The sequence below is a fragment of the Saccopteryx bilineata genome, chromosome 2 (genome assembly GCF_036850765.1).
Source record: "Saccopteryx bilineata isolate mSacBil1 chromosome 2, mSacBil1_pri_phased_curated, whole genome shotgun sequence".
Classification (NCBI taxonomy): Eukaryota; Metazoa; Chordata; class Mammalia; order Chiroptera; family Emballonuridae; genus Saccopteryx; species Saccopteryx bilineata.
In genome coordinates this window covers 199,196,119-199,340,297 of record NC_089491.1, presented here as the reverse complement: position 1 = coordinate 199,340,297, position 144,179 = coordinate 199,196,119, and the positions used below count along the sequence as shown (strand labels likewise).

The 144,179-nt window shown below is 42.4% G+C and overlaps 2 protein-coding genes and 1 pseudogene across 2 annotated transcripts; 2 read left to right on the top strand and 1 right to left on the bottom strand.

Annotated features, from left to right (window-relative positions):
* The first annotated feature begins 38,496 nt into the window (after positions 1-38,496).
* Positions 38,497-92,014, top strand: LOC136322409 (caspase recruitment domain-containing protein 8-like). The gene is made up of 18 exons (XM_066254428.1): positions 38,497-38,638; positions 43,968-44,286; positions 61,629-61,660; positions 64,046-64,090; positions 68,357-68,386; positions 68,705-68,734; positions 72,197-72,241; positions 72,846-72,893; positions 73,064-73,110; positions 73,213-73,262; positions 73,537-73,754; positions 73,856-74,106; positions 76,926-77,060; positions 82,259-82,397; positions 85,336-85,377; positions 85,838-85,921; positions 88,690-88,953; positions 90,715-92,014. The coding sequence occupies exons 1-18, from the start codon at positions 38,497-38,499 to the stop codon at positions 90,723-90,725; spliced, it is 1,932 nt and encodes a 643-aa protein (XP_066110525.1). The 3' UTR covers positions 90,726-92,014.
* Positions 92,015-97,144: 5,130 nt separating this feature from the next.
* On the bottom strand, positions 97,145-104,545 carry IL12A (interleukin 12A). The gene is made up of 7 exons (XM_066259052.1): positions 104,153-104,545; positions 103,330-103,475; positions 100,341-100,454; positions 99,967-100,008; positions 99,632-99,673; positions 99,390-99,533; positions 97,145-97,557 (listed from the first exon to the last, which is right to left on the bottom strand). The coding sequence occupies exons 1-7, from the start codon at positions 104,166-104,168 to the stop codon at positions 97,402-97,404; spliced, it is 660 nt and encodes a 219-aa protein (XP_066115149.1). The 5' UTR covers positions 104,169-104,545; the 3' UTR covers positions 97,145-97,401.
* A 38,378-nt stretch (positions 104,546-142,923) lies between these two features.
* On the top strand, positions 142,924-143,906 carry LOC136323103 (phosducin-like protein 3 pseudogene; annotated as a pseudogene).
* The last annotated feature ends 273 nt before the right edge of the window (positions 143,907-144,179 follow it).

The window sequence follows — 144,179 nt, the reverse complement described above, 5'->3', positions numbered from 1 at the left end:
GACAACAAGAAGAGAAATAACATCTGAATCATAAAGGTTCCTGAAGGAGAAGAGAAAGAATAAGGGGTAGAGAATCTGATTGAAAAAATCATAGATGAAAACTTCCCTAAATTGATGAAGGAAAAAGTCACACAAGTTCAAGAAGCACAGAGAGTTGCATTAAGGATGAACCCAAAAAGGCCAACACTAAGACACATTATAATTAAAATTAAAAAATTAAGAGATAAAGAAAGAATACTAAAGGCTATAAGAAAAAAGCAGTCTATTATCTACAGAGGAGCCCCCATAAAGATGACATCTGACTTTTCAACAAAAACATTAGAGACCAGAAAGGAATGGCAAGAAATATTCAAAGTAATGCAAAACAAGAACATAGAACCAAGACTTCTCTATCCAGCAAGGTTATCATTTAAAACTGAAGAAGAAATAAAAAGCTTCACAGACAAAAAAAAAAAAACAACTCAAGAAATTTATTACAACCAAACATTGCTACAGAAATATTAAGGGGCCTGCTGTAAACAGAACAAAGTGGGGAGGAAAATCTAGTAAAAGAAGAATGTAGATTTAAAGAATAAAATGGCAATAAACAACTACATATCAATAATAACCATAAATGTAAATGGATTAAATGCTCCAATCAAAAGACATAGAGTAGCTGTGTGGATAAGAAAACAGGACTTGTACATATACTATCTACAAGAGACAAACCTCAAAACAAAAGATACACATAGACTAAAAGTAAAGAGATGGAAAAAAATATTTTATGCAAATGGAAATGAAAAAAAAAAGCTGGGGTAGCAATACTTACATTAGACAAAATAGACTTTAAAACAAAGGCTATAGTAAGGGATAAAGAAGGTCACTATATAATGATAAAGAGAGCAATCCAACAAAAAGATATAACTGTTATAAATATCTATGCACCTAATATAGGAGCACCTAAATATATAAAGCAGACTTTGATGGACATAAAAAGCAAGATCAATATTAATACTATTATATTAGGTGATTTTAATACCTCACTAACATTTCTGGATAGATCTTCAAGAAAAAAAATTAACAAAAAAACAGCAGACTTAAAGGACACACTAGATCAAATGAATTTAATAGATATCTTCAGAACCTTTCACCCTAAGGCAGGAGAATATACATTCCTTTCAAGTGTGCATAGTACATTCTCTAGGATAGATGACATGCAAGGACAAAAAATGAGTCTGAACAAATTTAAGAAGGTTGAAAACATATCAAGCCTCTTCTCGGATCACAGTAGTATAAAACTAGAAATCAACCACAAAGAAAAACTGAAAAACACTCAAACACTTAAAAACTAAATAGCATGTTATTAAATAATGAATGGGTTAACAATTAGATCAAAGAAGAAATCAAAAAAAAATTTTAAACAAATGAAAATGAACATAAAACAACTCAAATTTTATGGGACAGAAGAAAAGCAGTCCTGAGAGGGAAGTTCATAACACTAAAGGTATACCTTAAGAAGCTAGAAAAAGTTCAAATATACAACTTAACCCTGCATCTAAATGAACTAGAAAAAGAACAGCAAGTAAAACCCAGAGGAAGCAAAAGGAAAGAAATAATGAAATCTAGAGCAGAAATAAATGACATAGAGGCTAAAAAAACAATACAGAAGATCAATAAAACCAAGAGCTGGTTCATTGAAAATGTAAACAATGTAAATGAAACTTTAACCAGATTCACCAAGAAAAAAAAAAGAGAGGACTCAAATAAAATTAGAAATGAGAGAGAAGTAACAACTGACACAGCAGAAATACAAGGCATTGTAAGAAAATACTATGAAAAACTGTATGCCATAAAATTAGACAACCTTGGAGAAATAGACAAATTCCTCAAAACATATAATCTTTCAAAAATTTATATAGAAGAATCAGAAAACCTTAACAGATCGATTTCATCAAATGAGGTTGAAACAGTTATCAAAAAACTGCCAACAGGCCTGACCTGTGGTGGCACAGTGGATAAAGCATCGACCTAGAAATGCTGAGGTCGCTGGTTCGAAACCCTGGGCTTGCCTGGTCAAGGCACATATGGGAGTTGATGCTTCCTGCTCCTCCCCCTTCTCTCTCTCTGTCTCTCTCTCTCCTCTCTCTCTCTCCCTCTCTCTCTTTCTCCTTTCTAAAATGAATAAATAAAAATAATAAAAATAAAAAAAATAAAAATAAAACTGTCAACAAATAAAAGCCCTGGGCCAGATGGCTGCACAGGTGAATTTTACCAAATATTCAAAGAAGAACTAACGCCTATTCTTCTCAAGCTATTTCAAAATATTCAAGAGGAGAGAAGACTTCCAAAGTCCTTTTATAAGGTGAGCATAATACTGATTCCAAAATTAGGCAAAGACACTACAAAGAAAGAAAAATATAAACCAATATTCCTGATAAACTTAGACACTAAAATTCTCAACAAAATAATAGCAAACTGGATCCAGCAATTTATGGAAAAAATTATACATTATGATCAGGTGGGATTTATTCTAGGGAGACAAGGCTGGTACAATATCTGCAAATCAATCAATGTGATTTAACATATAAACAAAAGGATTAAAATCACATTATAATATCAATAGATGGAGGAAAAGCATTTGCTAAAATCCAGCACCTTTTTATGATCAAAACTCACAGCAAAGGGGAGATACAGGGATCATACCTCAACATGATAAAGGCCATCTATGACAAACCCAAAGCCAACATCATAATTAATGGGCAAAAATTAAAAGCAATCCCCTTAAGATCAGGAACAAGGCAGGGGTGCCCCCTTTCACCACTCTCATTCAACATAGTCCTGGAAGTTCTAGCAACAGCAATCAGACAAGAAGAAGGTATAAAAGGAATCCAAATTGAAAAAAAAGAAGTAAAACTATCATTATTTGATGATGATATGATACTGTACTTAGAAAACCCTAAAATCTCAGTCAAAAAAGTACTGGACCTGATAAATGAATTCAGCAAGGTGACAAAATATAAAATCACTATTCAGAAATCAGTGGCATTTTTATACACAAACAATGGACTGTCAGAAAAAGAAATTAAAAAACAATCCCCTTTAATATTGCAACAACAAAAATAAATAAATAAAATATCTAGGAGTAAATTTAACCAAAGAGGTTAAAGACTTGTACTCAGAAAACTATAAAACATTGATAAAGGATATCAAGGAAGATACAAACAAGTGGAAGCCTATACTGTGTTCATGAATAGAAAGAATAAACATCATTAAAATGTCTATATTACCCAAAGCAATCTGTGAATTCAATGCACTTTCTATTAAAATACCAACAACATATTTCAAAGATATAAAACAAATATTCCAAATATTTTTATGGAAATAAAACAGAACATGAATAGCCTCAGAAATCCTATAAAAAAAAAATAAGTAAATAAAGTGAGGGGTATCACACTTCCTGATATCAAGTTATACTACAAGGCCACTGTACTCAAAACAGCCTGGTACTGGCATAAGAACAGGCATACAGATCAATGGAACAGAACAGAGAACCCAGAAGAAATAAACCCACACCTTTTTGCACAATTGATATTTGACAAAGATGGAAAGAGCATACAATGGAGTAAAGATAGTCTCTTTAACAAATGGTGTTGAAAAAATTGAACAGGTACTTGCAAAAAAATAAAACTGGATCACCAACTTACACCATTCACAAAAGTAAACTCAAAATGGATAAAAAACTTAAATGTAAGTCGTGAAACGATAAACATCTTGGAAGAAAACATAAGCAGTAAACTCTTCGATATCTCTTGCAGCAATATTTTTGCTCATTTATCTCCACAGGCAAGTGAAATAAAGGACAAGATGAACAAATGGGACTATATCAATCTAAAAAGCTTTTGCAAAACAAAAGACACCATGAGCAAAATATAAAGACAACCCACACAATGGGAGATTATATTCGCCAGTACCTCTAATAAGGGATTAATAACCAAAATTTATAAAATAAAAAAACTTGTAAAACTCAACACCAGGAAGATAAATAATTCAATCAAAAAATGGGCAAAAGAAATGAATAGACACTTTTCCAAAGAGGACATACAGATGGCCAATAAGCATATGAAAAAATGTTCAACATCACTAATCATTAGAGAAATGCAAAATAAAACCACTATGAGATACCACCTCACACCTGTCAGAATGATGCCCATTAACAAAACAACACATAAGTGCTGGAGAGGGTGCGGAGAAAAAGAAACCCTCCTGCACTGCTTGTGGGAATGTAGACTGGTGCAGCCACTCTAAAAAACAGCATGGAGATTCCTCAAAGAATTAAAAATGGAACTGCCTTTTGACCCAGCTATTCCACTTTTAGGAGTAAATCCTAAAAATAACAAATCACTGATTCAAAAGAAGAAATGCACCCTCATGTTTATGGCAGTATTGTTTACAATAGCCAAGATCTGGAAACAGCCCCAGTGTTCGTCAGTGGACGAGTGGACTAAAAAAGCTGTGATACATATACACAATAAAATACTACCGAACCATGATGAAAGAAATCTTACCTTTCGTGAAAACATGGTGGACCTGGAAACTATCATCCTAAGTGAAATAAGCCAGACAGAGAAAGAAAAATATCATATGACCTCACTCATTTGAGGAATCCAACAAACAATGTGAACTAAGCAATGGAACAGAAGCAGAGGCAGGATCAAAGGGACTATAGGAAAAGTGGTAAGAACAGGGTTAGGAATCTTTTTGGCTGAGAGAACCATGAACGCCACATATTTTAAAATGTAACTCCGTGAGAGCCATACAATATGTTTAACACTAACGACAAGTAAATGTGTGCATTTTATGTAACACCAACACTTTTAAAGTACAATAAGTCTCTGAATTCTTTATAAAAACATTGTTATGCTGATGCTAACCAATGAAGAATAAAGTACTTCTTACCATTAATGCGACTTCCGATGCTGCATGGTTTTGCTTTGTAGTCTAGTTGATACATGGTGAGGTTAAGCTTCATGCAGGCGTTGAGACTTCCATCCATTAAACATGATCGTAGGATGGTCTTAACGTTCTTTAGATGTGAGAAAGACTGCTCACATGCATACATAGAGCCAAACATTGTCAGTACAGCAACACTCACATGATGCAGTGTGTGACAGGAAGCATGTTCCAAGTTTTGACAATCAGCTGGTCCGCGTGTTGAAGTTTTTTCATTTCTCCACACTTGTGTTTTCTCGCCAACTCTGCTTGCTGTTGTGCAAGTTTCCAAATCTTTATTCAATGACTTGAACTTATTCAGCCACATGTCTGGGCCTTCAGGTCAGCAGCTTGTAGCTCAAAATCTCTGATGGAAACACCGGGGATGTAACTCATGTCGGCACTGTCCACTGCACACTTGTGTGGATGGGTAATGAACTTAAAAAGATGAGTGCACTCATGAAATTCTCCAAATCATGCTTTAAATGACTGCAGGAGATTAGATGTGAAGCCCGCTAGCTGCTGGATCAAGATGTTGAACAGGGTCCCTTGTTGTGCATGCATCTTTAAACTCTCCCAGTTTTTCAAAGTGTAGTAAACGACCTGCTTCAATGTGAGCGCTGAAGAGTTCCAACTTGTTTTTAAAATGCAAACACTGCTTGTTGAAGGGATAAGACTGTATTTCCAATGCCTTGCATTTTCACATTGAGCTGGTTCAGATGTTCAGTCATGTCCACAAGATAGTAGAACTTCAGGAGCCACTCAGTGTTAGCTAACTCAGGATGCTTGACATTTTTCATTTCAAAAAAAGTCCAAATTTTGCTCAGACAAGCCACGAAATAGCTGAGCACCTTCCTCTTGACAACCAATGCACATTGCTGTGCAGAAGCAGACCAGGATAATTATTTCCAGAATAATTATTCATCCCGCAGTGTTTTAAACTGGTGATTAGTTAAAGCTTGGGCAACAATAAAGGTGACAACCCAAAAGACCCATGACATCACCTCACCAAGCTGCTCACCACACATTTGAGCACATAGTGCCTCCTGATGTAGGATGCAGTGAAAACTTAGGATGGCTCTCTTTTCATGTTCATAAAGAAGCACTGCGAGCCCTCTGTCTTTCCCCACCATGCACGGAGCAGCATCAGTACACACCAAAATAAGTTTATCCACCAATAGATTTTTTTCTTTAGTGAACTCAGTAAAAGAGTTGAATAAATCCTCCCCTTTTGTTGTCTCTTTCATAGGCAAAACAGCAATACTTTCCTCACATAGTGTGTCACCAACAGCATACCTTGCAATCACACTGAACTGGGATAAATGGCTTATGTCTGTTTACTCATCCAAAGTGAAAGAAAAGAATGGTGCTGCATTTATGTCCTTCACTTGTGTTGCCTCAGTTTGATTTCTCATCATGATGGTAAATTGTGAACAGTTCTTGACAACAGAGGCATGATTTTATTCATTTGATGATCTTGTCTTTATATCAAAAGTCATCAAAAAGTTCATTGGCAACATCAAGCATGAATGTTTTGATATACTCCCCATCTGTGAATGGCTTTTCATTTCTCACAATTGCTAAAGCACCAGGAAAGCTAGCTGAATTCCAGTCACCTTGTTGGGTCCAAACACAGAGTTGCTGCTGACTAGCTGGCACTCTGCACAGTAGCTCTTGACATGCTTTCTTTCTGCTGTCCCCTGCTGGATATTTTGATGCAAATGTAGTATGGCATGTGTCGAAGTGCCACTTTATATTTGACCATTTCATTGATGCAATTTTATCATTGCATATTAGACACACTGTAGAACCTGCTCTCTCCACAAAAGCAAATTTTGCTCTCTGTTCCTGCTGAAAATATACTTCTCATCTTTTTTTCTTTTAGTCATCTTCTTCATCAAAAGGGTTTCTTCAATTAGCTAGCTGACTACTTGATTAAAAGGAGGGAAGTTTACTTCCTGATCTCACAACAACCCATGTACATTATGCATTATCCAATAAAAATTTGGTGTTGTTTCAGAAGATAGCTGTGATTGGCTCCAGCCATCCACAACCATGAACATGAGTGGTAGGAAATAAATGGATTGTAATACATGAGAATGTTTTATATTTTTAAACATTATTTTTTTTTATTAAAGGTTTGTCTGTGAGCCAGATGCAGCTCATCAAAAGAGCCACATCTGGCTCACGAGCCATAGTTTTCTAATCCCTGGGTCAGAGGGAAAATAGAAGAGAAGATGGGATCAGAGAAGGGAAAGAGATTAATGAAATTATATATACATAACACAGCATTATAGAGAACAGGAGAGCAAATCCTGGAGGAAAGGGGGGAAGGTATAGGGGAGACAGGACATGGGGGAGAGCCGAGAGGAATAAGGGGTTGGGGGGAGATATATTCAGTGGGATACTTGAATCTATGTAAACACAAATTAAAATCATAAATATAAAAAAGAAGAAGAGAAAAAGAAAGATGTTGGAGAGGTCTGTCATTCTGTTTGGCCACCCAGCAACTAAGCCCCTTGCCTGTTTCAAGATCTTTCCCCTTCTTTTATCTTCTTTGGAGGCACATTTCTCCTCTCATTACTTATAATAAGGGAAACTCAAGAGTTAACATTTTAGCTTAATTAATGGTGGCCTTGGCTATGGTAAGTGAGGTTAATAATTAATTCAAGCAAAAACTTTGTTCCAGGAACAAAGCTTGTACCTTGTACCTTGAACAGACCTATGGGAACTTAACGAGATCTGTGAGTGACCCACCTGTGTGTGATCCATCTGGGAGTGCTCCACTGTTGTGCCTCAGGAGGCTGTAGTACAGTGGTACCTTAAGATAGAAGCAGACCAACGTAAGAATTTTTTTAAGATATGAGCTGTGACTCAGTCCATATTTTTGTTTGGGATCTGAGCAAAATTTCGAGTTTTGAGTCGTGATTCGGGAAGCTGCTGCTAGTTGGTGTGTTGGCAGCACAACACCAGCATCTCGTTCTTTCTCATGTGTTACCCGCAGAATCAAGTCAAATCTCATGCGCTGTACTCATTCTTGCATCATTTTTGCATTTTTAATAACTTGTTTTGTGTGCTTTCATGGGGCCAAAGAAAGTGAGTGTAAAGAATAGTGGTGAGAAGAAGAAGAGAATGATGTTGATAGAAGTAAAGCAAGAAATAATAGAAAAACATGAGCATGATGTACCAGTGATTGAACTGGCAAGGCTGTACGACCACAATACATCTACAATTTGTACCATTGTTAAACAAAAGGATGCCATCAAAAGTGCAAATCTAGTGAAAAGAAACTACAATTCTGTCCCAATTAAGGACAAATATCCATAAAGAAATGGAGAAGCTTCTGCTGGTGTGGGTGAAAGAGAAAGAGCTGGCAGGAGATACAGTGACGAAGACTGTAATATGAGAAAAGGCATGTGTTATTTAAGGCAAGTTATGGCTGGTTTTAAAATTTCAAGAAGAGATCTGGCATCCACTCAGTGGTGAGGCATGGTGAAGCTGCGAGTGCTGACATTAAGGCAGCTGAGGAGTACATTGCACGTTTTCCTGTGCTTATCGCAAAAGAAGGCTACATCCCCCAACAAATGTTCAACTGTAATGAAACAGGTTTGTTTTGAAAAAAAAATGCCCCGGAGGACTTTCATCACTGCAGAGGAGAAGAAGTTGCCAGGCCATAAACCCATGAAGTACCGTCTGACCCTTGCATTGTGTGCAAATGATAGCAGTGACTGTAAAGTAAAGCCACTGCTAGTGTATCATTCCAAAAATCCTTGAGCCTTTAAGACTCACAAGATTCTTAAAGAAAAACTGCAGGTTATGTGGTGTGCCAATGCTGGGGCATGCGTGATGTGGCAGTTTTTTATTGAATGGGTATATCTCATCTTTAGCCTTACAGTGAAGAAATATTTTCAAGAAAAAAACTTCCAATGAAAGCATTATTAATCCTTGAAAATGCTCCAGCCCACCCACCTGGTCTTGAAGATGACATTCTCGATGAGTTCAAATTTGTGAAAGTCCTCTACCTCCCACCCAACACGACTTCAATCTTGCAACCTATGGATCATCAGGTCATTTCCAACTTTAGAAAGCTTTACACAAAGCACTTGTTCTGCCGCTGCTTTGAGGTGACTGAGAATACAGACCTAACCCTTCGAGAGTTTTGGAAAGATCACTACAACATCGTGATATGTTTATGCATTATTGACTTGGCATAGCAAGAGGTTACAAGAAGAACCTTGAACTCGGCATGGAAAAAGTTATGGCCTGATGTTGTTGCAGACAGGGACTTTGAAGGATTCACACCAGAGACCAAGACCGAGGTAGAAGCATTGGAGGAGATTGTGTCCCTCAGAAAGTTGATGGGTCTGGTGGTAGATGAGGGTGACATAAACAAGCTCATCGAAGAACATGAGAAGGAACTCTCTCCTGAGGAGCTGAAGGAGTTACAGATGATGCAACATATGGAGCTTCTGCAAGAGAATAGTAGTGAGGAGGAGGTAGAGTCAGAGGAAGTGATTTCTACAAGTGAAATTAAAGATAGGCTGGCAATGTGGGAGAAGCTTTCAAGTTTCATTGAAAAGAAACACCCAGAAAAAGTTTCAACTGGTCGTACTTCAGCACTTTTTAATGACACTTGTTTGTCACATTTCTGTAACATTTTAAAAGGCAGGCAAAAGCAAACCTTTTTGGATAGATTTTTATTCAAAAGTCCTGCAAGTGAAAGTGCTGAAAGTGCAGCCAAAAAGGCAAAAACAGGTGATTAAATGAAAAATACGTAATGTTAAGCTTAGGTTAAGTTTAAAGTTAAGAAAGTGCATTTTTTTACAATTAATATTTTTTGGTTTCATTTTAAGTAAAGAAAGTGAAGTTTTAGTTTTGTTTAAAGAAAATGCAGTTTTAGTTTACATTTAGTGTTAAGAAAGTGCAGTTTTAGTTTACGTGCCTGCATCCCTTCCTCCCTCCCTCCTCCTCTGCCATTCATCTCTATTAGCTGCACTCGTCTGTCTCCAAGGTAAGAATACAGTACTAAATAACACTTTTTTATTTTATTTCATATATTTTGTTATACATTAGTAAAGTATACATGTGTTTTTCTTAATTAAAAATGTTTTTTTATATAATTTAGGATGGTTTGGGGATGTTTCACAGGGCTAAAATGGATTAAGTCTATTTTAGTTACTTTAAATGGGAGAAATTTGTTTGATATATAATTTGACTGACTTACGAGCTTGGTTACAGAACTAATTAAACTCACACCTCAAGGTACCGCTATACCCTTTTATGCCCCAGGAGATCTGTGAACAACCCAAAGGACAGAACTCTCACTGACTATGATCCAATTAACTTTGACTATGATCTGATTAACTCTCTCTTGAAATTCCAAATTTCTTACCTACCCTTTTCTTCCACGTATACAAAGGTTGGCTGGGGAAAGGAAGTTGAGATGACTTCAGAATGCAATCCAAGATTTCTAGCCAACAGAATAAAGTGTCCATAAAGACTCAAACTCGGTCTCTGAATTGGTGACAGGCCGCACGAACTCCTTTATATTTTTCTGGTTTCACTTAGACTCATTACTTAAGTTGGAAATGCTACTCCCTTTCTTGGCTTCCAAGCTGGGAGAATGGACTATGACCTGAGCCCAGCCTCCTGCATCTACCTGGTGCCTTGCATTAGAAGCAAGAGAAATGAAAGGGCTGGGCCCACAAGGTGAAGTCTTGTGAAGTCTGCTGCCCAGATGCAGGCTGAGGTCCCTACTCAGCCTCTCTGTGGCATGATTTGTTGTTGTTCCAAACAATAACCACCCATATTTGGCTATCTGGGCCTCCTGGAGAATCTGTGAGCCATCAGTCATTGTGTGTGTGTGTGTGTGTGTGTGTGTGTGTGTGTGTGTGTGTGTGTGTGTGTCATAGAGACAGACAGAGAGAGGAACAGACAGACTGGAAGGAAGAGAGATGAGAAGCATCAATTTTTTGTTGCGGCACCTCAGTTTCTCAGTGATTGCTTTCTCATATGTGCCTTGACCAAGGGGCTACAGCAGACCGAGTAACCCCTTGCTCAAGCCAGTAACCTTGGGCTCAAGCTGGTGAGCCTTCCTTGAACCAGATGAACCCATGCTCAAGCTGGCAACCTCAGGGTTTTGAACCTGGGTCCTCCGTGTTTCAGTTTGATGCTCTATCTACTGTGCAACCACCTGGTCAGGGCCATCAGTTATCTTTTAAACCAGTGCCTCTTACACTGTAAGGTACAAACGATGAGGAGGTTGTGTTAAAATGTAAAATTTATTTATTTATTTATTTTAAATTTTCATTTATTTATTTATTTTAGTGAGAGGAAGGCAGAGAAAGGCAGGAACATTGGTCTGTTTCTGTATGTGCCTGACTGGGGATCGAACCAGCAACCTCTGTGCTTCAGGACAATGCTGTAATTTACTAAGTTATCAGGCCTAGGATGATATTTAATTTTTTAAATTAAGGTGACTTCAAATTGTGTTGAGCAATATTTTATTGTCCTGTAGCAGCCCTCAAGTCAACTGGAGACACAGGGATGTGTCATAAAACTAGATTTGAAAATCACTGTCTGGAGTAGTTACAGGTTTGGGTGCATGATTACAATAAAGGTGTAAGGCAGTGTTTCTCAAACTATTTGAAGTCGGGCACATTTAAAATCCTACAAATAATTGTAGGTGCAATATATACAAATTTCTGAGAAATATGTTATAATAATTAAGTAAAATATTAAAGAAAAAATATATAAAGTCCAAATGTGCTTTTATGGTAAGTAAATGAAATAAATATAAGACAAAATTAAATTTATTCTGACATTAAAAAACATTTTTGTGTTACATTTTTTGAGTTATGCTTTTTATAATTCATAAAAAAAGAGGTTAAAAAATTTTAAAAATGACAAAAAAGTTATCTTTTTATATAGATAGATACATTCTTAGTAAGATTTAGTAAATTTGGCAGGTCCTGGCGAGAATATGTTTTTTCATTCTGTGTTTATGAGAAACAGAGGCTGATGTGTCTTAGTGATTTCTTCAATGTTTGGGCATATATTTGAAAGGCAAAGTCTCATTTCCTTGTCAATATATTGAAGAATTTCTCACTTTTTACTCTTAATTGTGTTGAGTGTAGAAAACACCCACCATACATATTATCTTAACTTTACAGCAAACAAAGGCTAGAAGAAACTAACCTCCAGTCTTTCTGGGGATCATGGGGGGCAGTGTAAACAATCAAGCACCACAGTTTAACAGCCTTTTGCAACCTAATCAGGCAAGTGAGGTGGGGAGTTGGGCAGACTGTCAGCTTACAGCCAATTCCCCACACCTCTGTCCCCCAAAAATCTAAACTCCAAAAACCCTGTTGGTTTTTTGGTTCCCAACAGACACATATTTCTCTGAAATACCATAGGGCACACCTGGAAATCTTCTAGAGCACACCAGTGCACCCTGGCACACACTTTGAGAACCACTGGTGTAAGGGGTGTGAAAGACAGAAATGGTAAGTTCCTGGCTAAATTTAATTTCCTGGAATTCTTTCCTCAGACACCCCCTGTCTCTTTAAGTAGATGAAGCAAGCAGATAAAGTTTAGCTAAGTAAAGACAGAAGCAGAGTAGTCCTCCAAAAACATAGTAACATTTGTCGACAGCAAAAGGCTAAATATTAGCATTTAAGTCATCTTGACTTGCCATAACAAAATTCCTGAGCCTGGATGGTTTAATCAACATTTATTGTCGCAGTTATGGAGGATAGGAGAAAATCAGGTACTGTACTGGCAGATTCCACTCTTGGTGAAGGCCCTCTCCTGGCCAGCAGATGGCTGCCTTCTCACTATCTCCTCACATGATAGAGAAGGAGCTCAGATGTTTCATTCTCTTCTGATACAAACACTAATCACATTTTCAGGGTCCCACCATCCTGACTTCAGTTTAACCTAATCATCTCCCAAGGGTCTTGAATTGGTTTTGTGTCTTGAATAGGTTTTTTCCACCCAACACTGGTATTTCCCAGTGGGCTGGAGTACTACAGTTATTGTTTATTTTGTTTATTTATTTATTTACTCTTTGGCAAAAAGCACAAGTTGAGAAAAGTTATATTACTTGCTTAAATGCCTATAGCTAGGAAAGAGCAGAGCTGGAGTTGGAACTCTGGGAGCCAAAGTTCCCTTGTGTAAGGGACATGCTAGCCTGGCTTCCCACAAACCCATGTGAACATGAACCCAGGCTCTCCATGGATAGTAGGTTGGCTCTCTAAAGACAAGCAAACAATCATGCTGCAAAATGAGGTAAAAATCAGTGTATAAGGAGGGGTTACCGAACAACAGTCTAGCAGAGGTTCTGGCACGTTTCCACTCATTGAAATCACCTGGGATTTAAAAAAATACTGATGCGTGTGTTCTACTCTATTAATTAAATTGGTCTTGGATAACATTCCAGATATCCCAATTAAAAGACAAAGCAAAACAACGAAATGCCCTGGCCAGATAGCTTAATTTGTTAGAGCATCTTTCCAAGAACAGAAGTTGCCAGTTCAATTCCCCAGTCCCAGCACATACAGGAACAGGATGATGTTCCTGTCCATCTGACCGTCTCTCCTTCCCTCCCTTTCTCTCACTAAATTCAACAAGTAACTTTTTTAAAGTGTTATAAAGTACTGCACCTAGATTCTGAAAGGCACTTGCTGGTCAAATAAATTTGTAAATATGATATATATGTTTGCTTGCTTATAGTTTGCATTGGGTGTGGGGGACAGGCTCTAAGCCTTATAGCCTAAGGCTTAGTTTTAAGACTAAGATTTTCCTCACACCCTTGAATGATTGCATGATGTGGGGTGGTGCACTCTCATGAGAAATCCCGTATTGCCTCAGATAAGAGACTTTGTATCAGAGACTTCCTTGTTTGTATATTGGATTAAAGGTTTTGATTTCTACACTATAAAATGGGGCAGACTGGAAGCTTGCTCTCTCGGTACCTGAAATTAGCATTAGAGAAAAGGGTAGAGAAAGGAGAACAGGGAAAGGCCACATGGAGAAGGCAGGAGAAGCAGCCAAGATGGCAGAATGCTAAAGAAAAGTCAATTTGTGCAGAGAGGAGATGGGGAACAGAGGTCAGTGAGACTGGTGAGGTTTGAAACTTTTGATTCTAGAAAACTTGGATAAGTCAGTGGCTTTGGGAGCCCTGAATAGAAAGGGAAGTGTTTTCCCACTGTGTGTATTTCTTGACCGCTGGGTGCAAACAAGGATTAAAGCTAATGGCCCCCCAGTTCTTGGCTCCATTGTTTCATTATTGTCTGTCCAAATCTAATGCAAACCTGCACTGGTCAGGTGGCTGTGATGGTGGCCATGGCTACTAGCTTTACATTTGGCATAATCTGTGGCAGGATTTGATACAGGTCAGCAAGGAGCCACCATCACCTTTGAGCAGTGGAGTAGAGGACTGACTGCTGTTATGGCTCCCCATGGCTGTCCTTTTGGGGGCCGTAGGATGGCTGACTTTTACAGCCATGTGTGAGGAAACTGAGAGCTCTGTGGAAGAGGCTACCTGGGACCTGCAAACTGAGAAGTAGAAGAAGCTGGAGCATATGTGGGTGAAAGAGATGCTGACCCTGGAGCTGAAGCAAACACTGGAGGAGGCCAACCAGATTTGTGAGATTTGCTTAAAAAGGGAGCAGCAGCTGAAGCAAACACTGGAGGAGGCCAACCAGATTTGTGACATTTGCTTAAAAAGGGAGCAGCCCCTGAAGAAGGAATCACAGGTTTGTGAGTTGCAGATTTCCCTGGACATTGTGGAGAGCCAGCAGTGGTGAAAGACTGGGGCTAAGGCTGGAGCTGGAGCTGCAAGGCCTGCAGAGAAGAAGGCAGCAGCGGTCCGGGGCTTGAGCCTGGCAGCAGAAGCTGATGTTTTCAGTTCCTTTTGGAGGATGAGAAGAATCAGGCTGGAATTGTGATTCGCAGTTTCCAGAAGGTGAGAGCCCAGCAGCAAGGAGTAACTGCTATGCCCCTGGTAGGTCTGTAATTTGGGGTGAATGCCATCATGCTCTCCGCAGCAGAGATGACAATGCTGACTGCCATTGCCACATGCTCCTTTTTGGGACAGTGTAAGACCTGCCAGGACAGCAGGGATGGGGGTGGTGGCTGAGGCCCCATGTGCTTGGACTGATTCCTGGACTATCACCAGTGAGCACAGGCTCCTTTGCTGGATGACTTATGGATTTTGGTCAATGAGAAATATCCCAATGGGGGTGGGGGGCAGCTTTGCTGGAGGCCCTCCTCCTGCCCAGGAAGCTTTTTCCATGGCTAGAAAGAAGGCTGAGGACATTTTGCATTTCGAGCTAAGTGCTCAGAGACTGGTGAAATGTACCTTTGTAATTGTTGAAACTGTATGATTTGTGCTGTTGTAATTTGTGTAATGTGCCTAATTTTTTTGTGCAGGTATACCTGTGCTTTAGATTGTGAAGCAAGCAAAAGGGGTGGAATGCTGGTCAAATAAGTTTTTAAATATGATATATGTTTGCTCGCTTATAGTTTGCATTGGGTGTGGGGGACAGGCAGTAAGCTGCCAGGTCATTATAGCCTGAGGCTTAGTTTTAAGACTAAGCTTTTCCTCACACCCTTGACTGATTGCATGATTTAGGGTGGTGCTCTGTTATGAGGAATCCCATTATGCCTCAGATAAGTGACTTTGTATCAGAGACTTTCTTGTTTGTATATTGGATTAAAAGTTTTGATTTTTACACTATAAAGTGGGGCAGACCAGGAGCTTTCTCTCTTGGTTCCTGAGATTAGCATTAGAGAGGAGGGCAGAGAAAGGCCACATAGAAGAGGCAAGGAGAAGCAGCCAAAATGGCAGAATGCTGAAGAAAAGCCAGTTTGTGCAGAGAGGAGATAGGGAACAGAGGTGAATGAGACTAGTGAGGTTAGAAATCTTTGATTCTAGGAAACCCGGATAAGTCAGTGACTTTGGGAGTACAGAATGAAAAGAGAAGTGTTTTCCCACTGTGTATATTTTGTGCCCGCTGGGTGCAAGCTAGGATTAAAGCTAATGGCCCACTAGTTCCTTGCTCCATTGTTTCATTACCATCTGTCCATATCTAATACAAACCTGCACTGGCCAGGTGGCTGTGATGATGACCGTGGCTACTGGCTTTATAGCACTGTACCTCACTTCATCAAATTTACATAGAGACACGAAGTCCAGATAAACTTTGAAGAGTTTTATTAAAGGAGAAAAGTTTAAATATGCTGGCTGCATATGGCTGACATGGGGCATCTGTAGGCCCAAATAATGCAGCCCAAAAAATAGTTCAGGGGCTGCTTATATACCCTTAATCACATGTGGGCAGGAAAGAGCATGACATTATGGCACAATCATTAACAAGATTATAACATTTGTCTATGGCAGGGGTCCCCAAACTACAGCCAACGGGCCACATGTGGCCCTTTGAGGCCATTTATCTGGCCCCCACTGCACTTCCAGAAGGGGCACCACTTTCACTGGTGGTCAGTGAGAGGAGCACAGTTCCCATTAAAATACTGGTCAGTTTATTGACTTAAATTTACTTGTTCTTTATTTTAAATATTGTATTTGTTCTCATTTTGTTTTTTTACTTTAAATAAGATACGTGCAGTGTGCACAGGAATTTGTTCATAATTTTTTTGTAGTCTGGCCCTCCAACGGTCTGAGGGACAGTGAACTGGCCCCCTGTGTAAAAAGTTTGGGGACCCCTAGTCTAAGGGATAAACAAAAACATTAAGACTTTCAAGGTAACACAATTAAAGATATTTACAATCTTTCAGTGTCCTCTTCCCTCACTAGCCTAGAGGTGTTTTACTCTCAAGATTCTAGGAAAAGGAGGAACTACAATCAATACAAGGTGGTATGTAAATTCTGCCCCCTATTGAAAGGGAAGAAGTTTCTCAGTTAACCTTAATCCTTTCAGAGAACTTAAAACCAATGACCCTAGTCATCCTTGTAAGTCAGGAGACTACTATATTCCTTTTCCTCCATTTTCCAAGGAAAGGACAGGAAAGCCTGACCTTTTCTTCCTAGAATATCAACATTAATTTGCAGCTTTTCGGTACCTTATGACATTCCCCACTGGCTTTATGTCCTAAGTCAAATCTTTGACTTAATTTACTAAAAAGCATAAGGCTGTAATATTAATATTAATTTATAATATGTAACAGATATTTAATAGACAGCATTAATAGAAATACAGTTCACTAAAGAAACAAGTGTTATTGATTAATTTCTTATAGCACAAACCTTTTGCAACTTATGTAAAACTAATTGGCTTTTATAACAATTTACTTTTAGTCAGAACTCTTAATTTTAAAACCTTTAACATTTAGACAGTTAAGTTGACTTTCTTTTTTACTCTAGTTTTCCTTTTCCCAAAGTCTGATTAAAAAGATTTCTTAGTGAGTTTCTTCATATATTTGTCGTATGTAAGCCAACCAGCTTCCAGTTTGTGGTTGGAGTAGGGCAAGCCATTTTTCTACCTTAGCAGCAGTTGGTGTTGTCAGTATCATGGTGTGTGGACCTGTCCACGTAAGAGTCAGTCCTTGGGTGATGTACTGGATTTCCTGGTAATATTGAAAGTGCCTCTCAGACAGTCTTGTGAAGTTTGCTGAGTAACCTGTAAATCCAGCAAGTACTTATGGAAGGGATGGTTACATTTTCTTTACTATTTGACTCATGCATTTTACTTGCCATGGACCTTTGGGTGCTTGTGAGCACAATGTAACTTCAAATTAGTTTCTAATTAATATTGGGTTCCTTTCTGTAAAGCCAGTAGCCACAGCCACCATCACAGCCACCTGGCCCATGCAAGTTCACATTTGCTTCAAACAGTTGGTAATGAAACAACAGAACCAAGAACTGGTGGGCAATCATCTTTAATCCTAGCTTGCACCCACCTGGCAAGAAATACACACAACAGGAAAACACTTCCCTTTCCATTCAGGGCTCCCAAAGCCACTGACTTAACCAAGTTTCCTAGAATCAAAGCTATCTACCTCACCAGCCTTATTCACCTCTGTTCCCATTTCCTTCTCTCTGCTCTCCTACAGCATGGGTTCCTCCTTCAGCATTCCGCTATCTTGACTACTTCTCTCCTCTCCTCCGTATGTCCTTTCTCTACTCTCTGCTCTCTAATGCTAATCTCAGGAACCAAGACAGAGCAAGCTCCCAGTCTGCCCCACCTTATTCTGTAGAAATCAAAACCTTTAATTCAATATACAAACAAGGAAGTTTTGATACAAAGTCACTTATCTGAGGCATAATGGGATTCCTCATGAGAATGCACCACCCACATCATAAGGGTGGGAAATACTTAATCTTAAAACTAAGCTTTAGGTTATAAGGATCATGCCTGCTTACACCTGTCCCCCCACATCCAATGCAAACTATAAGCGAGCCAATATATACATCATATTTGCAAACTTTTTTGACCAACACTTTCCTACTAGCTTTGAAACTGTGGATACAAATGCAGATCCTACATCCATTTTTTTAATGGCAAGTACTAGAATGGGCAAGCTAAACCTGGAAAAAATTCTATATAGCAATTTTTTTAAACAACTGTCAATTATTTTATTAAAGTCTATTTATAATGTTTACCTGGGTGTAGACATGTCCTGCTGGGGGTGAGGACGACGGAGATGCAAAGACCCAACTCCAGGGACCAGGTTCAGTGGTGCAGATCCACTTTATTCAGGAAGTAAACTACTTATATACACGGGTTCAGCCAATAGAATGTTATAGTGTGTCCTTCATAGTCAATGGCTGAAAAGATCAGGGAGCTGTGTGGTTGGCGCTGAGTCACTTCCTTATAGTGGTCAAGCTTCCTTCCTTACTATGCCCAGGAGGGTTCTGGGAGCTGGAGTGTTCTCACAGCATTGCATCAGACACAGATGCTAGGAATGCACTCTGTGCTCCACCCACATCTCCCCCTTCTCTTTTAATTAAGGCCAATTGGACTTGACAGCTTGCTGTTGTTGTAGCTTCTGAATGCTACACATTATAAAACAGAACCCTAGTAGAACTAAAACAATTATAATTAAACAATGAGACAACCTTCTGTAATGTTTGACTAGTTAGGAAATAGCACAGGGGTCTTAAACAGGGGATTTCTCCTAGGGGTCGGGATGTCATTTCTCTCCCATTGTGTTACAGAGACCTTCCAGGTTCCATTAAACACAGTTCCATTTTGATTGTAAGAAATGGATGTAGGGGCCCTGGCCGGTTGGCTCAGCAGTGGAGCGTCGGCCTGGCGTGCGGGGAACCCAGGTTCGATTCCTGGCCAGGGCACACAGGAGAGGCGACCATTTGCTTCTCCACCCCCACCCCCTCCTTCCTCTCTCTCTCTTCCCCTCCTGCAGCCAAGGCTCCATTGGAGCAAAGATGGCCCGGGCGCTGGGGATGGCTCCTTGGCCTCTGCCCCAGGTGCTAGAGTGGCTCTGGTCACGGCAAAGTGACGCCCGGAGGGGCAGAGCATCGCCCCCTGGTGGGCAGAGCATCGCCCCTGGTGGGCGTGCCGGGTGGATCCCAGTTGGGCGCATGCGGGAGTCTGTCTGACTGTCTCTCCCTGTTTCCAGCTTCAGAAAAATACAAAAAAAAATGGATGTAGGTCCATGCATGAACCCCCTTCCCACAAGGCCCCAGCGTCCAAACACAGAACAGATGGATTGCCACGGACTGTGGACTGCATATGTTTGTTTTCTGTCTCTCAGCTTCTGATGCCAAACTCCAAGGTTGATGGTCTGCACATCAGGGCCAGAAGCAATGCAGCAGTCCCTCCAGGGAATTCCTTCTCTCAGGAGTGTTCTTAGATGTTCTTCATACAGGAACAGGCAAAGAGGCAACCCTGGGAAGGCAAGGTTAGTGGGATGGGCCCAGCTGTTGGTAGCTAGGGGGAGGAGGGTTTGTAGGCCAAGTACTGAGCCTTGGTTGGTAATACCATTTTCAGTAAAGTCTCCCATAGTATGATTTTGAAGGAGGACCCACCCGTCCAAGGGGACGGTGTTATTACTCAGAGTAAACTTAAGTAGCATTGGGTCACTGAGGTTACCCCATATAAGTGCCATTCCACTTTTGGGATTCCCGGCCACTATTGTCACAAGGGAGACTAAGGGAGCAGTGACTGGAATATACTGCTGGAAGCTGGGCTATTAACTTCAACAGGAATAATTATGCCAGGGTAGGGAACAACCGCCCAGACATGAGGATCTCCTCATGCCTGGGAATTCGCTGTGATAATGGCACACATGAGGAGGAACAGAGTGTCTGGACCTGGGGGCCTGCCAGGGGCCACTCTCTGAGCTTGCTCTGCTAAAGCCTCCACATTCTCACAGGTAATAGGGTGCTCACGCCAGCCATGATCTTCTTCTGGAGCACTGAGGACTTCCTCTCCTCAAGAATAGTCGGTGTGGAGAAGGCCAGGGCTGTGGCTTTGGATGGGTGAAGACTGAACCACTTAGTGGGTGCCCAAGAAACCCTGTCAAGCAGGTTGGGGGGTTCCTGGGATCCAACTTGGCTGAAAAACACAAGCATAACCTCTCCCTTGTGTTAGAAGAGGGTGTGATCCCCAGCATTGTGCCATGGCTGGGTCCTTCTAGTGTCATTTCAGAGAGAGGGGTGGGGAAGAGAGAAAGTAAAAAATACAGAAAAATAGACAAGACAGACAGACAGAAAGAAAAAAGACATATGGGGCGTATAGGCTGGCCCATGGGTCTGCAGCAAGAATACGTGTTTGAGTTAAGGCTAGGGTAGAAAATGGCGTCTGAGAGGCTAGGGTGGGGCATTGAGCCCTAGCAGGGAATGTGGAAGTAGCAACTTCTGCTTTTTCCAGCGGCAGAGCTGATGGCGCAGTTAGCAATTTGGTTGGTTTCATTTCTGTGTGCTGAGCCACGATTTTGTCAAACTCGGAGGCTAAACTATTTTCCTCCTCAGTGGAGGGAGGCAAATAGGATGGTAGGGGCTCACCAGAGAGAGAGGCAGCCTGCAATATTTTTAGCACCGATGGAGGGTCCCCAGGAGGAGCACTGGTCAGGCAGGCATGTGTCACTAGCAGGGCAGGAATGAGGCCAAGAGGGAAGGTTTGCCCTTCATGTACTTTGGCCAAACAGACATGCTGGAAAGCGTGGGCCCAAGTATCTGGGTCCCAGAAAGGTATGTCCCAGAGCCAAGGATTGAAATCTGAGAGGATTTCCCAGTAGGTACAAAGATCCTTTTCACTAACTTTAACTCCCCTACTCTGCAATAGGGCATGCAGTGCTTGAACCTGCGGGGTTCGAAAGTGAGGGAGAAGGTTTCCCATTGCAGAGGGTCACTCACCTGTTCTTTGAGTGCCACCTGGGTCTCTGTTTGAGGCGCCAGAATGTGGACAAGTCCCGCCGGGGGTGAAGACGATGGAGACACAAAGACCCAACTCCAGGGACCAGGTTCAATGACACAGATCCACTTTATTCAGGAAGTAAACTAGCTTATATACATAGGTTCAGCCTATAGGGTGTTACAGTGTGTCCTTCATAGCCAATGGCTGAAAATATCAGGGAGCTATATGGTTGGCGCTGAGTCACTTCCTTATAGCGGGTGAGCTCCCTTCCTGGGTATGCCCAGGAGGGTTCTGGAAGTTGGAGTATTCTCACAGCATTGCATCAGCCACAGCTGCTAAGAATGCACTCTGAGCTCCACTCACACCTGGGAAAGGCTTTTTCTTTGTTGTTGTTTTTTTTATAATTTCTTTATTTTGTTTAGTATTCACTTGAACATAAACTAAATACTCAGATATTATGCCTTCTGTAATAGATTCTAAGTTTGGCTTTTCTAATTATCCTTTTCCTGTTGCAAAATCTTTTTCAAATTGGTTTTGAATAAACCTTTTGCAATAAGGGTCCCAAGACCCCACTGTTTTTGAATGGCATCTATTCATTTGAATTACTATGTTCCGATTTTGAGGCAGACTGAAAAAATATAGAATTAACAATAAAATTCAAATAGCTATTGTTAACAAATATTATAACAAGCATCTTAATACATAAAATGACTAAAGCCTACTAGATTATTAAACAAAATAAAGTTCTAACCAATATAACAGGATTCAAAATAAAATTCTTACAGTTACAAATGTTCTTAACATGTTTACGTAATTTTACTAAGTCTATGTTGACACTATCACTGCTTTATATCATTTGCAAATGTAATTCAGTCTTACTTTAGTCTGAGAAATGTCCCAAAGAGCAGGAGTCACATACATTCAGAAAAAGTCCACGAGGCACTGGAACTGTGGTAACGTTTCTACCCTTTGCAGCTAGAGTCAAAGTCCTAATGATTAATGCTTCTAGCTAGAATAGGGAGCAGATCACAGCCTACAATAGGCATGGGGCATTGACACAAGAGGAACAAAGGAGACACTATACATTAAACAAAGTGACAGAAAATAGGCTGTTTATACCCACAGTAGAGATCTTTGAGGGATAAATAAAACTTAAATATTCAGGCAAGGCATAGGCAATTGCCCTTGTGTTTACAAGAAATGAGATCAGTTTACCTGCTACTTGGAAGAAATACCTTAGGCTCATGAACAGTGTCATGAATGGGGCCAATGGCCTTGGATACCTTTTAGCCTTCAGTGGCAAGTCCCAGCAGGCTGGGCAAGGTCAAGTCACAGGTAGCTGGGAAGGGTTGGAAGAGACTGAACCATCCCTCCATGGAGCAAGGGGGCTGCTTACCTTCTCATGTCCATTTTTACCACAGCAGAGGTATGTCTCCTGGTTGGGGCGAGAAGCCTGGCAGGCTTTAGCTTAATGACCTTTCTTTCCACCATTGAAGTAGGGCTGTGATGGAATCCTATGAAGCCCCTTTGGGGCGCTAGAGCCTCCAAGGGCATATGCCAAGAGCTGGTATTTTCCTGATCTCTTTTGGGCTCTATTTGCCTTTTCTGTTACTATACTTTCTTGGTCATTTTAGATCTTAAAAGCTATGCTCAGAAGATTTCACTGAGGGGCTTGAGGGTCCTTTTATGTTTACATAACTTTTGGAAAAAGACAAAAGCATCATTATTAGCTGGATCAAATAAAGAAAAACAGGTTTTTGGTATCTCCTTTAGGATTCCAGAGTCTCTTCCCTGCTGGATAATTCAGTACATTAGCATTTGAAGGAAATTTTAAACAAAGAGCATGAAAAAGATAGATTTATAGGAGTTCCAGAATACAATTCCTTTTCTTATATTACTTAGCATTGAACAATATTGTTTCAAAATGATAATAAACTAAACATTACATAAAAAGATATTATTAACAATTATTACATATTTTCCAAATATTCAAACCAAGATTTTAACATTATACAGCCATGAAACAGCAAATAAAAAAAAACTAAAAAAAGATCTTTGAAATAATGTATATATTTTTAACATGGAAAGTATTTTTTACAGATCAGTGAGGACAATAAGTCACTACTCCTAACCCAGTGGTCAGAAAACCTATTAGTCAATATAGCCAATTATTAACAGTACAATAACTGAAATTTCTTTTGAGAGGCAAATTCTAAACCTAAACTATATAGGTAGGCACACTTCCTACCAAAGCAGTGCCCACAAATGGCACTTCGTTGGGGAGCTACACCCAAAAAGGCCCCATGTGGTCCAAGAGCTGTTTGTGAGTGCCAGTTTGCCAACCAGGGTACTTAGGAAAGGAGGAAAAGGCAGATGCTTCCAGCGGGCCTGTTCCTTCTTGCACAACCTGACATTTCTAAGAACTAAGCCAATCCCCCACCCTATTTAGCTTTACTTCTTCCAAAATAAGCAGCAAATAAAAAATTTAAATTTTTACAAATTTACCTTCCTAACAGTGAGTTGCTTTAGCCTATGTGAGGTTTCTAATTTCCCAAAATTCCCTTCTATAACTTCCTACACATCAGTGGAGGGTAATAAGCCATTAACCCCAATCCATGGAGGGCTCACACGACCCCTATGTACTAGGGAGGGGAAGGGGAGAGGCAGCTGGAGGGCCTGTCTCTGATAATACCATCCCCTATAATCCTGTTACTTATGATTCCATTACTTATTCTGGACTGTCCTGTCTATGTTTCCTATAATCCGATCACTTGCAATTCATTTCAAAAAACTGTTAACCAGCAAAGTCCATACCCGTGGTTAATTTCTAAATCCTTACCTAATCCTGTTCTTTTTCCTTTTCTAAGATTATTCTAAAGCAAGGTTCTAATCTTTAATGCTATTCCTACCCTGTATTTTCCAAATAGGTAAAACTGAGACTAATTTCTATTCTATCCTTTCTCTAGTCTCGTGATGGTGAACCTTTTTATAAAAACTGCTCTGTAAAGTCAGGAGCCACAATCGTGGCCATTCACATGCAGGTTCATATTGGATTCGGACAGACAGTAACGAAACAATGGAGCCAAGAACTGGTGGGCTATTACCTTTAATCCTAGCTTGCACTTGGCAGGCAAGTTAGGAACACACAGTGGGCTCCAAAACCCACTTATTCAGTGTTCACAGAGCTACTGACTTATCTGAGCTTCCTAGAATCAAAGGTTTCTAGCTCACCAGCCTTATTCAACGCTGTTCCCCATCTCCTTCTCTCTGCACAAACTGGCTTCTCTTTCAACACTCCACCATCTTGGCTGCTTCTCCTGGCCTCTTCCACATGGCTTCTTTCTGCTCTCTTCTCTGCTCTCTCCTCTCAGGAACCGAGAGAGCAAGCTCCTGGTCTGGCCCACTTTATATTGCAGAAATCAAAACCTTTAATCCAATATACAAAATAGGAAAATCACTTATCTGAGGCATGATGGGATTGCCCCACCCCACATCAAAAAGGGTGAAAAAGGCTTAGTCCTAAAACCAAGCCCCAGGCTACAAGGATCCTGCCTGCCCACAACCCGCCCCTACACATTAATATCACCTGGGTGATGGGCTTCCACATGGGCAGCACCATCTTTAACAAAGTGAGCATAATATATTTTATCTGCTCAACAATCTACCCCTATGCTCACTTTACTACCCACAATCTACATCACCAGCATCCCTGTGCAAAAAAATTAGGCACATTACACAAATTACAGCAACATGACAAATCATACAATTTCAACAATTACAAAGGTACACTTTGCCAAAAGCACAAAATGTCCTCGGCCTTCTTTCTAGCCAAGGGAAAAACTTCCTGGGACAGGAGAAGGGCCTCCAGCAAAGCTGCCCCCTACCCCCATCAGGGTACTTCACATTGTCCAAAATCCATAAGTCCATCCAACAAAGGAGCCAGTGCCCACTCCAGTCAATCATAGTCCAGAAATCAGTCCATGCATACTGGGCCTCAGCCTCCCACCTCATCCCTGCCATCCTGGCAGGTCTTACGCTGTACCAAAGAGGAGCACGTGACAATGGCAGTCAGCATTTCCATCTCTACTCCGGAGAGCATGATAGAATCCACCCTTATGTACCAAAATTGCAGACCTACCAGGCCATAGTAGGTGCTCCTTCCAGCTGGGCTTGCATCTTCTGGAGACTGTGGATTGCAACTCCAGCTCAATTCTCCTCATCCTCCAAAGAGGAACTGAAAACACCAGCTCCAGCTGCCAGGCTCGAGCCCCAGGCTGCCATCACTTTTTTTTTTTTTTTTTTTTTTTTTTTTTTTTTTTATTTTTCTGAAGCTGGAAACGGGGAGAGACAGTCAGACAGACTCCCGCATGCGCCCGACTGGGATCCACTCGGCACGCCCACCAGGGGCAATGCTCTGCCCCTCTGGGGCATCGCTCTGTTGTGACCAGAGCCACTCTAGCGCCTGGGGCAGAGGCCAAGGAGCCATCCCCAGCGCCCGAGCCATCTTTGCTCCAATGGAGCCTTGGCTGCGGGAGGGGAAGAGAGAGACAGAGAGGGAGGAGGGGGGGTGGAGAAGCAAATGGGCACTTCTTCTATGTGCCCTGGCCGGGAATCGAACCCGGGTCCCCCGCAAGCCAGACCGATGCTCTACCACTGAGCCAACCGGCCAGGGCCGCCATCACCTTTTACTCCACAGACCTTGCAGCTCTGGCCCCGACCTCCTGCTGCTGCTGGCTTTCCACAACATCCAGGGCGATCTGCAACTCACAAACCTGTGAGTCCTCCTCCAGCAGCTGCTCCATTTCCAGGCAAATCTCGCAAACCTGGTCGGCCTCTCCTCCAGCACTTCCTCCAGCTCCACGGTCAGCATCTCTTTCACCCACATTTGCTCCAACTCTTTCCACTGCTTGATTTGCAGGTCATGGGAAGCCTCTTCCACAGAGCTACCAGTTTCCTCATGCATAGTTGTAAATGCCAGCCAGCCTACAGTCCCCAAAAGGACAGCCATGGGGAACCATAACAGCAGCCAGTCCTCTACTCCACCACTCAAAGGTGGTGGTGGCTTCATACTCATCTGTATTGAGTCCTGCCACAGACTATGCCAAATATAAAGCCAGTAGCCATGGCCACCATCACAGCTACCTGGCCAATGCAGGTTTGCATTGGATTAGGACAGACAGTAATAAAACAATGGAGCCAAGAACTGGTGGGCCATTAGCTTTAATCCTAGCTTGCACCCAGTGGACAAGTAAAAACACACTGGGCTCCAAAACCCACTTGTTCAGTGCTCACAAAGCTACTAACTTATCTGAGTTTCCTAGAATCAAAGGTTTCTAGCTCACCAGTCTTACTTATCTCTGTTCCCTATCTCTTTCTCTCTGCACAAACTCTGCACAAAGTGGCTTCTCCTTCAGCACTCCACCATTTTGGCTGCTTCTCCTGGCCTCCTCCACGTGGCCTTCTCTCTGCTCTCCTCTCTGCTCTCTCCTCTACTGCTAATCTCAAGAACCGAGAGAAAGCAAGCCCTCGGTCTGCCCCACTTTATATTGCGGAAATCAAAACCTTTAATCCAATATACAAAATAGGGAAGTCTCTAATACAAAGTCACTTATCTGAGGCATGATGGGATTGCACCACCCCACATCAAAAAGGGTGGGAAAGGCTTAGTCCTAAAACCAAGCCCCAGGCTACAAGGATCCTGCTGCCCACAGCCTGCCCCCCAACACACATTAATATCACCTGGGCAATAGGTGATATTAATTCCACGTGGGCAGCACCATCTTTAACAAAGTGAGCACAATATATTTTATCTGCCCAACACACCCACTTTTGCAGTGCTGGTCAACCTGGTCCCTCCCTCCCACTAGTGGGCATTCCAGCTTTCATGGTGGGCAGTAGCGGCGCACCCAAATGGCACTCTGATTGGCCCACCATGAAAGCTGGAATGCCCACTAGTGGGCAGGAGGGACCAGGTTTACCAGAACTGCAAAAGTGGGAAGTTTTTATAAAAAGGTTTGCCAGCACGGCTCTAGTCCCTTCACCCTTAGTTGTCCCTGCCAATTTAGTATAGCGCCCTTCCCCTCGTGTTCTGCACACAGCACGTCCCAGCCCTGCTTTCTGCTCTTTTCTCTCCCAAACCACTTACTTGTCAGCCTTTCACCCTAGAGGATGGGGAAACACTTCAAACTGTTCACAGAGAAGGCAGGAATTAGCACACTAATAAAAAGCAAGAAAAATAAGACAATTAACTAGCACTCAGAATAAAGAGTGTTTGACTATAGAGGACAGAAGACAAGAAGTAGGATCCAACAAAAGAGAATAATTTCTTCAGGGGAGAAGTCAGGTAGAGTGCCCTGAAGCTAGAGGTCTTGGATCCAAGAAAAGAGATTTTATATTTTGGGGGCTTGTTTTACAAATTTTCTTTTACTTTTGCCCAGAAATTTCTAATTTTGCATGCAACACTTCAATTCAGGCCTTAGAAATAGACACAGTTACACATTAAACAAAGACTTCACATACACAAATTAAAAATCAAGAAATTTCAATGAGCACACTTTACTTGTTCCAATTAAAATTATACTTGAGATATTTTTTTACAAACAAAGAGACAAAACAGATTACTCACTCACACAGCTCAATAGACAAAGGAAGGTATTGCACTTTCAGGGGCTTCTCAGGTGTTCTCCCAGCCACGTTCCCAGAACTTCGGCTTAGGCACCAGAGACCCCCATTCACACACACAGCTCAGGGGTTTTAGACATAAGCATTAAAACAAAGACTAAGATTTCAATAAACACAGAGAAGTCTCTGGAAGTCCAAGGCGAGATTAATCAATCCGGGTTAGCTCAGTCTCCACTGATTCAGTGCGATGCGAGACTGACTAATCCTGGACAGACCCAATCTTCACTATACCTTCCTAGAGCACAAAGTCCCTACTAATACTTCTCTAGAGAACTGGACATCTCTGAAGGCCTGAGGCAGAACTGGTGGATCTGGTTCACTCAGTTCTCACTAATGTCCCTCCAGAGTATGAGCAGATATCCCCTAGAGTCCAAGGCAGGACCTAGAAACTCTCCACCAACATCTCAGTCTTGGAGAGTGTACTGCGAACATGCCAACCATGTCTGATCTATTTCACTGTACCTCCAAACATAAAGAAGCAAAAGCAAGGGTTCAGAGGAAGCTAGAAAATTCAGTAAAGCAAAAAGAGTTGCTTTACCTACCTCCTCGAGTTCTCTGTCAAATAGTCCAAATTGTCGAATTTGGGAACTGGGGGTGTCTACTGGAGAACTGTCCAGACCCACAGGAAGACCGAAAGCCCTGAAAAGTGTCAGGTGGCGTGCTTCTCCACGAGATTCAAGTGGGGCAGTGCATTCAGCAAATAGTCCGTCCGATTCGGGGTGTCTCTACCCGGTGATGCAAAACACTGGATCTGGGATGAACCCCCAAATGTTATAAAGTACTGCACCCCAGATTCTGAAAGGCACCATACCTCACTTCATCAAGTCCAAATAGAGACACCCAGTCCAGATAAAGTTTGAAGAGTTTTAATAAAGGAGGAATTTTTAAATATGCCGGCTGCATATGGCTGACACAGGGCATCAGCAGGCCCAAATCGTGCAGTCACTAATAGTTCAAGGGGCTTCCTATATACCTTTGATCACACGCGGCTGGGGGAGAGCATGACATTATGGCACAATCATTAACAAGATTATAACATTTGTCTAGAGCAGTGGTAGTCTACCTGGTCCCTATCGCCCATTAGTGGGCATCCCAGCTTTCATGGTGGGCAGTAGCAGAGCAACCAAAGTATAAACAAAAAGATAGATTTAACTATAGTAAGTTGTTTTATAAAGATTTATTCTGCCAAACTTAGCAAAAATCTGACATAAAGTACTTGGTAAGTGTTGGGCTGAGTGAGACCCCAGTTTGTGTAGAGTTTGTATCTGGGATAAGGAAGGAGATGGGGAACTGAGGAGAATAAGGCTGGTGAGCTAGAAACCTTTGATTCTAGGAAACTCAGATAAGTCAGTGGCTTTGTCAGCACTGAATGTGACTGGGTTTTGGAGCCCAGTGTGTATTTTTACTTGCCCGCCGGGTGCAAGCTAGAATAAAAGACTATGGCCCATCAGTTTTTGGCTCCGCTGTTTCTTTACCGACTGTCCGAATCCAATGCGAACCTGCATGTGAATGGCCCCGATGGCGGCTCCTGGCTTTACATTTGGCGTAGTCTGTGGCAGGATTCGATACAGATCGGCAAGGAGCCTTTGAGCGGTGGAGTAGAGGACTGGCTGCTGTTATGGTTCCCCATGGCTGTCCTTTTGGGGATTGTAGGCTGGCTGACTTTTACAGCCATGCATGAGGAAACTGAGAGCTCTGTGGAAGAGGCTGCCCGGGATCTGCAAACCGAGCAGCAGAAGGAGCTGGAGCAAACGCGGGAGAAACCGATGCTGACCCTGGAGCTGGAGGAAGTGCTGGAGGAGGAGGCTGTTGCACCCAATCGCGCAAAGACAAATGCTGGAGTCCGTTGGAGAGTACAAAAAGTTTATTGGCCAAAGATGTAAACCTGCGCAGGGGTGAGCTCCAAGTGGTGGTCACTAGGAGTCACACCCTTTGCTTACAGACTAGGGGTTTTTATAGCAAAGCAAGCAAGCAACTCGGTACAGAAGCTGAGTGTGGCGTTTGGCGATTGGCTTAAACATGGGGGGTTATAGTCACATGCCTTGATAACTAAGGGTTCAAGCTAGGGGTATAGTGGAAGATTTTAAAATTACAAAACTTTTGTTTTTCTATAAGGGCTGCAAAACAACTTCAGGATGTGGGGTGCAGATTGTTACTCTAGGGTTTTTGCAAGTAAGTGGGGTGCAGATTGCTGCTCCAGGGGTTTTCGCAAGTAACATACTGTAAACTTGTGGTTTTCTAAGTTCCTGATTATACTTCTGCTGTTTAGGGGCTTTTGCAACTCTGGAGTCCAGATAAAATTTCTATTTAATGTATTTTATATAGACACTTCCCTTATAAGAATTCCACTAGAGTGCTACATTTCCTCCTCTTCTAATGTATAGTTGAATCCTTAACTATAATTGGGATTCTTCTACTGTATTAACACGGTGGTAGGGCTGGGCTAGGACCATTAATTTAATTGAGTCTATTCGTTCCCGTAGGAAACTCATAAGTTTGTTGAACAGGAAGGGCCCTAAGGATAAGAGGCATAAGAATCCAATACATGGTCCTAGTAAGGGAAGTAGATAGGGAAGTATTCCATTTAACCCGCTAAAGAAGGGACTATCAAATAATTCTTTTCTTCTTCGTATTAAATCTTCTTGTAATCTTTTTATTCGGTCCCTTACTATTCTAGATTTATTTATATATACACAACATTTCTCTTGTAGAGCTAAACAAATTCCTCCTTGCTCTGCTGTTAATAAATCTAAACCTCTTCTATTTTGTAAAACTATTTCTGCTAGGGAATCAAGTTGGTCTTGTACATCCTGAATAGACCGAGATAAGGATTCTACATCATCAATTAATTTGTTAGAAAGCTTTGTATACGAGTGAAGTGCTACTCCTATTCCGGCACTTCCTGTGGCAACTGCTCCAGTAATTCCTAAGCCTACTAATAAAGGAATTAAAGTGACTGCTCTCTTAATTCGTCCTGAAATAAGATCTAAAGATGGGACAGGGACAGGCTGGTCCCCAGGTATGATGTCTATGTCCGGCAGGAGTGTAGCTATTACACAAACTCCAGTCCAATTTGTGGGTAGATAAGAATAGGCTAAGTTACCTCCACACACTAGTATATGTCCTCTGCCGGGACATAGAGAAGTACTAAAGTTTATAGTCTTACTACAATTTGCAAAGCTAATAAATCTTACTTTTAGGTCAAAGCTATTATTCTGGGCTGGGCCCTGGAGGCAAGTGACATTAGAGAATTCTATAGGCTGAACCCTGAAGGGGATATTGGCAGTACAACTAGACTGCGGCGTTAAAGCAGATTCGTTAAATGTTACTGGTAAGGCAATAGGCATAGGTGTACCAAGGGTCATGCAAAGCCAGCAGTCTGCTGCCAATTCGGGATTAGTCATATTTAAGGCTTGAAAGGTGGCTGATAAAATATCAGAAGTCTGTGAATCAAGGTCTATGCTTGGTCCCTTTGGCAAAACTAGGGGATGGTAATTTATTTGCGGATACTGGGATTTAACAATTTGCTCAAGCCTTTCTTCTACTATGGCCTCCCTGATGGAATCTTGAGGTCCTCCTCCATCCGAAACATGTAGAGGGGATTTCTTAGACCAACATACAGGCTGGCCGCGCGTCCCTTTGCACGAAGCCTCTATGCGGCCAAGTGTTCCTATCTCCGGGCCAACGCCCGCTCGAGTTTTCTGAAGGATGGCAGTGAAGTAGGTAGTATCCTGACTAGTGCATTCCTGAAATTCGTCGTAACAGGAGGAGTGCATTTGATCATAGAAGCTAGTGCACTCAGCAGGACAAGGTCCTGGCTTGCCTTGAATAGTGGGAATTGGGCGGGGTTTATTATTACAGATCCACTCTTGGGTGTTACCCCCCCCCTATACCCGACAATACGGCGAGGTATGCTATTTTGGTTCCACAATCAATCTGCCTTGTGTATCTAGTTGGTCTAATAGTGGTGGTTCCTCCCCTGCATTCACATGGGGGCCCGTACAATGTCCTAAGAAGTGTTGCTGTATTTGGAGGAGGTCCGAACCCACCGCAAGCAAAATCAAGAAACACTGTCAGGGCACAGATGAAAATTTTAACTTTAAAGGGTCCTTGGGATTTGTATGGACTTTCCATTGCTTAGAGTCTGTCTCTTGCTCACCAGGTGTAGCAGGCTTCACGTGGGAAAGGTGAATCCAATATGGCTTCTCAGCTATCCTTACAGCCGTGGGCGTGCTGAACAGTACCTGGAACGGTCCTTGCCACCGAGCGTCAAGGTTCCCGCGGCGGTGGTTGAGAACATACACCCACTGTCCTGGTTCCGGCTGAGGAGGCAATTGGACTCCCGCGTTAGCTTCCTTCTGTTGGTCCCTGAGGGCTTGTACCTCAGCACGTATTAACTGCAATGCCTGTAAAGACTTTAGAAAATTCTGATTAGAGACCTTAATTTCTTCTCTTGTTAGCTGAGGGACCAATGGGGTTGGTTGTCCAAACATTAATTCATAAGGGGTCCATTTCCCTGTGTAGGGGGTGTTCCGGACCCGAAATAGGGCAAAAGGGAGTAACTCTACCCAATTTTCGCCAGTCTCCTCCCTTATTTTTATTAAAGTTTCCTTTAGGGTCCTGTTCATTCTCTCAACTTGCCCTGAGCTTTGAGGCCGATAAATACAATGTAATTTCCAATTGATCCCTAGTCTTAAGGCTAATTCTTGTGAAATCTTGGATACAAATGCAGGTCCATTGTCAGACCCTACAGCTACAGGAATCCCATATCTGGGAATTATTTCTCTTAAAAGTATTTTACATACTGTTGTAGCTGTTTCTCCTTTTGTTGGGAAGGCTTCAGTCCATCCTGTAAAAGTATCAACTAAAACAAGTAAGTATTTGTAACCTAATTTTCCTGGAGTCATTTCTGTAAAGTCAATTTCCCATAGTTCTCCGGGAGTTTTTCCTCGATACCGGAAAAGAGGAGGGAGTTTCTTGTTGATTGCATTGACCTTTGCACATGCTTGGCACCTGGAAACAACTGAGTTTACAAGATCTCGAATATTAGAGCCTTCATAATACTTTTTGACTAGGTGCTCAAGTTTTAACTGTCCCAGATGTGAGCTGCTATGTATTTCAGAAATTATTTGTCTCAAAACTGCCTGGGGCAGAAAGATTTTGTCATTTGGTAATTCAATCCACCCTTGGACGTTTTTCTTACCTCCTATTAGCTTACCTTTTTCTTCTTCCTCAGGTTGATACTTAGGCTCTTTTGGTAAGCTTGGAGGCGGTATCAGTGGCAACAAACTCATGGTGTCCTCCTCTTCTGCTGCATCATGGGCCACTTGGTCAGCAAAATGGTTGCCTCTGATAATGGGGGAGTCCCCTTTTTGATGCCCCTTGCAGTGTATGATGGCTATTTTCTGAGGCAGCCAGAGGGCTTCTAGCAGGGATAAGATTTCTTCTTTGTTTTTGATTTCTTTTCCTCCTGCTGTTAATAGCCCTCTCTCCCGATATATGGCACCATGTACATGTGCAGTAGCAAAGGCATACCGGCTATCGGTATAGATGTTGGCACACTTTCCGGCGGCTAGCCGGAGGGCCTGTGTGAGCCCGATAAGTTCGGCTCGCTGTGCTGATGTTCCTTTAGGCAATGCCTTTTTCCATAAGACCTGGTCCTGAGTAGTAACAGCTGCCCCTGCAAACCTCTGTCCGTCCCGCACATAACTGCTCCCATTTGTGAACAAGGTTAAGTCTGCCTTTTCATAGGCTTGGTCCCGCAAGTCAGGCCGGGTACCAGTGATAGTGTCCAAGGTTAGTTTGCAGTCATGGAGTACCGTTGAGTCTGGCACAGGGAGCAAGGTGGCGGGGTTTAGGGCCGTGGTCTTAAGGAATTGCACAGCTGGGGGGTTCAAGAGCTGAGCTTGGTACTGGGTCAATCGGGCATTCGAGATCCACCTGTCTGGAGGTGCCCGTAGTATTTGCTCGAGATAATGTTCCCCAATTACTTGAATGTCTTGCCCCAAAGTCAATTTAGTGGCTTCTTTGACAAGCAGGGAGGTGGCTGCTAGGGCTCTTAAACAAGTAGGCCAACCTGCAGATACTGGGTCTAACCTTTTAGACAAATATGCTACAGGCCGCTTCCATGGACCAAGTTCTTGGCATAAGACCCCTACAGCAGTGCCCTGCTTTTCTGCCACAAACAGCTGAAAAGGTTTTGCCAAATCTGGCAAAGCTAGAGCTGGGGCTGCTATCAAGGCTTCTTTTAATTTCTGAAAGGATTCTTTTGCCCCCTGGGTCCATACTATTGATTCTTCTTTCCCCCGCGTTAGTTCATGTAAGGGTTTGGCCAATTCAGCAAATCCTAGAATCCAGAGCCGACAATAGCCAATTGCCCCTAGAAATTCCCGAATTTGCCTCTTATTTTTAGGCTCGGGTATTTGTAATACGGTCTGGACTCGCTGAGCTGACAGCGCTCGTTGCCCCTTTTCTAAGTTATAACCCAGATAACTCACGGTTTGGGTGTTGAGTTGAGCCTTCTTAGCAGATACCCGATAGCCTAGGTGCTGAAGTTCTTGAAGCAAGCCTAATGTGGCCTCCTGGCACGTTTTTGAGTCCGGGGCAGCGATGAGGAGGTCATCTACATATTGTAGTAGCGTGATTCCAGGGTGGGAGCCTCGAAAAGCCTGTAAGTCTTTGCACAATGCCTCATTAAATATAGTAGGTGAGTTCTTAAATCCTTGTGGGAGCCTGGTCCAAGTATACTGACCTGAAAATCCATTTTCAGGATCATTCCACTCAAAGGCAAAGATTTCCTGACTTTGCTTTGCTAGTGGGATACAGAAGAAAGCATCTTTTAAATCTAACACCGAATAAAATGCATGAGTAGGTGGCAAAGAACTTAGCAAGGTGTAGGGGTTTGGTACCGTGGGGTGTATAGTTTCCACCCGGTTGTGTACTTCCCGCAGATCCTGGACAGGTCGATAATCCTGTGTTCCAGGTTTTTGTACTGGTAGTAAAGGAGTGTTCCAGGCGGATTGGCATTCCCGGAGAATTCCGGCTTCCAATAGACGCCTTAAGTGCCGTGCTATGCCTTGTTTGGCCCTTGCGGGCACAGGATACTGTCTGATGCGTATTGGGGTGGCATCACTTCGCAATAGCACTACTACTGGCGGCTGATGTACTGCCAATCCGGGGGGGTTGCTTTCCGCCCACACTCCAGGGACCTGATTTTTTATGCTCTCAGGCAATTCCTGATTTTGCTCCTTACCTTCTTGGAGAGAGGCAATAAGGTATTCTTCAGAGATGGGTACAGTTACTAATACCTTATTTTCGTGCTCATTGTCACCTTGGTGAAACGTAATTGAAGCCTGAAATTTTTGCAGCAGGTCTCGTCCTAGAAGTGGGTAAGGACAATCTGGAATGACCAGGAACGAATGAGTGACAGTTCCACGAGCTAAGTCTGTAATTCTTGCCTGGGTGCGGGAGTAAGAAGTAACTTTGCCAGTGACCCCTACTATTTGGGTTGTTCCTCTTTGTGGAGTCCCAATTGGTGCCTTAAGAACTGAATGGGCGGCCCCCGTGTCAACTAAGAAGGTAGTAGGCTTACCCTCGATTGACAATGTGACCATAGGCTCCTGGGGGCCCACGGGAATGGAGCCTTGGCCTCGTCAGTCCAATTGGAGCAGGACTTGGGACTCTCCTCCTTGAGCTTCCCCTTGCAATTTGGGGCAGTCTTTCTTCCAATGCCCTTTCTCCTTGCAATAGGCACATTGATCCTTATTTAGTTGTCTGGACGCAAAGGTTTTCTTTTGGCCTTTTGAAAATTGTTTCTTTCCCTTATTCTTTCCCGAATTTTTGGCGGCTAGAAGTACCTTAACAGCTGCTCGTCCTAATTCAGGATCATCTCTGTTTTGAAAAACCTTCTGAGCTATTTCTAATAATTTGCTCCTATTCTCGCCCTCAAAACCTTCTATTTTCTGCAGTTTCTTCCTAATATCTGAGGCTGCTTGAGTAACAAAAGCAATATTTACTAACCTGCGGTTTTCTTCTGCTTCAGGGTCTAATGGGGTATAAACCCGGTAGGCCTCCATAAGCCGCTCTAAAAATGCAGCAGGGGATTCATCCCTCCCTTGGAGTACCTCACTTACCTTGCTAAAGTTGGTGGGCTTCCTAGCGGCTGCCTTTAAACCCCGTAATAGAGCCCGGCGATATTGGATGAGTGCCTCCCTTCCCCCGGTTACATTAGGATCCCAATTGGGGGGAGTCTCGGGAAGTATTTCGGCCAACTCCTGCTCAGTTCCACCGTCTTCTCGAAAGGCTTTCTTTGCCTCCTGGTTCACTCTATGTCTTTCCTCGGTGGTGAGCAGAGTTTGCAGCAATTGCTGGCAATCGTCCCAAGTTGGCTGATGGGTCCTAAATACAGTCTCAAGTAAAGATATTAATCCCTGTGGTTTCTCAGAAAAAGAAGGATTCTGATGCTTCCAATTATACAAATCACTAGTAGAAAAAGGAACATAAACCATCCTGGAAGGGGCCCGAGGCCCTTCATCCAGGGGCGGCAACATTTCCCTAAGGGGCAACATCGGGGCAGCCCCCGCATTGGGAAGTTGCGCATAAGGGGTCCCTCCCCTGGTGTGAGGAGGGCTCTGCACATTCTCAGGGACAGTAGTGTCAGGCTCTCTTGACCTTCGATAAGGTGGGGGACGGTTAATGGGGTCTAGGATTTCTTCAGGAGTTTCCTGAATAACTGGATACAACTTAGGGGTTTCCTTCTTGGGCGCGCTAGGGGTGGTCTTTGGGTCCTGTAGGGCCGGATTGCCACTGACACCAACAAACCTGGGCCTGACACTAAGGGACCTAATGGTCCGTTGGAGGTTCTTTTGGCATTTCTTAATATACCCCGGTTTGTCGGTGGCAATGTCAATCCATACATCTATATAAATGTACTGGTCTGGATGGGGAGTTTTATATATAATGGCCCTTACAGCATGTACCGTGAGGACATCAAAGGTTCCCACTGCAGGCCATCCTACATTAAAAGTAGGCCATTCTAACTGACAAAGGGTGCGGAGGGTTTCTAAATCTGGTAATGGTCCCCCGTAGCCTGCTGCTCGCTTCTGAAAGTCTGAAAAATTAGCCAAAATACAGTCTAGGGGAAGTGGTGAGCTTGCTGACTGAGAATTTCCCATCTTGCGATACCCGTTCTTCTCCGCTAGATGTCCTTCAAGTCCTACAAGAACAACACACAAGACACCCCAACAGACAAGTAAAGCAATCCAAATAGGAGATTGCTGATCACACTGGACTGGGACACAGGCTAACACTGCACACACTAAAACAGCAAAAACGAGAAAAGCAATACACAGAATTTCCCAGATAGACCACATTCGTTATTACAAACATTTACACCAGCGGCGCAGCGCGTATGAGCTCAGTAACTTTTGGAATAGTCAATCAAATCAAACAGAAACAAAACCTCGGCCGGCAGCGTCCTGCCCTTTGCCCAAGGGTCTGAGCGAGTCTCTGACAGCGTCCCGTCTATCGCCTCAGACTACAAATGTACCGGTATCAAGATTACAAATGAAACAAAATAACTAAGAGTGGAATTCCAATACTCACCAGCTCGAGCTGTTCCTCCGGGCTTACCAGCCAAATTCCCACTTGGGGAGATCACGTCGGGGTCACCAAATGTTGCACCCAATCGCGCAAAGACAAATGCTGGAGTCCGTTGGAGAGTACAAAAAGTTTATTGGCCAAAGATGTAAACCTGCGCAGGGGTGAGCTCCAAGTGGTGGTCACTAGGAGTCACACCCTTTGCTTACAGACTAGGGGTTTTTATAGCAAAGCAAGCAAGCAACTCGGTACAGAAGCTGAGTGTGGCGTTTGGCGATTGGCTTAAACATGGGGGGGTTATAGTCACATGCCTTGATAACTAAGGGTTCAAGCTAGGGGTATAGTGGAAGATTTTAAAATTACAAAACTTTTGTTTTTCTATAAGGGCTGCAAAACAACTTCAGGATGTGGGGTGCAGATTGTTACTCTAGGGTTTTTGCAAGTAAGTGGGGTGCAGATTGCTGCTCCAGGGGTTTTCGCAAGTAACATACTGTAAACTTGTGGTTTTCTAAGTTCCTGATTATACTTCTGCTGTTTAGGGGCTTTTGCAACTCTGGAGTCCAGATAAAATTTCTATTTAATGTATTTTATATAGACACTTCCCTTATAAGAATTCCACTAGAGTGCTACAGAGGCCAACCAGGTTTGCGAGATTCGCCTGGAAATGGAGCAGCTGCTGGAGGAGGATTCACAGGTTCGTGAGTTGCAGATTGCCCTGGATGTTGTGGAGAGCCAGCAGTGGCAGGAGGCCGGGGCTGAGGCTGAGGCTGGGTCCAGAGCTGCAAGGTCTGTGGAGCAGAAGGCGGTAGCAGCCCAGGGTTTGAGCCTGGCAGCGGGAGCTGGTGTTTTCAGTTCCTCTTTGGAGGATGAGGAGAATCGAGCTGGAGTTGCAATCTGCAGTCTCCATAAGATGGGAGCCCAGCTGGAAGGAGCACCTACTACAGTCCTGGTAGGTCTGCGATTTTGGGGACATAGGATGGACGTTATCATGCTCTTCAGAGCCAAGATGGAAATGCTGACTGCCATTGCCATGTGCTCCTCTTTGGGACAGTGTAAGACCTGCCAGGATGGCAGGGATGAGGGGGGTGGCTGACACCCTATGTGCGTGGACTGATTTCCTGGACTACGACTGGAGTGGGCATTGGCTCCTTTGCTGGATGGATTTACGGATTATGGATTTTGGACAATGTGAAATACCCTGATGGGGGTGGGGGGTGGCTTTACTGGAAGCACTCCCCTACCCCGGGAAGCTTTTCCCATGGCTAGGAAGAAGGCCGAGGACATTTTGCGCTTTGGGCAAAGTGCTCAGAGACTGGTGAAGTGTACCTTTGTGATTGTTGAAACTGTATAATTTGTGCTGTTGTAATTTGTGTAATGTTCTAATTTCCTTACACAGGGATGCTAGTGGTATAGATTGTGGGTAATAAAGTGAGCATAGGGGTGGATTGTTGGGCGGATAAAATGTATTATGCTCACTTTGTTAAAGATGCCGTCACCCGGGTGATATTAATGTGTGTTGGGGGCAGGCAGGATCATTGTAGCCTGGGGCTTGGTTTTGGGATTCAGCCTTTCCCACCCTTTTTGCTGTGGGGTGGTACAATCCAATCATGCCTCAGAAAGTGACTTTGTATTAGAGACTTCCCTATTTTGTATATTGGATTAAGGGTTTGGATTTCTACACTATAAAATGGGGATGGAGCGAGAGCTTGGACTCTTGGTTCCTGAGGTTAGCATGAGAGAGCAGAGAAGGTAGAGCCAGCAGCGGAAGGAAGCCACGTGGAGGAGGCCAGGAAAAGCAGCCAAGATGGCGGAGTGCTGAGTGAGACCCCAGTTTGTGTAGAGTTTGTATCTGGGATAAGGAAGGAGATGGGGAACTGAGGAGAATAAGGCTGGTGAGCTAGAAACCTTTGATTCTAGGAAACTCGGATAAGTCAGTGGCTTTGTCAGCACTGAATGTGACTGGGTTTTGGAGCCCAGTGTGTATTTTTACTTGCCCGCCGGGTGCAAGCTAGAATTAAAGACTATGGCCCATCAGTTTTTGGCTCCGCTGTTTCTTTACCGACTGTCCAAATCCAATGCGAACCTGCATGTGAATGGCTCCGATGGCGGCTCCTGGCTTTACAGTAAGTAATTATTATTATATGCTTTAACTTGCTGTAACTCTGCTTTATAAATTTTATAAAGTAAAGTTACTTCCCTACTTTATAAATCACCATTACTGTGGAACTGGTGGGTAGTTAGAAAATTTTACTACTAACAGAGATACAAAAGTGGGCGGTAAGTATAAAAAGGTTGACTACCCTTGGTCTAGGGCAGTGGTCCCCAATCTTTTTTGGGCCACGGATCGGTTTAAAGTCAGAAAATATTTTCATGGACTGGCCTTTAGGGTGGGACAGATAAATGTATCACGTGACCGAGACAACCATCAAGAGTGAGTCTTAGACAAATGTAACAGGGAATCTGTTCATTTTTTAAAAATAAAACATCGATTAGACTTAAATATAAATAAAACGGAAATAATGTAAGTTATTTATTCTTTCCCTGCAGACTGGTACCAAATGGCCCATGGACCAGTACTGGTCTGCGGCCTGGGGGTTGGGAACCACTGGTCTAGGGTAACACAGAAACATTAAGACTTTCGAGCTAACACAATCAAAGATATTTACAAATCTTTTAGGGTTCCTCTTCCCTCACTAGCCTAGAGGTGTTTTACTCTCAAGATTCCAGGAAAGGGAGGAACTACAATCAATGAAAGGTGGTATGTAAATTCTGCCTCCTATTGAAAAGGAAGAAGTTTCTCAGTTAACCTTAATCCTTTCAGAGAACTTAAAACCAAATGACCCTAGTCATACTTGTAAGTCAGGAGACTTTTACATTCCTTTTCCTCCATTTTCCAAGGAAAGGACAGGAAAGCCTGACCTTTTCTTCCTAGAATATCAACATTAATTTGCAGCTGTTTGGTGCCTTACAACAAAAGATCCCTGGGTGATTATCTTGCAGCAAAGTTAGGGAACTACTAGTTTAATCCATCCATCCTTATAGTTTGGGGTGGGGTTAAGGGTCACACAGGTCTTTAACCCAATAAAGGCTGTGGTCTCTCACTCTAGACGCTACTATTTTATATACAAAATCTGGTGTTGGGCAGATAAAATATATTATGCTCACTTTGTAAAAGATAATGCTGCCCACGTGGAGGCCGTTGCCCAGGTGATATTAATGTGTGTTGGGGGCAGGTAGGATCGTTGTAGCCTGGGGCTTGGTTTTGGGATTAAGCCTTTCCTACCCTTTTTTGATGTGGGGTGGTAAAATCCAATCATGCCTCAGAGAAGTGACTTTGTATTAGAGACTTCCCTATTTTGTATATTGGATTAAGAGTTTGGATTTCTACACTATAAAATGGGGACGGAGCGGGCGCTTGCGCTCTTGTTTCCTGGGATGATTAGAGGAGAGAGCAGAGCAGAGAGCAGAAGGAGGCCACGTGGAGTAGGCCAGCAGAAGCAGCCAAGATGGCGGAGTGCTGAGTGAGATGCCAGTCTGTGCAGTTTGTATCTGGGAGAAGGAAGGAGATGGGGAACTGAGGAGAATAAGGCTGGTGAGCTAGAAACCTTTGATTCTAGGAAACTCGGATAAGTCAGTGGCTTTGTCAGCACTGAATGTGACTGGGTTTTGGAGCCCAGTGTGTATTTTTACTTGCCCGCCGGGTGCAAGCTAGAATTAAAGACTATGGCCCATCAGTTTTTGGCTCCGCTGTTTCTTTACCGACTGTCCGAATCCAATGCGAACCTGCATGGGCCGGCCTGCTGTGATGGTGGTCCTGGCCCTGCCTGCTGGCTTTACATCTGGCATAGAATTTCAGGGGACTTACAGATCTTAAGAAACGAATCTGGGGCCCTGGCCGGTTGGCTTAGCGGTAGAGCGTTGGCCTGGCATGCGGGGGACCTGGGTTCGATTCCTGGCCAGGGCACAGAGGAGAGGCGCCCATTTGCTTCTCCACCCCCCCCTTCCTCTCTGTCTCTCTCTTCCTCTCCCGCAACCGAGGCTCCATTGGAGCAAAGATGGCCCGGGCGCTGGGGATGGCTCCTTGGCCTCTGCCCCAGGCGCTGGAGTGGCTCTGGTTGCGGCAGAGCGACACCCTGGAGGGGCAGAGCATCGCCCCCTGGTGGGCAGAGCATCGCCCCTGGTGGGCGTGCCGGGTGGATCCAGGTCGGGCGCATGCGGGAGTCTGTCTGACTGTCTCTCCCCGTTTCCAGCTTCACCAAAAAAAAAAAAAAAAAAAAAAAAGAAACGAATCTGGGAACCCTTTGTAGTAAGGTACCAAAAAGCTGAAAAATTAATATTGATATTCTAGGAGAAAAGGTCAGGCTTTCCTGTCCCATCCTTTGGGGAGGGGAGGGAAAAGAATGTAGAAGTTTCTGGCTTGCAAGAACAATGGGTCATTTAGTTTTAAATCTAAAATAAAGGTTAACTGAGAAACTTCTTCTCTTTCAATGGGAGACAGGATTTACATACCACCTATAAAGCCAGTATCCATGGCCACCATCACAGCTGCCTGGCCCATGCAGGTTTGCATTGGATTTGGACAGTCGGTAAAGAAACAATGGAGCCAAAAACTGATGGGCCATCATCTTTAATCCTAGCTTGCACTGGCGGGCAAGTAAAAACACCCACTGGGCTCCAAAACCCACTCATTCAGTGCTCACAAAGCTACTGACTTATCCGAGTTTCCTAGAATCAAAGGTTTCTAGCTCACCAGACTTATTGACCTCTGTTTCCCATCTCCTTCCTTCTCCCTGTACAAACTCTGCACAAACTGGCTTCTCAACACTCCGCCATCTTGGCTGCTTCTCTTGGCCTCCTCCACGTGGCCTTTCTCTGCTCTGCTCTCTAATGCTAATTTCAGGAATGGAGAGAGCAAGCTCCTGTTCTGCCCCCATTTTATAGTGTAGAAATCCAAACCTTTAATCCAGTATACAAAATAGGGAAGTCTCTAATACAAAGTCACTTATCTGGGGCATGATGGGATTTCACCACCCCACATAAAAAAGGGTGGGAAAGGCTTAGTCCTAAAACCAAGCCTCAGGCTACAAGGATCCTGCCTGCCCACAGCCCGCCCCCAACAGACACTAATATCACCTGGGTAACAGGCTTCCATGTGGGCAGTGCCATCTTTAACAAAGTGAGCGTAATATATTTTATCTGCCCAACACCACCCTACATTGATTGTAGTTCCTCCCCCTTCCTGGAATCTTGAGAGAAACATACCTAGGCAAAGGAGGGGAGATGAACCCTAAAAGATTTGTAAACATCTTTGATTGTGTTACCTTGAAAGTCTTAATGTTTCTGTGTATCCCCTAAACAAATGTTGTAAGTTCTTGCCATGATGTCATGCTCTCCCCTGCCCGTGTGTGATCAAGGGTATATAAACAGCTCCCGAAATGTTTTTTGGGCACCTGATTTGGGATTGTAACTTCCCCATGTCAGCCATAAGCGGCCGGCATATTTAATAAATCACCTCTGTTGGGCAGAGAAAATATATTATACTCACTTTGTTAAAGATGGCACTGCCCACTTGGAAGCCTGTTGCCCAGGTGATAGTATTAATTGCCCTTCTTGCTTGGGATGGGCGTGATTGTATTGGTCTGTGTTGGCGGAGGTCTTTCCCGCCAAAAGGTTTTAAAAGGAAGAGTGATTACATTCTAGGAGGAGCAAATACCACGTGGAGGAAAGGAGAAGCAGCCAAGATGGCAGAGTGCTGAAGGAGAAGCCAGTTTGTGCAGAGAGAAGGAGATGGGGAATAGAGGTAAATAAGGTTGGTGAGGTTAGAAACCTTTGATTCTAGGAAACTCAGATAAGTCAGTAGCTTTATGAGCACTGAATGCAGTGTGTGTTTTTACTTGCCCACAAGGTCCAAGCTAGGATTAAAGCTAATGGCCCACTAGGTCTTGGCTCCAATATTTCATTACCATCTGTCCAAATCTAATGCAAACTTGCATGGGACAGGCTGCGGAAGCGAACGGGGTGGGAGGAGGTAGGACGGTGAGGGGAGGGGACTAGGCGGGAGGCGCCTGGTGCGGGGCTGGCTCCTGGAAGCGCAAGCGCTGTGATGGTGGCTGTGGCTAACTGGCTTTACATCCTCCTTTAATAAAACTCTTCAAAATTCATCTGGACTTGGTGTCTCTACATAAACCCGCGGAATTGAGGTACAGGTACTTTACAACACCCTGGGGGGGGGGTCTCATGGTCCCCAATAAAAATCCCCAGATATGCATCTTCAGCTCCAGTCACGGTGACTGACGTAAGCTCTCTGTTCTCTCCAGACTGGCACTGGCCCTTCTTTACAGAAGCATGGGCCTTAGCGTCACCAAGCCCAAGTTCCCGCAGGGCCGCGGTTTCCCCAAAGCAGCAAGGAGAGCAGTTGCTCAGGTCCCCAAGAGCGCTTGCGCTTCCGCTTCCGGGAGCCAGCCCCGCCCCTGCCCAAGGCTGCCTTGCGCGCGCACCTGGCAGCCATCGCCATCCTGTCTCCGTCCTACGTCCTCCCACGTCGTTCGCTTCCGCAGCCTCAGGCGCGCAGGGCAGCGTTCCCTACGCGACCCCTCCTGCAGCCCTCAGAGCGGGTGGAGCACCGAGTCTCAGGCGTGCGCTGTGCTCGCCCTAGCCGCCCAGTGACCATGAGCTGCGTCGCGGGAGCCGCAGAGCGCAGGTGGGCGCAGCCCGGGCCTGGGGAGCGCGCGGAGGTGGTCCCATGAAGTGAGGGAGGGGCTTCGGTAGCACCCGGACCGCGGGCACTGCCCCGTCTTTGACTGGGCAGGGTGAGGGCTACACTGTAGCCAGGCATCTCCGCTCCGGCCGCACAAAGACCTCTTCCACGCCAGCACCTGCCCTGGGTGGGGCGCAGACCATGCAGAGGTGAGGCGTCCCGCGATCCCGACTACGACCGCGTCCCTGCGGCCCAGGGCCAGATGGTCGCACTTAGGTAGGGCAGGCGGCTCCGGGGTCGCGCGCAGGTCCCCGAGCGGGAGGCGATGGCGCGCAGCTGGAAGGGGGGACGCGCGGATCCGGGGGTGCGGCCTACGGGCCAGGGGCGGGGGCGCGTGGCTGGGGGGCGCGGCCCACGGGCAGGAGGCGGCGGGAGGAGGTGGTGCACGTTTGGGGGGGGCGCGGTCTAAGGGCGGGGGGCGGGGCCCATGGGCGGGAGGAGGTGGTGTGAAGTTGGGGGGCGCGGCCTACAGCTTGTGGGGTGGGGTGCGACCCACTCCCTGGCGGCGCTGATGCCCTCTGCTGTTACTGCTTTCCAAGGGGCAGCGGCCATGGCCGCAGGTGCATGTGCTTTGTTTACATCTTGGCGGTGGCAGTGGCGGTGGCTGGCGGCTGATGAGGGCAGACTGCAGTGCTTGCCTCCCTTGCTCTTCGCGGTGGACTGGCGCTCTTCCCGCCTCCGCAAGTGACTCGCGGCCCCAAGTCCCGGCTTCTGAGGTGCTCATATGTGCCCACCTCTAGAGCTTCAGGTCCCCGGAGTCCCTGCCCTCTCTGTACCTGGAGAAGAACGTGGGACCCCAGTAGCATACTCAGTATTTTTCTGAACACCGTTGGCACTTTGGCCACTGACTTATAAATAATTTGGAGAGCGGGAATAGTTCCCTAAGGGACCCCTTTGCTTATGCGTGGGGCCCCCCACATCTCCTATCAGCTTCCCAATCCCATGTGGCACTAACTTGATGTCTTGCCCGCAAAACTTTTTGCTTGAAGGATTTCTGCTATTGTAAAGGTAACCAGTGCCCTTTAAAAGTGGCTTTTTACGTGAAAAAATTTATTAAGAACTGATTTGGGGAAGCCCTAACTGTTGTGGGCTGGTCATCTTCCAGAGGTACTTGCTTTCATCTGCAAAAGATATGTGATGGGTGGTTTGTGAAATTTATTGTTTGCAGTAATCCTGTCATTGTAGTCATTGCTTGCAGGAAGACCACCCAGAGCAGGGCAGAAACACTCAGCAAAGATTATGGTCTGCAGAGAATTTAGATTTGGGACAGTCACAAACTGCAAAACAAAGTTTCTACTTTCTATAGGAACAGCTAGAGGAAGAAGGGAATGCCAAGGTTTCAAGAGTCCATGCTAAAGTTTTTCATAAATCATTAAACATTTGGCCCAGCTTCTCAGGGTGGAGGGAGGTTTTTTGGGGTTTTTGGTTTGTTTCTTTCTTTAAAACACTGTTGCAAGCAGGAAGATAGAAAAGTCTGTCCGTTTTTTTAATTGATGTTAGGAGCATCAATAAAACCACACTGGAACATGAGCTGAGGCCCCTTCCAACATCAAACATGCTTTTGAGTGGTTTCACTCAACAGCAATACTTGTGAATGATTGTTGAAAGAACTTGGAATCAAATTGTGGCTAAAAGTAAAGTTTTTCCCTAAGGAACAATAGAAAGAGGAAGTGAATGGAAATATAGCATGTGAAATTAGCACAGCTATTTACACAAACAGAGCTAACCAAACTACAGGCCATTCAGAATTGCCAGCTCTCTGGAACCTGCCCTGGTCAGTTTGCTCAGTAGTAGAGCGTTGTCCTGGTGTGCGAATGTCCTAGGTTTGATTCCTGGTTAGGGCACATAGGAGAAATAACCATCTGTTTCTCCACCCCCCCTCTCCTCTCTCTTTCTCTTCTCCCACAGCCATGGCTCAGTTGGTTCAAGCACATCAGCCCAGGTGCCTCAGGTGCTAAAAACAGCTTGGTTGCGATCAGGGCCCCAGATGGACAGAGCACTGGTCCAGGTCAGGGTTGCTGGGTGGATTCTGGTTGAGGTGCATGTAGCAGTTTGTCTCTCTATCCCCTTCCTCCTCCCCTCACTTGGAAAAGATGGAAAAAGAAAATGTTGACCCTCCTCTACCCTTTCCATCAAAACTTCTTAGTCCACTATCTCATCTTTTGGCCCCTTCAGGGCCAAGATGGTTGCTAATGTGTCATTTCACATTTCAGTGTGGCAGCAAAGTCCATATAATTCTGTGTCAGGCAAGGTTGAGGTGCCATTCCTCTTTTAAAAAATTTTTTTTTAAAATTTTTCAGTTACCGTTGATATACAATATATTAATTTCAGGTGTACAGCCCAGTGATTAGACATTACAGAACTTACTAAATGGGCATCCTGATAATTCTCACACTCATCTGATATCTTACATAGCTGTTAATATATTGACTACATTCCCTATGCTGTAATTTACATCCCCATGACTATTCTGCAACAACCAATTTGTACTTCTTAATGAGGTGCAATTCTTAGTAAACTGTAAAGCACCCTCCAGGTGTTTGCTACTGTTGCTTATAATTTTTGCTAGCTGCACAGTATGCCACTCTTGATACGTAGCCATTCCCACATTTTTTGGCCATTTAAGCTGTTATTACAGATTTCTGAAGTATTGAGGAAAAGAGCCTTCTACCTTATGTCTAATTACATACTGTATCCCAGGGGTCGGGAACCTATGGCTTGCGAGCCAGATGTGGCTCTTTTGATGGCTGTATCTGGCTCACAAACAAAGCTTTAATAAAAATGATAACATTAAAAGTATAAAACATTCTCATGTATTATAACCCATTCATTTCCTATCGCTCATGTTCATGGTTGCGGGTGGCTGGAACCAATCACACCTGTCCTCTGGGACAACACCAAATTTTTATTGAATAATGCATAATGTACACGGGTTGTTACATGACTCACACAAAATTATATTTTAAAATATTTGGCATTCATGGCTCTCTCAGCCAAAAACGTTCCCGCCCCCTGCTATATCCGGTCATTTATTTGTCCTCCTCTCTCCCCCTCACCCAGTGCAAACTGTATACCAAACAATGGGAATGTAGAATCTTTGGCCGCACTTGTGCGCGCGCGCGCACACACACACACACAGAGCAGAGCAGAGCAGTACAATAAAACCATTAATCCAGTTGTATACCAAATGTTGGCTCAGGGAGGGGAATCAAGAAGGGCTGAGTGGTGGGATTCCCCGCTCCAGTGCAGCCCCAGCCCAGGTGAGCTCTTCTTGCCCACCCTGAGCACTTAGGATTTTTCTTCCCTCTGTCTCTGCCTCCTCTCCTCCTAGTCCTCTCACTACTGAGAATGCTCCTGCTGCCTCCCTCTTCCCTGCCAGCCCAGTTCCAACCCTTTCCCTTACTGGCCCCATTTCCCTTTGGAGTATATTATGCAGAGTCATTAACAGTTACAAAAAGGAAGAAGGGAGTAAGCCCTAAAACTGCATGCCCCCCACCAATTCCTGCCGCCTCACCCCTGCCGTTTAGGCTTTATCCGCAGTGCAGTCACCTTTGTCACCTTTTCCCATTGTCTCCCAGGGGCATTCTCTGTTTGGCCTGCAAAGCCAGAGTCCTGCTTTTCCCAAGATGCTGAAAACTGTTTGTGTGTGTGTGTACGTATGTATACACAGTCATACAGAAAACACAGACAAGTGTACAACCTAATGAATTATCACAAAGTAAACACATCTCTCTAATAACCACCCAAGTTGAGAAATAAAACATGGCACCCCAGAAATGCCCCTCATATTCCTTTTACTGTCATATTCCTCCTCCCCAAAGCAACCAGAAATTAGTTTTGCCTGCTTATAAACTTTATCAAAGTAGAATCACACAGTGTATATACCCTTTGTGTGTGAGAGTGATACACATGGTGTGTGTAGCTGTTCTTTTGTTCCCGCTAAATAACTCACATTTGGTTAATCTGTTCTGTTCTTGATGAGCATGGTAGTTTCCAGCTTTTGCCTTTTACAAATAATGAGGCAGTGAGTCATTTAGCCTTTTCATACCCATAGAGCTACCAGTTTTACCTAGTGTGACTGCAAAAAGGGAGGAAGAGGGGGAGGTTAAGGAGCCAGCCTGGAGAGCCCACCCTGTGGCTTTCCCACTTTTGCCAGAGCTAAATACCTTCAGAAGCATCAGAAGTGTGCTCATTCAGGGACCCGGACATAGAAGAAAAAAGCCATGGAGGGGGGATTTTGTCATGGGCAAGTTGGTGGAAGTGGTGATGTTTGGGATGTTTAGTAAAGAAACTGGGTGATGATGAGAAACCAATCTGGCTAGGGGATCGATAGCTGGCAGCTCAGGGTACCTAACCTCTTTCCTACCTGCTCCTGCCTAGCCTACCACCTTCCCCTTAAGACCCTGATCCACCCCAGGCCCTGGTCCCATACAGCTTGGCACTGAGGAAGTCCTGTCTTGGGCAGTATGGAGGTGACTCTATTGTTGACTTCCAGAGTTCGATTCTGAATGAAGGCTGTTTCCCTGAAGTATGCTTTAAAATTACCTAACTTCCTGAGAGGGATTTTTCATCTAGTCTACAGCTTCTTGGGTAGGGTAGACTGGTTTATGTGGCCTGGGAGAGTGAGGTTTTTTTTTTAGGGAAATGCTTGGGCCTTTTGGACACAACACAGGCAATGTTTGAACCTGCAGATTGCCAGTACATCGCAGAGGGGCAGGCAGTCCCCATATATGATGTTGGAGACAGATTCTGGGGCCCTGCACAACAATTGACATTCTCTGCTCCCAGGTTTCAGTTAATCTTAGAGACTTCAGTTATTCCCACAGACTGAGTGGTTGCTGTCAGTTTGGTTACACAGTTAGGGTTTCTCCACTTCCCTGTCCCTTCTCATCTCCTGCCACTCTCCCCCCTGACCATACTAGCTATTTTTGGATCTTGATCAACTTCTTCCTGCCTCAGATAGAATCCACCCCTGTCTCCCTGCCACCCACCCAGTTCTTCATCCCTGGTCCATTCTTGTTTATCCTCTTTGGCTCAGCTTAAATGTGTCTTCCCCCAGAACCCTCCCCAATACCTCAATCTTAGAAAAGCTCTCTTGTCTTTTCTCAAAGCACTCCCTGTTTCTGATGCAGGAGGAGTTTCCCCATCGGGCTGCTGGTTAATCTGCTGGTTTCTCTCTCTCTCTTTCTCTCTTTCTTTTTTCCTTTTGTCAGTCAAATAAGTTTGTAAATATGATATATATGGTTGCTTGCTTATAGTTTGCACTGGGTGTGGGAGATAGGCTCTAAGCCAGCAAAGTCATTATAGCTTAAGGCTTAGTTTTAAGACTAAGCCTTTCCCGCCCTTTTAATACTAAGATCTTCTCAACACTAAGCTTTTCCCCACGCCCTTGACTGATTGCATGATGTGGGGTGGTACACTCTCATGAGGAATCCCATTTATGCCTCAGATAAGTGGCTTTGTATCAGAGACTTCCTTATTTGTATATTGGATTAAAGGTTTTAATTTCTACACTATAAAATAAGGGAGACGGGGACGGGGGGGGGGGGGCCTCTCTCTGGGGTCTCCTGCCATCAGCATTGCAGAGGAGAGGCAGCCAAGATGGCAGAGTGCTGAAGTAGAAGCCAGTTTGTACACAGAGAAGGAGATGGGGAACAGAGGTGAATAAGGCTGGTGAGGTAGAAACCTTTGATTCTAGGAAACTCGGATAAGTCAGTGGCTTTGGGAGCCCTGACTGGAAAGGGAAGTGTTTTCCCACTGTGTGTATTTCTTGCCCGCCGGGTGCAGGCTAAGATTAAAGCTAATGGCCCACCAGTTCTTGGCTCTATTGTTTCATTACCATCTGTCCGAATCCAATGCAAACCCACATGGGCCAAGTGGCTATGATAGTGGCCGTGGCTACTGGCCTTACACCTTTCTATTTTCCCATTTATTGAGAGAAAGAGAGAAAGGATAAGTGAGAGAGGGGGTAAATGAGAGAGAGAGAAGCATGAACTCATTGTTCCACCTAGTTGTTCCATTGTGTTGTGTACTCACTGATTGCTTCTTGTATGTGCCCTGACCAGGGATCAAACCCATGACCTCAGTGTGCCCAGGCAACACTTGATCTACTGAGCCACCTGGCCAGGGCCTCACTGCTGTTTTCTTGAAGGCACAGACCCAGTTGCTTTGTTCACTGGTGCCTAGCACACAATCCATGCAGTTTGTTAAATGAACAAATTGATACATAAGCCAGGCCGCTGAGACAAGATGTGGTCTCTGCTTATGAATTGCTATGTATTTATTGAGTATTTATTCACTTGACCTCTCCTATAGTCCCATCTCCCCCTCTGTAAAGTGATTAATTAGACTTGGAGGATCTTGTAGGTTCCTTTTGGTTTCAACTTTTTCTTAACAGTTAGAGTATCCTGTTTGTGGTATGGTTGCACTCTGAAAATGCAAGCTAGCCTTAGCATCTGTATGGCCAGGGCCCACCATTGTGGCCATTCACATGCAGGTTCGCATTGGATTCGGACAGATGGTAATGAAACAATGGAGCCAAGAACTGGTGGGCCATAAGCGTTAATCCTAGCTTGTACCCGGCAGGCAAGTAAAAACACACAGTGGGCTCCAAAACCCACTCATTCAGTGCTCATAAAGATACTGACTTATCCAAGTTTCCTAGAATCAAAGGTTTCTAGCTCACCAGCCTTATTCACCTCTGTTCTCCATCTCCTTCTCTCTGTACAAACACTGCACAAACTGGCTTTTCCCTTAGCACTCCACCATCTTGGCTGCTTCTCTTCTTCTCCACGTGGCCTTTATCTGCTCTCCTTTCTCTGCTCTCTCCTCTAATACTAATCTCAGGAACCGAGAGAGAGCAAGCTACCGGTCTGCCCCATTTTATAGTGTAGAAATCAAAACCTTTAATCCAATATACAAATAAAGAAGTCTTTGATACAAAGTCACTTATCTGAGGCATAATGGGATTCCTCATGAGAGTGTACCACCCCACCATGCAGTCAGTCAAGGGTGTGGGGAAAAGCTTAATCTTAAAACTAAGCCTCAGGCCATAACCACCCTGCCTGCTTACAGCCTGTCCCCCACACCCAATGCAAACTATAAGCGAACAAACATATATCATATTAAAAACTTACTTGACCAACACCCACCAAGGGCAAGGGATTGGGGAGACCCCTGCAATAGTGAGAGCAGGAACCTAGAGAGAGCAAGCTCCCGTCTGCCCCACTTTATAGTATAGCAATCAAAACCTTTATTCTAATATACAAACAAGGAAGTTTCTGGTACAAAGTCACTTATCTGAGTCATAATGGGATTCCTCATGAGAGTGCACCACCCCACATCATGCAATTTGTCAAGGGTGTGGGGAAAAGCTTAGTCTTAAAACTAAGCCTCAGGCTATAACTATCCAGCCTGCTTACAGCCTGCCCCCCCCCCACACACACACAATGCAAACTAGAAGCAACCAAACATATATATCCATTTATAAACTTATTTGACCAACAGCATCCTAGTTTATCTGGCCTTGCAGTTAAGTTACATTGTAACCTGTGTTCTTAGTGTAAGAGCTCAGTTCTTCCCAGTTCATCACAGCCTATTCTGAGATAATACTGTCAACTTAAAAAAAAACAAAACTTCCCAAACCTGTAAAAATTTTTATGCGTTTTTTTGAGCCAAACTGACTTTTGCCGGAAAGCAGTCTCAAGCAGATTGAGAAAGTGCTCCAGAAAATGGCGATTTCACCACTTATTTTATACATCAGATTCAAAGGAGAAGATGGAAGGGGTTGGGGAGGCAGGAGAAAGCAAAGCAGGGAAATCTCTGGGATTGGATAAAAAGTAAAAATTAATATACTTCTTTTACACAGGGAGACACAAGATAGGAAGTTAATTAACATGATAATAACAATGAAGGGGTTTGTTGGTTCCTGCTCTGGTGGAATGCCTGCCCTAAGGGGGCAGAAAAAGATTACCTCCATACCTCAAAGGTATGTGATCAGGTACATTATTTTAGATGCAAAAGGCAACTGACAGGCTTCAAAGCAAACATTGACCTTAGTTCAGATAGAGAATAACTCCCTAGGACATGTCTACCCACTATAAACCCCTTTTAGTTAAAAAGTTTCAATTTCATACCATCCTATGTGGTTACTTTGGGTCCCTGAGTCTGTAAGGACACCTTGTAGGCTTTCTCTGAGCTTGTCAGGGTCAGCATGTGGTGTCTCTTCCATCCACAATACTGTATAGCTTAAATTTGTTTTTATTTTGCTTTTCTTGCATCACATTCGTTTATTTACTGATTTGCCTCCATTAGTGTGCCTCTTGGGGGGACAGATTCATGAGTCTTTGTTACTTTTATATCCCCTTATGTAAAGCCAGTAACCAGGGCCACCATCACAGCCGCCCGGCCCATGCAGGTTCGCATTGGATTCAGACAGACGGTAATGAAACAACAGAGCCACGAACTAGTGTACCATTAGCTTTAATCCTAGCTTGCACCCGGCAGGCAAGTAAAAACACACACTGGGCTCCAAAACCCACTCATTCAGCTCTCACAAAGCTACCGACTTATCTGAGTTTCTTAGAAGCAAAGGTTTCTAGCTCACCAGACTTATTCACCTCTGTTCCCCATCTCCTTCCTTCTCCCTGCACAAACTGCACAAACTGGCTCCTCCTTCAGCACTCCACCATCTTGGCTGCCTCATCTGGCCTCTTCCACGTGGCCTTACTGTGCTTTCCAACCTGCTCTGTCCTCTAATGCTAATCTCAGGAACCGAGAGAGAGCAAGCTCCCGGTCTGCCCCACTTTATAGTGTAGAAACCAACACCATTAATCTAATATACAAACAAGAAAGTCTGATGCAAAGTCACCCATCTGAGGCATAATGGGATTCCACCATCCTACATCAAAAAGGGCGGGAAAGGCTTAGTCCTAAAACCAAGCCCCAGGTTACAAGGATCCTGCCTGCCCACAGCCTATCCCCAACACACATTAATATTACCTGGGTGACGAGCTTCCATGTGGGCAGCGCCATCTTTAACAAAGTGAGCATAATATATTTTATCTGCCCAACACCTTGCACCTAGAATAGCACATGTTATATGGTAAATAGGAGTTTGTTAATTTGAGTTGATAGAAGACATCTGTATTGTAGAGTATTACTTTCGCTAACATTATGCTCTGGGAAGTATAGCTACTTGTGATTATACAAATTAACTCTAGTTTGTGACTAATTTAAGCTCTTTCACTTGTAAAGCCAGTAGCCGGGGTAACCATCACAGCCGCCTGGCCAATGCAGGTTCGCATTAGATTCAGACAGACGATAATGAAACAGTGGAGCCAAGAACTGGTGGGCCATTAGCTTTAATCCTAACTTGCACCTGGTGGGCAAGAAATACACTTAGTGGGAAAATACTTCCCTTTCCATTCAGGGCTCCCAAAGCCACTGACTTACCGAGTTTCCTAGAATCAAAGGTTTCTAGCTTACCAGCCTTATTCACCACTGTTCTCCATCTCCTCTCTGCACGAACTCTGCACAAACTGGCTTCTCTTTCAGCATTCTGCCATCTTGGCTGCTTCTCCTGGCCTCCTCCACATGGCCTTTCTCTGCTCTCCTTTCTCTGCTCTCCTTTCTCTGCTCTCCTCTGTAATGCTAATCTCAGAAACCGAGAGAGCAAGCTCCTGGTCTGCCCCACTTTATAGTGTAGAAACCAAAACCTTTAATCCAATATACCAGGGGTCGGGAAACTTTTTGGCTGAGAGAGCCATGAACGCCGCATATTTTAAAATATAATTTTGTGAGAGCCATACAACGACCCATGTACGTTATGCATTATCCAATAAAAATTTGGTGTTGTCCCAGAGGACAGCTGTGATTGGCTCCAGCCACCCGCAACCATGAACATGAACAGGAGGAAATGATTGGATTGTAATACATGAAAATGTTTTATATTTTTAATGTTATTACTATTTTTTATTTAAGATTTGTCTGTGAGCCAGATGCAGCCATCAAAAGAGTCACATCTGGCTCGCGAGCCATAGCTTTCTAACCCCTGCAATATATAAACAAGGAAGTCTCTGATACAAGTCACTTATCCGAGGCCTATGGGATTCCTCATGACCACCCTACATCAAGAAGGGTGGGAAAGGCTTAGTCTTAAGACTAAGCCCAAGGCTACAAATATCCTGCCTGCTTACAGCCTGTCCCCCACACCCAATGCAAACTATAAGCAAGCAAACATATATATCGTATTTACAAACTTATTTGACCAATATTCCACCCCTTTTGCTTGCTTACAGTCTAAAGCACAGGTATTCTTGCACAAGGAAATTAGGCACTATTACACATTACAACAACATGACAAATCATACAATTTCAACAATTACAAAGGTACATTTCACCAGTCTCTGAGCACTTTGCTAAAAGCACAAGTGTCCTTGGCCTTTCTAGCCATTTGAAAGGCTTCCTGGGGCAGGGAAGTGCTTCCAGCAAAGCTGCCCCCCCACCCCCATCAGGTATTTCACATTATCCAAAATCCGTAAGTCCATCCAACAAAGGAACCAGTGCCCACAACAGTCGGTCATAGTCCAGGAATCAGGCTACGCACATGGGGCCTCAGCCACCCCCCTTATACTGTCCCAAGGAGAAGCATGTGGCAATGGCAGTCAGCATTTCTATCTCTGCTCCGGAGAGCATGATGGCAGCCACTCCTGTGTCCCAAAATCGCACACCTACCAGGGGCATAGCAGGTACTCCTTATTGCTGGGCTCTCATCTTCCGGAGAGACAGCAGGCAGCATCTTCAGTCTTCTCATCCTCAGTAGAGGAACTGGAAATGCCAGCTCCCACCGCTGGGCTCGAACCCCAGGCTGCCTCTGCCTTCTGCTCAGGAGGCCTTGCAGCCTCAGCCCCGGCCTCCTGCTGCTGCTGGCTCTCCACAACGTCCAGGGCATGCTGCAACTCAAGAACCTGCAATTTCTTCTCTAGTGGCTGCTCCATTTCCAGGCGAATCTCGCAAACCTGGTTGGCCGCTTCCTCCAGCGCTTCCTCTAGCTCCAGGGTCAGCATCTGTTTCTCCCACATTTGCTCCAGCTCCTTCCACTGCTCATTTTGCAGGTCCCGGGCAGCCTCTTCCACAGAGCTCTTGGTTTCCTCACGCATGGCTGTAAAAGTCAGGCAGCCTATGATCCTCAAAAGGACAGCCATGGGTAACCATAACAGCAGCCAGTTCTCTACTTCACCGCTCAAAGGTGGTGGTGGCTCCATACCGATCTGTATCGAATCCTGCCACAGACTACACCAAATGTAAAGCCAGTAGCCGAGGCCACCATCACAGCTGCCTGGCCCATGCAGGTTCGCATTAGATTTGGACACACGGTAATGAAACAATGGAGCCAAGAAGTGGTGGGCCATCATATTTAATCCTAGCTTGCACCCAGTGGGCAAGTAAAAACACACACTGGGCTCCAAAACTCACTCATTCAGTGCTCACAAAGCTACTGACATCCTGAGTGTCCATCAAAGGTGTTCACCTCACCAGACTTATTCACCTCTGTTCCCTATCTCTTTTTCTCTGCCGGCTTGAGTCCTGAGCTACTACCGGGCTCAAATCCCAGGCTGCTGGCACCTTCCTCTCCGCAGACCTTGCATCTCCAGCTCCAGCCTCAGCCCCGGCCACCCACTGCTGGTTGGCTCTCCACAATGTCAAGGCATGCTGCAACTCACGAACCTGTGATTCCTCCTCCAGCAGCTGCTGTATTTCCAAGCGAATCTCGTGAACCAGGTCGGCCTCCTCCGGTGTTTACTTCAGCTGCAGGGTTGGCATCTCTTTCTCTGTTTGCTCCAGCTCCTTCCACTGCTCAGTTTGCAGGGCTCGGGTAACCTCCTCCACAGAGCTCTTGGTTTCCTCACGCATGGCTGTAAAAATCAGCCAGCGTACAGTCCCCAAAAGGACAGCCATGGGGAACCATAACAGCAGCCAGTCCTCTACTCCACCGCTCAAAAGTGGTGGTGGCTCCATACCGAATTCCGAATCCTGCCACAGACTACACCAAATGTGAAGCCAGTAGCCAGGGCCACCATCACAGCAGTCTGAGCCATGCAGGTTTGCATTGGATTCGGACAGTCGGTAATGAAACAACAGAGCCAAAACCTGATGGGCCATCACCTTTAATCCTAGCTTGCACCTGGCAGGCAAGTAAAAACACACACTGGGCTCCAAAACCCACTCATTCAGTGCTCACAAAGCTACTGACTTATCCATGTTTTCTAGAATCAAAGGTTTCTAGCTCACCAGCCTTATTCACCTCTGTTCCCCATCTCCTTCTCTCTGCACAAACTCACTTCTTCCTATGCAATCCACCATCTTGGCTGTTTCTCCTCTCCTCCACGTGGCCTCTCTCTGCTCTCCTCTTTCTCTGCTCTCCCTTCTAACACTAATCTCAGGAACCCAGAGAGAGCAAGCTCCCAGTCTGCTCCACTTTATAGTATTGAAATCAAAACCTTTAATCTAATATACAAACAAGGAAGTCTCTGATACAGAGTCACTTATCTGAGTCATAATGGGATTCCTCGTGAGAGTGCACCACCCCACATCATGCAATTTGTCAAGGGTGTGGGGAAAAGCTTAGTCTTAAAAGTAAGCCTTAGGCTATAACCACCTTGCCTGCTTACAGCCTGTCCCCCACACCCAATGGAAACTTAAGCGAGCAAACATGTATGTCATTATTTACAAGCTTATTTGACCAACACACTTTAACCAATTTACTTCTTTTTTCTGTAACAGAGGGAGAGAGGGATAGATAGGTACAGACAGACAGAAAGGGAGACAGATGAGAAGCATCAATTCTTCTTTGCAGCTTCTTAGTGGTTCATTGATTGCTTTCTCATATGTGCCTTGACCAGGGGGCTACAGCAGAGCGAGTGACCCCTTGCTCAAGCCAGCGACCTTGGGCTTCAAGCCCGTGACCCCACGTTCAAGCTGGTGAACCCATGATGGCAGATAAGCCCACACTCAAGCTGATGACCTTGGGGTTTCGAACCTGGGTCCTCTGTATTCCAGTCCGACACTCTATCCACTGTGCCACCGCCTGGTCAGGCACCAATTTACTTCTTTTGACTAATTTCCTAGAAGGTGTATTGGGTATAAGAGAACAGTATTTGGTTTAATTATAGTGAAAAGTTAAAAGAGTATTTGAGGCTTATGGATTTAATTATGCTTAAAAACTTTATTTTAGTTACTGTAATCTAACTATAGTTGATAATTACCTTCACAGGCAGTAGAAGCATTAGGAAGAGAGACTGGTTAGTGTTCTGCTCTTGTGAAATGTACTGGTAAAAGCGTAGGCTTTGCAATCAGATAGACCAGGGTTCTTGGATGAGTTCCTTAAGATTTTTGGACCTTGCTTCGTCATCAGTAAAATGGGGATAATAGTGGTTCACTGTCAGGTACCAGAAAGGTTGTTGTGATAAGCTAATTGATATAAGCCAAGTCTTTGGCTTAGTTTCAGGCACACAATAAATGCTCAGTAAATATGAGCTATGATTGTATTACAGTTTTATTTTTATTTTAAGCATTGTTCAAAAGTATTTAACTAGAGAATTATTTACTTACTGAGCCAGACTTGTGTGAAATCATTCTAACACCCACCTATCCAGGCTGCACAAAATTGAGCCTAGGTGCTGAGATTGGATGGAGAAAAGGCTTCCTCTGAATTCCAGTTGCAGCTCTCTGCTTCATCAGCTGGTGTGGGTCTGGCCCACTGATCTAACACCTCTAAGAGTTGATGTCCTCTTCTGCACAGGGGGATGGCACAGCCTGTGTTCCTCCCTGGCCAGTGCCTGGGAGGGGCTGGTACACTTGTGGGTGTGGGAATGTTCTGGAAGCACTAACATGCTCTGCCCAGGTGCAGGTCTGCTTATGCTCTAGGTTTCATTCCATTGCAGCCACAACTTAATTCCAACCACAGTTTGGTTGTTTTACTCATTTGTACCTATTTTGATATAATCTACATTTTTTCAACAAATATACAGTAAACACCCGCATTTAATATTAGCACCTTTGAAGTCTTAAGCCTGTTTTTTTTTGGGGGGGGGGGGTTTGGTATTTTTATGAAGTTGGAAACAGGAAGGCAGTCAGACAGACTCCCGCATGTGCCTGACCAGGATCCACCCGGCATGCCCACCAGGGGGCGATGCTCTGCCCATCTGGGGCGTTGCTCTGTTGCAACCAGAGGCATTCTAGTGCCTGAGGCAGAGGCCGCAGAGCCATCCTCAGCACCCGTGCCAACTTTGCTCCAATGGAGCCTTGGCTGCAGGAGGGGAAGAGAGAGACAGAGAGGAAGGAGAGGGGGAGGGGTGGAGAAGCAGATGGGCGCTTCTGTGTGCCCTGGCCGGGAATCGAACCTGGGACTCCGGCATGCCAGGCTGACGCTCTACCACTGAGCCATCTGGCCAGGGCTTAAGCCTGTTTTTTTAAGTCTTGTTGTAGCTCAGAGATTTTAATGTGCTAAAGTGCAACCCCCCACCCCCACCTCCATTCTGCTGAGGGAAAGGGATAATAAGGAAAGCTGACAGGCATGAAGTTATACCTAGTACAAATGATGAAGTTCTGATCAGATGAAGGAGTTTTAAGTGCTATTAAGTGAATGCCCATGCCCCTTCCCTACTGATATCTAGTCCCTGCATTGCACTTTGAGCATTTGGAATGGGTGCTCTCTCTCCAGGTATCCATGCAATAGCAAAGGCCCTATGGCTCCTGTAGCATCTGCTTCCTCTCCCTGACTGTACAAGGGGGAAGGGGGCTGCCCTGTGGGAGGGGCCCTTCTCATTGGGTCTAAGCCCATCTTCATTTCCCTTAATTGTCAGGTGTTCTGTGAAGAGAGCTGGCCATCTACCCCACAACCTTACTAATCTTGTCTTAGTCACGACTTCCTGTCATCTACTTCATGGAGAAGATAAAGGTTTTATACAGAGCTTTCTGGGTTTTAGCAGAAGGTCTAATATCTCAACAGGTAATACATGTCTGGAAATAGAGATAAGCAGCTGGAGAAAGGAGATTATGAAAGTGCCAGTTAAAAGGAAAATGCCCTTTTGACACTGAGTTCTAAGCAGAAGTGGGTTTTAAGCAGAAATATTTTGTAAAATAAGAAAGCCTAAATCTCAATCCATGTTCTCATAATTATTATTTTAAAAGTATAAGTCATTGTGACTGCATTATAAAAGGTACGAATCCCGAGGGAAGAAGGGTGTAACAGTTGGCTTGTTCTTTTATGCATTTCATCAGGACCCATACTTTAGCTCCAATTTCAGGTTCATTGACACTCTGATCTTTTGAGCAGTTTAGGATTAAAAGATGAGGATTTAGGTCTGAAAATGAGAATACATGTATTTCCTAAAATCATGGAACTTGGGAAACACTGTGTATTTGAAAAGTTTACCAATACAAAATCCTGAGTCAGGGAGGCTTTCAGAATCTGGGGTTCCTGACTTACGCAGGCAGAGAAAGGAGAGAGCAAGCACTTCGTCTGCACCTTTTGCTGTTTTCTTCCTCAGTTTACTTTTACGAAACTGAGGAAGGAACTGGGGATTTGGGGGTGTAGTGGTGGGGAGTGAGGGAAGACACAGAGCCAGGCAAGGGCATGGACTTGGAAGTCATAATTACCTAGAGTCAAGGGCATCTTTTTCTAATTTATTAGCTGTCTGTCCTTGAGGAACTTAATTAACTTCTCTGAGTGTCAGTTTCTACATTTGTAAAATAGCCTTCATAGGCTTATTGAGATGATTAAACAAGAAAATAAAGATTTTCAACACCCATAAATGCAGGTGACACCGCTGTTGTTTTCTTCCTGCCTTTTCATTTATTCACCAAAGGTTCTGATTCACTGGCCTAGAAAAACAATTTTTCGTGGGCATCTGTATATGTCCATGGAGCACCCAGAGTTGGGGTGTGTAACCTACAAGAGCCAATGGCAGTGACCTTGGGGACTTCACGGAGAGTAGCGTGAGTGTGGGAGTGTGTGATAGGCAGGGGAGACCCCACGGTCTTCCACTCTGAGGGAGCAGGCAGAGAGACCGGGAACATGTGGGGGCCTTGCATGCCATGCCAAGGAACTTAGGCTTCAGCCAGGAAGCTGTGAGAAGCCACAGGGGGCTTTTGTTTAAGCAAAGCCACGATTATGATTATGCAGTGCTGGTGATCATGTGACGGTGGGCCAAGAGAGAGACTGCAGGCAGGAAATTATCAGCCAACTAGGTGAGAGACAGTGAGGGTGGGAGAGAAACAATGCGTGTCAAGGAGGGGCCAGACATGAGAGGTGTGCTGGAGGGGGTTCAGGAACCCCCAGGTCTCAGGCACCTGGATTTCAGAGAAGAGGCCTGAGAAGGAGGGGAAGATTTGGGATCTGAAGCCTGGCAGGGAGGCGAGCATTGAGGCAGTGAAGAGCGGTAAGAGGAGGGTGCACAGTGTGATTCTGGGTCGTGTTAATCCTGAAGAGATGGAGCACGTGGAGAAAGGAGAGGCCTCTGAGACAGGGAAGATGGATAGTGGGAGCAGACCAGGAGAGACAGCCGGTAGCCATGGAGGAGCCTGTTACCTACTTCATCAAAAGAGAAAGAGGTCACTAGTAAGCCCATTGGGTCTGCTGGGTGGGAGTCATTGGTTGGTGGCTCTAGCTAGCATGGTTTCAGTTCCATGGGAGAGCAGAAGCCCGGTGGCCTTGGGTCTGGGAGAGAGTGGGGATGTGGAGACAGTTCTTTTGGCAACTGGCTTGGAAAGGGCAGACAGGGTGCCGGCAGTGGTGAGAGTGCAGCACAGGTTAGGGGAGGGCCTCCTAGTTAAATGGGAGCTCTCTGAGCCCTTCCTGTCTCAAGCATGCGGAGTCTGAGGGAAGAGGCCAGAGAAGCAGAGAGTAGGCTTGGGGAGAGGCTCTCAGAGGGAACCAGACAGTGGAGGAGCTGGAGGCCAGTGCAGGATGGGCGGTTAGGATTAGGTTATAAGTGATGTGACTCAGGAAGGCTGATGGCCAAGCATGGACATGGCAGTGTTGTGCACCTGGGAATGTACCTAGACGGGTTCAGGGGCACACCAGATAGGCTCCCTCTCTCTTTGTGGTTTGAGGTCAACCTGTGGAGATTGGGAGGGGCAGTGAGAGGATTGAGGGGGGAGAGAATTCTTTCATCTGCAGCATTTCTGGAGAAATATTATACAATGGTCATTTTGAAGACTTTCATAATTATTGTGTATACAATTGGTATCAGTTTCTAAAACATTTTATTTTCTTGTTTTAGTGATGGTCACAGTGCCTATTCAGAAGAGAAAGGTATGGTACTGTAGGTCAATGTTATGGAAAAACTATATGAAACATTTGCAGTTTTAGAAAATGATATTTCTTTAACTGATTTTACTTACTGGTTGCAATTGCTTTGTTACATTTGTATTTACTGACATGTAGAAATGTATTTAGTCATTAGATTAGAATGATGGGATATGACTTTTTTTAGAATTTTAAGAATATTTTCCAACAGATATTAAAAAAAAAGTGAAACATAAAGAATTTGGGTCTTTGTAGCTTTTCACCAGTTGATAATAGAAAGTACATACTCTTATAGCTCACTCCTTTTAAACTCTGGGTCTAATGTTCTTTTTAATGTAATTATAAATTCAGTAAGGTAAGCTTAGTGAAGTATTATCAATTGATTTCTATGAATTTTCCATGTATTAAAAAGTGTTATATTTAATACTTAAGTGTGATTATCAGTTTTTTACACTTAATGAAAAAAGCAACACATTCTCTCCCTGAATCTGGGTCAAATAACAACTCTTCTTATTAAAGGAATAACCTAGGCCTGCATCTGGGTTTAGTGGGAGACTGCTGATGGTCAAGTCTTTTTTGTGTGTGTGCTGCTTGTTTTGAAAAGCTGTAAAATGTGTGTGGACTGCATGTCTTGCTTTGGCCCCTTGCTTTACCCCACGCTGTGTGGCTGAGAGCCATTCTGGAGGCTGGTGCTGAGTCCACTTTAAGGTGGTATCTGCGTCACTCAGCTGCAATCTGACATGGAGACTCCTTAGCCCGTTGGCTACTGTCTTACTTTTACAAGTTTTGTATCCCTCTTGTGGTTCATTTTTTCAGTGCAGAATAATAACCTGCCCAGTAAAAGTGTCATGATTAAAATGAAGGCTTCTGTGAAGCTTGGCTGGAATGTGCAGTACATGGGGACACCGTGCAGCTGTCAAGACTATGGTTAGACCTGGGAGGCTTTCCTGCATAACAGTGCTGTCCTCAACTTCCCACCTGCACTAAACACATGCCTTGCTATGCTTTTGCCCCTGTTTCTGTCTGCCTGTGCTGCCCCTCCCTTCCCTCACATTCCACCTCCAAGACTTGTTCCAGCTCATCCACATTCATGAACTTGGGCTGATGCCCTCCTCTTCAGTGATTGGTCTCAGTTTCTCCCCTGGACTGGCCTAATTTCATGTTGTATTGTTGTGATTTCTTGCAATGATTTGCCTGATGCACAGCTGCTCTTTACCCTCACAACTGCATTAACCTGTCAGCTCTTTTCTGGTGCATGGATGTTCTCCTAATTTCTGCAAAGGGCCCATCACCCAGTAGACACTAAGGCAGTGTTCATAAAAGTGAGGGGACAGCAGTGTCTCGCTGCCCAAGGGGTATTTGTCTACCAGTAATTAAGCCTCTGTTGTTCACCAGCCCAGTGGATGGGCGCCCCAGACTGATGAGACAGGGAACTGCCAAGCCCTGTTCCCTAGGACAGTCTGATTGCGTCTGCTGTGCAGACACGGGGTGTGATGACTGAGGAGCTGTCCCTCCCTACGGAAAAATGTTCTTGACATCTTTAACACTGGAGATAACTTCGCAGCCCCCTTCTTTTCCTTAAGCTGTGTTATCTTCATTTCTCTGCCCTCTCACATTGGCCCTACGCTCTTCACTTTGTATCTGGGTCTCTGCAGTGGCCTCTTAGTGTGAGGCTGTCTGGAGTTTGATCCATACTGAACATCCATGCCCTGTAATAGTCACCGACATCTTAGGGGCCACCCAAGGCCCACTCCAGTTTGAAGCTCTTGTCATCTGTGTCTCTGTCATTCCTGTAGGAGAATCACCAGGATTACCAATTCTTCCCCTGTCTCTCTACGTATCCTGCCAGTTTCAGAGCCTTAGCTGCAACCAATTTGTGTCATTTCACTAAATTGTTCCCAACGTTTGCCTGGGGAAGAACATTGATTCTTTGATATAGGGCTGCCATCGTCTGTCCTTCAGTTACAAAATCTAAAACCAGGTGGTTTTTTTTCTTTCTGGTGTCATGTTACTTAATGGGTAGGGGTGTGTTTAGGGAGCTGTTGAGCTAATCAAAGAAACGATATAGCTACTTTGGCAAAATATTCAGAGTTTAGCAAGGAACTGACCAAATGTAAAGCTCCGGTTCTTGGTTTTCTGTTTTCCCTCTACTGAAAGAGGCTTACAGGTTTCTTGGTCTGAATCTTTTTCCTCTGAGAATATGGCATCATTTGCATTAGTTTGACATGCAAGGCTGTGGGTCTAAAGAGGTGATTCAATTCATAGTAGAAGGTACTTCTATTATTATTTGCTTAGTGACTTTTACAAGAAAGAACATAACTTTTTTTATTCTTGTATTTTCACTTTTAAAAAATATTTACGTTAAACATTTATTTCTTTCTCAAAATTTAGATTCCTCTAGTTCCAACCTAGATATTTCAAAGGACTCTAAATCAGGTAAGGGATATGATTAATATTGGTAAATGCTTAAGTGAAATTTTTACTAAATAACCAATTGATAGCAAGATAAATTATATTTGATTTTCTGATTCACTTCAAACAATTTGAGTGAAAGTTAGGGACTTCCATCTTTTTACATGAAAAAGTTGAATAAATTTTTAAGCTATATGATTACCTGTTCTGGTTAAATCTGTTACTTTAAGTTTTGGTAATAAAGCTGTACATAGTGAAATTGAAAATTTTTCTGATGAGGCAATTGGTTTTTTTTTTAATTTTTTAATTTTTTAAAATTATTTTATTGACTTGAGAAAGAAAGAAAGAGAGAAAGGAGGGAGAAGCAACTCATAGCAGTATGTGCCTTGACCCAGCAAGCCCAGGGTTTTAAACCAGTCACCTTAACATTCCAGGTTGATGCTTTATTCACTGTGCCACTACAGGTCAGGTAATTGGTGAAAGGCAGAAACCGCAGACTGAACAGAAAATGCAAGGCTAGTTTGTTCCAAACGGAAAGTTTATTTTAGAAGTGCCTGGGTGCAGGTGGGCTAAGACCAGCAATGGGTGTCAACCCTGAGCTCCAGGAGGTGGGGGTGTCTGATATAGAGGTTGCTGCAGGCATTTGCAGGCATGGGGTTGGGTACACTTGGGCATGCTCAGATTAGCATACCTAGTTTGTTGCCTTTGGTCACAGACTCCCTCCCTTTCCCAGCCCTCAGGTCCCTCTTGATGGCCTTGTCCCAAGGACATTTCCCAGAACCTTCCCAGGGTGGGGGGAGTTGCTTAAGGGGAGGGGGAGGTTGGATGAGGGAGCTGCTTAATAAAGAGGTTGCCCTAGTGGGGGAGGTTGGGTGAGAGAAATTTGAGTTTAAAGGGGCTCTGGATTTAAAGGAACCCTGAACCCAAACCTAACAACTGGGTCATTTTTAAACTGGCCACTCTAACCTAACACAGGGTCCTCTGTGAGACCAGCTGTGTGGTGGACACTTGGCTAGGGTAGTCCTGGGAAGTTTCTGGAGGAGGTGATAAATTGGGGTTCCAGGGCAAAGGTGGGGAAGAATTGTCTTAGTTCAGGAAACTTGTAGATGTAAAGGATCTAATGTGGGAAGGTGTACAGTGCTGCTTCCAGGGACTGAGGAAGGTCATGTGGCTGGAATGGGAGAACACAAGTTCTGCTGCCAGACTCTCCCTTGCACAAACATGGGGAGGGCTTAGTGCTTGTAATAACGAGGTGGGCCTGTGCTGGTCACAGAAGTTTAGGAGTAAGTGTGACCTGTTAGTGAAAATAGCTGCCACTTATTAAGCGCCTATTGTGTGACAGGCCCCAGGCTGGTCACTCTTTATAGATATCTTAGTTAGTCCTCAGGTTTGTTTGTGAGGCAGAAAAAATGGCCCTGGGAGCTTAGGGAGCAGAGCTAGGACTAGGAGTCCTAGTACCGAAACTAGTGAGCAGGTGAACTGGAGGGGTGACCACAGAGTCACACCTCCCCTACCCCCCAGGAAGACTCCCATCTCCCAGCACCTAGAGTAGAAGGCGGCTTCACCAGGGCTAGACCAGGCGGAATTACAGTCCTGCAGGGGTGTCCCTCTTAGAAGGAGCTGACAGAATAAAGAGGGGCCCTGGGAGGGTATGCTTGGTACTTTAAAACTGGGCAGAGTATTTGTCTATTCATACATGCACTCATTCCTTGAGCGGCTGTTGTGGGAAATCAAGGTGGTAAGACAGCCGCAGTCCTCTGGGGCTCAGAAGGTGAAGCAGTGGTATAAATGCCACAGGGTAGATTACAAAGGAGGCATGACAGACATGGCGGGGTGGAGGGAGACTTTCAGCAAAAGTGACATTTGGGCTGGTCTTTGTGGGTACCCAGAAGCTCTGCAGGTGGGTCTGGGGAGAAGGTTTGCAGGCAGTGGGAAGGCATCCCTGCAGGCACGGATGAAGGAGTGGCCGTCATCCCGGGTATGAGTTTGGGGAACCGGGCATGATTAAGATAGGTTGGTTCTATTCCAGTGATTCTCAATCTGGGCTACATTGGAATTACTGAGGGGCCTTAAAAAAATACTGCTGTTCAGGCCTCACCCCAGACCAGTTAAATCAGATCCTCTAAGGAAGGGCAGAGTCCCAGGCACAGGTGTGTTTAGATAGCTCCCTAGGTAATTTCAGTGCAGCCAAGGTCCAGAACCACTGGCCTGTGCTGCCTGCCAGCCCTGGACGGCGAGGCCATGTCTTCTTACCTTGATTTCCCAACACTGGTCCTTACACAGTGACTTCCTCCTGCTCACTGCTCACTTAGACATCTCCTCACACAGAAGCCTTCTCCTACATCACCTCACCTCCCACTCCAACCAGTCTCCACCGCCTGGGGCTTGAGCTGCCTAAGTAATAATAAGCATGTTTGTAAGTGTCACAGCATGGTCAGAGTTGAAATCCCAGCTCCAGACTTCCCTGGGAGAAGGTAATGGTGGTAGTGGTGGTGGCTGTCTTGGTCTTGAATTAATTGGCCTCAGCTTACCTCATTGGGCAATTCTGAGAACTAACATAAACACTTGTAAAGCACTGTCAGAAGTATATGTAGAATATATAGATGTATATGTAAAATGAGTGAATAAATTTAAATGAGTAAGTACATGTAAATGAGTAAATGTGTATGTATAGGGCCTGGCACATAGTGAACACTCCAGAAAAGCTGCAATTAGCTGCTCTTGTCCTTTTATTTTACTTACTGATTTTTAGAGAGAATGAAGAGAGAAAGGGGGGAGGAGTGGGAAATATCAACTCGTAGTAGTTGCTTCTCATATGTGCCTTGACCAAGCAAGCCCGGGGTTTCCAAGCAGTTACCTCTGCATTCCAGGTCGACATTTTATCCACTATACCACTGCAGGTCAGGCAGCTGCTCTTTTTTTTTTTTCTTTAAGGTGAGAGGATGGGAGATAGTGAGGCAGATTCCCTCATGCATTCTGACTGGGATCCACCTGGCAACCCCATCTAGGGATGATGCTTGAGTACCAGGCTATATTTAGCACCTGAGGCAGATGTGCTTCAACTGAGCTATCCTCAGGACTCGGGGCCATGCTCAAACTAATTGAGCTACTGGCTGTGAGAAGGAAAGTGCAGGAGTGGAGAAGCAGATAGTCGCTTCTCCTGTATGCCCTGAGAATTGAACTCGGGACATCCATATGCAGGACCCACATTCTATCCACTGTGCCACAGGTCATGGCAGGAGCTGCTCTTATTCTTGTTCTCATTATTCTCAGATCTTTACCTTCCCCATGTATTTATTGCCAGTCCTTGGTCTGTCTGTCTTTAGTAATGCATAGCAAGAGGAGATTGGGAATAATGCTGATATTCCCTCACTGACTCCTGATCCTGAGTGAAGGGGAGACTCAGAGCCAGAGCAGTTGGGGAGAGTGCAGAAGGGATGGGTTTGGCTGGACAAAATGTACCTGGGCATCTCTGTGGTCATCCAGGAGAGGTCCAGGGTGCTCCTAGAGGTGAAGGTTGGACTCACAGATTTGGGATTAGGTGAAATGCCCTCCTCCCAGGGCTCTCAATGGAAAGGAAGCTGAGAACGGGGAGGACAGCCTGGGGTGTTAGTCGTTGGGTGTGGGAGAGGAGAGGAGTCCAGGGGCAAGTGTACAGGGCGCTCAGAAAGGCAGGAGAGCCAGGACAAGTTCCATAGGAGGACCGTGTGAGTAGGAGGGAGCCTGGGTTCTGGGGTGAGCAGGACTTTGGGCACATCAGGGAAAGGGTCCCAAAGTAGTTGTGGGAACAGAAGCCTGAGTGCAAGGAGTGGAGGTACAGAGTCGGGGTGAAAAAGGGAAGGGAGCATTCTTGAGGACCACTCTCTTCAGTAGGAGTGGGATAGCATGGACTAAGTTTGTTCTGTGCTTCTGTGAAATGGCATCTACACACCTGCGTCCTGCACTGTTGTTTCTGTGCTGTTGTGTCTTTGAACTTGTGCCTGGGGACCTTCCGATGCATAGTACAGGGGCAAGATGGGAGCAGGAGGGGAGGTCAAGGTTGGATGGGACTTGGGTGACACTCATATAAGTGATTACAGTCAGTGTGAGCTGACTCCTCTTTTATCGGTGAAAGTTCATTTTATCCATTTCCAAAGAAGAAGCCCCCTTTTAAATGAATCAAACTCGTTATGGAGTTGAGAATTGACTAAAAGAAGAAATTACTTGAATTTGTATCTGTTTTAGAATATATATGATTAAAGTGGCTCCTCCTTTTTAATCGTTGTGTTCTTCTGGCATCTTTTTATTTAGAAGAAGACAGCAGTTCTGAGAGTGACTCTGGTAAGTAATACATGTATTTGTTTCTTTAAGTCAAGTGAAACATGTAAATCTTTATTTTTATTTTATAGTAATGCATGCATCGCTCATTGCTTGAGGACATAATAATTTCTAGCATGGTTTTGTAAAGTGTTGAAAAAGTACTTGCATAGGAAATAATCCGGTTGGCAAGTGAAACGGCAACACAGGATGAGCTGAGGAAGAAAGATGGGAAATGGTTGCTATTGGTGAAAGGCAAACATTTTACCTGTTCTTTCATTATTAGCCTATGTTTTCTCTTGAATCTAACTTAGACTTTTTTTTTTTTTTTTTGGCGGGTAGATAATGAGGAGCCAGAAACAGAAAAAATAAGTGAGTACATCCTTCCTCTAAATTTCATCCTATTTTGTTTAAAAGAAGAAAGAGAAGGTTAAGGTTAGCCTTTGGGCTTTTTATTTTTTTATTTTCTATTTTTTATTTTTTATGGGAGTGAGCATAGTAAACTCTCAAAATGTCATATGTTGAGACGGTTATAAATGAGGACTCCCTGTGCTTCCAAAATTGCTATTTCCACAGTTTTTTTATTTTTTCATTTTTCTGAAGTAAGAAGCAGGGAGACTCCTGCATGTGCCCTACAGGGATCCACCCGTCATGCCCACTAGGGGGCGATGGTCTGCCCATCTGGACCTTTGCTCTGATGCTACTGGAGCCATTCTAGTGCCTGAGGCAGAGGCCATAGAGCCATCCTCAGCACATGGTCCAGCCTTGCTCCAATGGAGCCTTGGCTGCAGGAGGGGAAGAGAGATACAGAGAGAAAGGAGAGGGGTAGGGGTGGAGAAGCAGATGGCCGCCTCCCCTGTGTGCCCTGGCTGAGAATCAAACCCAGGACTTCCATACGCCGGGCCAACACTCTACCATTGAGCCAACTGGCCAGGGTGGCTTTGGGGTTTTTAAGTTGCAAATTGTCTTCTCATGATCTTTTTCTGTGCAAAACTGAGTTAAACATCAGGCAACATCTGAGCATTTTGAAATTTTGATCTCACTCCACTTGGACTATAAGGACTGTGTTCTCTGCCTGATACTTAAGTCTCTGCCTGTGGGCTTCCACTCTCATAGTTTCCCTAAGGAGAACAGTTTGAGAGACTGCATCTGATCTGCAGCATGGCCACAGGTGGTGCCAGCTCACAGATTATCTCAGAGAAAACAATTGGCTGTGAAAAATGTTGTGCCATTTGTAGTTTAAAGTTTCTGGCTCACTGTTCTGGCTGTTTGTGAGCAACTTGGGTATGAAACCATTTTTAAGGACGTGGATTCTAAATATAAAATAGGGTTTTGCATCTCAAGTTTTGTGAGTGACTGAGCTTATATTTTAACTGGTTTTATTATACTATAGGATTTTGTCCCAGTTCTTAGAATATGATCTTCCCATGAACACAAATAACTTCTTTGTAACACTTAAAATACATGAAGTCTCTTCACTCAGATTTCCTTCAGTATTTAATCTAATTTTCTCTGTGGTTTCCCAGCGGGGATTCTCTGAAGACAGTTAAGTTCCTGGCCATCACATTATGTATTGATAAGAACCTGTAATTATCTCTGTATTTCCCTTGTGGAGTAGATATCACATTCTGATACCCATAAGGGAAAGAAATGGGAACCAGCCCTCCTTCACCCAGTCTTCTTTATACGTTAATGGATTATCGCATTCTTCAAAATGTAGTCAGAAGTCCAGCCTGCACACATTGATTGGGTTAGGGTAGGGATTAACATAGAAAGTGGCATCCTGGAGTCACGTCTTTGTTGTCTTTGGCTACTAACTGGTTATGTGGCCATGGAGGCCCAGAGTCCAGAAGCAGGACCATTATGGTCAAGAAGCCAGGTCTGGGCATGGCAAGCAATCCCTGTGGGAGGCATTTGAGGTCAGTGAAGCTCAGGATGAGCTTAGAATTGGGTGCAAGCTGTGGTCAGTGCAGTCAGATAGGGCCTGTGTGGGTCAGGAAACAGCTGCCCAGGCTGTTGGCTGGATTAGATGCCTGGATGTCTTTGGCAGTGAAAGTGCTCCGACATCTGTGGGCGAAGGATGCTCATCCTAGGTTTGCCCAGAGGGCGCTGCCTTCACCCAGGGTTATTCTTTGTAAAAGGGCCTGCCATTCTCCACACTGGCAGAGAGATGGGACAGACACTCTGCTGCTCACCTCCACTCTCAGATCAGATAGAGAAGGAGGTGGGCCACCCCTGGGGCTTGCTCCTGTGTTGGTGGGGGGCAATGCCAGCCAGCCTGGTGTTTAGCTCTGAACCTCTTCACAGGCCTGAGCTCTGAGATCGTTCGTGTCCTATGGATTGAAGAGAAGCTGTGGCCCTATAGGTTGGGGAGAATTGCAACCATTTCTCTGCTATGGCTGGGAAGACCTGGTCAGGGACTGAATTTGCCTGCTGGTTAGGATTCTCTAAGAGTCTAACCTCTTCCACTTTCTCTGCTCCCAAGGTAAACAGCAAGACAGAAAAACGTGGGATGTGATGGTATACAGTGTAGATGTATACCATTAAATAATCTAGAATTTAATGATTCCTTCAAGGACAGTGGCTGAGGAAACCTGATTGGCAGGTTGTGTGGTGCAGGACTTGGGTCAGTATTCCAGAACCTTTTCATCTGTTGTATTGTGAGTCCAGGATCTGAATACTTTTTAGTCTCTTGCCATTTACTTTAATGCTAATTTTTGAAATTAGTTCTCTCCCCCAGCTCTGGCCCCTGGACACCAGCTGCTCTGATAGTCTGGGAAATTGGGCAGCTAGGGCTGGAGCTCTGTTCTGGGAGCAAGTCTGTACCTTCAGGGCACTGGTGGCAGTAAAGGACCTTACATGTGTGTTGAGGTATGCCTATGTAACCCCTGGGGTGACCTTTAAAATACAACACCTGACCCCAAATGACAAGGTGCTTATTTAGGATTCTTGAATTTTTAAATGATTTCCATAACAAAATAGTTACTAACAGGTAACACACCCTGAAGGCTTGCTAAGTGCCAGGCACAATCCCTACCTGTAATTGATTTTTCTAACTTTGTGGTACTATTTTAACCCCCATTTAACAGATGAAGAAAATGAGGCACAGAGACTTAGTGACATAACTAGAGAGCCTAAGCTCCTGCACCTAGTGGCCAGTGTAGATAACAGGAAAAGTTCAGTGTTGTTCCCTTTTATAGTACATTTTTTGTATTACGGAATTCTGGTGAGCACTTAATAGGCCTCCTGAAGCTTCCATTCTAGAGGGGAGAGAGCTAGGAAGCAGAAACACTTCTATAGGGTACCAGGTGTGGGGGCCAGTGCTGAAGGAAAACAAAGGGGGAGGAGGTAGTGTGCAGGCAGGCCCTATTTCAGGGGGGGCCAGCAGGAAAACCTCTCAGATAAGGCAAGACTTGAGCTGAGACCTCAAGGAAGTGAGGGAGTGAGCAACATGAATGGGAGGAGATGGGAAGTGCAAAGACCCTGAGTCGTGAGTGTGCTTTGGGCCTGGTCCACATCATCTGGCTTGCCGCCATATGGCCATATGGAAGGAGTCTGTGTGCTGGGTCAGAGAGTTTTACAAACTGTGTCTCAATTCAGATTCTAGTTTATGCCTAAAATCAGATGTTAAGCTCCTTCTCACTTCCTCACTAATCCTTCTCTAATTCTGTAATAGCCTGGAGGGCTGGTGCCAGCCAAACCTTATCTGGAGGGTAGTGACTCCAGCTTTGTCCCTGGGCTGCAGCACTCCAGTTGAGAAGCTGGCCTGGAGGAGGGGTAACTAATAACATTGTTCATGAGCACCTGTGCTCTAAGCCCTTCTTGTCTCCACAGATGGGGAACTGGGAGAGTCTTCCACTGAAGGAGCTTCCGCACAGGGTAAGAATGAGTCAGAGTACTTGCCCCCTTGTTTTGTCTGATTCCCACCCCCAGCCCTCTGCCAGCTGTCAGAGGAGGAAGAGAGGGTCAGGTTGTAGGACGATGGGGCTGTGGCTGCTGTATGACATCATCAGATAAAGAATGGTGTGCCCAAATTGGGTGAGGAAACCTGAGTCACTTTCTAACTGAGCGGTTCTCAACCTGTGGGTTGCGACCCCGGTGGGGTCGCCTAAAGCCATTGGAAAATACATAATGCATATCAGGTATTTACATTCCGAATCATAACTGTAGCAAAATTACAGTTATGAAGTAGCCACCAAAATTATTTTTTGGTTTGGGGTCACCGCAACATGAGGAACTGTATTGTGGGCATTAGAAAGGTTGAGAACCACTGTTCTAACTCATTTTCATGCATGAGATAGACCAACAGTGGGATTCACACATATGATAACATATCACGTGTCTTTGAATTGACTCACAGAGATGTTTCAATATAAGTTTAAAGTTCCTGTGGCTTGTGGAGCTGAAGGTATGTGTTTAAGTAGCAGGTAATTAACCTTGTGATTGACTTGTGCCAGTACCTGTGTAATGATGTCTTTTACAGATAAAGAATGGGAAGATAAAGAATTGCCCACAGATCATTTTAATTCAGGTATGAGCTTAGGTTTTCCTAAACATTCTTTTAACTGTTATTATTGCTGAGGGGCATATATATATATACCTTTGGTTTTATAATCTGTACATATATATATTTATTTAAAAATTTTTATTTGAAAATGCCAATCATATTCATATAAGTAAAACCTTGTCTCTCTTATTTAGAATTTATTAAAATTGAACCTCACTGTGGACACTGTAATGCTGAAAATGTAAGTATCTTTTAATTATAAAATATGATTTTCTAATTGCTTTAAGAAAACATTTACTTATATATTATTTATTTATATATTCTATATGTACTTTTCCTCCAGAAACACAATGAACACGTGACCCCCAGACACCTTTCCAGGGGACAGTTTTTGTAAGTAGTTGTGTATACAGGAGACTTAGAATCATCAGTCATTAATTTTTTGCATAAACGTAACCCCAGTGAGGGGAAACACAAAGCAGCATAACTAATTTTACACATTTTATATAATTACTTGAATCACTTTCTTTGATGTGATGGCTCTTTGAGATGCTGTAGTTTCCTTAATGCTCTTGAATGAAATTAAAAATATAAATAATTTTAAGATGTCCTCATTCTAACCAAACATTAGGACTAGATATGTATGTATTTTACCTATCCAATGCAGACTGAAGCTGGACACGGAAGGAGTTTACGAGTGCTCGGAAACTGGCCTGATATTTGAAGTTAACAGAAGAGTTGACATCAAGTATTGCATTTTGTCCTGGAGCAAATATGCAGACCTGGTTGTTAAGCCTTGGGCTGTTGGAGGACCCTTGTTTGATGTTAAATGTGACCCAACCTCTCTTACCTCCATCCAGTTTCCACATTCCCTCTGCTTGGGTCGTAAGTATTTGTTTGCTAAAATTTTACTGATTGTGTGCATGTATGCATGTGAGCAACTCCTATGACACCTGGAACACTAATTTACTTTCATATTTTAACAGGCCATGATGCGGATATGACGTTCAGAGTTTTACATATCAAAAGTTCTGGGGCCTCATTAGAATGTACTGTGGATCATTCTGCAACCCACGTCAAATGGCATATGAGCTCTCTTTCTCCCATGGGACCTGTTATTCAGAGTGAAGAAATGTTATACCACCATGGGGCCGTGATTCTGTACAAAGTTGTTGACAATAATCCATCCTTGTTGTTCCGTGTGTATATAGCAACCAATAACGACTCCTTCATCAAGGTATAGCCAATATAAATGCATAATAAATGTTGAGTACTTACTTTGTGGTCAGACATGACACCGCATTTGGGTGTGGGTCCAGTACACCCCACCTTGGGTCTGATTTGTCACTCACCTATGGATTTACGGAGGTTATACTGTCGGTGCCTAGGTGTACCCTGAGTCCTCAGATCCGTGTAGTATGGGTGGGTGTCTGCACTTAAAAAGAGCATCGGGAAGACAACAGCTGGGGAAACAGCTCTCCAGAGATGGTGTTGACCCAGGCAAGACGGCCTGGCCTTGGAGACAGTTGTGTGAGGGCCAGCCGAGGCCAGCTGTTTTCTGTAGCATTGCTACTCCAGTGTGGTCTGGGAACCAGGGGACCAGGACCATCTGTGCCAGCTGGAAGCTTATTAAATGTTAGCTCACTTTCAGCTGCACCCCAGACCTACAGAATCAGAGCCTGCACTTACTTGGCAGGCTTCCCAGGGGATTCTTGCACACTTTCAAGTGTGAGAAGCACCTGTTCCAGGATACACTGCGGAGATGTTTGGGGACTTTGGGTCAAATGTAGGGTAGCTTGAGATGTTTCCTTGGCCTAGAGCTCCTTAGAGAAAAAGGGCCTCCCAGTTTAACTCATTTCATTCAGAACAGTGTTTTGGATAAAAATTGACCTATGGTTTGTGGATTCAACATTCTGAGTTTTATAGCAGCAAATATTCATGAATCACCTATTGTGCTTAAGGGAAGGTGGGGCTTGGTTATTCGTAATGGTTCAGATTTCCAGAATGTAGAATAACGCTGTGATATTTAGCTTATTTTCTGATTAGAAGAACAGAATAGTGGTAATGGAATCTCCTTTCATACTTTTAGCCATTGTCTGCACTTATAATGACTTAGAGCAGGGGTCCCCAAACTTTTTACACAGGGGGCCAGTTCACTGTCCCTCAGACCGTTGAAGGGCCGGACTATAAAAAAAAAACAACTATGACCAAATCCCTATGAACACTGCACATACCTTATTTTAAAGTAAAAAAACAAAACAGGAACAAATACAATATTTAAAATAAAGAAGTAAATTTAAATCAACAAACTGACCAGTATTTCAATGGGAACTATGCTCCTCTCACTGACCACCAATGAAAGAGGTGCCCCTTCCAGAAGTGCGGCGGGGGCCGGATAATGGCCTCAGGGGGCCGCATGCAGCCCGCGGGCCGTAGTTTGGGGACTCCTGACTTAGAGGTTGGTGGAGGAAAAATTAAAGTCAACAGGTAAAACAGTGACTCAAAATTAATTTTGACATGTTAAAATAATGCTTATAAAATCATAAGCATTAAAAAGAACAAAAGATTTTAAAAAGCATTAGATATATAATGTAGTGTACTAATTGATGAGTCCTAGTTCGAGTTACACAATTTATATCAAACTACTCCCAATGTTACAGGTTGTGGTATTTTCTCATCTTTAAAAATAGGTTACATTGCTTATAATTAGCAACATATATGAACGTTTAAAACCTTTAGTAGGTAAATGGCTTTTAAGCCGTTTTTACCTTACAAGGTAAAATCTGCTTCCTAGAATGTCATCAAAGATAACACGTTCAATTGGGAAACTAATCTTCAAAATGGTATAAAAAAGTCCCATCTAAAGTATAAATAGCATAGTTTTGGAATAAGCATTCAGTTAATGAACTTTTTATTTTTAAAATTAAATTTGGTTCATTAGAAAGGTGTTCTCTGAGCTTGCTGGAAGTGGGGCCAGGAGGACTGTGTCCCAGCTGTGGAGGACGCTGCTGGAACAGCAGAGGGCACTGCACAGTTAAGGCTGGGAGTCCCTCCTGGGGCACGGTTTATGCTTCCACTCTGCTGGGGTTGGTTGTTTTTTTCCCTCTATCTGAAAAGATTTCCTTAAACTTTGCTTTCGGCAAACCTACATTTCTGTCCTCAGTTCAGCTCCTTCCCCCAGAGAAGCTGGGCCAGAAGTTACCTGAACCTCTTTGGGCCCTGAGAATAATCCACGGAAAATCAATGTCCCCTCGTTGGACATTGTCAGGGAGACAGGTGTGAGCATGAGGATGGAAACAGAGTGCTGGCTACACACAAACTGAGTAAACTGGAACTGAGTGGAGTCAAATAGTCGTTTCTCTTCCCGTGGTGAGCGGGCGTGTGATCAGTACTGATGTAGCATACTAGTGCGAACTTCAAATTCTCAGGTCCTTCAGAAGCAAACTGTGGTGTCCCACAGGCTGCATGTGTTACTTTCGGCTGCAGAGCTTTTGCAGAAAGGCGTTTGCAGACCTTGGAGCCTGCCATACAGGTGGAAGGTGCCTTGGCCTCCAAAGGCATTTCTTTTTTTTTTCTTTTTCCTTTTTTTTTTTTTCCCAGAGACAGAGAGTTAGAGAGAGGGATAGATAGGGACAGACAGGAACGGAGAGAGATTTGAAACATCAATCATCAATTTTTCGTTGCGACACCTTAGTAGTTCATTGATTGCTTTCTCATATGTGCCTTGACCGTGGGGCTACAGCAGACCAAGGGACCCCTTGCTCGAGCCAGTGACCTTGGGTCCAAGCTGGTGAGCCTTGCTCAAACCTGATGAGCCCGCACTCAAGCTGGTGACCTCAGGGTCTCGAACCTGGGTCCTCCGCATCCCAGTTTGACGCTCTATCCACTGCGCCACCACCTGGTCAGGTTATGGCATTTCCTTTGAGTGCTCTGGCCACCTTTCCGTAGGAGGAGGCGGAGGTTGTGGGCCACACCACGCAGCTTAGTCCCTCACAGCCCTCCCCATTGTCATAGTCATAGGTGCATTTCAAACCCAAATTCTATTTCCATCTTTAGGATATTTCCAAGTCTGTAAAGCACTCCTTGAAGAAATTCATGAAAATCGACAAGCCACCTGTTTGCCAGAAGTTGCTGCAGAATGGGAAGAAATATAGACTGGTCAGTGAACCAGAGGCTGATATCACCCCGGAGGTATATATATATATATATATATATGTGTGTGTGTGTGTGTGTGTGTGTGTGTGTGTGTGTGTGTATCTTAAAGATCAGCTTGGAGTAGCGGTAGGGGATGTGTTCGCTATGGTATTTTGAAGAATTTTCTTTTGTACTCATTTTTTATTTCCTATTTATAAGAAAATAGTTGTTTTGCTAATCTTGTAGCTTATTCCATAGATACTATGGAATTTAAAGATTAGTCTGCAACCATTGCAAAAATAGACTAGCAAGTCACTTTCCCTTTTTAAAAGGTTTAAAATTTTCTTTAATGGTTTATCAAATTCTTTAGTGTTTGTGTCAAAGGAGTAAAAAACTCAAGTTTTAAGTTGCAGAGCACTAAAAGGTTATTGGGGTCCCTGGCTGGTTGGCTCAGTGGTAGAGCATTGGCCTGGGGCATGTGGAAGTTCTGGGTTCAATTCCCGGCCAGGGCACACAGGAGAAGCGCCCACCTGCTTCTCCACCCCTCCCCCTCTCCTTCCTCTCTGTCTCTCTCTTCCCCTCCTGCAGCCAAGGCTCCACTGGAGCAGAGTTGGCCCAGGTGCTGAGGATGGCTCCATGGCCTCTGCCTCAGGTGCTAGAATGGCTCTGGTTGCAATGGAGCAATGGCCCAGATGAACAGAGCATCGCTCCCTGGTGGGCATGCCGGGTGGATCCCGGTCGGGCGCAGGCAGGAGTCTGTCTCTCTGCCTCCCCACTTCTCACTTTAGAAAAATACAAAAAAAAAAAAAAAAAAAAAAAGGTTAAAGGGAAGCAATTGCCAACAAGGTATTTTGGGCTTTTCTTACTGGAAGGCATTTCAAAAGTAGTTATGGGAACATACTGCCCATTTAGGTTTAAACTATTCACTGTATGTGCCACAGCATTTGTAAGTGATTTCAGTTCTCGTAAATGACTAAGTTATTTTTAAAACTTAATTTTCAGTATGTGCTCTGAATGTGTATCATAGCTTACCTAGCTTAGCCATCTTTGTGGAAATTACTTTTGTACACTTCTCCCCATTTATTTTGTAGTACATGACAAGTTGAAAGCATGTTTTAATTCTATTATATAAAATAAAGCAAGAGAGAGCTAATTATAACAGTAAATGTAAAATGTAAAATGTGGGCATTATTTTATTGTATTATCAGGGGCCTCAGACTCTCTGAAGCAATCAGGTTGATCGGTCTTCCGTAACTTCCAAATGCAGACTGTCTGGTTCTATTTAGAAGGGTCTCTCTGCATCAGTGTCATTTGAGCCTTACAGCAGTGCAGCTGTGGGAATAGCGTGCAGAGCAGGCAGGCAATCACAGCACACACGTGAGCATCAGGAGCGCCTGGCCCCAGCCTTCCCTAGACCCCTAGTCACTAATTCTGAGACACTGATTCTCAGCTGGCCAAGCAGATCAAGCCCTAGTAGATGGCACATCAAGACAGTCACAAGAAGCAAACACAATGTACATAATTTAAAAATACTTTTTTGCTAAAAAAAATGCTAACCGTCATCAGCAAGTCAGAGCATTTTTGCTGGTAGATGGTCCTGCCTCAGTGTTGATGGCTGGTGACTGAGCAGGCTGCTGGCTGAGCAGGGTGCTGGCTGAGCAGGGCTGCTGGCTGAGTAGGCTGCTGGCTGAGCAGGCTGCTGGCTGATGAGTGTTGGTGTGGCCTGTGGCAGTTTTAAAAAAATAAGACAATGAAGTTTGTCGTGTAGATAGATTCTAGTTTTCACAAAAGATTTCTGTGTAGCAGGTGATGCTATTCGATAGCATTTTACCCAAAGTAGATTTCTTTCAAAATTGGAGTCAAACCTTGCCACTGCTTTATCAACTAAGTTTATGTCATATTCTTAATCTTTTGTTGTCATTGCAACAGTCTTGAGAGCATCTTCACCAGGAGTAGATTCCATCTCAAGAAGCCATTTTCTTTGCTCATCCAACTCCCATTCATTAGTCTCACCGTGCAATTGCAGCAATTTGGTCAAATCTTCAGGTCCCACTTCTAATTCCAGTTCTTTGCTATTTTCATCACATCTGCAGTTACTTCCTCCACTGATGTCTTGAAGCCCTCAGAGTCATCCATGAGGGCTGAAATCAGATTCTTCCAAACTTGATATTTTGATCTCTTCCCATGAATCATGAATGTTTCTAATGGAATCTAGAAAGGAGAATTCTTTCCAGGAGGTTTTCACTTGACTTGGCTCAGACCCATCCGAGGAATCACCATCTATGGCATCTATCGCTTAGGAAATAGATTTCTAAAATAATAAGATTTTACTCCTTGATCTGTGGGCTGCAGAACAGATGTGGTATCAGCAGGCATGAAAACATTAATCTCATTGTGCATCTCCATCAGAACTCGTGAGTGACCAGGTGCATTGTAAATGAGCAATAAGATTTTGAAAGGAATCTTTTTTTCTGAGCAGTAGGCCTCAACAGTGGGCTTCGAATATCCAGTAAACCATGCTGTAACAGATGTTCTGACAACTGGGCTTTGTTGTTCTGTTTCTAGAGCACAGAGTAGATTTGGCATAGTTTTTTGTTTTTGTTTTTGTTTTTGTATTTTTCTGAAGTTGGAAACAGGAGGCAGTCAGACAGACTCCCACATGCGCCCGACCAGGATCCACCCGGCATGCCCACCAGAGGGCGATACTCCACCCATCTGGGCCATTGCTCTGTTGCAACCAGAGCCATTCTAGTGCCTGAGGCAGAGGCCATGGAGCCATCCTCAGCGCCCGGGCCAACTTTGCTCCAATGGAGTCTCGGCTGCAGGAGGGGAAGAGAGAGACAGAGAGGAAGGGGAGGGGGAACGGTGGAGAAGCAGATGGGCGCTTCTCCTGTGTGCCCTGGCCGGGAATCGAACCTGGGACTCCTGCACTGCCAGGCCGACACTCTATCACTGAGCCAACCGGCCAGTGAAGATTTAGCATAGTTTTTAAGGGCTCTGGGATTTTAGAATGGTGAATGAGCATTGGCTTCAACCTAATGCTACCAGCTGCCTCAGCCCCTTTCAAGAATATCAGCTGTCCTTTGAAACTTCGAGGCCAGTCATTGACTTCTCTCTAGCCATGTCAGTGCTAGATGGCATCATCTTCCAATACAAGACTGTTTTGTCTGCATTGAAAATCTGTGAAGCTCTGGCCAGACAGCTCAGTAGGTTAGAGGATCATCCCAAAGCACAGGTTGCCGGTTTGTTCCCTGATCAGAGTACATACAGGAGCAGATCAGTGTTCCTGTCTCTGTATCTCTCCCTTAATCTCTCACTAAAATAAATTTAAAAAAATTTTTTTTAAAACGAAAAAGGAAATCTGTTTAGTGTTGCCACCTTCATTAATTATCTCAGCTAGATCTTCTGGATAACTTGCTGCCGCTCCTTCATCTGCACTTGCTGTGTCACCTCGCACTATTATGTTGTAGAGACCACGTCTTTCCTTAAATCTCCGCCAGCTTCAGACTTTTCTTTCTTTTTTTTTTTCTGAAGCTGGAAACGGGAAAAACAGTCAGACAGACTCCCGCATGTGCCCAACCGGGATCCACCCGGCACGCCCACCAGGGGGCGATGCTCTGCCCCTCCAGGGCGTCGCTCTGTTGCCTGGGGCAGAGGCCAAGGAGCCATCCCCAGCACCCGGGCCATCTTTGCTCCAATGGAGCGTCAGCTGCGGGAGGGGAAGAGAGAGACAGAGGAAGAAGAGGGGGAGGGGTGGAGAAGCAGATGGGCACCTCTCCTGTGTGCCCTGACCGGGAATCGAACCCGGGATTCCTGCATGCCAGGCCGACGCTCCACCACTGAGCCAACCGGCCAGGGCCAGCTTCAGACTTTTCTTCTGCAGCTTCCTCACCTCTCTCAGCCTCACAGAATTGAAGAGCATTAGGACCTTGCTCTGGCTTAGGCTTTGGCTTAAGGGAATGTTGTACTGATTTGATCTTCTATCCAGAGCACAAAAATTTTGATCATGTCAGCAAGCAATAAGGCTGTTTCTCTTTCTTATTATTCGTATGTTCACCAGAGTAGCATTTTAAATTTCCATCAAGAATTTTCCCTTTGCATTCAGAGCCTGACTAATCAGCACAAGAGACCTAGTTTTTAGCCTGTCTCAGTGTTCAACATGCCTTCCTCACTAAGCCTTATTAATTCTAGCTTTTGGCTTAAAGTGAGAGATGCAACACTGTTCCTTTAGCTTAAACACTAAATGGCCATTTTTGGCTTGTAGTTGGCCTATTTTCAGTATGGTTATGTCGCAGGGAACAGAGGCCTGAGGAGAAGGAGAAAAATGGGTGAACAGCCAGGTGGTAGAGCAGTCAGAACACATGTGTATCTGCTGAGTTTGTGATGCCCCAAAACAATTACAGTGGTAGCATCAAAGATCATCATCGATTGCCAGTCACCATTACAAATATAATAATAATGAAAGAGTCTGAAATACTGCAAGAATTTCCAAAATGTGACAAAGAGATATGAAGTGAGCAAATGCTGTAAAAAAAATGGCACTGATAGGGTTGCCACAGTCAACTTGTGAAGGGCATAATGTCTGCAAAGTGCAGTAAAACAAGGTATGCCTATCCTTTTTAAAAATACATTCCCGTCCAGGCTCACTAGGCAGCCTGGAGACATGGAGATGGAAGAGGGGAGGCAGTCTGTGTTGTGGGGCGAGGTCACAGTTTGGAGTCAGAAGGTGCGATTCACGCTGAGTTCTTCCACTACCTAGATGTGAAGTTGGGCAAGTTAGTTTGCTTCTCTGAGATTTTTTATCCAGAAAATAGCAAAAAGGATTTAGTGGGGGAAGGTGGTGTGTTCAGTGGGGGAGTGTGGATAAAACACTCAGCGAAGTCTGTAAGTGTTGAGTCTATTCCAGATTGTAGAATGATCGAAGCAGAAGACGGTGAGGAGTTTAAAAGCACTTATGGAAGGGCAGCTGGTGGGTGAGCACACATTCTAGTTTGGGAACATGAAACATGAAATCAGGGAAGGGCTGAAAAGTTCAGCTTTAGGAAAATGAAGCAGAGGAGATTGGAACAAGGGGCAGCGGGGCTAGAAGCAAGAGAATAAGAAAGTGTGTGATTCAGGAGTGGGAATTCCAAGGTCAAGATGTCAGTGAGCATTTAAGCAAGCATCAACCCCTCTAATAGACATCATTGGTTGGTTGATATTTTATGTTATAATGAACAAAATGTTTCAATTAAAAAAAAATATGTTCTTTAAAGGAATTTGAATTTCTGGATGGTTCGCTTTTAAAACTGAAAAGTTATATTGAAGTTTACTTGGAGAGCCCAGTGGAGTTTAAACTAGTGCTGGTGGAGATGGACTCCGATGACATCGTGTGGAAAGCGACGCTGAGAGAGTGTGAGTGTCTGCGTCTTAAATGGAGACTGATTCATGGGGGTGAGGGTGGAGGTGCAAGCACATTGTCCCACCATCATCATAACTTGTAAAATCTGATGAGAGAAGGGCTGCAGCTCTGGAACAGATGCAATGGGTGCTGGCTCCCAGGCCGCGGCGCTGGGTCCCTGGAGGTCAGCCGGTGCTCCAGTGTGAGTGCCGAGGCTTCCCGCTGTGGAGGGGCTTGGCCAGTCTAGTTGGGGTTTTTTTCTTATCCCTCTGAGGTTTAGATCTCAGGGGATTTTTGTTTGTTTATTTGTTTGTTTTTTAGCAAGAGAGAGACAGAGAAAGAGACAGGAAGGGAGAGAGATGAGAAGCATCAACTCATAGTTGTTGCACTTCAGTTGTTCTTTGATTTCTTTTCTTACGTGCCTTGAGCAGAGGGCTCCAGCCAAGTCGGTGACCCCTTGCTCAAGCCTGCAATGTTGGGACCATGACAGTGAGCCCACACTCAAGCCAGCAACCTCAGGGTTTCACACAGGACCTCAGTGTCCCAGGTCGATGCTCTGTCCACTGCATCACCACCAGTCAGGCAGATCTCAGATCATTTAATGTGACTTAGGGGTATTGTGACACAGTCTCTTCTGTGACCTGGATGAGGACCTGTGTTTTAGCTATTACGTGTCTCCTTGCTGACTGCCTCTTGGGTCTTCAACTAATAGCTCCCGCTTTGTGTGATTACAGCTCTGCTGTGGGACCGCATTTCCCATTCAGTATTTTGGTTCTGGGAAGCCCTCTGACAACCCTCGTTAACATCCTCTCCTGCTCTGGGAGAAGTGGGAGAAGGCTGTAACCCATGGGACTCCCTCTGGAGAGGGGCATCTCAGGGGACACCTCTTCCTTAGGCAGATCTGAGTTTGACCTCCAGTTCTACTTGAAGGGTGTTTTTTAGAACAACAGACATGTGAGTAGTGATCACATTTTGGAGCCAAAAGGAAGGCAGAAGCAGTGGTTTGGGAGTAAGGTCATGTGATCTAGTTTCAGCTGTAGAATTAACTAGCTCCACGTGGGGTTGTGGGCCAGTCTTCTCACCCACTTGTGACTGTAGCACCCTTATCTACAGATGGCACTGAAGGCCCTCTTGCCAGTGCCACATGTTTGTTATAGAAATGACCTTTGCATCAATTGCAGTTCGGCCTCTGATGCCCTAACTCTTGCCCAGTATCCCACGCAGTCCTGTGTTGACTACTGTGTCATTCTGAAGAGCAGTGTAAGTGACCCGTGCCAACAGCTAGGCGGTAAAGGGATTGTAACCATTCTTTTATTTCTTTTGTCCTTCAGATTTTTATTTTGCTATACCCATGTGATAACATCAAGGATCTGTTAAGTGTTCTGTAAAGGTCTTTATCACCGGAACAACATTGGAATCTTTTTGTAGTTCTTTTCATCTGTATCCATTGGGTTACATGTGGACTCTCGTGTTTCCTATCATGTCTTTATACTCCAGAAATGAAACCTGTGGAATCCTCTGTTCTAGCTCAAGCATGAGCCTTTTCGTTAGATGTGATTGATTCTTATTCTCAATATTATACCCTTATGTTAGCCATTTTGAAACAGGCCCTCTTATTTATCCAAGATAAAATTACCTGTAAAAAGTCCAGTTGGACTCTGTGTTGAGAATTATATTGTTTTTCTTGGTATTCATTAGTTTGATTAAATAAATGAACCTGAAAGATGTTACTTTTTAATCAAAACAAATGCTATAGAGATAGCATGTAGCAAACTGAATAACAGATGTTATTCTGGACTAAGAATACCTTTCTTGGTTTTAAAGACCTCTTTCTTCATAAGGCATCTTGTTATGTATGGTTTTGTTTTTCTGTTTTGGGGTTTTTTTTTTGGTGAAACTCCTTTACTAATATAATACTTAACCACAATGTAAGATGTTCTGGTCTCTATTATTGGCTATTTTTGGCTTCAGCTACTGGTTAATTGAGATTAGTCATCACTATTAAGGCATCTTCACTAACATAGATAACTCAGATCAGGGGCTAAATTTCATATGAGGAAGGTGGTAGTGAATCTCAGTGATGTGTCCTGAAAGAACCATAAGTACAGTGTTCTCTGAAGTACAGCATGAAAATGTGTGAGATTGTTTTGGTGGAGTACGTAAAACTACATTTAAAAATTTTTGTGTTTATTTATTTATTTATTTACAGAGACAGAGGGAGAGTCAGAGAGAGGGATAGATAGGGACAGACAGACAGGAACGGAGAGAGATGAGAAGCATCAATCATCAGTTTTTCATTGCGACACCTTAGTTGTTCATTGATTGCTTTCTCATATGTGCCTTGACCACAGGCCTTCAGCAGACCAAGTAATTCCTTGCTTGAGCCAACAACCTTGGGTCCAAGCTGGTGAGCTTTGCTCAAACCAGATGAGCCCACACTCAAGCTGGTGACCTTGGAGTCTCAAACCTGGGTTCTCTGCATCCCAGTCTGATGCTTTATCCACTGCGCCCGCGCCTGGTCAGGCTTAAGTGTTTATTTTTATGGCTTCCTTCTCCATATGGCAGGTGATCCCAGTGTTTGATTCACAGTAGTTATAGATTTAAAGAAATACTGAGTAAATAACATTTTACTTGGCTTATGGGCATGGCAGAAATCCTGACAGTGGTATGCAGAGGACTTGAATTGGGAAACACTTGCCCTACAAGACCTGTCAGAAGGATTACTTATTTATCTGAAAAATTCCAGCCCAGTGCATTTGCGTACCTACCAAGTACAACCCCAAACTGATAGATGAGCTTCTGGGAGGTTGCCAAGACTAGAGCCTCACACACTTTCACAAATTGATTTCTTTCATTCTAATTTCATGCCACTTTTTCAGACTATAGAAGTGATCCCTGAAAGTATAGTCTTCATGCCACTTTTTCTAAGTGATGTCTATTGTACTTTAACAGGTGACTGGGTTCAACATGACCAGAGTCAGAAAAGCAGAACTGGTAAGTGCAGTAACTAGACAGCAAGTGAGTTTCACCCACTTTGCTATTCCTTTCATCTGCTAGGATTTTTATTTTGCTACGCAAAGGTGGTCACATTAAGGGTTTCTTAATTGCTCTGTAACTCTCTTAATCATCTGAATAACCTTAGAATCTATTTTCAATTGATTTCTACCTGAATGATGATCTTTAAAAAAAAAAAAATCCAGATTGATGCGCTGGCCAGATACATCGCTTGGCAGATCTATCCCTCAGTTAGTTAGAGCATCACCCAGAAGTGCAGAGGTTGCTGGTTCGATCCCCAGGCACATACAGGACCAGATTGATGTTTCTCTTTTTCCTCTACCCTCAACCCCATCCTCTCTCTAAAGTCAATAAATAAATTTTTAAAAATCCAGATTGAAGGTGGGTCAAAAATAATAAACATAATGGAAAGTCAATTTGTTGATTTTATTTTTTTAAGGTAAGAAGCGACCACTTCAAATGAGTATTGCTCAATCTGACGACGAGGTCCCTGGTAAAAGAACGAAGCAGGTTGATACTTCAGGTTTGTTACAGTGTCATCAGCAGCTATATATTATTTCCCTGGTCCCCCGTCAACGTGAACCTGGGTTCTCAGCAGAACCACATCCCAATTGTGCATGCTTCGTGTTCCAGCTCCTCAGCCCCGGGAGAGGGCCCTCCTGGTCTGCCCCGCCTGTCTCTCCAGTTTGATGCCACGCCCCCCCCCCCCCCTTTACTCAGCAGCACTGGGGGGGAGGGGGCCCTTATAACCCTTAAGGGTAGGTATTAATATTGCTGTCCATCTTGACCTTCCCGTAGCCTTTATGTAGAGGATGGTGAGTGTTGCTGGGATGAATGGAAGTGTAATGTCCATGTGTGCATTCTTCGGCCTCATACTTCTTAGCTATTTCCAGATGGAACCCCTCCAGCTGGGTTGTTAGAGGCAGATCTCATCTTAATTTCTTTCAATTAAGTGGCAGAGACCAAGGCTCAACAGTGGTGAAAATACAATAGAAGTTTAAAACATTTAACCCTACTCTAAGGAACCAGAAGATGGTATTTGTAGTTCAAAATGCAAGTCCAGCAAGAATTCAAAAATCCAAGTTTAAAAACCCAGACTTAAATTATATGACACAGTGCCTCAAGCACTCAAGGACCTCACATAACTGTCCTAATTAACCCTTTTGTCAAAGTACCTTTTCTTTTTACTGTTACTATAAGAAGGTATAAATCTCTAAAAGCAGACACACTGTAAAGTGAAATAAATTCTTTACTTTCTAGAGTAGATAGAAGGCTGTGAGGATGACATACGTATGACTTTACTATGTATCACTATAGAAATGTTTGTTATTTTTTTTAAGTCAACACTAAAATAAGTGAGATTCTGGAATTATTTTTTTAAAGTCTAAATTGAGATACAGTTTTTTCCAGTTCTATTGAGTATAATTGACAGGAAATTGTATGTATTTAAAGTGCATGGCTTGATGATTTGGTATATACATATACATTGTGAAATATTTGCCAACCAAGTTAATTAACCCATCCATCATCTTCTCAGAGTTACTTTTCATTTTAGTGGGGAGAACATCTATGATCTCAGCAAATTTTAAGTGTACAATACAGTACAGTTTTATTAGCTATAGTCATCAAGTTATCCGGCTATTTAAAAATAGCTCCAATATCAAGTAACTAGAAATAGAATTAAAATCCTTAGAAGGATTAAAGATGTCCAACCTTTTTGGAAGATCTAAATAAACTAATAAAGATTTTTGTTGGTTTGTTTAGGTGTTTATGCAACATTCTTTGAGATACCCAGTTACTAGCCTGGTAGTTTTCAAAATCAGTATGTGAGATTGCTTTTTAAAAATGTGGTCAGCATTCAACCTTCACAGAATCACTTTGAGATCTTGTTAAAATTTAGGCTTAGAGTTTGATTCAGTGAGTTTAGGGATGGTCTTGAGAATGTCCGAGTATATAGGTTTTCTGTGGTGTAGATTTTTAGTTTTAATTTAGTGGGATGACTGCAGTAGTTTTCACTGATAGAAGTTTTGAGAGCTAGGAGCAGTCGGCTATTTATCGGCAAACCACTAGGGGGGGCAGGCCATCTTCAAGAACCCATTCTTCAGTCTAGAGTTAGAGGAAACTGCAGTGGGAAAGGGTCCGAGTGCACATATTAGATTCACTAATACATCGATGTCTTTAGAGCAGAGGTGTTACAGTCCTGAAGGAGTCCTCTAATGTCTTCTCCGGTATTTGTAATGCCTCTAGGATTGTTACCCAAAACTCTGCAACCTGTGAGCTTGGCTGCATCATAGCACAAAGTGATTTTCGAAAATCTAGTTGAATGGTATGACTAACATTTTTTTATGGGGCCAATGGATTGCATTGACAGATACATGCCCTTCCAAGATTATGACACTGTTTCTTGGAGATCAACAGATACTATGAATACCATCCCATGACCTTGCTGGGGAATGTGTTTCTCTGTTAATGCCAGGAGATGGCATAATGGAGACTTCATATCTCTTGCTGACATTTAGAGAGAGACACAGATGGACAAGGGCAAAGCTTGCATTTTTCTTTTTGAGCCATATAAATTTGGTACCTAATTTTTTTATTCTAACTTAATGTGTGCTACTTTTAAATGTCTCACTCATAATTATTATTAATTATATAATATTAATGTTATTATATGAAAGCATTCCCTTTCAGATAGTCGTTAAGATATTTTGGAAAGCAGGGGTTGTTTTTGTGTTGTGTTTTGGCATTTAAATATATTTTAAAGTCAGTTACAAATATAGTGCCATTTTTATTTTTTTATTTTATTTTTTATTTATTTTTTTTGTATTTTTCTGAAGCTGGAAAGAGAGGCAGTCAGACAGACTCCCACATGCGCCCAACCAGGATCCACCCGGCATGGCCACCAGGGGGCGATGCTCTGCCCATCTGGGGTGTTGCTCTGTTGCAACCAGAGCCATTCTAGTGCCTGAGGCAGAGGCCATAGAGCCATCCCCAGCGCCCAGGCCAACTTTGCTCCAATGGAGCCTTGGCTGTCTCTCTCTTCCCCCTTGGGAGGGGAAGAGAGAGACAGAGAGGAAGGAGAGGGGGAGGGGTGGAGAAGCAGATGGGCGCTTCTGTGTGCCCTGGCCAGAAATCGAACCCGAGACTCCCACACGCCAGGCTGACGCTCTACCACTGAGCCAACTGGCCAGGGCTATAGTGCCGTTTTTAATGGCAAGAGAATATATTGTAAGTAAGTTATACATGACTGAAGTGTTGAGAGGAGCTCCAGAAGTCCTCATCTGCTTTCAGATGGAACACAGACCTTGTTAACAGACGCTCAGTTGATCACTCTTGCTGGGAAGCTGGGGAAGGAGTGGATAAGAATTGCCATTGCCAACCTGGAGTTGGATATCAGCGATATTGATGCTATTCGGGAGAAGGAAGATGACATCGTAATTTCTAAGTTTAGGATGCTGAAGAGGTGGCAAGAAAAGAATCAGGGCAATGCCACAGTCCAGAATTTGTATAACTGCTTGAAAAACGTCTCAGTTGAAGTCCAAGATGTGCTGGAAGGTGAGCAGGCAATTACCTAAAGTCATTTACTTGGAATGAAGCCATGTCTTTGTGAATAGAAAGTTTCTACTGTGGAATGTGTTGTTTGTTTATTTATAAGCTGGGTTCAGGTTATTATGCAGATATGGCAGTAAGCTTGTGGGCTGCCATAACCTAAGTAAAGACGATTTGTGCGTGGAGTCAGAGGAAGCATTCAAATCCTAGCTCAAGTGCTGGCTGGCTTTGAGACTGAGCAAATTCTTAACCTCACTTAAGGCTTGTCTGTTCCCATCTATCAGATAGATGCAGAAACTTCTATGTCCTGGTCTGTTGTGAGGATAAAAAGAGGTAATGCATGTAAAGCTTCAGGCAGGTAGCAAGGCTCAGTAAGGAGTAGATACGAATGTCATTATCGTACTTGAGATGTAACTGGTAGCTACAGCTACCGTTGAGCCTGCTGGGCCTTGTCTGGCTCTGAAGCAGTGCTTGGGGAGTCCACTGGGTGGCACCACTGAGCCTCAAATGGCTTAGAGGGGAAGGGAAAAAGCTGAGCGGGGAAGCTGAAGGGTGTTGTTTTCTAGTCTCAATCCAAAAAATCTACAGGGTTCCTTTCCTTTGTTTTTAAGCCCTTTCTTGTGGTTTTGATTTCATTATATCCAAGGTTTAACATTTATTGTTTTATATTGTCACCATTGTTAACAAATTCAGTATTACTTCTTAGAACCCTCAATAAATCAGAGAAAGGTTTTTATTTGGAATGCTGTTTGACTTTTTATTCCAAAGAGGGTATAAAAGTGTGTAAAACACCCCAAAAGTTTACATGAAAGCACAAGCTTTTGGTGATCTCTCAGGATACTTTCAGAGATGATGGGCAAGGTTCCTTAACTCCCTCTGTGCACTTTGGATGCAGAAGCCTTGAGCAAATAGAATAGCTAGTTTTTTTTGTTTTGTTGTTTAATTTTATTTTTTTAGAGAGAAGAGAGAAAGGGGAGAGGGGCAGTAGCTGGAAGCATCAACTCGTAGTAGTTGCTTCTTATATGTGTCTTGACCAGGACAGCCTGGAGTTTCAAACTAGAGACCTCAACATTCCAGGTCGACACTTTATCCACCACGCCCAACACAAGTCAGCCTAGAATGTCTAGTTTCAAAATCAAATTTATCATTCTTGTTCTTAGATATGTTGAAATTATGTGAATTACTGAGGCCAGCGTGTGTGAATCTGCTTATTTGCATGTGGGCGCTTTTGCCTGTTGACAACAGTGGCCATACTGCACTGTGATAACCAAATATTGGGGTCTTCCCTCAAAGGGAGGCTCAGGAAATCTATCTCAAACCTTTTTATAATGGGTTGTTGTTTGGGGTCTTTTTGCTGTGTGTTTTTATCTGCTTCTGACCTCACTGACATTAGAAATACATGAGTGTTGGTGACATATTTTACCAATAAAGGGATCATAAAAACTTATTAGCCCAATCCCCTTATTCATTAGGGGAAAAAATATCCTCTGTGAGTTAAAAACGGACAAACCCCTTAAAATTTACCAATATTTTTGCCCTCTTGGAGCCAAACTGCATGGTTGATGGCTAAACTTTATATTTTTATCAGGATGTTTTGGTATCTTGTAATCATTGTATCTTTATACATTACAGTGGCTTCTCTTAAGCTCAGGAAAGCTCAGCAATGGTCAGGAGTTCTTTTTTTAAAATAGGTGATTTTATTTCAGAGCTTCTCCTCTTTCTCCCAGCAGTGAATTCCTGAATTTATTTAATTTTCTATTGTGCCAGGTTTCTTATAGGCAATATGAAATTTGGAAGATGAATTGAAAAAAGAAGCCTCAGGAACTTTTATATGCAAAACACCATTTCAGCCGGTCACTGGATATAGACTTGATGAGACCTTGAACTTCACAGTCTGGCAGCGGCTGTCTGCAGACAGCCCTTCCATAGCTCACACTATCCAGGGGCAAAGAATGTAACATTTTGGAAAACTTGAGGAAGAAAACAGCTCTATAATATCAAGATTTTTTTCTTTTTTGGCACATCCTGCTTGCACCATCCCTCTGCCCATTCCCCAACAGGTATAATTACAAAGGGTGCTTCAAATGATGCGACTCAGGGAGGTGGGATATGTTGTAATTTTCTTTTTGGAGTCTATGGACTATGAAATTCCTATCAAGTCTTTGAAACACTTTTTAGCAATTAAACAATGCTGTACTTAAACTTGCATCAATTCAGTTTAGCTTTTATCACATTGACATTAATAATGAGAGGTTCTCATTCTTTTAGATTCCACAGGGACAGACCCATGTGCCCAGGTGCAATGTATTTTTTATGTGGGATATAATCTGTCATTACTAAGCTGTCTGGCAAGTGGTCTGTTAAACCGTTAAACCCAATCGTGTTAGCTGGTCCTAGAGTGGTTAGAAAGGAATGGAGTCCTCTCCCCATCATAGTGTTGATGATCAGCACGCTCGGAGGGGATCTCCTCACCTTACTGGTTGTTAGAGTTGCAGCAGTTTTCATCAGCCTTCTGAAATCACTGGGCTAACACTATATTTTTTTGTTTTCACCCTGGTGTCATTTATTTTCTGAGGGGGGGAATACAATCGGAGATAGCCTTGGCTTAGCAGGACTAAGGGAAAACTGTCATCTCTTCTTGAAGAAGACTTGCTCTAGGGAGTAATGGGTCACATTGGCTCTTGATAATTGGTGAAGTGTCATTTTTTTGTTTTTTGGTATGTATTTATAGATAGTCACTCTCCCAAAATCATGCATGTGGTGATTAACATTTTGGATATGTTTTGTTAATTTATTTAAAGACAGTATAAATTACCATTAGTCTTCCTGTCTACATTAGCTGGAGAGTAAAATAAATCTCAATGAATTAATCAGAGAAACACACTTTAACTATAGTCTTGCCTGTGAAGAACAGATTTACCTTATAGGGAATAACATTTTTTAATTGTCAGGGATCCTGTGGAATTCAAATCTGTGTCACTTTAATGAGTTTTTTTAATTGTACTATATTTTAGGAAATACATGGAGTTTTAACATTCAGAAGTATAAATAAACTACTTAAAGGACTTGAATGTTTAAATGTTTATTTTTTATGTTGTTTTTCCAAGAAAAGCATAATTTTAGAGGTGCTTTGTATATAAGCTGTTTTCCTAACAATTTTCAACCTTTTTTCATGCTGTGGATGAAGGGAAGGAAAATAAGTCTGCATCTGTACAGTGCAAACGTGGCTTCTTGTGTTCTTACTTATGAGTAATTTCTTACAGCATCATATTTTTCAGTTGCTGTGACCATAACTGGATATTGTTTTGTGTCGAGTTCCTGAGGCTGTGTGCATGTAACTGCAAATAAATTAGTACACCCCAAGGTTTGCACAGGTTCAGGAGAACCCTTAACCCGTCTCACTATGAGGGTGCTTTATTTTTCACTCCCAGTGATGGGAAAGGTCTATTTTTATGTTAAATCAGGTGGACTCACATTAGTTCCTTGTCTATGTGGCTCTACTGGAACTTTCCTGCACGTTTGAAGCTCATTTTATTCTTTTACTGTATTGCTTTAGGGCAGAAGTTTCCTCCCCTGCCTTGTCACGAGGAAGCACTATTTCGCTCTTGTTTCTGAAGAGGCCATTGTATTTGCCAGTTTGTGCCCATGTTCTCAGGAGGGTGGTGGTTTGCACAGTTGCCGGAAGTCTTTGGGGTGCAGCAGCGCCCTCTGGGTACCCGGGGAGTTACTGCTGGGGTTGCGTCTTCTCCAGCTGCAGCGTGAGCAGGGATAATGGCGCTGTAGCTGTTGCCGCTGAAGTGGAGAGCCTGAGGTTGGATTCAGAGTGCAGTTCTGAAGTTCTTCCTGCCCCAGACCCGGGACCGCCGGCTCTACCCTTGGGCTCTCCTGGGGCTGAGATCCAGGTGGTCACTGCATGGTGTGGTTCCTGTAGAGGCTCGTCCCTGTTGCCTGCTGTGACCTCTGGCATGAGTTTCGTATATAGAAAACACTGTCTGTGTTGGGAGCAGTGTTTATTTTTAAGCAGGTTGAGAAATCTAAAACATGGTTTTGTTCCTTATAAAAACCTAACTGCAAGGAGGAACTTGGACAAGTTCAGGAGATGTTTAACTTTTCCTTTGCTGTAGAAGCCATTTGTGAAAGGAAATCTTACGTGGAACCCGTATTGGCCAAGCATTCAAAAGTGGTGCTGCTCTGGTGGTGAGGGCGGTTCTGGGGGCTACTAAGGGATGACTGAGGAGCCCAGCTGACACCCCCAACCCACTCCTATCAGGGACAGTGTGGAAACCAGCTGATGAGGTGATGAGGTGATTGCTAGAGTCTCTCAAACTATCATCCAGAAGATTGTTTCTAAGACGTCTGGTGAAGACATCCCAGCTCACCAGTGTGGTGTGTAGGTACATTGCACCTGAAGGATAGCAACCCCATAATCCTAAACTGTAGATATATCAATTATTTAAATCAACAGGCTTATGAATTTTGAATGCCCCCCAATGTAATTATGTTTAATTGTTTTGAACCAAACAAGCACGTACATTTTACAGTTTTTAATGTGGATTTGTTTTTTGTTTTGTTTTTTGAGAGAGAGTGGAAGGGAGGGGAGAGAGAGAAAGAGAGAAGCATCAACTTGCTGTTCCACTCAGTTGTGGACCCACTGATTGCTTCTCATACGTGCCCTGACTAGGGATCAAGCTGGTGACCCCAGGATCAAACTGGCAACCTTAGCACTCTGGGATGATGCTCTGTCCACTGTGCCACCAGCCAGGGCCAATTTTTAACATTTTTGAAGTTGGAAATAATTTGATTCTAAAAACCATGAAAACTTTCTTCCTCAATTACAAAAAGAAATGAAAAACAAGTGGGAACTCATGAGATTTGCCTTTCTCCACCATTCTTGAGTGCCTGCGCCTAAGGACACATGCTTGAATGGCATGACGTTTCCTACCCTGAGGGTAGTGAAGGAGAGGAGATACACAAGAACTGATGGTATTTGTACACTTAAGATGAAAGTGTCCCATGACTTACTAAGACCTTAATACAAGAGACCAAAGGGCACAGTGTTGGCATCTACAGGCTGGGACACTCCCAATTTTCTGACAGCCACTTTGTCACTGTCCTCACAAGGTGGTGGGTGGGGGATATCTCTCTTGAGTATCTTCTGATAAGGGCACTAACCCTATCATGATGGCTCTATGTTTATGACTTAACTAACAACCTAAAGTTCCTATCTCCAAATGCCATCCCTTTAGGGATCAGGGCTTCAACTTATGGGTTTTAGGGGGAACCAGACATTCAGTCCATAGCAATATTTAATGCACTTTGCCTTAAACTGGGAAACCAAAATTATGCTCTCTACCACCAAATGTGTAGTTCTCAAACATGGACAATAACTGAATAGGCCAGGGTGACACACGGTCTGCAGGGCTGGCCTGGACCAAGCTGGTGTTTGTCCGTTTTTGTCCCTATGTTCTCCTTCCTCCTTAGGGTATTTAAGGCCTTTTGCATGTCTTGAGTTGTCCAGCACTCACTTTTTGCTGTCTGGTTAGATCCCTCCCTAGAACTGTCCCTGTTCCCCAAAGTTCTGGGCCCTCAGAGGGAAAGCTGTCAGCTGGTTTTCATGTTAAGTTTCTGATTAAGTCATTCTCATGTTTGAGAAACACTCACTGTTTACTTTTTAAAATAATTTATCAGTCAAATGAATTTCTAATAGGCTAGAAGTGGGGAATATTTTTAGGGGACCTCCATCCTACTGAGGACTTTGGTCCCCACCCTTTGTTCTTTGCACTGTGAAGGCAAGGACTCTGCCCTTGGGCCCTGTATCTTGCCACAAACAGCCTACTATCAAGTCCCACAATAATGCCAAGCACTGTGGAGGGGCGTCCTGGTTACTTAGGTCTTGAAGCAAACAGTCTTAACAATTTAAAACAGTCTCTGTTGAGCACTGACTAGATGCCCACACTGGACTGTCATTTAATCCTCGCAAGAGCACTGGGAAACAGGGCCTACAGTTTTTCTGAATTTCACAGGTAATAGTAGCAAAGAGGTTTCAACCAATTTGGCCTGGTCACCAAGCCCAATAACAAGTAAAATTTTCCAGAAATCCCTCACATTTATTGTGCACATTTTACTTGCCAGGCCATTGAGAGTGGTTTGGGTAAGTTGTTCCATTTAACCCTCACGCTGTCCTTTGAGGCGAGTTCTAGTGTTATCTTTTATTCTTAAAAATGGAAATGGAAAAGTTGAAACAACGTGCTCACGTTATACAACTTATAAATTGCAGTCCCAGATGTAGAGAAAAAAAGTGGAAAACTGACCATGTAATGAAAGCTGATTAGTTGTGAAGACATTTCTTGGCTGGTCATATTTTTGAAGCATATGTCTTGGTACTTTTTATAAACAATAGTAACCCTTGTATTCTGCATAAACCCAATCCATAGAATGGGCCACCTGCTTGCCTCTCCTTGTTTTTGGGGGGGTGGAGTGGGGGAAAGAGGCAGGGAGAGAGACAGGAACATCGAGCTGCTCCTGTATGTACCCAGACCAAGGAATCGAACCAGCAACCCCCATGCTCTAGGATGACGTGTCAACCAACCGAGCTATCCAGCCAGAGCTTAATTATTATTGATTTTTAGAGAGGGGGAAGGGAAACATTTATTGTTGCAATCAGTCATGCATTTTTTGCTTGCTTCCCATGTGTGCCCTGAGTGGGGATTGAACCCTCAACCATGTTTCAGGATGGCGCTCTTAACCAACTAAGCTAACTGGCCAGGGCCTCTCCTTTATTTGGGCGCAGATAAGAGACAAGTCACCATTCTGTGTGAGGGGTGGCAGCAACTCTACAGTCCCAGCCCCATCAAGCCATCAAGCTCTTCTTCCCACAATCAAAGCCACTGAAACCCCAAGCCCTACATTTAAAGGCAAGGAACTCTTGTCTGAATCACCTGTGGGTCATGTAGTCCCTGAAGAAAAGGAGGTATGTGATGGGATCTAGTGTCCAATGATTTCTTTCCAGTATGGTGAGAATCTGAAAATAAGAAAGTCACATAAATGAGAACCTGGATTGGCCAAACACATTTCCTCCCAGTTCATTCACAAGGATACCAATTGGGACCTGGTGGGGAGGGTTCACATGGTGGGGGCTCTCTAGATATTTTGTTGCTTAGAGACTTTTCATAATAGAAATATGATTATCAGAGTACTAAAATGATGTGTTATTCTGTCAGGTGAATCTTAAAATTCACATGATTTAGAGCAGCGGTTCTCAACCTGTGGGTTGCGACCCCAGCGGGGTCGCCTAAAGCCATCGGAAAGTACATAATGCATATCAAGTATTTACATTCCAAATCATAACTGTAGCAAAATTACAGTTATGAAGTAGCCACCAAAATTATTTTTTGGTTTGGGGTCACCGCAACGAGGAACTGTATTGTGGGGTCACAGCATTAGAAAGGTTGAAAACCACTGATTTAGAGAATAAAAAAGATGGAATTTAATATTTGGGTCATTCAGAGTACATCTGTTCAGCCAAAGCAAGGCAATTACCCATTGGTTCAGGCAGAAATTCTATAGAATTTAAAGCTACATTAGCTTACAATGAGAATTTTTCTCATTGTAATTTAGAAACAACTTTCCCCTGAGAGCCCAAAGGGTCATGAAAATGAGAATAATTTAACTGAAAGGCCTCTGAATGACATTTTTCCAAGTTGGAGGATATAATGTATTTGTCTAATAATGCACAGCATGTTAATAGGGCTGTGGCTAACAGGGAAAAACAGGTTAATGTAGTTTAGATTCAGATGTTGAACAAAACTAAAGTAACTCACTCGAGGACCTCAGCATTAAAACATATGTAGCCCAACAAGGAGCCCTTTAAAGTATTTGATTAATTAGGAAATGAGTAAGAATATTGTTCCAATCTTTCAAGGTAATTTTGTTCAAATTTCATCAGAGTTTTGTTTTCCTACAATGTGTATCTTAATACTTAAAATATCCCACTGATATCAGAGAAATACGAGAATGACTTTAATTCAACCATTTTATTTTTAGAACATATGGCATTGTTCTCAAATCCATTTGAAAATAAATATTTTAATAAATATAACAAATAAATAAAAGTTTACATGCTATCATGCACACAAAATTACATAAATAAATATTTCCAAATAAATTATGCTTGAGTGTTTCAACAAACACTTCGGTATAGAAATAACTTATAAATTCATGCTCTTCCATTAAAAAAGAAAAACATTCAATGAAGAAAATTTTCCTCCTTAGCAATTTGCTCATGAAAACTTTAAAATAATTTATCCATAGTAAATGTGAACTATAAACAACATGAACACTGCTAGCTTAAGTAGGACTAGCTCAAGCCGTCACCTCCCCCACACCCTATAAAAATTTCTCTGGTTCAGATTTTTATAAAAAATGACTTCAAGGTCAGGAGAGAGCTCCGCTGTTTTAGGAGGAACTCAGGTAGCTCATCATCCTGTCGATAGTCACTGCACGAATTCTGAAAGCTTGAAGAAGGATGCAGAGCTTGACTTTCGTCTTATAAAAATCCAGGTCTCCAATGGCAGGTCTTGGTGGCACAGTCTCACTGTTGAAATTCAGTGCCTAGGAGAGCAAGTAATGAACATGACATGTATGGTATTCCAAAATTAAAACATTCACCCATAAAAATGGGGAAAGCCAACACACATCTCAGAGCCTGCAACCCACTCCCTTACAACATCTAAACCCAACCCAGTCTACCCCCAGCCAGAGGGCCAGGCAGAACCTGAGGAGGAATTCTTATTATCCAAGCTTATGTATCTTTAGTGAGCACTGAAGAGACCCTTAAAGTAGTTGAGATAATCATAAGTTGCATTTTAGAAAGGAATAATTCTGTTAAGATGACATCTGCTGAGATTCTTAAATGTTACATTAGGAAGCTACGCCCTTTTTAGAACAGGGATATGATGGATTGCTATTGATCAAAACTATCGGCAACAGACCTGTTTACTCCAAAGATTGCTTTGTGTCAGATAAATAAACCTGGTAATAGACCTCCCAGTTTTAGCCCTTTGATTTGATAACTCGAAGTAAGTAACCTTATATTTTCACAATGATCAATAATTCTATTTGTTCTAGAAAGCCTAGAAGAAAGATAGGATGGATAAAGTCCTCCCATTTTACAGAGTGAGAAACTGAGGCACAGAGGGCTTGGGCATAGTTGTATGATTACTGATAGAATTGATTCCAGGGCCCAGACCACCCAACTCTTATCTGAAAACAAAATTATTATCTATAGCTCTGTAGGTAGATAGGAACATTTTTTGATACTTGCAGCATGATGTTCAGTGCCTTTCAAATAAATAATTTGGTGAAAGGAAGGAAAGAAAAGGAGGGAGGGAGGAGCGGGGAGGGAGGGAAGGAAAGAGGAAAGAAAGAAGGAAAGATTCCTCTTTGGGCAATGATTTCTGACACATTTTTATCCTGTGCCCTGGTCACGAAGGTAGTCACCCTGCTCTTTCTTATGTGAATGTTTCTACGTTTTGTATTAGCACTGTGTGCTACAATGATTTAGAAATTATAAGGCAAATTCTTGTCTATGAGTGACATTGTGGCTATCCCCAGATGATGTCATTCTTTTATTTCATTCACATTTTGGTTCAGAATGGGTCATACCCAGGCACTATCCTGCTTGTTGTCTCTACCAATATTTGCAGATGTGCATGCTGGTCCCCCACATGCACATCTAGGAGACTTTAGAAGTGAGCAAGAAGTGTAGTGGAATCCCTTTGATGGAGGCTTAAATACTGGCGCAGCCACTTACACAAGCTGTGTGACCCTGGACAAGTGGCTAACTCTAAGCTTTGGTTTCCTCTCTTGTACAGACCTGATATGGTTGTACAGACCGGACAATGGAAGAAAATGTATGAAAACATTTGCAGAGAGCCTGGTGCATACTACTTGGTCAATAGATGGATGGCTGCTTTTCTAAATGTGATCTGCTCATGTTTGCTTTTGCTCTAGAGCAGTGGTTCTCAACCTTTCTAATGCTGTGACCCCGCAATACAGTTCCTCATGTTGCGGTGACCCCAAACCAAAAAAATTATTTTGGTGGCTACTTCATAACTGTAATTTTGCTACAGTTATGATTCGGAATGTAAATACCTGATATGCATTATGTATTTTCCGATGGCTTTAGGTGACCCCGCCGGGGTCATGACCCACAGGTTGAGAACCACTGCTCTAGAGGACACCCTCGAGGCCATAGCTCCACAGGTTGAGAACCACTGCTCTAGAGGACACCCTCGAGGCCATAGCTCCACAGAGGCTTTAAAATAGGGATTTTAGGCCTCTCCCAGTCCAGAAAGGGCTGACTGTCTACCTCTCCATTAGGGGCCCTTGCTGGCTATCTCAGAATAAGAAAGGTTCTCTCACTGATAGGAAGAAGGTCTTACCTGCATCAGCTCATCAATAGCTGCCAGCATGTTTTGATTCAGAATGATTTGCCTCTTAGGATCCATCAAAAGTTTTGCATTCATGGCCTTAAACTCCTCCTGGTACATCTTCAAGTCCTCATAGATACTACTAAAGCACAGGGTCTGGACGACATGACAAAATAGGAAAGAAACTATTGATATGAGCTAAAGATGTTTTCTTCCCCTGCCCATTGCATCTGAGGAAAGAACTTATGTCTCACCATCATAAAAGAGGCCTTGCCAGAGGCCAGGCAACTCCCATTCTAGAAGAAAAAAAAAATCAGACATCAATGGTATAAATTCATAAAATAGGCTGAAACTTTTTTTTTAAACACATTTTATTTTTTTTTAATTTTATTCATTTTTAGAAAGGAGAGAGAGAGGGAGAGAGAGAAACAGAGAGAAGGAGGAAGAGCTGGAAGCATCAACTCCCATATGTGCCTTGACCAGGCAAACCCAGGGTTTCGAACTGGCAACCTCAGCATTTCCAGGTCGATGCTTTATCCACTGCGCCACCACAGGTCAGGCTAGACTGAAACTTAATTTTCCAACTTACAGTTACGAAAGAGATCTCTTTGGAACCCGGACAATTCTCATTCTAGAAAAAATATCACAGATCAAAGATAGTATTAATATAACATTTTCTGGCTTTTCTTCTCAAACATATCTTTTTTTTTATTGAGGTTAAAAAACATAACAAAATTTTCCATCTTAACTATTTTTAAGTGTCCAGTTCAGTGGTGTTAAGTATAGTCATATTCTGAAAAACCAAATCTGTTCTTATAAATTTTTTTCACCTCCAACTTTGAAGTGGGACCTGTTAGAGTTTCATGACAGTAAAGACCAGAAACATGCCCATTTTTGTAAGAAGGTAAAGTTTAAAACGCAGCTTTTAACTGTATTGTGCTTTGGGAGGAGTATCGTCCATACCATGGTTAATTCCTGTGGTAAACAGGCCTCTACTGTGCTGGTTTTATCTTTTGTGATATCTTCATGATCGATCTCTTCAGAAGTGCAGGAGTAAAATTCTAGAGTCTCACTGACCTGTATGAAACAAAAGAAACCCACTTTATAATATTAATAAGATCCCTGGCTCCCCATTCCCTGGGGGCCAGCGGAGCCAGAGCTGGCTGCCCTTGACTTCTGTATCTTTGACCTTACAGGAAACTCAAGCTCTTCAGAAAACAACAGGAAACAGATCATTTACCCTCTGTCCCTCCCTCCTCTCCCTTCGCTCTTAGGATGTGTTTTCCTGGGTAACATGTTTTTCCATTGTATAAACACTATAAATCATTTCAACAGGCTGTGCAAATCAGCATCTATACCACACTATGACACTTGCTTCTGGTGAAAATGTTTTCTCTTTTGCCAAAGTGCCTGTGGTTTATGGCTATATATATATTTCAATTATAACTTCTAAAGGGGAACCGTTAAGGTCACAAATTGATGGATATGACAAACAGGCAACCCTAAGGACAAGTTGAGATTTAATTTGTGGTACACACACACAAAGATGACATCTTGTGAAAACCTTGTACAGCACTGTTGAGTATAATTATAAAATTTATCTTAAGAAGTTGATGACTTTTTGATTGAAAATCTAGATTGTTTTTCACTCACTAAGTCTGATGTGTGCCAGGCACTGGGTTAAGTACTAAGAAACAACAAAGAGGAGGACTATGTTGTGCCCTTCAGAACTCCAGGTTCATCCGAGGTGACAGGCAAGTGCCCAGACTGGAAGACGTGTGTTCAGGTGAGAAGAGCTGAGCAGGGTGTGACAGTTCTGAGGAGGGAGTGGAAAGGAAGCCAAGGCTGCACCAGAGCTGGGACATTGGCCATTGTAGAGTTAGAATGCTGGCAGACAGAGGGAGGATTTCAGGCCAAGGGCACTACAGAGTCGGGCAGCAAGACTTGGGAGTGCAGAACATGTTTGGGACCAGGAGTAAAATTCCTGTCTGTGGCAGGCAGAATGACTCCCCCGACACACACCACCAAATGGATCTGCCAGCCCTGGAACCTGAGAATCTGTTACATTACCCATTAAGTTTGCTAGTCAGCTGACCTTAAAACAGGTTATCTTGGATCATCTGGGTAAGCCCAATGTAATCACTGGATCCTTAGTAGTGAAAGAGGGAGGCAGAAGAGTCGTTGTCAGAGTGATGCAGCATGAGAAAGACTCAACTGGCCGTTGCTGGCTTTGAAGATGGGAGGAGCCACATCCCAAGGGACATGGACAGCCTCCAGAAGCTAGAAAAGTTAAGGAAACACAGTCTACTCTAGTCTCCAGAAAGGGACACAGCTCTGCTGATAGCCTTGATTTTAGCCTAGTGTGACCCATTTTGGATTTCTTACCTCCAGGGAGGTAAGAGAATAAATTCATGTTGTTTAATTTGTTAGGGTAGCCACAGAAAACAAATACACTGTTTATTCCTGGAAGTTTTCACACAGACCTGGGAGCCACCAGATTCAGCAGACTGTAAAAAGTTAGGTTTGGGAATGTGGGCCCATGGCTGTAGCTATTCAGATCTTTTCAAGAGAAGCTGAAAATCTAGATTCTTTTATGGAAAGTCCACTTCCATAAAATAGCATCAAACTAAAAAATCAAAAGGCCCTGGCCAGTTGGCTCAGTGGATAGAGCGTCAGCCTGGCATATGGACGTCCCAGTTCGATCCCTGGTCAGATGATGATACCTCGTTGATTCAAGCATCAGCCCCAGCTGGGGGTTTCCAGGTGGATCCCTGTTGGGGCGCATGCAGGAGTCTGTCCATCTCCATTCCTCTCACTTTAAAAAGAATCAAAAGAAAATATAAAAGACATAGGCCAAATGACAAATCCGTGTGCTGGGTGTGTGACCTGCGAATGGCACGCACTGGCCACCTGTTTTCTGCAACAGCCAGCTATTTCTTTTGCCAAACTTGACACGGGAATGATATATATAAAAAAAATCAAATTGAATTCTGCAATCCTTTGACCTTTAAGTGTTCCATGTGGGAATAGAAGAGTCAGCTTTTTCATCTAAAGCACCTATTTAAACTGCAGCTCCTAAATTTTATCCACATTGAATCTTCAGGAATCAAAGCAATTATCTGCAGTTTTCCTTTGGTGAGTCACCTTTTTAATTAAGATTGATTGCACTGTAAAGGGCAATTGCCAGCACATTATTAAAGATAAGGGGAAAAAACATTCTTTCAGGAGGCCTTATAGCTCTGAGTTTAAGACACTCATAAAACAAAAAGCTAAAAATATTCAAGAAAGATTTACTAGAGAGCAGGAAAGCAAAAGGACATTTTTGAAAACGGCTCATTGCAGCAAAAGCAATCTTTTATTGGAGCACTTTTAAAAGAAAAAAAAAACATTTTTTTCTTTTATGAAAGGAAAATAAAACCTAAAAAAATGAGTGGAACTTTAAATAAGATTAGATAATCCTCTCCCTAGAAAATGAAAGCTGGACGGCACTGTCCCAGGCTCTCTGAACTGCATTTTGCTGACCGCACTGAGTCCTCTGTTGGATGTTGGTGAGTGGCTGAGGGCAAGTCTGATTCACCGTAGCCCCTAGAGCACAGAGGCTGCACCTAACCACCGTTTCCTGAATTGATCAGTGTCAGAAAGTATGGGCCTGACACAGTTCCATCTCTGTTGGCAGGCTACAGGGAACACTGTAAATACTCACTGTCCTCTGTGTAGACACAGCCCAAAGGAATGCCATGATAATTTATTACCACTCTTGCTTTCTCTGGAGACAATTTCATTGAGACTCCTTAGCTAATAGTTGGGCCATTTGTAAAGTACCCTCTTCCTCTCTTGACAGCTTCTGATAAACCTCCACAATTTCCCTGCAGTCCCTTCAGGTGACCAGGGGTTTGCAAAAGCCCTTCTCTAAAGAGGCTGCAATGTGGGAACAGGCCTTTGAAAAGCTCACCTTCTGAAGCGTTTCGCTGATGACCCTCAGCAGGTTCTGGGAGCGACTGAGGCACTGGAACATTCCTCGGTCTGCTGTGGCTGTGGGAAGGTTCCTGGCCAAACTGAGGTGGTGTAGGAGGACCAGGGTGGCCAGAAGGAGGAGGTCTGGGTGGGAATGGGGGGGGGGGGTTGGCTGAGGTGGTCCACCTGATTTAGCATCCCTCTACCATCCAACTATTCTGGTTATCTTCACCCAACTGACTCTGGGCGCCAACCTCCCACCACCATATAAGAATCTTCCTTAAACATCTGAGAGATGATTTAAGCTCTTGGAAGGCAGTGCTTTGTGCTAGGGTTAGAAACCAACTCACGGCAAGGAAGTCCCAATGAACTCAGACAAGGGTGCTGGAATCAAAGCTCAGCCAGAAAATTTCTCCACTTAAATGGGAAACTGAGGCCAGGTGGTGAAGTGATTGGCCCAGTGTTTTGGGAAGAGTAGGGTATCAAAGCCTCATTTTGAAATTGGCTGGGATCTGCCCTCTTGGAGGTGCAGCTGAGGGACCCAAGAAACCATCCCGGTGGGACCTCAGTTTCTCACTTGTGAAGTGGGCGTAATAATGATACTTATAGCTCAAAGGGCTGTTTCAAGATCAAAAGAGACAATGTCTGTTCTAATGCATAGAAAGCAAGCAATTAAGTCTCCCTCCAACCCCTTCTTTCTCCTCTACTGAAACCAGCTGATTGTTTTCAGCTTCTCTTTAGCTGTAGCAAGTTTCTGCCTCCTCTTCCCGTGCTGCCGGCCCTCCCCACTCGAGCCCCGTCTGGGCTGCCGGGCTACTCACTGTGCGGGGTACGCATTGCTGAGCCTAGCGCTGTGCGGACACCGAGCCAGCAGCTGGACGCGGACCGCTGGACGCTGCAGGTGAGGGCGGTGGTTGGGAAGCGGCCCGGGGAGTCACATATTTATAATTGTCCAGAGGCGCGGCAGGACTTTCCCCGGACTCTGGTCTCTTGCTTGCTTTCTCTCTACATCAGCCTCTCGGTGACTCGCGGAGAGCAGCCCGCGGGGCCTTGCGGCGCTTTCGGATTAACTCCCCGGTGCCCCGCCGCAGGCGTTGGGGACGGCCCCGCCGCCTCCGGCCTGGCCCAAAGCGAAAGCGAAATTCGCGCAGGATTGCCGCTAGGGCCCCCGGGCACGGCCGACGCATGCCCACCCCCTTGGTCCCCCACTTCCAACTCCCAATTACCCTGCCCTCACCCCACCTCCTTGCAGCACCCTCTTCCGACGGAGCGCCGAGTGCTGCCACCCACTCATCCAGCATATCCAGACGTACCCTGATCGTTACCTCCCACCTAGTTCTGGACTGGGTTGGACAACCGATTTATTCGTTCTTTTGTTAGTCTGTATGTTGTTCTGTCCATTCATCTGTCCTTCCGTCTGTTCGTCCATCCATCCATCCATCCATCCATTCATCCATTCATTCATATGGTCCACAATGTGCCAAGCAGACATTGTGCCAGCCATGGGACACCCAGTGGTGAACACGACCTTTGGGGTACTCCTACACCAAATCTGATTCAATGTGTTTTGCTCACAGGCACTGTCTTAAACATGAAAAGGGACAAAACCAGACCATATAATAACTACTATCATCGAGAATCCAGTTTCTTAGAGAGTCTAGGAGAGAATCGTGACAATTTAATTTTTAAAATATTTTATTTATTCATTTTAGAGAGGAGAGAGAGAGAGAGAGAAGTCAGGGAGGAGCAGGAAGCATCAACTCCCATATATGCCTTGACCAAGCAAGCCCAGGGTTTCGAACCAGCAACCTCAGTGTTCCAGGTTGATGCCTTATCCACTGTGCCACCACAGGCCAGGTGAATCACGAAAATTTAGTGGAAAGGATGCACAGGGTCCTGGGAGAAGATCAGAGGGATGGTGCCTCAGTAGGAGCCATCAGAGTAGAGATGGAAAGGCGTCTAGGAGCGAGGCCCTCGGCCAGTGTTGAGGGATGAGTAGGCATTAACAGTGTCCAGTTGGAGGATATGCGGGTTCTCGGTAGGGGGAACAAGGATCAGAATGCTGTCATGAGGGGGCAGGGAGGTGGCTCTCTAGGGGTCCTGCTGTCAAGGTGTGAGATTGGACAGGACTACAGGGCTGTGCCAGAAGGGTAGTAGATTCCATGCTAAGGAGTGTACATTCTGCTAAGTGTGGTGAGGAGCCTTCTAGAGTTTTAGACAGGAGATATGGTTTGATATGCATGATGCAAAGATTTCTTCAGCAGTAGTATAGAGGATGGATCTCTGGGGTCAGGAGTAGAGTAGAGGAAGCAATTGGGAGGGCATGCCATGGCCTCATTCAGAATGAAGAGCAAAGGGTGGGCAAGAGGGATTCTCAGGACAGGAAGGGGCCAAGGCATGGTAACTCCTCAGGTGTGAGGGCCAGAGGAGGCCTGAGAATAGTTGACTAGAGATTGTTCCAGTTTCTGCACAGGGGTTGCTGTAACAGGGCAGTGGATTTGGAGGAGACAGTGCGAAGTTCCATTTTGGATGTGTTGGGTTTGAGGTTCCTGTGGGACTTTTCAGGTCATTCATTTCTACCACAAGCATTAGTCACCCTGGGTATTTATGAAAGGGAGGGATGTGTTTGGTCACTCATTTAAAGCTTCTGAAGGGTCATACTGCACTAAGGCCCTAGGACTTTACTACTAAGCCGCCAGTGTCCAGCCTTGCGCAGATTCAACAATCTTGGATAGGGATAAGCCTTTTGGAATACAGGAGAGAAGAGTGGGCACTTCCTCTTTCTCTCCTCCAGGTCCACATTGATAGCTGGGTAGATGGGATCATTGTAAGCCCTGGGATGCTACCATGAACACTTGGCTGGGCCAACCTCTACTGAAGATGAGGTGATGAAGCCAATTGGGAAGAAGCTGTGTTGGCCCTTGGTCTGATTCAAGCTCTCTTTTCTTGTTGGCATCACCGCTGCCCCCCCCCCCCATCATTTGCTTGAAGATGATAAGGCACCCACCTTAGGAACTTTTAGATGTATGCAAATAAGAGTACTAGTTGACTACTGAGGCTCCTTCCAGTGCTACTGTCTGTGAATTCCCCCATAGAGATAGAGAGCATAGGTTGTCAGAAACAATTACATCTAACAGATTGTGTGAAGCAAATTACAGGTACATAGCTGTGTTGTTGCCATAGGGATTTAGGATGGAATTAAATGTACTTAAAGTCAGAATGGAGTCAAGCCTATCACAAGATTTCTCCCTGGAAGGCCATCTCTTTTGGAAAAGTAATTTCTGGGACATAAATAAGCACAGACCCCTGCTCAGACATAGTTTCTAACCTATACTCTTTTGCAACAATTATCTGATGTGCTGCACATACCATAGTCAAGATAAAATGAAAAACTTATGGAATAACATTACTTTTCTACAAGAGACATTATTTGACCCGTGATCACTACTACATAGTGTCTGGCATCTGTACTGGAAGTCTCGGCCAATGCTATAAGGAATGGAAAAGAAATGAGAGGTTTACAAATTAAAAAGAAAAAATAAAATTATCATTATTTACAGTTGATATATAGAAAAGCAACAGAAACAATAGAGGAAATAGTAGAATTAAGAGAATTCAGCAACTTCACTGGATAGCTATCAACTTTGAAAAATCAAATGGTTGTATATCTGCAACTACCAATTAGAAAATATAATAAAAATAATATGCCAGATAATAAATAAATAATGAAAAGAAGATACTATTCACAGTAGCAGCCAAACTACATAAAGTAACTGCCTATCTATAGAGGGGCAGTATAATAGTTGAGTATGGACTCTAAACTATTTAAATCCAAATTCTGTTACTTGTATTGTTACTGTGTGTTCCTGCGCAAGTTATCTTTCTGAGTTCAGTTTCCTCATCTAGAAAATGATAATAAAAGTACCCATATTTTGGGTTGTTGTGTTTATTACATGAGTTAGTATAAGTACAGAATTGTCTTTGGAGAAAAATTTAAAAGTAATCAAGAACATAGAGTGGATTAATTGAAATGGAAATACATTCTCTAACCTTGCGTGAAAGGCCTTATTATATAGAGCTCAAAATATAGTCTTCTTTTGTTAATTTACATATTCAATGTAATCTCAATACTAATTAGAAATAAATTTTCTGAGGAACTTAATAATAAATCTACTCTAAAATATGTAAGAATAAAAGCCTTTGACTAAGCTCAACTTATAAAGGAATCATAAAAATGTGGTAGTAGCACTTCCAGATATAAAGACATAGTTCAAAGCAATGGTAATAAAAATAGTGTTTGACAAAAAAAAAAAATAGCCAAATGAGCCTGACCAGTGGTGGCACAGTAAATAGAGCATCGGTCTGGGATGCTGAGGTCCCAGATTTGAAACCCAATATTGCCAGCTTGAGCGCGGGATCATCATGATCCCAAGGTTGCTGGCTTGAACCCAAAGGTTGCTGGCTTGATCAAGGAATCATAGGCTCGGCTTGAGTCCCCTAGTCAAGGCACTCAAGGCACATATGAGAAGCAATCAATGAACAACTAAAGTGACACAACTATGAGTTGATGCTTCTCATCTCTCTCCTTTACTCTCTGTTTCTTTCTCGCTTGCTAAAAAAATAAAATAAAAATAACAGCCAAATGATGAACTGTTGAAGCAAAATAAAGAAACTAGAACAAACTCATATATATGGGTATTTAGTACAAGATACAGAGGGCATCCAGATTAATGAGGGAAGCATGAATTATTTATTAGAAAGTGCTCACTGTGTGGTAAAAAATAAAACAACTCCAACCTAAAACAAAATGCAGAGTCCAAGCCATTTGGAAGTTCATTAAAGACTAAATTATTATGGGAGTAGAAGAAAATGTAGGAAACTATATTGTGATTCAAGAATATGAAGGATTTTTAAAAAACATAAAATTCCAGGCCATATAGCAAAATACTGATAAATTTGATTACATAAAAATTAAAAATTTCTATAGTATGATTTCCTGTTAACCATGGACAAAGTTAACAGCTGACAGCTTAGGAGAAAATATTTTGCAATGTCTAAAACCAATAGGGAAGTATACAAGGAACTCCTGTAAGTCAGAAAGAAAAAGACAGAAATCCCAGTGAAAATGGACAAAGTTTATAAACAGGAGATTTACAGAGAGGAAACCCCAAAAGCTAACCAGCATTATAAGATACTCAGATAATATTATAATCAAAAAAGTACAAATGAAACAAGAATGAGATATTTTATAACTCTGAGACTGGCAAAAATAGGTACATTCCTGACAAGTGCTGTGGAAATGTAGGATTCTAGTATTCTTGGTATAATGCAAGTAAGACCGATACAGCTGTGCTGGAAGACATTCTGGCATGGTGTGGGCAGATTCAGTCTGTGTACATCTGATGATGCAGAGTTCTACCTTGGGTATATATCCCAAAAAGATTCTTATGAAGGCTCCGAGAGAGACGTGGGAAAATGCTCATTAAGCTAGTGTTTGTAGTGGGAAGAAGTCGGAGGCAATCTAATTCCCCAGCACTGGGGGAGTGAGTCAGTAAAATGTGAGGGACCCATTCATGGCGTATTCTGCAGCAGTTATGAGTAATGGACTGGATGTACATGCAGCAACATGGATAGATCTTGCAAACATAATAATACTAGGTAAAAAATATACAGTAAAAACAGAATAAGACCTGTATATAACATTAGATGTAGAGTCAGATTTGGTTTGGAATTCAAAAAATTTGGATTTTAGAAAGGGAAGAGGCAGCATCTCATGATCAAACACTATTTCTGCAACAAAATGCAGGAATGGTTACACAAAGTGGATGATGACTACAAATAAGCCCCTGTCCCTTGAGTTAGATTTTGCTGCTGAATTTAAGAAATCACTTTTGGTGTCTAGAACTTTTTTGATTTCAGAATTGTGAATAAGTGATTGTGGACTTCTATTTACTTAAATAAGAAGAATATATTTACAGTGATGCACATCACACAAGGACACTTACAAACAAAAAGATATATGTTAAATATATATATTAGGCTAGATCTCACTAAGGAGAGAAGGGGATGAGAATGAGAAATGGGGGTAAAGAAAATACTTAGATACTTGCATGCACACATGTAAGAGAAGGGACTGATGATGTCATTGATTGATGAATGTAATCAGTTTAATCTTCTATCTGAAGTCCTTATCCTGCCCAAGATGGAGATAGGTAAAGACATCCTTTGGAAACAGTTAATTGACATACTTGTTTACAACCTTCAATTATAATTTTTGGTGCATTCAGATAGTTTTTCTATTAGTTATTTCTTTCCCATTCACTTTGAGCAATGGGCCAATCTGGGATCTCACATAATAGATTTATCAGGGGAATCAAGGGGCTTTTTAAGAATTTGGCACAACATATCAAGGACTTATATTAGGGGTTCTTGACTGAAGGCATTCTTGCTCCCCATTGTATGGAGACATTTTTGGTTGTCAAAATTGGGGGAGGTGGAGGGTTGCTAATAGTATCTAGTGGGTAGAGGAATGCTGCTAAACATCCTACAGTACACAGGATAACCCTGTGCCTCCCCCAAACTACCAATACTGCTGGACTGAGAGACAGTAGCTGATATGAGGCCGCTAGGTAGCTCAGAATGCCTGCCTTCATCCTTTCTTCTTTCTTCTTCTTCCTTCTTTCTTCTTTCTTCTTCTTCTTCATCCTCCTCCTCCTCCTTCTCCTTCTTTCTTCTCCTCCTTCTCCTCCTCCTCCTTCTCCCTCCTCCTCCTCCTTCTCCTTCTACTTCTCTTTCTTCTTTCTTCTTCTTCATTCTCCTCCTCCTTCTCCTTCTCCTCCTTCTCCTTCTCCTCCTCCTCCTCCTTCTTCTTATTTTCTTCTTTTGTCTTCTTTCTTTCTTTCTTTCTTTCTTTCTTTCTTTCTTTTTTCTTCTTCCTTCTCCTCTTCCTCCTCTCCCCTCCCTCCTTCTCCTCCTCCTCCTTCTTTCTTCTTCTTCTTCATCTTCTAGTAGGGGAGATAGAGAGACAGACTCCTGCATGTGCCCTGACTGGGGTCCACCCAGCAACCGCTGTCTGGGGTTGATGTTCTTCCCATCTGGGGCCATGCTTGCAACTTAGCTATTTTTAACACCTGAGGCAGAAGCTCCACAGAGCCATCCTCAGCACTCAGGGCCGATGTGCTTGAATCAATCGAACCATGGCTGTGGGAGAAGAAGAGAGAGAGAGAAGGGAGAGGGGAGGAGAATCAGATGGTAGCTTCTCCTGTGTGCCCTAACCGAGAATCAACCCTGGGACTTCCACATACCAGGTCAACGCTGTACTGCTGGGCCAACCAGCCAGGGCCATTCTTCTTCTTTATATATAGACAATTCATAGTCATAGGCCCTGAACAGAAGTCTTTGGGCTGTATCTTAGTGTCATACTTTAGAGTGGCAGCCCATCTGTGGAAGAAGTGAGATCCCAAAGAGGCTTATGATCAGTTGAAACTATAAATGTTAATCTGCAGGTAGGTACTGTGAACACTAGAATCCTTTCTAACATAGCAAGGACTTGACAGTTTGCCTACAGTTTTAGTCCACAGGTGTCATTAAATTTGAGTATATATCAACTGGTGCTTTAGTGCCATCTGACAGTCTCAGGTCCAGTATAGCTCTAATCCTGTGACCTGTCAGGGTACCTTGTTGCATACCAACCCCAAGTATGACATGCTGACGAGGCTGATTCCATGGAGTAAGTTCTTTGGTAGTGAAATGTTTCAGCAGCAGTGAGAGAAATAGTGAGTTGAGCCAAAAAGACTTGTAGAGTAACTTTGAATCTATGATCAAAAGACCTAGCTGCTTTTTGCTCCTTGGTAGCTGTATGAGTTTGGACATACCTCTGCCTTTCCTAATTTTCATATCTGAAAAATGGAGAGAGCAACCCCTGGTTGTTTACTTTGTCTTGTGAGTCAGATTATATAATGAACAGTTTATAATTTTGTAAAATGGTAGCGTGTCATTGCTATGAGATATCACTACACAATGAGAGATGTAGTGTTGGGTTTTTTGGATTAAGATACATGTGTACCAGCTTCTTCTACAACTGCCTCTTTGCAATGTTAAGTGGCAACTTCCCAATGAGGGGGAGGATAAGTCCTAAATAGTCACAAAAATGTTTCTATAGGCAACATCCATATGTTAACAATACCATCTTGAAGAATCTCACAAATATTAGCAATGGGCTTCAAGAAAAAATTCCAGGAAAGGTGCCGTTATTGCTTATTAATACCCTAGTATAAAGATTTTATTAATACTGTTGCAAACTTTTCTGCATCTTGAGACAGTTTAACAAGCTTCCTGAATATGATGCAGCTCCTGAGCATTCAGCCTCATGAATGATGATTACCTGATATCTAGATGTTATAAAGAAAAAATTGATAAATTTGGTTATAGAAAAATTAAACATTTCTACAAACAAAAGATACCATATATAACATTTAAAAACAAATGATGGTCCTGGCTGGTTAGCTCAGTTGGTTAAGAGAGTCCTCCCCCAAAAAACAAGTTTGATCCCCAGTCGGCACACACGGGAAGCAACCAACGAATGCACGTCTGAGTGGAACAACAAATGAAAATGACAAATGATAATCTACCCTGTTTCCTTGAAAATAAGACAGTGTCTTATATTAATTTTTGCTCCTAAACACGTTCTAGGTCTTATTTTCGGGGAAACAGGGTAGGAAAAACACTTGCAACAGCATATGAAGGACCAAGGGTTAATGTCACTTGTATGTAAATATGAATATCACCAAGCAAAAAGCCAACAGTCCAATGCAAAAATGGGCAGAGGATATGAAAAGATGGTTCAAAGGAAGAGAAATACAAATTACTTATAAATATGAAAAATACTCAGCTGCACTCAAAATTAAAGACATGCAAATAAAAACTACTAGGATTTATAACCTATAATTTTCAAAACTACAGAGTTTGATGATTTATAGGTTGTGTGTGGGTATGTGGAGGCAGGTTGCCACGTTCTGTTGGAGGGGTGTAATCTAGTGCCATGTATTTGGAGGGTTAGTTGACAACAGCTGTCGAAATAAAAAATGCACATAAACATTTTCTCAGCAATTCCACTTCTAAGAATTTAGTCTATAAACTTTTTTGCACATATACATAAATATTGGGTTTATTTTTTATTTATTTTTTATTTAGTGAGGGGAGGCAGAGAGAAAGATTCCAGCATGTGCCCTGACTGGCAACCACCTGGCATGCCCACCAGGGGGCAATGCTCTGCCCATCTAGGGCATTGCTATTGCAACTGCAGCCATTCTAGCGCCTGAGGCAGAGGCCATGGAGCCATTCTCAGCATCCAGGACCAACTTGCAGCAATTGAGCCATGGCTGCAGGAGGGGAGGAGAAGAGAGAGAGAGAGAGAGAGAAGTGAGAAGAGGAGGGCTGGAAAAGCAGATGGGCACTTCTCCTGTGTGCCCTGACTGGGAATCAAACCCAGGACATCCATACAATGGGCCAATACTCTACCACTGAGCTAACTGGCCAGAGCATAAAGATTGTTTTTCATTAAAAGTATCATTTTTAACATCAAAAGACTAGAAACACTTGAAATGTCCATTAATAGGGGATTGTTTAAATAAAACATTATTGATCTTTTCAATGGGCTACTATATACCTATTAAAAACATTAAATTAAGTTTATATACATTACAGGAACAATCTTTATTACGTGAAAAATCAAGGTTCAGATCAGTGTATTGTATAGTTCATTTGTGCAAGGAAAAGTGTACACACATACATACACACATATACACACATAGATATAAGTATAGTATAGATAGAGCTTTACACTCATAAGAGAATAGAAAATCAATGACCATTGCCTCTGGAGAATGAAATTGGATCTTTGAAATAGAAAGAAAAGCTACTTTTTATTGAAAAACCACTGTTTAAATTATTTAATATGCAAATATATCAGTTTTATTTATCTTTGTTTTGCTTTTTAAATTGCATTTTAAAAGAACACCTACTGGCAGGTGACAGTGAACTGCTAAGACAGCTGTTGGGCTCATTCTGAGTTTTTTATAGAGAATTTCCTATAAATTGAAGCATTCTTGCTGGGTTTGCAGTACAAACATTGAATATGTGGATTGAGGAAGGGGCTTCTGTGTCTGATTCACTCCATCCATTCATCCATCCATCCATCCAATTCACCCACCCATCTTCTCACTTTATTTTGAAGAATATTCTACATGTCTGCTATGCACATTTAGATCATCTTTTTTTATTGATTTTAATTTATTGTGTTTACATAGATTCAAGTGTCCCACCGAATACATGTTATCTATCATCCCTTTTAATTATTATGTGCACTGACATTATTATTTCACTGGCTAGAACCTTTCTAGCCTGTGGCCTCATGAAGTGAAAAGACCATGGGCTTTCTAGTCCCAGGTTAAAATCCAGCCTCATCAATTTCTAACTGTGCAATCTTGGGCAATTTTCTTAACTTTTCTGACCTCTGGTAAAACAGAGAGAAAATCACCTACCTGGTGGGTTTGTTGGGATGATTTGTTGGGATAATGTATACACAGTGAGACAGAGCCCTATACCACAGTAGCATTGCTGGTTTCCTTTGCTGGCATTGATTTCTAAACAGTGACTGATGAGGTCTTAAATAGCCCCTCAAAGGCACATCATATGTCTTATTCATCAATGAGTAGAATGGTTAGGCTTAGTATATATTATGATGCAGTACGGCCTCAAATGTGGAAGAAAACAATATTCTGAGTCAAGATCATCCTTTTTGGCTTCTTAAGAAACAATGAAAATTTCTCAACAGATGAGACCTTAAAGGCAGGCTGCTTGGCACTAGCTCTTTAAAGTCCCCAAATAGCCATTTTATTGCTTTATTCATTTATGCTTAGTTTCCAGGGTTCTTCATTACCCCACATGCATATGAAGAACCCCTTTTAGTCTGTTTTTAAAGTACTGGTTTGCTGGCAGCGAGTTCATTAACCTTCTGTTTGTCTTAAATGTCTTCATGTTTGATTAATTTTTAAAATATGTGTTTGCTTAGAGTTATATTCTTTCTGCACCTCAATGTCTTCTGGCTTCCATTGTTTCTTTTTAGAAGTTGCTGTTTTTTTATTGTTTGTTTTTAATTGTTGCTCCTTTGAAGATAATTTGTTTGGGAAGATAGTCTGGCTGTTTATAAGGGGCTTTTAAAATTTTTTTTTTCACCCTGGAAATTTGGTTATGACATTTCTAAGTATGTTTTTCTTTGTATTTATTGTGCTTGAGGTTTGTAGCACTTCTTGAATCTGTAATTTGATTCTTTAAAATTGGTTTTGGAAAATTCTCAGTCATTACCTCTTCAAATATTGTTTCTATTGCTCTCCAGTCCCCCTCTGGTACTTTTCTGAAACTCAAATTATACGTGTTTAGACCTTCTTATAATGCCCTACATGTTTTTATGCTATTTTCTGTTTTCCATCTTTGAGTGTGTGGGGGGGAGAGGCAGGATCTGGTTGTGTCCATCTGGTTATTTTCTGGCAACCAATCTTCCCAGAAACTAATGTTTTTGTCACTCGTGTCTAAAACTGTTCTTAAGTTCACTTATTGAATGTTTTATTTGTTACTGTATTTTGTAGTTTTAGAGTTTCTACTTGGCTTATTTCATATGTGAATTTTAATTCTCTGACAAAACCCTCCACTTATCATCTAATCTCTTGAGTGTGTGAGTTACAGCTGTTTTATACTCTGGTCTGATAGTTCTAGAATCTGGATCATCTGTGTATCTCTTCCTATTGTGTATTTTTAATCTTATTTTTATTAATATTAATGCAATGACATTGATAAATCAGGGTACATATGTTCTGAGAAAACATCTCCAGATTATTTTGACATTTGATTATGCTGCATACCCCTCAACAAAGTCAAATTGTCTTCCGTCACCTTCTATCTGGTTTTCCTTGTGCTGCTCCCCTCCCCTAACCCCCTCTCTCTCCTTCCTCACCCGCTCCCCACTCCCCCACCCCACCCCCTGTTACCATCACATTCTTGTCCATGTCTCTCTCATTTTTATATCCCATCTATGTATGGGTTTATATAGTTCTTAGTTTTTTCTGATTTATTTATTTCACTCTGTATAATGTTATCAAGGTCCATCAATGTTATTGTAAATGATCCGATGTCATCATTTCTATGGCTGAGTAGTATTTGATAGTATTAATATATATGTACCAAAGCTTTTTAATCCACTCATCCTCTGGTGGACACTTGGGCTGTTTCCAGATCATTGCTATTGTGAACAATGCTGCCATAAACATGGGGTTGCACTTCTCCTTCTGGAACAGTTCTATGGTGTTCTTGGGGTATATTCCTAAAAATGGGATAGCTGGGTCAAAAGGCAGTTCGATTTTCAATTTCTTGAGGAATCTCCATACTGTTATCCACAGTGGCTGCACCAGTCTACATTCCTACCAGCAGTGTAGGAGGGTTCCCTTTTCTCCACAAACTTGCCAGCACTTAGGCTGTGTTGTTTTGTTGATGAGCGCCATTCTGACCTGTGTGAGGTAATATCTCATTGTGGTTTTAATTTGCATTTCTCTAATGATTAGTGATGTTGAGCATTTTTTCATATGCCTATTGGCCATCTGCATGTACTCTTTGGAGAAGTGTCTATTCATTTCTTTTGCCCATTTTTTTTTTTTTTTACTTTTTAATTTTTTTTATTTATTTATTCATTTTTAGAGAGGAGAGAGAGACAGAGAGGGAGAGAGAGGAGAGAGAGATAGAGAGAGAGAGAGAAGGGGGGAGGAGCTGGAAGCATCAACTCCCATATGTGCCTTGACCAGGCAAGCCCAGGGTTTTGAACCGGCGACCTCAGCATTTCCAGGTCGACGCTTTATCCACTGCGCCACCACAGGTCAGGCCTCTTTTGCCCATTTATTGATTGGATTGTTTGTCTTTCTGGTGTTGAGATTTACAAGTTCTTTATAAATTTTGGTTATTAACCTTTTATCAGACGTACTGTCAAATATGTTCTCCCATTGTGTAGTTTGTCTTTTTATTCTGTTCTTATTGTCTTTGTGCAAAAACTTTTTAGTTTAATATAGTCCCATTTGTTTATCCTGTCTTTTATTTCACTTGCCCGTGGAGATAAATCAGCAAATATCTCTGCGAGAGATGTCGGAGAGCTTACTGCCTATATTTTCTTCTAAGATGCTTATGGTTTCACGGCTTACATTTAAGTCTTTTATCCATTTTGAGTTTATTTTTGTAAATGGTGTAAGCTGGTGGTCTAGTTTCATTTTTTTGCAGGTAGCTGTCCAATTTTCCCAACACCGTTTATTAAAGAGGCTGTCTTTACTCCATTGTATGCCCTTACCTCCTTTGTCAAATATCAGTTGTCCATAGAACTGTGGGTTTATTTCTGGGTTCTCCATTCTGTTCCATTGATCTATGTGCCTGTTCTTATGCCAGTACCAGGCTGTTTTGAGTATAATGGCCTTGTAGTATAGCTTGATATTAGGAAGTGTTATACCTCCCCCTTTATTCTTCTTTTTTAAGATTGCTGAGGCTATTCATATTCTCTTTTGGTTCCATATAAATTTTTGGAATATGTGATCTATATCTTTGAAGTATGTCATTGGTATTGCATTGAATTTATAGATTGCTTTGGGTAATATAGATATTTTAATTATGTTTGTTCTTCGTAACCATGAACACAGTATATGCTTCTGCTTGTTTGTATCTTCCTTGATTTCTTTAATCAATGTTTTATAATTTTCTGAGTACAAGTCTTTTGTCTCCATGGTTAAATATACTCCTAGGTACTTTATTTTTTTTGTTGTAATAGGGATGGGTATTGTTTCCTTAATTTGTTTTTCTAACTGTTCATTGTTGCTATATAAAACTGCCTCTGATTTCTGAGTATTAATTTTATATCCTGCCACCTTGCTGAATTCATTTATCAGATCTAGTAGTTTTTTGACTGAAACTTTAGGTTTTCTATATACAATATCATCTGCAAATAATGATAGCTTTATTTCTTCTTTTCCAACTTGAATGCCTTTTATTTCTTCTTCTTGTCTGATTGCTGTGGCTGGGATTTCCAGGACTATGTTGAATAAGAGTGGTGAAAGGGGGCACCCCTGCCTTATTCCTGATCTTAAGGGGATTGCTTTTAATTTTTGCCCATGATGTTGGCTGTGGGTTTGCCATAGATGGCTTTTATCATGTTGAGGTATGTTCCCTGTATTCCCACTTTGTTGAGAGTTTTGATCATGAATGGGTGCTGGATTTTATCAAATACTTTTTCTGCATCTATTGAAATTATCATGTGGTTTTTCTCCTTCCTTTTGTTTATGTGATGAATCACATTGATTGATTTGCAAATACTGTATCAGCCTTGCCTCCCCAGAATAAATCCCACTTGATCATGGTGTATGATTTTTTCCATATATTGTTGGATCTGGTTTGCTAATATTTTGTTGAGGATTTTAGCATCTATATTCATCAGGATATTGGCCTATAATTTTCTTTCTTTGTGTTGTCTTTGCCTGGTTTTGGAATCAGAATTATGCTCGCCTCATAAAAGGAGCTTGGAAGTCTTCCTTCCTCTTGAATTTTTTGAAATAGCTTGAGAAGAATAGGAGTTAGTTCTTCTTTGAATATTTGGTAGAATTCAGTTGTGAAGCCATCTGGCCCAGGACTTTTCTTTGTTGGGAGTTTTTTGATAACTGTTTTGATCTCATTTGGTGTAATCGGTCTGTTTAGGTTTTCTGATTCTTGCAGATTGATTTTTGGAAGATTGTATGTTTCAAGGAATTCTTATATTTCATCTAGGTTGTCTAGTTTTTTGGCATACAGTTCTTCATAGTATTTTCTTACTATATTTTGCATTTCTGTTGTGTCAGTTGTTATTTCTCCACTCTCATGTATAATTTTATTTATTTGAGTCCTCTCTTTTTCTTCGTGAGTCTAGTTAAAGGTTCATCAATCTTGTTTACCTTTTCAAAGAACCAGCTCCTAGTTTCTTTGATCCTCCGTATTGTTTCTGTAGTCTCTATGTCATTTATTTCTGCTCTGATCTTTTATTATTTCCTTCATTCTACTACATTTGGGCTTTACTTGCTGTTCTTTTTCTAGTTCTTTTAGATTCAGGGTTATGTTGTTTATTTGAGATTTTTCTAGCTTCTTAACGTGTGCCTGTAGTGCTATGAACTTCCCTCTCAGTACTGCTTTCACTGTGTCCCATAAATTTTGAGTGGTTGTATGCTCATTATAATTCATTTCTAGGAATTTTTTTACTTTTTCTTTGATCTTATTCTTAATCCATTTGTTATTTAACAACCTGCTATTTAGTTTCCATGTGTTTGAGAATTTTTGAGCTTTTCTGTTGTGGTTGATTTCTAGTTTCATGCCATTATGATCAGAGAAAGTGCTTGATATGATTTCAATCTTCTAAAATTTGTTGAGACAACTTTTGTGCCCTAATATGTGTCTATCCTAGAGAATATACCATGAGCACTTGAAAATAATGTATATTCTGCTGCTTTAGGGTAAAAGGTTCTGAAGATATCTATTAAATCAAGTTGATCTAGTGTGTCCTTTAAGTCTGCTGTTTCTTTGTTAATTTTCTTTCTTGAGGATCTATCTAGTGATGTTAGTGGGGTATTAAAATCCCCTACTATTATAGTATTGCTGTTGATCTCGCCCTTTATATCCATCAAAGTCTGCTTTATATATTTAGGTGCTCCTATATTAGGTGTGTAGATATTTATAATAGTTATATCTTCCTGTTGGATTGCTCCCTTTATCATTATGTAGTGGCCTTCTTTATCTCTTACTATATTCTTTGTTTTAAAGTCCATTTTGTCTGATATAAGTATTGCTACCCCAGTGTTTTTTTTCATTTCCATTTGCATGAAATGTTTTTTTCCATCCTTTTACCTTCAGTCTATGTGCATCTTTTGTTTTAAGGTGTGTCTCTTGTAGACAGCATATGTACAGGTCCTGTTTTCTTACTTATGCAGCTACCCTATGTCTTTTGATTGGATCATTTAATCCATTTACATTTAAGGTTATTATTGATATGTAGTTGTTTATTGCCATTTTATTCTTTAAAGCTGTATTCCTCTTTTGCTATGTTCTTTTCCCAGTAACCTTTGTTTCTCACGCACTCATAAACTAATTACTAAAGTAAAAGGGGTCCTGACCTCTTCTTCTTTAGTAACTAATTTATTTGTGCCATGAGATGAAAATGGTTGTATTTAGTCAGGGGCACTGACCTTAGTAATTAGTGTGTGTTTGTGCCATGAAAAAAAAAGGTTGAAAATCACTGGTTTACACCATGCCCCTTAATATTTCCTGCAGCATTGGTTTGGTTGTAATGAATTCCTTGAGTTTTTTTTTTTTGTGTGTGTGTGTGGGGGGGAAGTTTTTATTTCTCCTTCAATTTTAAATGATAGCCTTGCTGGATAAAGTAGTCTTGGTTGTAGGTTCTTGTTCTGCATTACTTTGAATATTTCTTGCCATTCCCTTCTAGCCTCAAGTGTTTCTGTTGGGAAAGCTGATGTCATCCTTATGGGGGCTCCTTTGTAGGTGACAGCCTTTTTTTCTCTAGCAGCTTTTAATATTTTCTTTTTATCACTTAGCTTTGGTATTTTAATTATGATGTGTCTTGGTGTAGGTTTCTTTGGGTTTCTGTTTAATGGAGTTCTCTGTGCTTCTTGAACTTGTGAGAGTTTCTCCTGCATTAATTTAGGGAAGTTTTCAGCTATGATATGATTGAACAGAGCCTCTATCCCTTGTTCTTTCTCTTCTTCTTCAGGAACCCCTATGATGCGGATGTTATTTCTCTTTATGTTGTCACAGAGCTCTCTAAGAGTTTCCTCAGACTTTTTGAGTCTCTTTTCTTTTTTCTTCTCTGCTTCCATGCCTTCATTCCAGTTGTCCTCCAACTCGCTGATTCGATCCTCAGCTTCATCCATCCTGTTTTTAATTCCTTCCATTGTGGTCTTCATTTCTGATATTGTATTTGTCATCTCTGACTGATTCTTTTTTAATATTTCAATATCCTTTTTTATACTTGCAATTTCTTTATTTAGGTGATTGTAATGACCATCCATTGTTGTTCTAAGATCCCTAGGCATCCTTACAATCATTATTTTGAACTCCACTTCCAGAAGTTTGGTTATTTCCATATCACTCAGTTCATTTCCTGGAGGTTTCTCTTGTGGTTTTATTTGGATTTCACTTATCTGTCTTCTCATTATATCTGTGTATTTGGTTGTTTTGTTTGTAGTGCTGGTTGAGTCTAGGCTTGGTGTTGTCTGCCTCCAGTTTTCAATTGTGTTATTTCTAGGTCTTCTTGGGTTGGCATCAGCTATTATTTGTAATCCACTTTCGGATTTGGGCCACTTTGAAGTCTTGATTTGTTTTTTTTCTTAACAGGTGATTGTCTTGTTTGCTGATCTCAGCAGGGGGCTTATTTGAAACTGTATCCAGGAATATGGTGGGTGTAACCTGAGGCTCTGAAGTCCTCTTCTGCCAGTTAATCTCTCTGGGGGCAGGTTGCTTTCTCAGCTTCAGTAGGGGGAGGTGTATCTCAGATCTCCATGGAGACCTGAGTTACTGTCCCTCCTCCCCACTTCTTGTTTTCAGCTGTGTCTTATTGTGCTGATTGAAGCTGGAGAGATGTCTGGAGATATGTGACCTGGAAGCACTTTGTATTTTGCTTTTTGGAAGGATAAGCCCCTCCCCCAGCTATGGCTGCCTCCAGTACTGAATGAGTCAGCTTTTCAGGTCGTCCCCTGCATTCCTCTGTTTCTCACCATCTGTCTCTCTCTCCCCTTTCCTTTTGGAAGACAAGCTGGCCTTTTCAACACACCTCCTTCCCTGGTTACCAGGCAAGTAGCTGTGAGCAGTATTTACTGCTCTTTTCCTTGGAGTGAGAGCCCAGCCTCACCCCCCTCCCCTCTGTTCCTGTAAGCAGGAGAGATTCAGTCGCTCCCTACCAGGTTTGTTGTGGCTTCTTCTTTGCTCCTTGGTTTTTGAGAGCTGTTCTTGTAGTCCAGATTTGGTTTTTCATGCTGATTGTTCATAAATTAGTTTATAATCCAGTTCGGTGGTGTGAGCTGGGAGTCTGTGCATCTGCCTACTCTGCTGCCATCTTCAGGTCTCTCTTTTGTGTATTTTTTCTCTTGTACTCATCCCTTTGTATGCCTGGTAATTTTAGATAAAATGCCATAAAAAGTTGTAGAGCCTCTCAATAATGTTAACTTTGGCAGGCAGGCAGGTTAAAAGCAAAACAGCTTCAACCAAGCAGGGAGCACATTGATTTGAGTTTGTGTTCCAGTCTTTACAAATGCTGGTCTATATTTCTTTACCCTTATTTCTAGAATGTAGGCCCATTAGTTCTACCTGAAAGCAGATGGCATTTACCAAGGGCATTCTGCTTTGGAAGGCTCTGAATGTTCACCTTTATTTATTTAGCACTGTAGCCCTGTTGTTTACTTTAATGTCTCAGCCTCTTACAGCTACTTTTCCTTCTGCTTTTCTAAGTTTTAGCCTGTTCTGTTTACCAGTTGTCAAATATATATACCGTGTGTTCATAAAGTCATGGTGCACTTTTGACCAGTCACAGGAAAGCAACGAAAGATGATAGAAATGTGAAATCTGCACCAAATAAAAGAAAAACCCTCCCAGTTTCTGTAGGATGATGTGGCAGCATGTGTGCATGCACAGATGATGATGTAACACCATGTATACTGCGGAGCAGCCCACGGCCATGCCAGTTGAGATGCAGACAGTACAGAGGAAAGTTCAGTGTGTTCTGTGGCTCGCTAAATTCGAATCCATGACCAAAGTGCAACGTGAGTATTGGTGCGTTTATAACAAAGTGCCACCACATAGGAATAACATTATTTGGTGGGATAAGCAGTCGAAAGAAACCGGCAGTTTGATGGAAAAACCCCGTTTTGGTAGGCTATCAGTCAGTGACGAGTCTAGAGAGGCTATACGGGATAGCTACCTAAGGAGCCCTAAAAAATCTGTGCGTGAGCCCACATCAAACTGCACTGAATAGTTATGAAACTGGGAGAGTTTTCCTTTTATTTGGTGCAGATTTCACATTTCTATCGTCTTTTGTTGCTTTCCTGTGACCGGTCAAAAGTGCACCATGATTTCATGGACACATTGTACAGAGGCAAAAAGCAGTTCAGTCTATTTGAGTAACTTCTCTGCACTTTCTGTTACTCCAAAGTCTTGGCATCTCAAATCCTGGTTGCTTTGGTGGCCCTGAAAGTCAACATTTGATGCTCCACTGAGTCTGCCAAAATCTCTACTCACCTTCTCTCCTTTTTAACAGCCACTTTTGCTCAGCTTCTTAGTCTTATATTCATTATGTCTATGAGTCAGCAAATGACTCAATGGGGAGTACAGACTGCTAGACTTCTCTTAGTGAGTTTTTCTTATTTCAGGGATCTTGACCCTTTGAGTCCTGGCCACCTTGGTGGCTCTTCAATGTTTTCATATATTTGAGTTTTATTTGGCTTTTCTAGTTGTTCTCATGGGATGATTTTTTTTTTCTATAAGCTAACCTGTCATGGCTGGAAATAGAAACCAAATTGCCATTTTAAAAACAGAATTTGCTTAGAGTTCTGAAGTTGAAATTCAACTTCAGAGTAATTGTGACAACTGATGGTGTCCTACTTTTTAAGATAATGTACTGGCCCTGGGTGGTGTCTCAGTGGATAGAGCATTGGCCTGGCATATGGACATCTCAGGTTCAATTTCTGGTCAGGGCATGCAGGAGAAGTGACCATATGTTTCTCCACCCTCCATCTCTACCTTCTCTCTCTCTTCCCCTCCTGCAGTCAGTGGCTTGATTGGTTCAAGTGTGGTTCTAGACATTGAGGATAGCTCAGTTGGTCCAAGTGTATTAGCCTCAGGTACTAAAAATAGCTTACTACTCAAGCATCAGCCCAAGACGGGTTGCCAAGTGGATCCCGGTTGGTGTGCATGTGGGAGTTTGCCTCAATATCTCCCTTCCTCTCACCTACAAAAAAAAAAAAAAAAAGATAATATACTGTCCTTGCTATTAGAAGAGCTATCATGGACATAGAATAATAGCAATAACCAGCAAGGTAGCTATTATTATTATCACTCTCATTTTCACAGATGAAGAAACTGAGGAAGAGGTCACCTAAGTCACTGAAAATCATATAGGTAGTAAGCAGAGGTGCTAGGATTTGAATCCATAAAGTCTGACTCTTGAGGTCACTCCTAACAGAAGGGTAGTTCGCACAAGTTCTCATTATTGAGAAAGTAATATAACGAGCAATGAGAAATATACAAAGAGGCCTTTACACCATCATTACCCTTCTGAAACTCATAGAATCCGTATTCTCCATTTGTATCCCCTAAAGACCTTACACAGTGCTGGGCATGTGCAGAATCACAATGCAAAATATTTTGATTTTTGGATTAGAGCTGAGGTCTGAAGTTATATTTTATTATTTGCCCCTGCTGCTTTTCTGATGTTACTGTAGGAATTCAGCAATCCATTTAGCATTTGTGAAGATGAAGTTTAGGGTTCAGGATACAATTGTGCATGCCAAAAAGGCCAATTGGGGCAAAATCTAGTTCATGCTTTGCTTGTCAAAATCTTTATTGCAACCCTAGCCAATTAGCTCCACAGTAGAGCATCGGACCGGCGTGTGGAAGTTCCGGGTTTGATTCCTAGCCAGGGCACACAGGAGAAGTGCCCATCTGTTTCTCCACCCTTCCCCGTCTCCTTCCTCTCTATCTCTCTCTTCCCTTCCTGTAGCCAAGGTTCCATTTGAGCAAAATTGGCCTGGGCGCTGAGGACAGCTCCATGGCCTCCACCTCAGGCACTAGAATGCCTGATTGCAACAGAGCAATGTCCCAGAGGGGCAGAGCATCGCCCCCTGGTAGGCATGCCAGGTGGATCCCAGTTGGGTGCATGTGGGAGTCTGACTGCCTCCCCGCTTCTAACTTTGGAAAAAAAAATCTTTAATGCAGTGTGAAGGAAGGGACTCCTTTTTCTTATTCAGTTTCTGGACAACTCTAAATTAGAATGTTTTGATAGTCCATCTCACAGGAAGAATTGCCCATCTTTTCTGGCCAATACAGTTGGACAGGAAGGAGTCTAAACCCAACAGTTTGTTATCATATACCTCTGTTTACTTGGTGACTCACTGCATGAGAAATTTACAGGTCTGATAATGCTGATCTCAGAGTAAGGAGAAGGAAAACAGGACGGGAACACATGAGGCTTATTTGTACTTCAGAAAGGGAAGAGTCGAATCAGTTTTCTGTTCCCAAATGCCACCTTTGGCGTCAGAAAGCAAGCTTTTAAGTTAGTAGATTCCTAGAGAAGAAACTCTAGGTGAAAGCAGCAGCAACAATTTCATTTCCTCTGTCGTTTTTACAGTGTGAAATACCCCAGCGTTTCTCTCCTAATGACACAAACTTACCCAGAGTCAAGGAACTCCAAAGAGTTTAGAACCAGTTCCGTGTGTTTATCTCACTGGTGGTAATATCCTTTTAGACAACAGACACAGAACAGTTCTGAGTGGTTTCTCCGCAGAAAGTGAATACTAATGTTCCCACACCTAATAAATATCTAGCTTTGTAAAAAGATTAAGCAAATGTCTTTCATAAAGCACTGGAAAACTGTCTATTTTGTATTTAAATAGAAAATAACTGATTTCATGGAACAGTTTTAGGGTCCTTATCTACCAAACAGCTTTCTATAAGTGATTTCTGTTTATCTTGAGATCATCTCAACCAAAAATTCTAGGACAGTCAAACCAAAAACTCAACAAATTCTATACAAAGTTCTAGCAGACCATTGGAACAACTTTTTCTTAGTTAAGTTGCTTAAGGACTTTTTTATTATTTATTATTTATTTTTTTGTATTTTTCCGAAGTTAGAAGCAGGGAGGCAGTCAGACAGACTCCTGCATGCGCCCAACCGGGATCCAACCTGGCATGCCCACCAGGGGGCGATGCTTGGCCCCTTTGAGGGGTTGCTCCACTGCAATGGGAGCCATTCTAGCACCTGAGGTGAAGGCCATGGAGCCATCCTCAGTGCCCAGGCCAACTTTGCTCCAATAGAACCTTGGCTGCAGGAGGGGAAGAGAGAGAAAGAGAGAAGGGAGAGGGGGGAAGGGTGGAGAAGCAGATGGACGCTTCTCCTGTGTGCCCTGACCGGGAATTTTACCCAGGACTTCAGCACGCCGGGCCAATGCTCTATTGCTGAGCCAACCAGCCAGGGCACTTAGGGTCTTTTTTTTAAGAAAGCATCAGTCTCTTTCGAGAAGCTATGGCCAAAATGTACAAGGTGCCTATGAGGCCTAATTGTCATGATGAAATACAAAGCTATTATGCTGATTTCTTCTCTTTTTGGAAGAAAATATTTTTTAAATTGGGGCCATTGCTCCTTAAACAATATTGCCCTTAAAATAATACAAAATAATATAATCACTAAAATAATGTATAAAGGGCAGAAAAACACCTTTTAGAAGATTTTCTTTGCTTCCAGGTGGTAACCAAATAGGTTACTATTTTTAGAATACTGAGGCTTTGTGTGTGGACACAATAATTGAATGATATCAGGTATTGAACAGTTTTATTAAACAGGGAAGGTTAGTACTTTTCCAGATTGTGTGTAGGGGATTTTGCACCCATATATTATTCTGGCTAGGAGAGACTTGGGGAAAGAATAATCTTGCTGGTTACTGGTAGCAGTAGCTAACATTTATTCAGTATATGTCTTGTGCCGGGAACTGTACTAGGCCATTTTATATTATCATTTCACTTAATGCTCATAACAGCCCTTTGAGCTAGATGCCATTACTATCCCGATTTTACAGATGAGAAAACCAAGTTTTAGTGAGGTTAAATAACTTTCCTAAGAGAGTAGAGCTGATATTAGAACCCAACATATCTTTTCTACTCCCTTAAAATATAATGAGAAGAGGGGCTGGCTGAGGGCTATAGGAGAGGACTGTAAAACACAACCCTTTTGGAAAGCAGGTGGAAATACTTTTCAAGAACCCCTTTTAAAATATGTATATTTTAACCAAATCACTACACTTTTGACTTCTGAGACTGTCGTTTAGAGCATTGATCAGAGATTTGGACAATGACTGTAAATCTTCACTGTAACACTGTTTACAAGAGTTTATGATATAGGTTGAAAACAACTGATTGTCCATTATAAGGCACATAAATATAAATTATGACAGAGGCGCAGTTGGGACATTATGTATCTTTTAATAATAACATTAAACAGTATATTATTGGAGAATTGTTCAAAATTTTGTCAGGTGAGAAAGATATAAAATCATATGTTTATAATATGATCATACTTATGTTTAAAATGGACGGAAATCCTGCAAAATGTCAACAGTGGCTATCTCTGCATAATGGATAATGGGTAATTTTATGTTTTACTTTATGCTTTTCAGTGTTTAAAACTTGTTTCTGGATGAGTATGAATTACTTTTATAACCAAAAGAAAGTATCTTTAATTTTGTTTAAAGTAAGAAATAGTAAATTAACCAACATTACAATTTCCATTGTCAACAAATCACCTTTATCCCTGGGGTTAATTTTTTTTAACATTTATTTTTCTCTTACTTAGTCTTTTTTTTTTCCAATGCAACTTTTAATATATCACTGGAGAGGAAGTGGTCATCTCAAGCATATAGCGTGTGGCAGAGTGAAGCAGTGTGTTTACTGAAACCTGTGCCCAAAATGCTGTCTGTGTCATTTGGCACATTTAAATATCTGGACCCTCCCAGCAGATGGTAAGAAGACACCCAAAGTCCCACTCAGGAGGCTATACTCAAAGAGCCTTGTGGGAGAATGTGGTCAGAATGTAGCCTCTGACATTGACCCTAATGAAATGAACAGAAAAGAGCATCTACCAAGTAAAGGGATCTTGAGAGAAAATTTGGAAATACATTCTTTTGTTCATCCATCAGATATTTATAGAACCCTTTCCATGTTAACAGTTCTGTGTTAGATGGCTTGGAGAAAGTTTATATATCAGCCATGATGAGCCCATGTTGTTGCCCAAGTTTTTATTAAGATACCAGTGGGTTTCCAACCTGGGAAGCAGAGATTCCCTTAGTTTAGTGAAGAGGCAGGCAAGAGAAGCTTTCAAATCTGACTATAGTTTGGAAGTATCATAAGACCTCATAATAGTACCCACAAGGACAGCGTAAGTCACCTCCCAGGCAGTCTTACTTGTGATCCATCCTCGCCAGGCCCCAGGTATATGCAGGAAAGGTGGGGAGGAACAGACATTCATTAAACTGTCTCTGATGAACAGAAGACTGAGCTGTGGTGATTAAACAAATGAAATCAGATCTGGTCCCATCTGTCTCCTCCTTTTAATATTCTTGAACTAGAAGCTCAAGTTCCTTTGGCCATCATCATAGTCAATCAAAACACCTCTACAAATTGCCAAGAAGCCCCTCAAAGACATGCCTGTCCCTCATGTACACCCTCTGGTCTGACCTGACTACTTCTTCACCTATATTTCCCAAGACTTTTTCTTGTTCGAGTGTCCAGAGACACTGCTATTCTGGCCATGAAACATGCCAGGCATGTTCCCAGGTCAGGTGTTTTTACACTTCCTATTCCTTCTCTCTGTACCACTGTTACCTGGTCATCCACATGTCTCATTGCATTCCTCTTCCTCCTAGTCCTTTCCCCACCACCTTGTGTAACGTATACTATTCCTTCCTCCTCCCCTGTGACTCTCCAGCCCCTACTCAGTTTTATTTTGCTTTCTTAGTTAGCATTTACCACCACTTGACAATATAGTATATATTTACTTGTTTTTTTATTACCTGTTGTCCTGCATTACAATGTATACTCCCTGAGGGCAGGGACTTTGTCCACTTTATTCACTGTTGCATATAGAACAGTCCTTGGTACATAGTGGATGCTTGAGCAATAATTACTGAGTAAATCAATGAATGGATGTACTTTACTGGAAGGCAGTTTGGGAATCTGCATCAAAACAGAAAATGACACCTAACTTTGACCTAGGCAACTCAGCTTCTTAGGTTTGTACTGAGGAGATACTTTTGCAGGTGAGAAATGATATGCATTATAAAGTTAAACACGGATTATTTATGGTAACATATACATAGAGAGAATCTAAATCTCGATAAATGGAACATTGTGAGGTAGGCAAATTGACATTTTGAAGATAAATACTTACCTACAAGAAAAAAAGATTTACAACATATTAGCGAGTGAAGAAAGTTGATTCTGGAACTGCATATGTGGAGTGATTGCACTTTAATAAGATTCTATTAAGCTCTGTATGTATTTGTGCATATAAGAATGTGTGGAAAGGGGCAACCAAAACTAATAACAGTAATATTGGTGACTAGGAATGGGATTTGGGATAATTTTTACTTGTTTATGTACACCACTGCATATTTTTTTTAATGAACTTACTTTTTTTTAATACATTTTAAACTAAGCCAGTAGAGCTATTTTATAAGGAAAAGACATTTTTTTCTACTTTTGAATTTATTCTAGTCTACCCTGTGTTAAAGCAGCCACAGTTAACTGACTCACTTCCTGCAATCCTAGCAGAAGGTGTAGGTTTACAACCATACCCATGGGTGGTTCACTGTGCTTCTCACTGTTATAATTTCTTTGTCCATTGCCCCATCCTGCCATAACTTAGAGTCTTATCTGGCCATACCAACAAGATAGAATTGCCTCCTAGCTGTTTTTTCTGCCCCCTCCTGCCTGTCTCCTTCAACGGCACAAACCACAATGGTGGCCTATGACCTGGAGGATAGTCTGAGCTCTCAGCTAGCCATCCCAGGCTGTCCACACACAGCCCCGTCTTCTTCTCCTAACCTCATCCCCAATCTCTCCTTTCCCTCCTGACATTTCATCTGCCACTACCTTTGGCTATCCCTTACACATTGATGCCTGTCTTTCTGTTTCTCTGGAACTCCTTACTGTCTGCCTCTTTGTTTTTTAGGTTCCATTTCACCTTTGACTTTTTCATTTAATTCCTGGAGAACTACCTAACTTCCAGATCAGTGACAGTACTAATTCTTTGCTTCTTAAAACACTGGTTTCTTTTAATTTATGTATTGTGTTGTATGACTGGTAAACTCTTTGATATCAGGAAATATTTCTTGTGCTTCATTGCATTATCCAAAGAATCCATTTACTTATTTACTCAACAAATATTTGTTGAGCACCTGCCATGTACCTGACCTTGCACAAGGTACTTGGAAAGAGTAATGACTACACCAACTTCTAGTCCAAGAAGCCATGGTGAAGGGCCTTACTTACTTGAAATCTCTTTATTGATAGTCTTTCTTCCAAACTGTTTTTTACATCTATTGGTAAAGTTTTCTCTGTCCCTTTAGTAAGGGAATGATTTGTAAGAAAGAAGGATCACTAACTAACACTTTGATTCTCTCTGTTATCAATATAAACTAGCAAAAAGTCTTCAAAAGGAAAGTCTTCTCTTGGTCCTTTAAGCACCTCAAGTGCTAGGCTCTGTAGTAGGAAGAGGAAGCCTTCCTTCTGTTTTTGATAAACAGACACCATTGAACCAGGCAAGCTTCCTCCTAGAGAGAGAGGATAGTCATGTACTGAGAAGTGAGATCCTGAACATTCCCAGGCCTTTGTGAACCTGTTGAATGGATCATTCTAGGATGTAATGTCCTTCATGAAATGCAGCAAAATGTAATATCATGTCATATCATACATGTCCCAAGTTTTTCATGACTATTAGCAGTCATGAGGTTAAATCTAAGAATGCTAAGAGTCTATTCTCTTTTTAAAAAATATAAAATGGAGATGACATCAGAGTAATGGCGGGGTAGGAAGCGATACGGATAAATTTCCCCTAAAACTCAACAAGATCTTCAACCAGAAACAGAAAAACCTATACTTGGAGCTTCCAGATGCTTCGCAATACACCCAAAGGTATGATTGAGTGAAAAATTGGCTAAATATATAACCAAACCCCGAAGGAAATAGGGAGTAAGAAATGCTCCACCTTCCTCACTAACCTAAACAGGGCGGCTTTCTCTGGTAACTGTGAATATAGAAATTGAGGCGGGCAAAGGGGGTGAATAGATCCAGGCTGCGACACAAACGGCCGAACCAGGCTGTGGCACAGAGATCCAAGCCGAGGAAAATCTGATCCTGTGGCAACCCGGGCAATACAAGCTAACACTAGCGCCAAACCCAAACAAAGAAAGACAAGCGGAGTGGCCATTTTACCCGGTCTCCTGGTCGGTGTGCAGTTAGTGGGCGAGAATTTCTTCCTAGGCCCCGAGAGTGGGTGCCCGTGTTGCCCCACGGAGAGGCAGGGTCAGAGGCCTTTCTGTGGGCCGAGGGCAGAGTCTCTGGGCAGCCCCAGTGCCCTGGGAAAGCCACGCATGGGAGGGAGTGAGAACTAATTCCAACGGTGGAGATTTTCCGTGCTGGAGGGTGTTTCACTCAGAGGGAAACACGGCCGGCCTCATATCCTGGTTTGCGCGCGCAGATAAGGAGTGAGCAATTCCTCCGAGTGCCTCGGCAGTGCACGCCCGTTATCGCACAGAGGGGCAGAGTCAGGGGCCTTTGTGTGGGCCAAAGCGGAATCTCGGGCTGCCCCAGCGCCTTGCAAAAGCCGCACAAGGGGACGGAGCGAGACTCAATTCCAACGCTGCAACTTTTCCCTGCGGTTGGGGGTTTCACTCAGAGCGTGAGACTGCTGGCCAGATATCCTGGTCGCAGACAGTGAGTGAGAGTTTCCTCCAAGCGCCCCGGAAGTGGGCGCCCGCTTGTGTTACCAGACAGAGTGGCAGAGCCAGAGGTCTTTGAGTGGGCGGAAAGCCCGCCTGATTATGCTAGCAGCTCTGACTGACTGAGCCTTACCCAGAGCCCTGTGCTGAGTGGAAATAAAGTGGAGAGTTGCTAGCTCTTTGAGCCTCTTACTATCCAGGCAGAGGCAGCAACAACCCCATAGCTGGATTATCAGGCTACTAATTGAGGAAGGAAAGACTAGGAGAAAGGCTCCAGGAACACGGATTCTCTCACTGTCAGAGCCTATAAATGCTAATGAGCTTCGACTGCCAACGAGACTAAAGCACAATACATGACATTGCCATAGAGACTTATCAACTGCAAACCTCTACCTGAGCGTGCCAAAGGGGCAGAACCCGGGGTACAGAGTCACCGACCAGGAAGAGGGAGAGAAAAGAAAAAGCAAGAAGATAACCTCTCAAAATCAAGAATAATCTGCAGACTTTATAACCTATCCCATTTTATTATATTTGTTCGTTTGTTTCTCTTATCTTCATTCTTGATACTTTTTTTTCCTCCTCCAATTTGGTCGATTAACTCTCTACTGGTCTTACTCTCTCCTCTCCTTGAACTACACTACCCATAAGTGTTACATCTCCCATTATCTTTTCTCTTCTCTTCTTTTCTCTCTATGAGGGTTGCACTCCAAAACCCTTAACTCTCTCTCTCTCTCTCTCCTTTCTTTTTTCTTCTTTTAGTGGTTCCCTCTTTTTTTCTCTCTCTCTCTTTCTTTTCTCCCTCTATATTACTTTCTACCTTTCTCCTTTACATCTCCTCTCATTCAAACCTCAATAACAAACAAATTATCTTATCTGGGACTCAAACTTATGTTTGTGGCATTTTGGGGGGTTTTTACTTCACCTTTTTAACTCACTAGCAGTGCTCCCATCCCTGGCTCTCCATATTATCTAGTTCTTGTTCCACTAAATACAATAGTAATTTTTTAATTTGTCCCCCCATTTTTCCGTTTTCCTCTTATTCCTCTCATCATAACTCTTAGACAACCAACACCTAAAAGCAAATCATATTATTGTTGACCCATATTTTTTCCTTATTGGCTTTTTGTGGGTCCATACGCTCTTTTTTTTTTCTTTTTTTTTTTCTTTTTTTTGCCCCTTTATTACTTTTCCCCAATTCAGGCCCTCCATCACAGGCATTGTTTGTTATAATTCACAGTCCACCACAAGATTTTCTCAAGAAAGAGAGGAGAAGAGAGGAGAGGAAAAAAGGAGGGGGGGGAATAATTTCCTTTTTTAAAAAAATTTTAATTTATTTTATTTTTCTTTATTTCATTATTAATTTTTTCTTAAAAAAAACAACTCTTTTCGATTTTTTTTATTTTTTTAACTTTTTATTCTTTATTAAATCTCATTAATACTATCAACAAAACCACCCTCAGATGCCATAAAGGAAGAGAAAATCGAATATCATGGACAAAAAAGAAAGAGAGGTAACACAGCTAGATGAGGAAAAATCTATGGAGAAAAAATTTAATATATTGGAAACCTTGGAGCTAAATGACAGAGAATTCAAGATAGAAATCCTAAAAATCCTCCGAGATATACAAGAAAACACAGAAAGGCAATTTAGGGAGCTCAGAAAACAACTCAATGAACACAAAGAATATATGTCCAAGGAAATTGAAACTATAAAAACAAATCAAACAGAGATGAAAAACTCAATTCACGAGCTGAAAAACGAAGTAACAAGCTTAGCTAATAGAACCGGTCAGATAGAAGAGAGGATTAGTGAAATAGAAGACAAGCAACTTGAGGCAAAACAGAGAGAAGAAGAAAGAGACTCAAAAATTAAAAAAAATGAGATAGCCCTACAAGAATTATCTGACTCCATCAAAAAGAATAACATAAGAATAATAGGTATATCAGAGGGAGAAGAGAGAGAAAATGGAATGGAGAACATACTCAAACAAATAATAGATGAGAACTTCCCAAGCCTGTGGAAAGAACTAAAGCCTCAAGTTCAAGAAGCAAACAGAACTCCAAGTTTTCTTAACCCCAACAAACCTACTCCAAGGCATATCATAATGAAATTGACACAAACCAACAGCAAAGAAAAAATTCTCAAGGCAGCCAGGGAAAAGAAGAATACAACATATAAAGGAAGGCCCATTAGATTATCATCAGATTTCTCAGCAGAAACTCTACAAGCTAGAAGAGAGTGGACCCCAATATTTAAAGTCCTGAAAGAGAGGAACTTTCAGCCACGAATACTATACCCATCAAAGCTATCCTTCAAATATGAAGGAGAAATAAAAACATTCACAGATACAGAAAGATGAGGGAATTTATCATCAGAAAACCCCCACTCCAGGAATTACTAAAGGGGGTTCTCCAATCAGATACAAAGAACAAAAAAAAAACAGAGCCACAAGTAAAAGCTCCAAGAAGAACACAATAAAACAAAATTTAAACTGTGACAACAACAAAAAGAAAGAGGGGGAGAAGATGGAGATTAACAGTAGCAAAGGACGTTGGAGTGCAAAAGTACTCACAAAATAGTTCGCTACAATGAACAGGGTAGGGACCCTTTTCATTACTCAAAGGTAACCACCATTGAAAAAACCACCACAGAAGCACATGAGATAAAAAAGTTAGCAACAGAGGAAAGATGTATGGAATACAATCAAATAAAAACAAAAGATAGAAAAATGAAAGAGAAGGATCAAACAAGACACAAAACTAACAGAAAGCAAGATATAAAATGGCAATAGGGAACTCACAAGTATCAATAATAACACTAAATGTAAACGGATTAAACTCACCAATAAAAAGGCACAGAGTAGCAGAATGGATTAAAAAAGAAAATCCAACTGTATGCTGCCTACAGGAAACTCATCTAAGTAACAAGGATAAAAATAAATTCAAAGTGAAAGGCTGGAAAACAATACTCCAAGCAAATAACATCCAAAAAAAAGCAGGTGTAGCAATACTCATATTGGATAATGCTGACTACAAGACAGGAAAAGTACTCTGAGACAAAAATGGCCATTTCATAATGGCTAAGGGGACACTGAATCAAGAAGACATAACAATTCTTAATATATATGCACCAAACCAAGGAGCACCAAAATATATAAGACAGCTACTTATTGACCTTAAAACAAAAACTGACAAAATACAATCATACTTGGAGACCTCAATACACCGCTGACGGCTCTAGATAGGTCATCCAAACAGAGAATCAACAAAGACATAGTGGCCTTAAACAAAACACTAGAGCACCTGGATATGATAGATATCTACAGGACATTTCATCCCAAAGTGACTGAGTATACATTTTTCTCCAGTGTACATGGATCATTCTCAAGAATTGACCATATGTTGGGCCACAAAAACAACATCAGCAAATTCAGAAAAATTGAAGTTGTACCAAGCATATTTTCTGATCATAAAGCCTTGAAACTAGAATTCAACTGCAAAAAAAGAGGAAAAAAATCCCACAAAAATGTGGAAACTAAACAACATACTTTTAAAGAATGAATGGGTCAAAGAAGAAATAAGTGCAGAGATCAAAAGATATATACAGACTAATGAAAATGACAATACGACATATCAAAATCTATGGGATGCAGCAAAAGCAGTGATAAGAAGGAAGTTCATATCACTTCAGGCATATATGAACAAACAAGAGAGAGCCCAAGTGAACCACTTAACTTCCCACCTTAAGGAACTAGAAAAAGAAGAACAAAGACAACCCAAAACCAATCGAAGAAAGGAGATAATAAAAATCAGAGCAGAAATAAATGAATTAGAGAACAGAAAAACTATAGAAAAAATTAATAGAACAAGGAGCTGGTTCTTTGAAAAGATCAACAAAATTGACAAACCCTTGGCAAGACTTACCAAGGAAAAAAGAGAAAAAACTCATATAAACAAAATCCAAAATGAAAGAGGAGAAATCACCACAGACACCGTAGATATACAAAGAATTATTGTAGAATACTATGAAAAACTTTATGCCACTAAATTGAACAACCGAGAAGAAATGGATAAATTCCTAGAACAATACAACCTTCCTAGACTGAGTCAAGAAGAAGCAGAAAGCCTAAACAGACGTATCAGTAGAGAAGAAATAGAAAAAACCATTAAAAACCTCCCCAAAAATAAAAGTCCAGGCCCTGATGGCTATACCAGCGAATTTTATCAAACATTCAAAGAAGACTTCGTTCCCATTCTACTCAAAGTCTTCCAAAAAATTGAAGAAGAAGCAATACTTCCAAACACATTTTATGAGGCCAACATAACCCTCATACCAAAACCAGGCAAGGATGGCACAAAAAAAGAAAACTACAGACCAATATCTCTAATGAATACAGATGCTAAAATACTAAACAAAATACTAGCAAATCGAATACAACAACATATTAAAAAAATAATACATCATGATCAAGTGGGATTCATCCCAGAATCTCAAGGATGGTTCAACATACGTAAAACGGTTAACGTAATACACCATATCAACAAAACAAAGAATAAAAACCACATGATCTTATCAATAGACGCAGAAAAGGCTTTCGATAAAATACAACACAATTTTATGTTTAAGACTTTTAACAAAATGGGTATAGAAGGAAAATATCTCAACATGATAAAGGCCATATATGATAAACCATCAGCTAACATCATATTAAATGGCACTAAACTGAAGGCTTTCCCCCTTAAATCAGGAACAAGACAGGGTTGTCCACTCTCTCCACTCTTATTTAATGTGGTACTACAGGTTCTAGCCAGAGCAATCAGACAAGACAAAGAAATAAAAGGCATCCATATCGGAAAAGAAGAAGTAAGGGTATCACTTTTTGCAGATGATATGATCCTATACATCGAAAACCCCAAAGAATCCACAAAAAGACTACTAGAAACAAGAAGCCAATACAGTAAGGTCACAGGATACAAAATTAACATACAGAAGTCAATAGCCTTTCTATATGCCAACAATGAAACAACTGAGAACAAACTCAAAAGAATAATCCCCTTCACGATTGCAACAAAAAAAATAAAATACTTAGGAATAAACATAACAAAGAATGTAAAGGACTTATATAATGAAAACTATAAACCATTGTTAAGGGAAATCGAAAAAGATATAATGAGATGGAAGAATATACCTTGTTCTTGGCTAGGAAGAATAAATATAATCAAGATGGCTATATTACCCAAAGCAATATACAAATTTAATGCAATTCCCATCAAACTTCCAATGACATTTTTTAAAGAAATAGAGCAAAAAATCATCAGATTTATAATGAACTATAAAAAACCCCGAATAGCCAAAGCAATCCTAAAGAAAATGAATGAAGCTGGGGGCATTACAATACCTGACTTCAAACTCTATTATAGGGCCACGACAATCAAAACAGCATGGTATTGGCAGAAAAATAGATACTCAGACCAATGGAACAGAATAGAAAGTCCAGAAATAAAACCACATATATATAGTCAAATAATTTTTGATAAAGGGGCCAACAACACACAATGGAGAAAAGAAAGCCTCTTCAATAAATGGTGCTGGGAAAACTGGAAAGCCACATGCAAAAGAATGAAACTGGACTACAGTCTCTCCCCCTGTACAAAAATTAACTCAAAATGGATCAAAGATCTAAACATAAGACCTGAAACAATTAAGTACATAGAAGAAGACATAGGTACTCAACTCAGGGACCTGGGTTTTAAAGAGCATTTTATGAATTTGACTCCAATGGCAAGAGAAGTGAAGGCAAAAATTAATGAATGGGACTACATCAGACTAAGAAGTTTTTGCTCAGCAAGAGAAACTGATAACAAAATAAACAGAAAGCCAACTAAATGGGAAATGATTTTTTCAAACAACAGCTCAGATAAGGGCCTAATATCCAAAATATACAAAGAACTCATAAAACTCAACAACAAACAAACAAACAATCCAATAAAAAAATGAGAAGAGGATATGAATAGACACTTCTCCCAGGAAGAAATACAAATGGCCAACAGATATATGAAAAGATGCTCATCTTCTTTAGCTATTAGAGAAATGCAAATCAAAACTGCAATGAGATACCACCTCACACCTGTTCGATTAGCTGTTATTAGCAAGTCAGGTAATAGCAAATGTTGGAGAGGCTGTGGAGAAAAAGGAACCCTCATACACTGTTGGTGGGAATGTAAAGTAGTACAACCATTATGGAAGAAAGTATGGTGGTTCCTCAAAAAACTGAAAATAGAACTACCTTATGACCCAGCAATCCCTCTACTGGGTATATATCCCAAAAACTCAGAAACATTGATACGTAAAGACACATGCAGCCCCATGTTTATTGCAGCATTGTTCACAGTGGCCAGGACATGGAAACAACCAAAAAGCTCATCAATAGATGACTGGGTAAAGAAGATGTGGCACATATACACTATGGAATACTACTCAGCCATAAGAAATGATGACATCGGAACATTTTCAGCAAAATGGTGGGATCTTGATAACATGATACCAAGCGAAATAAGTAAATCAGAAAAAAACAGAAAATGTATTATTCCATACGTAGCTGGGACATAATAGTGAAACTAAGAGACATTGATAAGAGTGTGGTGGTTACGGGGGGGAGGGGGGAATGGGAGAGGGATAGGGGGTGGGGAGGGGCACAAAGAAAACAAGATAGAAGGTGACAGAGGACAATCTGACTTTGGGTGGTGGGTATGCAACATAATTGAACGACAAGATAACCTGGACTTGTTATCTTTGAATATATGTATCCTGATTTATTGATGTCACCCCATTAAAAAAATAAAATTTAAAAAGAAAAAAATATAAAATATCATCAGTAAGTTTGAAAAGTTGCAGAAAACGAGTAAGAAAGATCTCAGCAGCTATATAATGAAATGCACACTATCTCAGTACTTACCCTAAGTGTTATAGGGAGTTCTTGGCTAATAATTCCCTTCACTTATTTGGGCCATAAATTAAGTATTTAGTTGCTTTTTATTGATAAGTGAATGAAAGATTCAGAACTCTGAGAAACAAATATAATTCAAAAGGCCTTTTTCTTTTGCCATCTACTCAAGGTAACATTAAATAGTAATCAGTAATATTATTTCTGGATTTTTTTTCTTTTGTCCCAAAAGTCCAGATGGAAACAGTTTCCTAACCCCTTATTTATAAACAAGATAATTCTTTGATGCTTGCATTAATTCCCTTGTGCTAACAAATATTATCCTTTGGAAATGGGATAGCTAGCACCCAGAGTGCATGCCATTCCATTTGGGAGGTGGTTTCTAGATAAAAAGTATTGTCACAGGTAAATAAAATAAATATTTTTTTTTTTTAAATAAGAATTTTAGTCTATGAGTATAAGATTTTTTTTAAAAGTACCTTTATCCCTTTTTTTAATCCTATTGGGAAAAATGGCTATGTATTGTATTATTAATGGGCTAAACATTGGTGTTATTTTAGAGTTAAAGATAGTAAGTAGTAGCTTAGATGAAATAGACATTTCTCTAGCTTCCTTTCCTAGCAGTGTGGGTAGAAGCAGGGCAGGCTTGGTGGCCACATGGAGTTAGGAGTCTCAGTTTTATCTTGGTCCACCCTCACATGCAACTTCCAACGTGACTGTGCTGGCTCTAGCCATCACATCTGCATTTTGGCTGCCAGGAAAGATTTAAGTGGAAAGGGCAAGCACATAGTCTTTCTCCTTAAGGGTGTGACCCCATAGTTGTATACATCATCTACTCACATCCCCCAGTCCAGAATTTAGTCACATGACTACACTAAGCTTGAAGGGGTACTAAGAAATATCAGCTTTACCTGGGTGGTCAGATGACAACATAGAAACTCTATTCACATGGGAGAAAATGAGAATGGAAATGAGGTCACAAACAAGGAGGGAAAAGAAAGGAGAAGGAAAGAATTTAGGAATTAAGTAACAGGAAGAGAATAGGAGAAGAAAAAGTCAAAGTTTATGTTGATAAGGGTAGACTATATTTTGAGTTATATTCTCATTTTCTGTTCAGTTGATTGTAGACTTCTCAGATTATTTCTTATCACTTCAATTTGCAATGTTATATAACACACTTAAACCTCTTTATCTCTTCTCCATTGTTTAAACTTTATTCAAAGAATACATATTTGTAAGTGCTCTCTGCAATCCTGGGACCGTGGCCAGTGTCACACATACAGTGCAAGAAAGGAAAGGTCAGTGACTGCCTTGAAAGAACAATATGAAAGCATGCCTATGATGGGGGAGCAGGCACTGACCAAGTCATTACAAAGAGATTAGTGACATAAAGTGAGGAGCACGGGGAGCCTGGCAGCACAGAAGTGAGCACCCAGCTATGCTGGAGAGAGAGTACTTTCTCATATTAAATTTATTTCTGAGTAAGATACCCACAGAAGTCCATTAGAAGAAGACTTTTCTGGACTGCATTGATCCCAAGAATACTATACGAGAAGCTCAACAGGGAGGATGGAAGAGAGGCCTTGGTGAGGGGGCTTCTTTAGGCTGAGCATCTGACTGGATATGGAGGGCAGGAAAACCACAATGGGAAGAAGACTCTGAGGCTTGAGCCTGAGTGACTGGGAGGGTGATGATGACACTGAGTGGTTTAGGGAGAAAAAGGAGGAGAGAAGCTGCCTACCTGCTTATAGACACTACTGGTTGTCTGTCCAGCAGACATGTCCCTGCTCTTCATAGAGCCTTGATTTTCTCAAATGTTTAATGCATCCTCAGCCTCTGAGGTGTGTCCTAAGCTATGATCTGGGTAGGGGAAATGTGGCACTCATATTAGCTCTGTCAATTGTGTGCATAGTTCATGTGTGGAAATGCATACTCCACGGTGTAGGATGTACATAGCAGAGTGGGGTACTTACACACACAGCCTGAGAAGGGAAGCCTCAGGGCGTTGAAAAGTATCAAGGAGATCAGAGAGAAAGGAGAGCTCAGGAAATCAACCCCATAAAGTTGTTTATGAACCGTTAGGCTCACCCTTGACCTGCCTATGTATAGGTCTGGCCCTAAACAGAATACCAGACTATGAGGGCTGCACTATGGGACAGAGGACTGTGCTGGTTCCACACTGGTCACAAGATGGTACACACAGGGCACATATCCAAATAGCCCTGCAAAGAGTTAGAAAACTGAACTATCGTTAGAACCGCAAGCCACAGAAAGCGGTTTGGCACTTGTGGCTTGAATCCAACCAGGTCAGTTGCCTGCTAAAACAAAACTGTTCTCCCTAGGATTTAAACAAGACTCTGAGTCTCATTATATAACATTCAGACTGTGAAAGTACACTCCCAAATTACTCCTCAGAAAAAGAACCAGGAAAATATGAACTCATGTGAGAAAAAAAATAAGGCACAGATACCAACACTGAGATGACAGATTTTAGAATTATATCTTTTAAGTAGCTGTTATAGAGATGCTTCAAGAAGTAAAGGCAAGCAGACTTGATGTGAATGGAAAGACAGAAAGTCTTGGCAAAGAAATGAAGATATGAAAAGTACCAAATGGAAATTTTAGAACTAAAAAATAAATAGTCAAATTAAATGCTCTCCAGATGGACTGGACTAGCCAGACCACAGATAACAGAAAAGTCATTACATTTAAAGGCAGATCAATGAAAATTATCCAGTTGGAACAGCAGAGAGAAAAAAGATTTGGCAGATGTAGGAATTGAAAGCCCCTCTCTTTTCAGTGAGAGAATACCAAAAGGTCTTACATTTGTGCCATCAGAGTCCCAGAAAGACAGTAGAAGGGAATAACTTCATAAAAAATATTTGAAAGAATAATGACTGAATTTTCCCCAATTTTTAATGACCAGCAACAGAGATGCAGGATAAGAATAAAAACAAGGCAAATGAAATGTAGTAGAATCCAACTGACATGTAGAAAAGAAAGGCTTTTTGTATACTCTTACTGGTTTCGGTGCAATACAGCCAAGGACTGGAAATGTGACATTGAAATGTGTGATGATGATGCAAACAGATTTTTCTCAACAGTAGAATTTTTTCATATCATGTACTTCAAAGCAGTGATGGAGCTTAGATGTGAAGAAGAGGCAGCTGTTACTGAAACAGTCACCTTGCAAGTAGCTTGAATGTCGCTAAAAGACTCCATCAGCCACAGATAAGTGGCAGCATCTGTCATGTGTCAGGACCAAGATTCCAAGTTGCCACCTGGTGAAGTGCCTGCCCTGAGCCCCTAACCAAGTGTTCCATGGGCTGTGATCTGGGCACAGTGGGCACCTGGAACCTACACTCCTCTAGTGGCTCCATGGCCCCATGACCACAGGGCAGAGATGTGGTCTGTGGCTGGCGCTGGAACATCATGGTCGGAGGGCACCTCATTATCTGGGTTTAGCACATTGCCATGAAGCAGGGTGAGCCAGATGAGGCTGGTTGTGCTCATTGCTAATCGTGACCACAGAGTCAGGGCCACTGTACTTGAGGCAAACTGTCAAGCCTCCAAGGATCTTCATGATTGTAAGTGACCAGCTATAAAAGGCTGCATCAAACCTGCCTTGACTGCTGTCTAGCCGGTCCTTCCAGGTCACTGCAGGCTCGTTCTCTGCACACCAGTGGACCACAGGAAGCACTACAACTCAAAAGCTCAGCCGAGAAAGCCCAAGAGAGAAAGTATTGACATTAATAAAAGAGTAAAAAGGATGATCTAATATATAAAAGATACATACACATTCAAAGATAAAATTACTGGATTTGCTATATATATAATCAGAGAGCAAACATAATGGAAAAACATTTTGCATTCCCAATAGTAAAAAAAGAGATGAAATGCCTAGGAATAACTTAACAAGAAATATGAAAGATTTATATAAATTAATGATAAGATTTTACTATAAGATATAAAAAAAAGGATTGAATAAATAGAACCATATCATATTCTTGGATGGGAGAACTGAATATTATAAAGATATCAATTCATACCAAATTAATTTATAGTTATAACTCCAATTAAAATCCTAATAGCATTGTTTTTGGAATATTACGAAATCATTCTAAAGTCCATCTAGAGGACAATAGGCCATAGTAACCAAAGCATTTTGAGGGTAAACAAAAGGGAGGGGGATTGGCAGGGAGGAATTAGCTTTCCAGGAGAGTAAAAGAGAACAGAAAAGAACAATAGTGTTATCAATTTGTTTTTACTAGTATTGTTATTAGTGAAACAGAGAGATAGACCAGAAAGAGCCCAGAGGGTGTATATAATAGTGATAAAGAAGGCATCACAAAACAGGATGGGAGGGAAAGAAGGAAAGAGGGCTGTGAGTGGCACTGGAGGAAAGAATGCAGAGAAACCGTTTCCCTGACTATGTGTTTCTGTGTACAGGGTCTTCACTAGACTCATGTTCCCAACTCCCTTCCCAAGCTCTCACCTCCCCCTCTGCCCTCTACCTTCTGCTCTGTGGTCCCTCGCTGAGTCCCGTTTCTGCCCTTCTGGGACTTGCTCGGAGTCAGGCACAGCCTGGGTTTGGGTGGCTGAGGCAGCTTAATTCAGGGTCAGGATGCATTAGCAGACTATTTTGGCTATTTATCTAACATTACACGTTCTAATCTAATTCTGAGCTTTACTCAGAAATAAAGACACCACCAGGCCACATTGTGTCTTTATCTTTTAATTGGCTTCTAATTCATGAGGGAGAAAAGGTGTTATATGTTGGTTCAGCTAAAACGCCTAAACTGGGACAAGTAGTTGGCTACCGGTGCGTGCGCAGAAGAGAGGTGACAGGCCCAGACACCATGGCCGGCCTGGCTTGAGCTATTTGAGACAAGATGCAGGACCCCAATGCAGACACTGAGTGGAATGACATCTTACGCAAAAAGGGCATGTTGCCCTCAAAGGAAAGTTTGAACAAACTGGAAAAGGAGGCAGAAGAGGAAGAGCAGTGAGTCCTTCAGCAGTCAGTTGTGAAAACATGAAGATATGACTGGAAGAATTAGAGGATAATGAAGACGAATTTAATGAGGAAGATGAACGAGCTATTGAAATGTACAGGAAGCAGAGACTGGCTGAGTGGAAAGCAACTAAACTGAAGAATAAATTTGGAGACGTTTTGGAGATCTCAGGAAAGGATTATATTCAGGAAGTTACCAAAGCTGGCGGGGGCTTGTGGGTGATCTTACACTTTACAAACTAGGGATTCCCCTCTGTGCTCTGATAAATCAGCACTTCAGTGGACTTGCCAGGAAGTTTCCTGACGTCAAGTTTATCAAAGCCATTTCAACAACCTGCATACCCAATTTTCCTGACAGGAATCTGCCCACAGTATTTGTTTACTTTGAAGGTGACATCAAGGCTCAATTTATTGGACCTCTAGTGTTTGGTGGCATGAACCTGACAAGAGATGAATTGGAGTGGAAATTGTTTAAGTCTGGAGCAATCAACACAGAACTGGAGGAGAACCCCAAGAAACCAGTTGAAGATACATTACTGTCCTCCATGCGATGCTTGGCCCCCACGAGGGGGGGGGGGCAACAACTCTGAGGACGACTGAGGCTGCGCCACAACTACTCAACTGTCCTGATGTTGCAAATCATCTGAATTTTTTTAAAAAAGGAAAAAACAAGAATGAATCCTTTGTTTTTTAGCCTTTTATAATTATGTTTCAAATCTCATACATCTCAGAAATAATCATTGCTGAGAATCCTGTTGAATTTCTTAGAACTCTTTAAATTAATAACATTTTAAAAAATAAAAATCAGCAAAAAAATTATAACACATGCTAATCTATGAAGAATAACATTTATAAATGTCAAACTATTAAAAACAAAAACTAAAAGACAATATCCAATTTCCTTAAATTTATTTATTGATTTTAGAAGGAGGGGAAGAAAAAGAGAGACAGAAACATTGATCTATTCCTATATGTGCCCTGACTGGGTATGGAACCCGTAAACTGTGTACTGGGGCCAGTCAGGATGACAATATCAAATTTCTCATTCAGGAAAGACCCTCTAAGGCAAAAT

Bases quoted from the DNA above. Each gene is read 5' to 3' on its own strand.
- LOC136322409 (XM_066254428.1), top strand. From the start codon at position 38,497: ATGGGAGCCCAGCTGGAAGGAGCACCTACTACAGTCCTGGTAGGTCTG. The intron at 44,287-61,628 runs GTGGGCGCAGCC...TTCTTGTTTTAG, and splicing joins GCGGGAGCCGCAGAGCGCAG to TGATGGTCACAGTGCCTATT. The intron at 77,061-82,258 runs GTATATATATAT...TGTTCTTTAAAG, and splicing joins AGGCTGATATCACCCCGGAG to GAATTTGAATTTCTGGATGG.
- IL12A (XM_066259052.1), bottom strand. The intron at 100,455-103,329 runs GTGAGCTTTTCA...TGTTTCATACAG, and splicing joins TCAGCGAAACGCTTCAGAAG to GTCAGTGAGACTCTAGAATT. The intron at 97,558-99,389 runs GTAAGACCTTCT...TTGCTCTCCTAG, and splicing joins CTATTGATGAGCTGATGCAG to GCACTGAATTTCAACAGTGA.